General features: G+C 57.4%; 2 protein-coding genes and 1 long non-coding RNA gene across 18 annotated transcripts; 1 reads left to right on the top strand and 2 right to left on the bottom strand.

Annotated features, from left to right (window-relative positions):
- Window positions 1-296: 296 nt before the first annotated feature.
- On the top strand, window positions 297-100,606 carry NRXN2 (neurexin 2). Of its 16 annotated transcripts, none has more exons than XM_027959311.2 (22): window positions 297-1,037; window positions 13,471-13,488; window positions 18,399-18,428; window positions 20,607-20,678; window positions 25,016-25,317; window positions 33,218-33,241; window positions 40,493-40,654; window positions 41,328-41,766; window positions 46,360-46,746; window positions 46,906-47,109; window positions 52,903-52,929; window positions 54,628-54,747; window positions 55,081-55,462; window positions 56,086-56,276; window positions 58,158-58,331; window positions 58,676-58,795; window positions 71,518-71,699; window positions 76,232-76,403; window positions 80,479-80,568; window positions 83,937-84,262; window positions 86,617-86,695; window positions 99,244-100,606. In XM_027959311.2, exons 1-22 carry the CDS (start codon window positions 314-316, stop codon window positions 99,546-99,548), a joined length of 4,530 nt encoding a protein of 1,509 aa, XP_027815112.1. In that variant the 5' UTR covers window positions 297-313; the 3' UTR covers window positions 99,549-100,606. The 16 variants fall into 16 exon arrangements, with proteins under 16 accessions (XP_027815112.1, XP_027815111.1, XP_027815113.1 ...); XM_027959310.2 differs by having other exon boundaries at window positions 98,662-100,606; XM_027959312.2 differs by lacking the exon at window positions 33,218-33,241.
- Window positions 59,679-66,208, bottom strand: LOC105604109 (uncharacterized). The gene is made up of 3 exons (XR_001023536.4): window positions 65,655-66,208; window positions 62,176-62,305; window positions 59,679-61,186 (listed from the first exon to the last, which is right to left on the bottom strand). It is a non-coding gene; the product is annotated as an uncharacterized LOC105604109 (long non-coding RNA).
- Window positions 100,607-105,124: 4,518 nt separating the features above from the next.
- SLC22A12 (solute carrier family 22 member 12) lies at window positions 105,125-114,230 on the bottom strand. Its single transcript, XM_042237962.2, is given in 12 exon segments — window positions 105,125-105,266; window positions 106,044-106,250; window positions 106,486-106,594; window positions 107,084-107,137; window positions 107,140-107,276; window positions 108,246-108,376; window positions 108,547-108,671; window positions 110,846-110,908; window positions 110,911-111,003; window positions 111,081-111,235; window positions 111,712-111,841; window positions 112,394-114,230. Coding segments are annotated over 12 exon segments (1,710 nt in total). The 5' UTR covers window positions 112,758-114,230.
- Between the last annotated feature and the right edge of the window lie 2,665 nt (window positions 114,231-116,895).

The raw sequence follows: 116,895 nt of genomic DNA, 5'->3' as shown, positions 1-116,895 counted from the left end.
GCTAGACACCAAGGACGCCTCCCCTCCTCCGAGCTCTTCAGTAACCCTTTCCTCTCCGTTTCCCCGCAGGCCTCCCTCCCCCATCTTCCGTCGGAGTCCGCAACGGGGGAGGGGCGCCTCTGCCGCCGCCCGGGGGAAGCCGGCATCTGGGCCTCTGCACACCTCGTCCTGCGGCCGGGTCCATGGCACTGTGAGCCGGCGAGGGAGCCCCGCTCGGCGCGGGGGTCGCCCGGCCCCCTCCCTGCCCCATGCACCCGCGGCTCTGAAGCCTGAGCGGGGCCGGGGGCCGGGCGGGGCCGGGGCCGCCGGAGGCATGGCGCCCGGGAACCGGTGGCGGCCGCCATCGCTGCCGCTGCTGCTGCTGCTGACGCTCGCGGCAGGTGCGGGCGGCCTGGAGTTCGGCGGCGGCCCCGGGCAGTGGGCGCGCTACGCGCGCTGGGCCGGCGCGGCGAGCAGCGGCGAGCTCAGCTTCAGCCTGCGCACCAACGCCACGCGGGCGCTGCTGCTGTACCTGGACGACGGCGGCGACTGCGACTTCCTGGAGCTACTGCTGGTGGACGGGCGCCTGCGGTTGCGCTTCACGCTCTCGTGCGCCGAGCCCGCCACGCTGCAGCTGGACACACCGGTGGCCGACGACCGCTGGCACATGGTGCTGCTGACCCGTGACGCGCGCCGCACCGCCCTGGCGGTGGACGGCGAGGCCCGCGCCGCCGAGGTGCGCTCAAAGCGGCGCGAGATGCAGGTGGCCAGCGACCTGTTCGTGGGAGGCATACCCCCCGACGTGCGACTCTCGGCGCTCACGCTCAGCACCGTCAAGTACGAGCCGCCCTTCCGCGGCCTCCTGGCCAACCTGAAGCTGGGCGAGCGGCCCCCCGCGCTGCTGGGCAGCCAGGGCCTGCGCGGCGCCGCCGCGGACCCCCTGTGCGCCCCCGCGCGCAACCCCTGTGCCAACGGCGGCCTCTGCACCGTGCTGGCCCCCGGCGAGGTGGGCTGCGACTGCAGCCACACGGGCTTCGGCGGCAAGTTCTGCAGCGAAGGTGAGCCCGGGGGAGCCGCCGCTGGGCGCCTGGACGCGGGAATGAGGGGCGGGAGGGTTGCCCGGGATCCAGGCCTGTGGGGGGCACCTGCGGTCCGCGGGCTCCTGCACAAGGGCGGGTGTGTGTACCAGCACGCGAGTTGTGAGAGGCGTGTCAGGACCCCTGTCTCAAGGAGAGGGCGCACGTGGTCAGCCAGGGAGCAGGACAGGCGGCGGGGTGCCCCAGGTGGGCGTGACCCGCCGGCAGGTCTGATGTGGGCGTGGCCTCTGTGGGCGTGGCCTCTGTGGGCGCGGCCTCGTGAGCCCATCCGGGGCGCCTCTCCCGATCCCCAGGGAGGGTTCCGTGGCGACCTGTGGGTAGGACTGTGTAGTGAGAGCCAACTAGCCAGAAGATGAAGGTCAGGCCCTTGAGGGCGTGTGGGTCGGGTGGGTGATCGACTGTGAGGCGACCGCGAGGGCCGGTGGAAGAGCTCTGTGTGGGCGGGGCCTTGTGGGCAGGGACGGGGATTGGGGGGCGGCCCTGTGAGAGAGCCCTGAAGGCTGTGTGGGGCTTGTAACCTCCTGGCGGTGGGTAGGGCTGTGAGAGTGAGAGTGAGGGAGCCGGGGCCTTCGAGGGCTGTGGGGAGGGCCGGGGCGGGCGGGGCCTAGGAGGCGGGGGCGTGGTTGGCCCGAGTGGGCGGGGCCACAGCCTGAGGGTGCGGGCCCGGGCGGGCGCGGGCGGGAAGCCCTGCCTGAGAGGCCCCGACTGGACCCGCGCCTGAGGGCCGGGACGGGAGACCGCTGGGCGCCGGGAGAAGAGCCCACGGGGCGCGCGTGCGAGGGTGGGTGGTGATTGTGAGGCTGTGACTGCACGCGCCAGGAGGGCGGGAAGCGAGTGTTTCCAGAGTCAATGAAGCTCGAGGGAGAGGGTGGCTGAGGCCTCTCAGGGTTGGCGACTAGAGTCACCGGTTTTGATGAGGGGGGAAAAAACGGCTGGTCGTCTCTTCCGGGTGGGAGACTGCAAGCGGAGGCTGGTTTTGAACAGCGGAGCCCTCGCAAGCTTGGAGTTTGGAAGGGAGATTGGGGGTCTGGAGAGGACTGGTGAGGACTCTGGACCTGGGTATGAAATCAGGACTTGAAGGGGTGGTTCTACCAGTACCCGGGATGCAAGAGGCCTTGATGAGCAAGGTGGGGGGACAAGGTCGAGGATGGCTGAGCCAGGCCTGGGGTGATGTGAGGTTTAGGGGAGTGGGCGAGGGAGGGACTTTGAGGCCCCTGTTGTACTTTGGTCTGGCTGGGGAGTGGGGGAGAGGTTGCCCATCAGTTTCGAGCCTGGGCATAGGCACCTCCTTCCTCCCTGGTGTGTGGCAGCCGTTTGAAGCAGAGGTGTGCAGTCCTGTCCTTCAGTCCCCCCTAGAAGCTGTGGGCTGCTTAGCAGTTGTGGGTGTGTCTACCCTCAAGACGTAGGGTCTTTGAGGAGTATGTGTGCCCACAGACTAGTGTGGCCCTGGGACTGCTTTGGGGATAGTGTCCTCTTGGCCAGGCCCCGGGGGCAGGAGCAGCCACGTTTGCAAGTGAAGTCCTGTACTTTGCCCAGTACTTTGACTGTGTATCTGCAGTTGTGGTAGAGGAATACATAAGGGAGGTTTTCAGTGGCTCTTGGGAATTATTTGTACAAAGTGGTGGGATGTATCTTCAAGAACTGTGTGTATTAAGTCAATCTGGCACCTTCTCGCCTTTTCTCCAAGGAGTGCAGGTGCTCCCTAAACTGTGAAATTGTGTGTCTGTGTGTGTTTGCTTGCATGCAGAGGTGCGGGAGTCTGGCGGTGTATCATGTGCGAATGGTCTGTTGGCAAATAAATTCCCGTGCCTAGTAGAGTGAGTAGTATGTGAGTGTAAGGGCGTGGCTGCGTGTGTAGTTATCCATGTGCATGTGTTTTCACGGGAGACCTCAGTAAGACACTGGACTTTATGAGGAATCTTTCATGACCTGTAACTTGATTCTCTGGTCCCTATGATCTCTCCCCTGCAAGCCTTCTTAAGAAAATAGCGTGAACTATGCTACTTTTTAAAAAATTATTTTTTAGAGATTATTTTTTTTGGCTGCACCATGCAGCAGTGTGTGGGATCTTCATTCCCCAACCAGGGATTGAACCTGAGCCTGCTGCAGTGGACGCTCAGAGTCTTAGCCACTCTACTGCCAGGGAAGTCCCTGAACCACACCCTTCTGACTAGATGGAAGGGTAATTTGAGCTACAGAGAAGCCACTGGTCCATGATCTCACTGTGGCAGAATTGGCCTGGGTGTATGAAAAATGCAGCCAGAGTCCTTGTATTCATTCCCTGAAAGGGTTCATCAGCCAGAGGCTCCCAGTGAGCCATATAAGATGTGTGCTTTGGGATGTGTGTTGTGGGGTTGTGTGTCTGAGATGTGTTTGGGTACCTGTGTGTGATGTGGTGGTTGTATCATGTGTGTATATATATTGTTGATCAGTTAAATGTTTGTGTCAGCTCTGTTGGAGCTGGGAGAGGCAGCTGTGTATCTAACCCATTTTGTGTGTGTGTGTGTGTGTGTGTTTGTGAGATACCCATTGAGGGAGTTGTGCTTTGTCTGAGATAAAAAGGTAGAGATGTTCATCTCTGAATTCCCTGCACCTAGAATGGTATTTGGCACTTAGTGGGTGTTTGGTAAGCATCTCTTCAATGACTAAATAGATGTTAACAAGTATTTGATAGAATAAAGGCACGGGGAGGGCTGTATGTGTATGTGGAACTATGTATGTGTATGTTTTCAGCTATGTGTTGTGGGCATGGTGGTTGCCAACGCTGATGAACTCTGCTTACAGCTAGCGATGACAGACTCAGTGACAGCTCCACTGCTTCTCCTCCCACCCATGACCTCATTCCCTCCCTTTACATTTGTTCCTTATTTCCTGGGTAGGTTTTGTAATATCCTGTGCTCGTTACACTTCTTCTAGTACATTCTTATCCAGCCAAGGAGGAAAGGAATGAGCTGCTTCCCCTTGGGTATTGGGTTTGGGGTTGGAAGATTTTAAGGGGAACAGGTCTGGCTCCTGATCAGGGCCAGAGTCTTCAAGCCTCTCTGGAAATTACAATTACGTCATTCTTATCTGCTTTGAGTGATCCCCAACTTTTTCCGAGATTGAAGACATTTTTAAAAGTCAGTCATTCACAGTACCCCTTCCAAACAGTAGTTATTTTAATATCTGTTTATTGTGAAAATAGATGACTCAAAGCTACTATGAATTCAGGAAAGCTTTTACATGGCTTTGATGTTATATTTGCCATTGTGGTTAATCAGATATACATTAGGAAAAATAGTTTTAGCTTTATATGTAAGACATACCAATCTGCCTTCAGCTAGTTGGTGGATCCTTTGGACACTCCCCACTCCCACCTCTCCTGCCTTCCTGGGTCTGGGCCTGCCCATTGACTGAGAACTTCCATGCTAGGAAATCTGCTTCTTTTCTCAGGTTCTGGTCACAGGTGATTGAAGACAGGGCTAAGTATGAGTCACTGAGTGTGTGTATTCCTGCTGACTGTCTGCCAAAGTAGGGATCAAGTAGACTGGGATTTTGCATTGATTTTCATGGGAATTCCTCCTCATGTCATTCATGTGTGGGGAGAAAGAGCTGAAAAGTGATCAAGGAAGAAGAGTATGCCAGTATGTGTGGAATACCTTGAGTGGAGTGGGGGCACAGAGGCATACGATGGAGTGTCAGGGGTGTGGTGTGTACCTCACTTGAGAGAGAAATGAAACCAGCGGTGATGCGTGTGTTAACAGGAAGATAGATGCATGGGTCTCATGTGTATTTGGTAGGTTTGTTGGCAGTTTAATTCAGCAGGTTATTGTCAAGGCCTCCTTTGTGACAAACTTTGTGTTGGGGGCTGTAGGTGAGTCAGACGTGGAGAAGACACTGCTCTGGGAGTTGCCTCCTTATCTGAGGAAGCAGCTGAAAAGCAGGCAGTGTGTGGTTAAGAGCATAGATTCTGTAGTCGGGCTGTCTGGGTAGTGACCGTGGACTTAAGCTGTCTCTGCCCGGTTTCCTTGTCTGTAAAATGGGACAGCAATACTGCCTACCTTAAAGAGTTGTTATGGGAATTAAATAAGCTAATTCATATAATATGCTTAGAATAGTGCCCAGCACATAGAAAGTGTCGAGAAATAACAGCAAGCAAACAGCATGCTATATGCAGCAAGATGCAGTGAGGCAGTGTAGCTTAGTGACAGTGAAGCTCTGTCTCCTGAGGGTCAGATCTGGGTTTAAATCTGACCTCTCTATTCACTAGGCCTGTGAGTCACATGAATACCTAACCTTCAGACTGGTTTTTCCTGACCTGCAGAATGGGAACAAGCATGGTTATCTCACAAGTTTCTTGTGGGAATTAAACAAGTGGTGTAAAATGAAGTGAAAGTCACACAGTTTTGTCCGACTTTTCATGATTCCATGGACTGTAGCCTGCCTGGACCCTCTGTCCATGCGATTCTCCAGGCAAGAGTACTGGAGTGGGTTGCCATTTCCTTCTCCAGGGATCTTCTCAACCCAGGGATTGAACCTGGATCTCCTGCATTGCAGGCAGATTGTTTACCAACTGAGCCACCAGGGAAGCCTAGTGGTATAAATTATAGTATTATTATAAACAGAGTACTCTTGGGATTTTGAAGAAGGGGAGAGTTTACAAATTGTGTGTGCATACGTGCTCAGTATGGCTCTTTGCAACCCCATGTGGTGTAGCCCACCAGGCTTCTCTGTCCATGGAGCTTTCCAGGCAAGAAATACTGGAGTGGGTTTTCGTTTCCTTCTCCAGGGAATCTTCCTGACCCAGAGACAGAACCCACATCTCTTGGGTCTCCTACATTGGCAGTCGGATTCTTTACCATTTGCACCACCTGGGAAGCCAAGATGGGGGATTAGTAATAAAAGACATACTATTTAAGACTGGTCTTGAATGTTGATCAGTAAACTTGGTTTACTGACCTCCTTGGCTGCAAGGAGGCCCCGCCAAGCAAAGGAGCTAGTAAGAACAACGGTGTAGAAGGGGAGCGCACATCATGGCCTTACAGGGGCACCAAGGAGTGAAGGGAAGACTGAGATCTAAAGTGGGAGAAGCAGCTCGAGGCCAGGTCTTGGGGTTGTTTTTTGTTTGTCTGTTTTCCCCCACCTCACAGCTTGCAGGATCTTAGGTCTCTGACCAGGAGTCAAACCCAGGCCCCCCGAGCAGTGAAAGCACTGAGTCCTAACCACTGAACCACCAGGAAATTCCCCAGGTTTTGACTTAAATCATTCAACTAATGTGTATTGGATGCTGTGTGTAGAGTATTGGTAAATGGAGCCACAAAATACTTTTGAGGAGGTGTGTGAATAAGAATGGTGTTTTGGAAGCTGGGAGTGAAGGGTAAAATGCAGTATGGAGGGCAGAGTCATGCGGTGGAGGAATCAGTGGGAGAAAGTTCAGGGAAGAGACACTGATGCCCTGAACCTCGGCTGTCTTGAGAGCGGCGAGGAAGGGTGGTGGCAGCTGTGGCGGCAGCAGCAGTGCAGCTGAGAGCCGTGGCGGCGACTGGAGCATGGCACTCTGCCTTTCCCATGTGGACAGGCAGAGGTGGTGAGGTTTCAGGTTTGCTTGGTTAGAAGGATGGTGGTGGGGGTGCCAGGGGAGGGGAAAGTTGGGAGAGGGAGCAGGTTTGAGCCACAGATCACAGCCCTGTCTTGCTGTTCCTAGACAGAGGTGTCCTGGCAGTCGGAAATGTGAGACCAGAGTTTTGAGTTGAAGGTGGGGCTGCAAGTGGAGACCTGGGAGCCGCGTGTGTGGAGAGTGTATTGGAAACTTTAGGGTCAGATGAAGTGGCCAAGGAGGAGGTGAAGAGACGTCAGGGGGCTCATTTAGGAGGAGGAGGGAAAGCAGCAGCCGCAGACACTGGGAGGGAGCAGTTAGAACAGAATGGGAATCAGATCACAGTCAAGGGAGGAGAGAGCAGGGCCTCACAGCTAGTGGGCGTCTGCTGTGTGTGTTGAAGGCATGACCGCCCCGTGAGATTAAGAGCTGGGATCTGAACCTGAACTGACTTTGGGGGCTCCCACCTTCTCCACGCTGCCTTTGAAAAGGAGATGCGGTCAGTCAGCTGTGTCGTGGATGGCCTGCGCTTGGTGTATTGGAGGTGCTTTGGGACGGTGTTTCATCCGAAACCAGTAACCACCCCGGATTCCTTGGGATACAGCTTCTTCTTGCAGCCAGTGTGTGATGAGTGTGTTCCCATCTTTGTCGGCCGGCTGTTCTACCACTGAGAGAGGGCAGTGGAAATCGATCGGTAAACTCTCAGCCTTCCGGAGCCCTCAGGGGGGAACTCCTCCTGAAAAGGGGGGCATTATCCCATTAAAATACACAACTCACCACCATTTACAACATTTCAGATGGAAATCTTTAAAAAATATGTTGCACACCTCCCTGCCTGCCTAAGCGCATTTGGAAGGTGATTTAGCCTTTTCCGGAAGACTCAGGCTGTCGTGATTCCCCTCAGGTATTGCCCCGGACTGTCACTCAGTGCTTCCTTTGTTGAGGTATGTCCCTGCCTGAAATGATGCCAGACTGCTGTACTTTTGTGTTCTTATGTTTGCTTTTTCTAGTTTTTCCACCTCCGCCCTTTGGAGGATTTGTCAGGTGGCAACCCTCCACCCCCACCCCCGCTCTCTGTGAATTTGGAAATCAGCATTCCCAGCATGTTAGAATTGTGTGTCACTAACAGAGAGCGGATTCTGGGTTGGGTGTGAGAGGCTCCCTTATGAGAAAATAACAGTTTTTAATGTATAACTGTTATCATGTCAGTTGTGGCTGCTCAGCACTGTTTCTTTTCTGTGGTTCTGGTCTTCATCACTGTCCTTGATAATGAATCTGCCGGAATCCTGAATTCATGTTAGCCAAGACAATACCATTTATGCCCTCTGGGGAGGCAGTCAAGACCTGCGTGTATGAAAGTTGAGTAAATGAGGTCACATATGTGGAATCACTCCGTCAGCTCTAGCATCTAATACCTGTGGTCCTGACAGCTTCTGCTGTTGGAGACAGCTCCAGGCAGAAAGCGATGGACAGCTGAGAGAGCTGGCTGGTGAGCGACTGCTGTAAGATCCCAGAGATGAGGTAGGTGTTCCCAAGGAGAGCCTCCTAGGGTGGAATGGTTAAGAGCATGGGCTGCTGGGCTTAATCTCGGGTTTGCAAACTGCTGGCTGTGTGAACCTGGACAAGTTGCTGAATCGCATTGTTTTTCAATGTTCTACTCTGTGAAATGGAGGTCATGTGTTGTTGTGAGGACTAAATAAGTGAATACATGGAAATATGATGTCACTGACTCAATGGACATGAGTTTGAGCAAACTCCAGGAGATGGGGAAGGACAGGGAAGCTTGACATGCTGCAGTCCCTGGGGTCGCAAAGAGTCAGACACAACTTAGCGTCTGAACAACAACAAATGGAAACCCTTAGGTCTTCCCTGGTGGCTCAGATGGTAAAAAATTTGCCTGTAATGCAGGAGACTGGGGTTCAGTTCCTGACCCTGGAAGATCCCCTGGAGAAGGGAATGGCTACCCACTCTGGTATTCTTGAATGCCTGGAAAATTCCATCGACAGAGGAGCCTGGCGGGCTACAGTCCGTGGAGTCGCAAAGACGTGAACATGACTGATCGATTAACACTTTCACTTTACGATGTGCCAGGCACTATTCTAAGTGATCAGTAAATGCTACTATGATTATTAACCCTCGTGGTCTAAGAGAAGGCTTCAAAGAGGAGGTAGAACTTGGCTAGATCTTGAAGGATGGCTGAGTGAGATTTGTGGAGGTAAAGGAAAGGCTAGGGCTTTATCGCCAGGAAAACGGCCTAAGTGCAGAGTCTAGAGGATGTGAGTTGAGTGTATCAGGCCAAGATGGTGGTGGTTTGTTATTATTTTTAAACTACCTATTTATTTGACTGTGCTGGGTCTTAGTTGCAGCATGCGGGATCTAGTTCCCTGAGTAGGAATGGAATCCAGGCATTGGAAGTGCCGCATCTTAGCTGCTGGCTGGGCCACCAGGGAAGTCCCTGGTTGTGCTTTATGGGAAATAAGGTCGGAATTGCAGATTAAAACCAGCTTCTAGAAATCTTGACTTGCAGGCCCAGAATGCAGCCCATCAGAACTTTTAAAGCCAGACAAATTTGGTTCAGATTTTGATTCTGCCCCTCTGCCCAGCAGTGTGGCCTTGGGAAAATTTCTTCCATTTTCTGAGCCTTGGTCTCCCCATCTCTCTGAGGGAGTAATAGTATCTATTGATGAAGTATTAACAGTAGGGAAATGGTGGACAGAAAGAGTCAGGCTCACCCAAAGTGCTGGGTAAGTGAGGAGTGTTCACTTTTAACTTTTTATTCATTCAACAAACACAGGCCTGCCTTTTTCTGAGCCAGGAACTGTGTGAGCAGCTGGATACACAGAGATGAATGAGACATTGTCCTTGCTCTTGGGGATCTCACAGTCCAGCCAGGAAGCAGACATGGAAACACAATCGCGATAGAGATCCGAAGTGAAATAACAACCCAAGGTACATCTTGAGAACTGGCACAAAAGCAGGATGGATGGCTAGGAGGTCAGCTCAGAACACAGACCTACATAGACTGACCTAGTCTGGAAGCAGGAGCCGACTTCTCAGGCAGCCGAGGGAATAGTATGTATAGCCACATGGCATATTAGGGAAACGTGGAGTGGCTGGAGCCTGGATTGTTGCAAGGAGGGGAGGTTGGAGGGAGGCGTGGTAAAACCTCAAATGGACTTTCTCAAGAAAATTGGACTGGGACTTCCACGGTGGTCCAGTAGCTAAGACTCTGCCCTCCCAACGTGGGTAGCTGGTGTTTGATCCTTGGTCAGGGAACTAGATCCCGCATGCCACAACTAAGAGCTTGTGTGACGCAACTTAAGATCCTGCATGCTGCCACAAAGATTCTGCACACTGCAACAAAATTCTTTCGTGCTGCAACTGAGATCCGGCACAACCCCCCAAAAACAACCCAAAGAAAAACAAAAAAAGACTGGACTTGGACTTCCCTGGTGGTCCAGAGGTTAAGAATCCGTCTTGCAATGCAGGGGGTGCAGATTCAATTCATGGTCCGGGAAGATCCCACATGCCGTGGAGCAGCTAAGACCATCTGCCATGAGTACTGAGCCTGAGCGCCTGGAGCCCGTGCCCCACAACAAGAGAAACCACTGCAGTGAGAAGCCTGCTCACTGCGACAGAGTAGCCCTTCCTGTGATGAAGAGTAGCCCCTGCCACGACTGGAGAAAGTCTGGGCGCAGCAACGAAGACCCAGTGCAGCTAAAAATAAAAATAAAAAAAGATTGGACTTGATTTTGTAGGTCCTGGGAAGCCTTGAAGAGTTCTAAGCAGAGTCATGACTTGGTTGGACCACTTTGGTGGTGCTTGGACTGTGAATTACAGGGTAAAAAGACTGCCGTAGGAGGAGATCCTTTAAGAGTGTTCTGAGAAGAGGGTCTGAGGAGGGTCTGGCCTTGGGCTGTGCTGATGGTGATCGAGGGATGGAAAGAGTTTCAGGGAGTCAAGCTGAGCTTTTAGAGTTTTAGAAGCTGGAATTGATAGGACCTGGTGATTGGTATATGAAAAAAAAAAAAAAAAGATCAAGGCTGCTTTCTGGGTGCCTGATCTGATCAGGGAAGGCCAGCAGGAGGAGGGGGCCATCGTGGACAGGAGGACACTCAGCCTGTGAGCCGCTCGGGTCACGCTTCTCTGTAGGCAGGTCAGGACACAGAAGAGGTTTGTACCTGAGCCACTGAGAAGTTCTTCCCACGTGCGTGTGTGTGCCTATGTATTGATCACAATGGTACTTAGTAAGGTGTGTCTGGTACATGAACCAAGAGAGCCAGGCGGGGTTTGGGTGGGGGGACCAACTGGCAGGAGACTAAGGCAGGAACCTGAGTTAGGGGTGAGTGTGGGGGCTCTGATGACCAAGGAGTGCAGTGGGCAGAGGCAGAGGTGATTTTGTGCTCCTGGGCAAGAGTCCTTTTCTGTGCAAAGGAGGGAGATAACATACCAAGCTTGTGAGGGTTGCCCGGAAGCTGGTGTGTGATGGCACACAATGTGTGACTGACTCATGGCATCTCTGGAGTGTGGCAGCGTGTGGGGCATATACTCCATAAGAAGTGTTGGTTGAGGTACTTCCCTGGCAGTCCAGTGATTAAGACCCTGGCTTCCAGTGCAGGGGACATGGGTTCAATCCCTGGTCTGGGAACTAGGATCTCACATGCCACTCAGTGCAGCTGAAAAATAAAATTTAAAAAAAAAAGAAGCATTTGTTGAAAGCAGTGCCTTTGCTGAAGGCAGGAAAATGGGCACTTAGTTGCAGAGGGTGGAGATGTCGAGTGTGGCTTGAGCAGGGGCTGGGTGTCAGGAATTGAGTGGTTGCTGAGCACACGGCCGTGGGTGCAGAACTGGCCTGCAGGGAAAAGGCCAGGGCTACAAATACAGGTTTGGGGGTCCCTCCGCCATAAAAGTGAGCTCTCACGGAGGAGGGCGGGAGAAGAGAGAGGAGTGGAGGGCACGGGGCTGAGCCTGGAGGGGCCCATGATGGCAGGTGAGGGGCACAGGTGAATCAGCAGAAAGCGAAGTGCAGCCAGGAAGAAGAGGCCAACGAGTCCCCAGGTGCCTCGCTAGGAAGCCAGGAGACAGGGGACTCATGCAGGCAGCAAGCTATACTTGGTCGTTCGACCTTCCTGAGTGTAGCATGACCTACCTTTGTATCAGGTGGGAATAGGGTTTGCAATCCCCGCCATGTTGGATTATCCAGAAACCCCGAGCCTGCTTGTTTGTGCAGGAGCTAAAGAGATGAGTGTGCTGACCGGCCAAGGCCCCAGCACACGGGGGCCGAAGTGATCCCAGACACAGGGCTGCTCACGAGAGCCCGAGGGTTTTCCTGGGGGCCCTTCCTAGCCAGCTCCCCTCCCCACCATAAATGTCCTGTGATTCAGTTTATTTAAGCAAGTCATTGTATACATGGCTATTGGGGGATGCGGCTGCCAGGTAAAAGAAGCCCTGGGTTGTAGAGAAGTGTGTGTGTAACACATGTAGACACGTACAGGCTTGTGTGTGTGGGTTTGAAAATGGGGGATGATAGATCATAGACAAAAAAGGGAGCTGTGTTCCTCACAGGGGGTGGAGATGGGTGGGTCTCCAGCCCCTGGAGGGAGTGGGGGGTGGTGTGCAGCTCATATTATGTATTAGATCGCAGCGCGGGTATTGATTCTGCATGGAGCCTGTGTGTACTGTGGGGGCGGGTATAAGATGTGACAAATGACAGTGTGTGCTTCTGGAGTTCACCTAACCCTGAGAGCGGATGAGACAATAACACAAAGTGTGTGCATGCGGGCATGAGTGTGTCCTGAACAGCTGTTTGCCTGTGCATGTGTGTATCCTGGGATCCACTTACACATGTGTGCGTGTGTGTGAGCCCAGCCTTCTTGAGCTTAGTTGAAGGAATCGCCTCTCGGTTCCCTCTGTTCTTTCCTTCCCTCTTGACCTACATGGTGAGCCCGAGGGACAGGCTCAGGCTGGCCCCTAAGCGGTGAGGGCTGACTGCCCAAAGGCTGTGACATGACAGAAGGGTAGGTTCAGTCTGGCCCCCCCAAATTTGACCCCTTCTACCACTGAAGTAGCCCATCCAGCCTGGGGGCATTTTGTCTCAGCCAGCTGTTGAAAAGTCATTTATCCCAGAATCGTAGAACCAGAGCCAGAAGGGGCCTCAGAGGGGCCCTAGTCCACCCATCTCCACCCTGGAGAGGCACTGGAGGCTCAGAGAGGCTGAGTGACTGGGATGGGAGTCATGCAGCAGTTTGCGACAGAAGCTGTGTACTAACCCCCAACCCCAAGGGTGGTGATGGGAAGCACGGTTGGGTCTGAGTGTGCAAGGGTCTCAGGTGTGAGTTGTGTGAGAGATTATACAGGTCTCTGCATCACGAAGTGCCTATGTGTGTCAGTGTGTCAGTGAGGGTGAGCCCTGCGTGAGCGTGTCCCCATCTGTCTCTGAGACGCGGTGGCGTGCAGGGAGGAGCGTGCTGGGGGAGGCTGGGCGCCTGACTGCCGCTCCTGGCCTGGCCTCTGATTCTCCACGTGACCTTGAACGGTTGCATCTCTGTCCTGGGCTTCAGTTTCCTGAAGTGTGACTTAGGCTCAGGTCCCCTTGGGCTCTGTGACCCTATGTGTGAGGTGCCGACTCAGGGAACAGCTTGGTCTCTCATCCCCCAGGGGCCTTCCAGGTTGGGTGACTTGTGTCCAGGCCTGGGCGGGCTAGAAGACCTTAAACCCACCTCCCATCACTCCGCGTGGAGCCTGTCCTTGGTACCCGCGTTAACAGCCCTCTTTTTCTCTCTCTTTGCCTCCCCCTTCCTGAACCTCGCTGGCCTATAGAGGAGCACCCCATGGAAGGTGAGTGATGCCTCTCGGTCGCTGGGAGGTGGTGGATCACTTGCTGGGGGTCTTGGCGGCCCCCTCCCCTGCCCATGTGGGGGGCCCAGGGAACGATGTCCTCTTGGCTGCCTTGGCCCACCCCCCAACCTGTCCCCTCTTTCTGGTCTGCTGGGGAGAACGGCCCCGCAGGGCCAGTCCTTCCACTGCATGTCCTCAGCCCTTCTGCCCACCGGCCTGTCTTCCTCCCTGGGAGGAGACCAGACTGGGAGTGGAGCTGGAGGGGTGGGGCTGAAGATTCACAAGTGTCCAGAAATGACTGAGAAGATATGTTTTTGCTCAGCCCAGGGGAGGAAGCGTAGAAGGACCATACTGCCAGGGCCTGGGGGCTCGGGTAGAATTCGCTCCGGGGTCTGAAGAGTGCAGGCCAGGGGTAGCGGGTCGGGTCCCTGGGTCAGGGTGTGTGCGCTGGGTGGCCGTTTCTCCTCTTTGACACACTTGCAGTCCCCTGTCCCCTGGGCTGGCATGAGTAGGTAGGGTGGTCTGCTTCTTCCTTCAGCCCAGGCCCAGGAAAGGGCGCCGAGCGTGCCTCACTTCAGGGTCCCTCTGTCCATTCTTTCCCTGTCTTCTGCTTCATTTGCCTTTTCTCTCTCTGGTTTTTGTCTCTGCCTCTTTTTCTCCAGGGCTCTGTCCCTGGACTTCTTTCTCTGTTTCTGTCCTTCCCGGGGCTCCCTCTGGGTTCCTGTCATTCTCTGAACCTTCTCCTCTCACTGTGCTTTTCCATGTTTCTTTTCCTCCTTCGAGGTGGACCAGATCAGGGAGAAAAAACTGGGTTGGATGGTCCAGGCTTGAAGGCAGGGCTGCAGTGGAGCTCGCGTGGCCCCCACAGGAGGGCAGGCAGGGGGCTGGGAGGGAGAGAGGGTCCTGGTCACCAAACCTGTCTCATACTTTCTTCCTGGAGCAGCGGGACTGGGAAGCATGTGGGCAGCCCACTGTGCCCTGGATGCAGGAGTCTGGGGCAGAAAGGCAAGGGGGCTTGGCTGAGTGTGGGGCTGGAATCCCCTTTCCCTCGTGGTGTCCACGTTTGGCTCGTCCCTCTCCCCGCTGTCCCTTCTCCTGGAGTGTCCTCAGGTGCCCTGATCCTGTAGGCAGGCACCCACGTGTGCGTGCGTGTGTGTGTGTGAGCCTGCGTGCACACATGTTCATGCGGCTCTGTTGTATCTGAGTGCACGTCTGTACACGTACACTTGTGTACGCGTCTGAGTGTGTGCGGAGCTGTGTGCCTCTCCAGCGTCCTGCCTTTTGTGGCCCGCGTCTCGGGAGCCTCTGTAGAAGCGTCTGCATCTGTGTCTGCATCTGTCCTGTCTGGGTCTGTCTCTCCGTGTGTCAGTGTTTACCTGTGTGTGTGTGTGTGTGTGTGTGTGTGTGTGTGTGTGTGTGTAAGAGAGAGAGAGTATGCGCGTCTGCGTGGACGCAGCCTTCTGAGGGCTGGAGATAAGATTTAGTGCTGATGTGACTTTTACTTGCTCTTGATGTCATGTCTCCTCCGGAACAAAGGGAGAGATGCAAGAGGAAGAGGGGGAAAGGGTGGAGGAGAAAGCCTGTGGGGAGGGGGCAGACAGACCGGTGGGGGGGGGGCAAGTAGAGGCGGGAAGAGGAAGCAGGCAGCGCAGGGAGGGGCAGAGAGGGGAGAAGCCTGCTGGGGAACAGCCAGGCCACGAGAAGAAGCCGGAGGGCTGGTGGGGGAGGCGCAGTGGCCTGGAGCTGAAGGGGAGAAAACAGGGAACAGTTCTCCAAACAAGTAGACTAGAGGGCCAAGAGAGGAGCTGGGTTGCGGGGACAGTGGGGACTGAGCCCCCTGAGCCATCTCTTGGGGACACCATGGTGGCCTGCTGGTCTGGATGAGGCCTTGCCTGTCAGTGGTTGGACAGCCGTGTGTGTCTGTGGCTGTGTGTGTGTGTGTATGTATGTGTGTGTATACACACACAGGGATGTGATTCATCTGTGTGTCTCTGTGGCGTGGCTGCTTGTGTCTTCCAGTCTTGTCCCCCATAGCCCTCTTTCTTCTTTCAATGCTGGTCCTCCCTGGGGTTTTGGTAGGAGAGTGAGGGGGTACGGCTGAGAGTGGGGCAGCAGGTCTGCCAGGTGGTGGTTTCATGGGGGTGGACTGGGGGACTCCTCGGTGGCACTATGCTCTGGACTCTGCGGGTCCCCCTTCAGATTTCTGAGACCTCCGTGCCTTCGCCCCCTTTTCCAGTCCTTGGACACTGTGGCTCAGGCCTAGCTTTCTCCCAGGAACCCAGCCATCGTGCTCCCCAGGCTCTTGTCAAGTATCTCCTTTTGAGGATCCTGGTAACCCTGGCTCCTTTCCCTCTAGCCTTTTGTAGCAGCGAGAGGAGACCCAGAAGCAGCCAGACAAAGTGCCCTAGGAAAGGACCCTTAGTAATGCCATCCGTCGCTGCCGGCTCTTCTTCAGGGGCCGGCGGAGGGCTGATGCCACAGGTGGAAGCAGGGAGGGGTGTAAGGAGGAGGGCCACGGCCTGGGGAGAGCAGAGAATTCAGGCCAGTGGCGAGGCAGGCTTTAGGGAGGGCGCCCTCGGGCCAGGCTGGCCTGAGCTGCGGGTTGATGGGTAGACGACGGGGCAGGGAACCGGCCTCCCCTTCCCCAAGATGGCTGGTGCTGTCACGCCTGAGGGAACCGAGCAGCTGGTTGCCGTGGTGACAGAGGAGAGTGCCGCATGCTAATGAGGCTGGCGGGGAGCCGGGCAGTGCAAGGGTCTGCAAGGCGGAGAAGCCGCTGCCCCCAGCAGTGGTGCTGGTGCGGGCCTGTGGGGACAGAAGCGGGGTTCACAGGGCACTCGGCTCTTGGGCCTGGAAGACCTGGATGAGGGGCTAGGGCCCCAGGTCTAGGTCCTGCAAGTAGGGGGTTTGGAAGAAGATGGTAGTTTTGGAGGAAACAGTTGGTGGGGGCATTCGGAGCAAGGAATGAGACTCGTCCAAATACTTGGGTTCCCTCCAGTTTTGTGGTTGAAACCTGTGTCTCCCCAAGAGCTCTTCTGTCCAGAGGCAGCCCTCAGCAGCTGTGCTCCCCTCCCCCAGCTGGCCTCGGACCCAGAGGTGGGGAGAGACTAGAAGGGGGCAGCAGGAACCATTCGCCCATCTTGCTCAGGGCCCAGGCCCTTGGCCCTCCACCATGCCCTTCTGGCCTTTTTGCTGTCTTTCTTTCTGGAACCCAGGCATCCTGACCCTCAGCCTTGCCTCAGAGACAGCTGGGGCACTTTCCCCTATCTTCTGTCCTGATCCTGCCTTTCTGCCTCCAGGGCCCACATCTCATGATCACAGCCCCTGGGGTGGTTTCCAAGGGTGATGCGGTGCTGCAAGGCCCTTCCTTCCTCACTCGCTTGGCCAGACCCCACGGGCGCAGGGGTGGGGAGGTGAGGGCGGAGGTTGGTGGGACTGACTGGTTGCCTAGGGGAGCCCCGGGCTCTCAGCTCAGCTGTGGGCCTGGTGCTGCTAGCCTCTCTGAAGGGGAGTTTTTCTTGACTGGTGCCTTTCAGGGACTTGGGTACTGGTCGAGTGGATCAGAGTCTCTCCCCAAAAGGCCAAGGGGGCCCCCAAATCAGAGCTGACAAGGCTCTCTCAAGGGACCAAGGCAACTCTGAAAAAAATCCCAACTAATCTTGCTCTCAGTCTTGGATGTAGGGCTGGTGTTTCCCATTTCTAAAATTCAGCTCTTGGGGCAGCTCGGAGGGGACCTGGCTGGAGTAAGAGGATCCGTAGAATAGGTTTTGTTTTTTTTCATAAAATAGTTTTGAGTGAGGTGTGTTGGCCTCTCAGGGAGCTCCCTCCTGGGGGTCCTGGCTGACCTCTTTTGTCTTTGCTGTCAGAGGGTGCTGGCCTAGCCTCCCAGGCCTCCCCATGGAAGGTCCCAGACCCCCATTCTTTCTTTATTTAATTTTTTGGCCACGCCCCCCCCAAATTTTAGTTTCCGGACTCCCTGGGGCCCCCTACAGCAGAAGTGTGGCGTTTCAGCCACTGGACCACCAGAGACGTCCCAAGACCCCCTCCTTGACCCAGCATGCCCCTAGATTCTGCTTCCTCCTAACTGCTGCTGCTCTTTGTCCTCCTGAGCCCCCATTTTCTCGCAGAACCCGGGTGTGCAAGGTCCCTGCTACCCGTTCCAAGGCTGTGGGGGGTGCAGCTTGGGCGATGGGGCCTGGATAGAGGCTTTTCCACAGCCTCCTTTGGTGGGAGAGGCTGTCCTGGCCCAGGCTCCTCGTGCCCCAGTCCTTCTGTCTCTGCCAGGCTTGTGGGATGGGGTGGAGGGTGGAGATCCCGCTTGCTAGCTCAATCCCATGCTAACAGGACACTCTCTCTCTCTCCAGGTGGCTTTGATTTTTGTGTCGTGTTTTATTTTCTCCTTCATCCGAATCGTTTTTCTCGTTGACTGTTTTTTTTTTTCTCTCCGCCTCCCGGAAGAAAAAAAAAAGAAAAAAAGAAAAAGGAAAAAGCAGCCCTCCCAGCCTCATGCTTCTCCTCCTTTTCCTTTTTTTTTTCGGCAAGAAGAAAAAAAAAGAAACCAAACTCTCCTCTCCCCTGCAGTAATTCCCTGCCCCTTCCTTCCTCTGGTTCTGCCTGTACCCGGTCCCCCTTTCCGGCGCCCCCTTCTCTCTCTCTCTCTCCCCATCTCGTGCCCTCCACCTTCTATTTCGGCATCGGGGCCCCTCCCCTCAGCTCTGGGCTGGGGGCTTTCCCCCGATGTCTGTCACAAGTTAAAAGGGTTTTTAAATTGTGGCAGCAAAAGCTTTTTTCTCCCCTCTCTCTGGCTGATTTTGATGACTCGTGTTTTCTTTGTTTCTTTCCCCTTTTCTTTCTTTTTTTCTTCTTTTTTTTTTTCTCCTCTCTTTCTTTCTCTCCTTCCCCTTTCCAAGGTCCGGCTCACCTGACGTTAAACAGCGAAGGTATGGTTTGAAGCTCTGGTTTGGTTTGGATTGGATGGCCCCCAACCTGCGCCTGGATTTTTCTGGCCCCGCCCCTCCCCACCCCTCCCCTCCCCCTCCCCCACCTGCCCCACCTCCTTCCTGCCTTCCTACCCTCTTCCTCTGCCATATCTTTATTTTATTGGGTGCTGGGGCAGGGGGGCGGGGGGCTGGTCCCGGTGTGTGCTCTCCCCTCCCCTAACTCCCCCGACTCACTCCATCCGCCCTCATCCCACCTTGGTTTCTGACATCAAGAGATGTTTGAACTCCTGCCGTTGTCTCCAGTCACCTTTTTTGCGTTTTCCTGATAGTGTATCTTGCTTTTTTTTTTTTTTTCTTTCTCATGGTGGTGTTTTATTTCCTTCCACTCATTCTGATCATTCTTTCTCTTCTGTGAACCCAAATACAAAGAGAAAAGCATGGGCTGGAGGAAGAGGATTTTAGGCAGCCTCATTCCCCTCACCCTGCTGCTGTGGGATACCCCCTTTCCACAGCCCCCCGTGCCGCCCCACCCTGGCCCATACACCCTCACCGGTGACTTGAGGATGTCTCCTGACCCTGTTTGACAGATGAGGGCATTTAAGCCCAGAGAGATGAAGTGACTTGCTAGTGATTACACAGCCTTTAATTGGTGGTACCATTGGGACTGCTCAGCTATTTTTAGCCTCCCTTCGACCAAGTCCTTACTGTCTTTAAAAGCCCTGGTGTTCAGCAAACCTGGAGACAGAGCCCAGGAGTCCTGACCACGATCCCCCAGCTCTGACCTTCCTGTCACTGACTCCCTCCCAGACCCTCGGGCACTGCTCCCCTGCCCAGAGTGGTTCTCTGTCGGGGCTCACCTTCCAGAGAGATGGGGTGATGGTCTTAGCCTGTAAGCAGGAGAGGCCTACAGGATGCAGGCTGGGCTGTGGGGAGAGACTGAGATCTGGAATGTGATGGATTTAGGCCTGGGGCGGTAGAGACCTGGAATTCGTGCAGGGATGTGAAATTATGGCAAGAAATGTGTGAAGGGAGGAAGTCCCGAGTGGGTAGTCAGGGCCTGGCGGGTTGATTCCCATCCTTCTTGCCTCTCAGTGCCTGGTTCTGGAGATGCCAGCTATGGCTTACCATTGTCATAGATGAAGGCCTGAAGGATTCCCTAAAGCCCCCACCCCCATCCCCACGCCACCCCCGAAAGGCCGCAGCTCAGGCATTATTCTAGCTTTAGTTCTGGGGGTTGGGGTTGGAGTCAGGGCCCAGACAGGGACTTTTAAACTCCATCCTTGAGTTCCCCTCAAGAACCATCTCCTAGGGGCTGGTGGTAGCTGTGGTGCCTGGGAGTCACTGGTCGGGGTGGGCAGAGAGCTCAAGGCAGCCTGGGGCCCAGATGTGGTGACATGTGCTTGCGGGGACTTTGGAGAGGAGGCCCAGGGTCAGGGGACTGGGCAGCGGGGAGCGAGATGTCCTCCCTGAGAAAGGCCTTCCTGCTCCCACGGTGAGCTCGGCCTGGCAGGACCTGCTGGTGTGCACGGCCCTGCTGCGGGCACCATGCAAGGACCAGGAGCCAAGGGAGCGTGACCCCGCCCCTGGAAAGCCCCTCAGTCTGACTGGCCAAGAAGTGGACGAAGGCAACTTTGAGAGCACACACTGCAGTAAATGAACAGCTGTAGACGGAGAAGCAGGCTTGCCTTGAATATGGCAGAGAACAGAAGAGGGGTTTGGTGTGGGAACGGGGGCCGTTTTAGAAGAGGGGTTGCTGTGTCAAGCTATTGCATGAGCGGAAGAGCAGGAACCTGGCCCAGCAGGTCGGGGTCGAGAGTGGCCGTGAACGTTCAGGGCCCCCAGGACCAGAGGGCTGTCCCACTGGCAGGCGGTCGGGCGGAAGGGGCTCCTCAACCAGCAATGAGGCCTCTGCTCTTCCATCCTAATCTCCCCAGCCCTGGGCAAGGGGTGGAATCTGTGGCTGAGTCTGATGGGGTTCGTGGGGCTGGTGTTCTTGGTTTGTCAACCAGCTCCTTCTCCAGAGGCCCTGAAGCAAATGAGTATCCAGAGCACACTCCCACCCCCACTGTACCTCCAGGCAGGTGCTCTGCCCTGGAAAAGGCCCTCTATCACCTCAAGGCTGGGGTGGGACTGCCTGGCTAGCCCCCTGTGCCTGACTCCCCAATTCTGCTTCTCCAGTAGGGTCCTTACTGTTCTCCGAGGGGGGGGCCGGGAGAGGAGGAGCCGGCGATGTGCACCAGTCGTCAAAAGGTCAGTGACCCCACGGTCCCCAGAGAGCCCAGCCCTTACCACCCCCGCAGGCCAACTTCACTTCCTGGAGGGCAGCAGAGTCAACAGAGGCCTCGAGCCTTCTCCTGGCCCTGAGGTCTACCCCGCACTCGTAGTACCTGCCCTGGTGTGAAGGGTCACAGAGCTCCATCTCTTTCCCAAAGCCCTGTTGACCTGATGACCTATTTCTAGAACACAGATGTCTTCTTGTGGCAGTTGTTTAGGCCAAAGAACAGGGATGCCTTGAGAGTACCTGTTTCCCTGGGAGAGTGGCTGGGCAGCAGGTTCGACACCCCGTTTAACCGTCACATTCTGAAGGCATGCTTGGTGTCAGCCCAGGGGGATTCTGGTGAAGACACTGGCATTTTTAATAGGTATGTAACACAGGCGTCACTTTAGTGAGCCTTCACACCCCCCCCCACCGCCCACCCCCCGCCGGTGGAAGGGCTTGTGGCCCTTGGTTTACAGATGAGGAGACTGACCTCACCAATGCCCCTGAGGCCAGCCTGGGGCCCTTTATCCTGTCTCAGGGCTGTAGGTTTCAAGCTCCCTATTTTTCCTGCACTAAGGCTATCTCTTAAGAGAATCTCTTCCTAAGAAGTTTGCAGGGCAGGGAAGCAACCCCTCAACGAGCTCCAGTGGGTGCCAAGCCCTAGGGCCATCAAGTCCTGTTCTTTAGGATGTGCTGTTCTGTTGGCCTCGATTTCTGCCATCTCTGCCCTCTTCCCCAGCCGTTTGGTATCTCTTTCAGCTGACTCTCGAAAAACAGCTAGGCCACCCGCGGTGGAAGTCTCCCCCAAGTTCCCTCGGCAAACCCCAGACTCTGCACGGCGTTCCCTTTGTCTTCACATTCATTATATCACTCGCCACACGGCATCGTAACTGTCACTTTACCTGGTTGCCTCCCCCTCTCAACCAAGCTCCCTGAGGACAGTGATTGGGTATTTTCGTTCATATACCCCCAGTGCTTTCCACAGCTCCTGGCACATATGTAGGCGTGTACTCAGCAGATTTATTTTAAATGGGTGAATGGGCTCTGTCCTCAAGGGGCTCATTGACGTTCTAACAAATAACTACAATACAGTGTTGGTACATGCAGAGTATAGGCAAAGTGTAGACTTTGTGCAGAGGAGTTAATTTATTCATTGATGGAGAGAGAGAGAGGCAGCGCATACACACACAGAGCGTTACATCCCAGTAACACAAGTCGTTTATTTGTGGAATGGTTTACAGTTTAGGAAGCCTCACCCCATCCAGTCTCTTTCTAGATGCCCGCAGCAACCTGGGAGGTAGGCAGCTGATCAGCTTCTTGGTCCTGAGGAGGAAGCTGGGCCTTAGAGATGCTGCCTCTTGGCCAAGGTCACAAATCTGGTGCAAGAGCCAGCATTAGTGCCCAGGTCTTCTTTTTCACATCATACTTCCTCTCAAGGGAGCAGTACAAGATGTTACTAGGCAGTAAGTGCCAAATGAGCAGAACAGACAGCTGTAGTGCTTGAGAGCAGGGAGGGGCTAAGGGGGCTGGAGACCTTCCCAGAGGAGGGCTTTGAGCAGGGCCTGAAAAGGAGGCGGCTGCTCTGCCCCTCACGGCCTTTAAAGGTTCAGGACCATAACAGCTGGTCTCCAGCTACATCCAGCTTGACTGGGGACACTGGTAGGGCTCCACTTCCCCGACCCTGGGAGACAAACGAGTGTCAGCAGAGACCCCTTGCCTGTGCCAGGGATGGTTAGGAGTGGTAATGTTCAAGTGATGCTGGGAGTTGTAGTTCTGGGGCGTCTACACGGCGGCGGGATGGGAGCGAGCGCCCCCTGCTGTTCCATGTCCCGCTCCTTTCAGATCTGCTTCACACTCTTGGGAGTTCAGTGGGCCTGGCAACCCCCACATCCTTACCTGACAGACGGCACCCCCATCCCCACCAATCCCAAGAGGTCCTTCTGCTTCCTCCCCACCCCAGGGCGGTCTCTGTCTGTCCTTCCCACTGTTCTTGGGTTTTCTGGTTCACATTTACTCATCTCTTCTCCGTCGCTCTCCTCCAGTTCTTCCAGGTTCCCTCTGGCTCCTCCAAGCCTCTTCCCATCCCTGGCCTGCTGGGTCTCTGGCGGCGGCAGGCAATGGAGGACACGTTTACTCTGGCTCCTCTCCCAGGAGATGGGAGCGGAGCCTGGAAGAGTCGAGGAATGGCCTCGTCTCTCCACTTTGCCTTGGCAGCCGGGGTCCGGCTCTAGGCCCGCCTCTCTCCTTTTCACAGGGCTCTTTTGTTCTCTTCCAATCACTTTTCCACGTGGTTGCCTTATTCTTTCCTTTCTTTCTGTTTGACTCTCCTTTTAATATTTTCTTTGCCGTGAAGGTGAGGGAGTGGGAGGGGAGGCCGGGCTTTCGGGAGAGACTAGGACATGGAGCAAACTCAAGGTCAAACACGTTCCCTTTTCTGGTCCTTGAGCCCCCCGGCTCTGCCAGTGCCTGGGCAGCAGGCCTGGTTGCTATGGAAACAGCAAGGCCTTGGCTTCCTTTCCCTAGAGGTCTCTGTCCCCCTTTCCTTGCTGGCCCTCTTCCATCACCCTTACCTGTCCCCTCCCAGTTAGTGCTTGTCTTTATCCAGATTGCTTCCCCATCATCTCTTGCTCATTCCCAACTCTGTGCTGTCTCCAGACCCCTTCTGTCCCCCATGGTCCATCTTTCTCCTTCTCCACATGGCCTGCCTCCACATCACCATTCTTCCCTACTTTTCCCTCCTTGTCTCTCCTTGACTCCTCTTTGTTTTCTGGCCCTCTCTGCTGGAGCCCTCAGGTGGGCAGAGTGGGGCTTCCAGCTGTCCCCATGTGGCCCGTGCCCCACCAGCCATTGCTGCCCCACAGCCTCAGGAAACCGGGCCTCGCCAGCTGCAGCGAGTGCTGTGCCAGGCTCTGGGGCAGCAGCTGGTGCCTTGGCATCCGGAGGCAGTGAGGACTGAGTCTGCGGGCAGCCTGCCCGGAGGGAGAGCAGGGCTGTTGTGCAGGGGAGGGGCATCTGCAGGAGGCGCACCAGAGAGCCCCGGCTTCCACACACCATGCTGATGGTGGGGCTTGGCACATTGTGGGCAGGTGGCTTCTGAGGGCCGAATGCCCTGCCTCTTCCTGGGCCTGGGGGCCTGTGCTGAGAAACTCCACCCTTCACGAAGGCCCTCAGCCGGCTGTCTCGTTCACTCCCAGCCTCACCTGCGAGATGGGTGGGCCCAGCTGGGAGAGTCCTGTCAGAGTCCAGGTCCTCTGTGCTCCCTGGACTCCAGGGCCCGTTTTCTTCCCTTGACGGATGTGGGCTCTGGCTTGTGAAGGTGTAGGGTTAGGACCCCACCTTCCCGCCCCTAAGCCGTTGTCATCCATTTGTAGAAAGCTAAATGCCCCTAAGGCCCTTCCAATTGTTTTCACTTCTGTTTAGAGTGCCAGTGAAAGGAGCCCTATGCTGGGTGTACACACACACACACACACACACACACACACACACACACACACACGAGCCAGGCCTGCCTGTGTATCTTGCCTCCAGTCATCTCCTGGAACACAGGGGTCCTACACCTGCCCTCTGGCCACCCTCGGAGGCGCTCAACCTAGGACCTGTCAGCACTGTCCTCTCAGGTTGGACTAGGAAGTTGGAGGGGATGGTGACAGCGATCGCGGTGGCCTCCTGTGTAAGCCCCGCCCCCTGCTCCCTGGCACATCTGTCACCCACATCACCCTCCCATGTGTCTTCCCCTTGCCCCCCACCCCATTCTCTCCATTTGCTCAGTGCTATGAAGCAGGCCTACGAGTCCCATCCCAGGTGGTCAGGCTTGAGACTGTTCCCAGGCAGTGAGAATGGCCATCACCAGAAAAGAGGCAGGAGGGGGAAGTGGGCTGCACTCAGGAGACCCTTGGTGCCCCGCCATAGGGGGACACTCTAGGAAGACTTCAGGTGCAGCCTCTTGTTTCTCTTCCGCATCTTTCTGTTAAGGGGAGTGGCTGGGGGAGGGCTGGTTGGGGAGGAGACGGTGAGACTGCCCGCTTCTGTCTGCTTCGCCTGGCCCTGTGGCAGCTTAATTGTCAGCTGTCAGTGTGAGAGCCACTTAGCAGCCTCCTGCCTTGGAGCTAGGTGTGGAGGAAGCTGCTTCTGACAGCAAAGACGTCAGGGTCCAGAGAGGAGGGGGTCAGTGGGAGGAGGCAGGGGAGGGGAGAGAGCCTACAGCTTGCAATTGGGATCGAGAGGCTCTGGGTGCCCTGGACCTACGCCCGGTGGCTGGAGGGGAAGAGGGAGGTCTGGAGTGCCCACGCCGCTCAGCCCTCTTCCGTTTCCCTACGGCGGCATCCAGGCAAGGAAGAGTTTGTGGCGACCTTCAAGGGCAATGAGTTCTTCTGCTACGACCTGTCACACAACCCGATCCAGAGCAGCACGGACGAGATTACGCTGGCCTTCCGCACCCTGCAGCGCAATGGGCTGATGCTGCACACGGGCAAGTCGGCCGACTACGTCAACCTGTCCCTCAAATCCGGGGCAGTCTGGCTCGTCATCAACCTGGGCTCGGGAGCCTTTGAAGCCCTGGTGGAACCCGTCAACGGCAAGTTCAACGACAACGCCTGGCACGATGTCCGGGTCACTCGAAACCTGCGCCAGGTAGGGGGAGCAGGAAGAAGGCCAGGGGCCAGCGGCGTCTGAGGCAGAATGGGAGTGGGGAGCGAGGCCACCGGGATGCGGGGCCAGGCATCAGGCCCGGTGGCAGGGTGTGGTTCTGAAGAATGTTTAGGCTTTGGGTGGGCTGGTAGGGGCCAGGAGTGTGGCTGCTGTGGGCAGGCTGCAAGGACCAGGATCCACGCTAGGGAGGAGGCTGCGGAGATGTCCAGGGCCAGAGCCTGGGGGAAGAGGAAGGGCTGGGCTAGGATTGATGCTGGTGACTTGGTGCTGAGGTTTCAAGGGCTGGGGTTGAAAAATCAGGGGAACTGGCAGCAGGGCAATTCAGGACATGGAGGGGTGAGACAGAACCTGAATGATGGGCCATGGGGGGTGCTCTGGGATGGGGAGACACTGGCCAGACCCTGGAAGGGCAGGTGTCCAGTTAAGGCAGAAAGTCTAGGACACATGGGGTGGGATGTGGCCTGCCCTTAGGCAGGGCCTTTGGGGCTGGTCTCAGAGCAGGGTCGGGGCAGCAGATGTGAGCAGGGAACCAGGTGGAGAGGTGCTTGGTCCTGCCTCTCCTCTGGCAGCACCCCAATTCTCTCCTGTCCCGTCCTGTTCCTCCAAAGGGGTGCAGGCTCTCCCAGGGGCTCTTGATTGTCTTGCCGTGGCTTCTAGGCCTGCCCTTGCAGGAGCTCAGGAGACTCTTGAGGCGGCCCCTACAGTCAGGACAGAGCTTTTCTTAGCGTCCCCAGACACCCCCCACCCTGGAGGAGTGCCAATGCTTCTGGGCATCGACTGTCCTCAGTAGCTCTTGCCTCTCACAAGGTGCAGGGAGGCTGCAGCAGGCGAAGGACTCTCTCTGGCCAGGCTCCTGCTCGACAGCAGCCCCCACAGCTTGTTTCCAGCCCTGAGAAGTTCCTGCCTCAAGTGCGCTCCAAACCAGAGCCTTTTTTGAAAGCAGATGAGGCTGCTGTGCATCCTTGGTGGCTTCCGTCTCCACCTCCGGACTCCTTGCCCTGCTCAGTTGGTGCCTGGGGCCTGGGTGCCAGGCTCCTGCTGGTCCCTTTCTCTGGGTCCACCGCTTTCTCTCGTGGCTGGTGGCAGGGATGCTTTCCCAGCTCCATTCCAGCAGGCTAAGTGCAGCCAGGACCGTGGAACCCCTGAGCCCTGGGAGGCACCGTCTGGGCTGGTTTGGAGCTCTTCTCTCACTCAGTGCCTTCTCTTATTTCCTGGTTCTGGCTGAACTTCTTGGTGCATGAACTTCTGTTGTCTCTCCTCTTCACCATCACTGGCAACTTCCTTCTCCTCCTCTCCTTCCTCTCGCCGAAGGCTCCTGGGGGGCAGGGGCCGTCAGACCTCACATTGTTCTTACTTGCTCCTCTTCAACCCCCTGAGTCACGATCTAATGGGGCATCCCCCTCAACGGTGACTTCCTCTTGCTGTCAGGACACCATGACTAATCCACCTGCTCTTTCCAAGCCGCTGCTCCCTGCTGTAGTCGGGCTCCCATCCAGGCACCTGTCCTCAGTGCTCCCCAAGCTTGGAAGAGCCGCATCGTCGCCTGAGCCGGCTGGAGGGCTGCCCTGTTCACTGCAGGGCTAGGCAGAGTTGCCTTCTTGCTGCTGTTCCCTGCCCAGGACAGGTGCTGTCACCTGGGACTGCCTTTGGCAACACACTGCAAGCCCAGGGTCCTTATCCATGTGTCCTCTGGCCAATGCACTGTCCATCTACACAGGATGTGTGCTCAGTCGTGCAGTCACGTCTGACTCTGCTGTGGCCCCCTGGACTGCAGCCCACCTGACTCTTCTGTCCATGGGGTTTTCCAGGCAAGAATACTGGAGTGGGTTGCCATTTCCTTCTCCAGGAGATCTTCCTGACCCAGGGATTGAACCCCAGTCTCCTGTGTCCCCTGCACTGGCAGGCGGGTTCTTTAGCACTGCACCACGTGGGAAGTCCTACACAGGGTACTGAGGGGAAAAAGACACGGTCCCACCCTCCCAGCCCTTTGGCTCTTGAGGAGACAGGATGAGTCTGCTAAAAGTGATCAGAGCCAATCCACACAAGCATCAGCTAAGTGGCAAGAATCTCAAATGTTCTAGGAACTCGAGAGACACAGGCAAGTGGGAGAGGTTGTGACCAGGGAAGGTGGGAAAGCCACCTAGAAGTGGTGAGGCCTGGCCTCGCAGCTTCAGGATGGGCAGTGACTCACAGTAGCCTCCTCCGGCACTCACAGAGTTCTGGGTCTGAGCTGGTGACGGATGCAGACCACTTCCCCTGGCTGGCTCTACCAGACAGTTAGAGCAGAGTCAGGTCATATTGACCCAAACACAAGCCTTCGGGGCTCAGGGGCTATCTGCTTCAAGACTTTGATTGAGAGGTCTTTTTAGAAAGGGTTTCTGGAGAGCTGTATTTGACTCAAGTTCACATCCTTAAGTGTGAGCTACAGCCCTTTTTGTGTCATTGTGACCATCAGGGAGATGGCTGTGCTCTGGATTCATTGCCAAGTCCATCCTCCTCAGGCCTTTTGAGTGTCTGGTTCTCAACTGAGGGAGGGGTGCCCCCGAGAGATTCTGGAAATGTCTGGAAGCATTTTGGGTGTCAGAGCTTGGGGAGGGTGCTACTGGCATTTACTGGGTAGAGGCCAAGATACTGCTAAACATCTCCCAATGCACAGGACAGCCCCACAGCAAAGAACGATCTCGCCCCAAGTGTTGGTAGTGTCGAGGAGAAGAAATGGTGCAGACAAGGGCCTCGTGGCATTCTGGGATTGGAAAGATCCTTTTGTGATTTGAGGGGTAATGTAGGGTCAGGAGTGGCCAGGAGCAAGGACAGGGGTGACGTGAGAAATGACATCTGCCCCAGCCTCTGGGAGGGCACTGGAGTTCACATAGTTTTCCCCAAGTGATTAGAACGATGGGGGGACCACCACCCGGGGAGAGCCTGGCCCAGAACTTACATGGAGGGGGTCTCCCTTCCTCCTTTCGGTTCATCAGCTTTGGGTGTTGGTCATGAGGCCAGCTCCTAAGACTGGAAGGAGGCAGAATTTCTCCCTACCTCCCCTGAACCAGATAGTGACCCCTGGTATCATCCAGAACCTTTTGGAACAGTGCATTCAGGGCCAGAGGGAGCCTGGCTGAGACCACACCTTTCTTTTGCTCTGCTTTCCCCCTGAATCCAGGCTTGAGGACTCTGCCCAGTGGTGTCTCCTGGGTGATCTTGGCAAGAATGATTCCATCTGAGGATTCCCTGAGGCCTCTTTTTTTTGGTTACGCTGGGTCTTTGCCAGCTTCTCTAGCTGTGTAGAGCAAGTTCTAGAGTGCGTGGTGCTCGGGCTTAGCTGCAGCATGTGGGATCTAGTTCCCCAACTAAGGGTCAAACCTGGGCCCCTTGCATTGGAAGCGTGGCGTGTTATCCACTGGATCACCAGGTCCATCCCTGAGGCCTATTTTTAATCTTGGGCACACTCTCCTCCACACCTGTGTGTCTTCCCCACCACACATGCCAAGTGCCAATCCATTTCCTCTCTGACCAGCTAACCAGCACCAGCTCTGGAGACAAGCTGGCCCTTGGCGTATCATGTGGAGCTTCCTCCCACCCAGCTCCTATGAGGCTGCGCCTCTTATGGAGGCCCTCTGGACCCCAAGGAGGGAGTTCTTCAAGGATGGTGTCCGGCAGGCACTTGGGACTCCCTCGCCCGCCTTATGGCTCGGCCTCTGGGTCTCTCAGCCTGTCACACACCCTGCCTCAGGGCCTAACTGTACTGCTGGGCATGCCCCGTCTACACCGGCTTCCTGAGTTGCCTGCTTCGTTTCCATAGTGCTCCCTGAAGACACCACCATTCACCCTCCTTTCCACTGGGTGAAACCCTAGAGCTGAGGTTTGAGTTGGACTGACTGGGTTCAAGTCACTGAGTGACTTGAGGCAAGTTATATAAACAGTGTGAGGTGAGAGGGGCCTTTGAGGAGTGACCGAGGTGACGCCCACCATGTGAGCATCGTGGGCTCGCTGCCGCCTTTACCGTTAGTTGTGGGGTTTTCCAGTGCGTCTCACCACCTCTGTAAGGCTTTCTTGAGCCACCCCCGCCGCCATCGCTGCCCCTGCCCAGTCAGTCTCCCTTTTTGCTGTGTTCTGGCCCTGTCACCATGCTCTATCTGTGTGGTCAATTTGTGCTCGTCTCTTCTCTGTTTCTAGGTGGCGAGCTCCTTGAGTGCTTTTTATGGTCTGCGTTGTGCCTTAGTCGCGGCGCATGGACTCTCTAGTTGTGGTGTGTGGTCCCAGTAGTTGCCGCGTGGGCTTAGTTGCTCGCAGGTGGGATCCCAGTTCCCCAGCCAGTGATCCAACCTGTGTCCCCTGTACTGGAAGGCAGATTCTTAACCACTGGGCCACCAGGGAAGTTCCCCTTGAGGGCTTAATACCAGAAACTGAGTGTTTTTATTTGTTTTTCTAGTGGTTTTGCTGGTTCCTTTGGGTTCTGCCTTGAAGCCAGTTGGTGAGGTTTTGGACAGATTAGCAGATCTAATTATTTCACATGAGCCCGGAACTACTGTTGTCTTCTGGGAAAAACTCCTTCCTTTACGCTCCCGCCCTCTCTTTGGAGTTTCATCAGGACCTGTCCCTTTCTTACAGCACTGTTCAGATCGCACCCTCATATCTCTCGTTCATGGGGCCCCCAAGTTCAAGGGTCTCTTTTCTTTTTTGTATCTCACCTAACTTTTCTAACAATCCTGTGAAGTGGGAGATACTTGCATTCACCAATGAGGGAAAAGCAAGTTCAAGAGCTGGCCCAAGGCTCTCCTGTGGGAGTGGGAGGGTGAGAGTCTGTCTGACTCCATTCCTCTGCCTCCTGGGAGGGCCTGGCTGCCGACCTTGGTGTGCAGTGCTAAAGGGCCTGTCACTTGCCTTGTGGTCCTGCCATTCTCGGACGTCCCCATGTCTTGAACCATCTAAATGTTCTGCTGTCTCTTGAAAAAGTGGGCCCATCTTATCCAAGTCCTCTTTCCTTTGTCCTGAGTTTCTCTTGCTCCATAGAGACTGCCTTCGTCCAGACTGTTGTGATTTGTGTGTATTAACCCCTTCTTGACTTTCTTGAGGGGCTAGAGCTACATCGAGACTTCAAGGTCGAGACGGGGCAAGGTTTTGTCCAAAGCCCTTGGTCGTGGTAAGTTACACTTGCTGTTGTCACTGACCTCTTCCCTCTGTGATTGATGTCCTCCTCCCTCATCATTCATGGTCCTCCATGTGCTCCTGTCCCCCAGGGGCCCTCCAGCTGCTTCTGTGGCTGGGGCAAAGCCTTCCTTGCCCAGTGGTTAGTCTGAAGCCCCAGCTCTCCAGATCCCAGCATCTGGGAAGGTGTGGGCTGCCGCATCATGGGCGCAAGCTGGCTTCTGGTGGAGCCTCCACTTAGTGTCTGGCCACATTGCCCGCTCGGGCATGGCCACTGCGTCCTGGGTCTGCACTGTCCCAGCCGCCTGTCTCAGCCACTGCAGTGTCGCTGTTTGTCAGAGGGAGCCTGGATCTCTTGACGCATCAGTGGGAGGCCCGGGCTTTGGACGCACAGCTCTTCCCTCTCAGTCTTGTTTCTTAGTTCACTCTTCTACTTGTTAAAAGTGAAGTTTTCCACGAAGGTTGAAAATGGGTTTTTCCTTGTTTTAGTTTCTACAGCCAGTTCTAACTTCTAAAGAGTGGTAGCTGGACTTTTACCTGCAGGGCTTCTTTCTCCCCTGTCCTGTTTGGCTGGTGCAGTGCTGTCAGCGAACTTGCACCTGTTTTGGTGCCTTAGGTGTAGCTGTCATGAAGCTAGTGTTTCCTTGCCCTGAGTAGTTGGCCTGTTCATTTCCCAACAGTCCTACTGGCTGATAGGACCAGTCTTTGTACCACGTGTTATCCCAGGGTCCAGTCTGTACCTGCAATTAGACTCTTGTCTTCCTGCTAGGTAAGCTGCTTCTGCATCACTAATAATTAATATTGGCCATTCAGCACTCCTAGCTGCTAAATATTGAATTCTGTTATTTTTAACTATACAAGGCCCTTATTAATTGTCTTCCTGAGTTAGTCCTGTGCCCACTGGTTATAACAGCTCTCTAACTAGTGGGTCTGTCCCCAGAAGACCTTTCCTTCTCACAGTCACACTCTTGGGCTTGCAGTTTAGCATTTGATGGACATCAAGCAGTAGTGTCTCAACACCTCTGTCGCACAGGGTGAAGCTGCCTCAGCCCTGCTGACATCTCCTCCTCAAAGGGAAATTTTGAAGGTGGTTCTTGCTGCTGTCTTTGACCATGAGGAGAGGAAATGAACGTAGAGCTGCATGGCAGTGGGGCTTCTAGAGTCTTGGGTAAAAGAAATTGGCTTCTAGTTTAGAGAAGAATGAGGGATTTTAGAGGGAGGTGGGTCTTTGTGTTCCTTCTTATGTTGTGGTATGTGGGGGGAGTGGATTTCTGGTGCTGGCTGTGGGGAGTGGAGGCTTGGGGGTCCGTGGCTGTGGGGAAGGAGGGTGGGCTGCTGGGAAAGCCTGACTGATTGCACAGACTTGCACGAGTGATGGTGGAGGCGGTGGTGGGGGCGGGGGTACTTCATTCTGGGAGAAACAGCTCCCCAAAGGGGCATAAGAAAATAGGGTGGGATGATTGAAGAACCAAGGGAAATTTGGGGGCAGTGTGGGCTCTGAAAAGTCAAATTAGGATTAATTTAGGAGCTCTGGGTGGGAGAGTGGGTGAGGGGAGGAGGGTTTGGGATGAGGTATGATGTGAGGGTGAGCCCTGTGCCAGCCCATGGAGGGCAAAATTTCCTTTTCCCTGTTCTGGTGGTGACTTGCTCTCTCTTCCTTTCTGAAGGAAGAGAAACAGGAAAAAATATAAAGAGCTGCCCTTCCCTGTACCATGACTCCCTGGGTCTATTTGCTATCTTCCATCCCCAGGAAAAGCAGACACCCATATTCCCTCCTATACTCCTTGGGAACCCCTTCCCTTTTGCTCCAAGTGAAACTGCCTCTCATTCAAGCCAGTCCTGGGATTCTCTGGGGGCCTTGACCATTCTCCCAGTCTGACAGCCAATTGGCCCATCACCAACCAGCTAACCCATTAACTTGACATGGTCACTGGTCAGCCAGTTGGTCAGCACCAACTTGCTCTTTAGCCAGTTCTCTGGAAAGCCATCTGGTCAACCAGTTAGCCAACAAACCCCTGCGTTCATTACCTGAGTCAATAGCCCATGCCTTTCTTACACCCCTATTCCCCTTCCTGCCTTCCCCTCAACTCCCTAACATTTTAGCCCATAGGACTTACTAATACTGCATAATTGGGTCTGCTTCTTAACCCCCTGCCTTCCCTCTCTCACCCTCTGTTGGAAAACCCCGTTGCCAACTCTGTGTGTGTTACTAACACGCTTATAACCCTGGGGGGACCAAGGGATGGGCAGGGACAGGTGGGGCAAGGTGTGAGTGAAAAACCGAACTAACCTTCCTGTTTCATCCGCGGAATGTCACCATCTTTAAGTCTTTGCTTTCCCGGTCTAGTTCTTTTGTCGTTTCCTTCTCTACTAACCAAGGTCTTTAACTGTTCCCCTTCTCTGCAGCCGGCTCTTCTAGGAGGGCATGGGTGGGGGGAGAGGGCTCCAGGGGTGGGATGGGTGGGGATCGGGAGAAGGGCTTTAATTTCTGTGTGTGTTTTATTTCTCCCTCCCATTATAATTTAATTTTCTTTAAACAAAACACTTCAGCTGAACTTAAGGTGGGAGGGTCTGAACAGACAACCAAATATATATGGATATATATTTTTCCTCCTTCCTTGAGTTTCACAGTTGGTCATTTTCTTTTTCTTTTCTTTCGTTCTGTTCTTTTGTTGTTGTCTTTGTTGTTTTTTTTTTTTTTGACCCCTCCCACCCCTCCCCCATATCTCCGGTGAAGCACGCAGGCATTGGACACGCTATGGTAAACAAACTGCATTATCTGGTAGATATCACTCTAATTGTCTTACCGTTTGGTTTGCCGTGGGTTTTTTTAACTGTTCGATTCTCCCTCTTTCGTTTCCTTTCCCCATTTGGTTTTGGTTGTTTTGCTCTTCCAGTTGTTTTCTGCGTCCTGGACAATCTCTAGATTTTGCTTCTCTCTCTTTGAGTTTTCCTCTCTCCCTTTTCTTGCCTTTTTTGGTCCAAACGCAAATCCAAAAGACAAATGGAAATAAAGGAATTTGGCCTGTCCCTGCCCTAACCTCCTCCCCTAATTTCTGAATTCAGATTCCTGGCCAGAGAGACCTGGGGTAGACCCCATGTTCATCGGCTCTGGTTAGACCAGCCCCGATGCCAGGCTGCTTATTTCTCTTGCTTTCTTTTGTACCTTTTCTCCCCTGTCCCACCCCTTGTTTCTTTTTTCTGATTTAGTTTCTTTCTTGGTCTCCTGAAAATCCATGGAAAACACCATCTCATGACATGCTACGCTCTGCTCACTGTCAGCTCCTGGACGGGCCCCTCGAGCTGGGAGAGGGGGCTGGGGGTGAGGCTTCTGGGGGCCATGGGCTCTGCAGGTCACAGGTTGGGAGGGGGCCTTGGGGGATGCAGAGCTCCTTCACATCACCATTCACACCAATTTAGGGGCTGCCCCAGGCTGGTTGCCCAAGAAGGGACAGCATCTCCTGCCTCACTTCCCAGCTCGAGGGGTCTTGGTTCTGGCTCCCCCACATCTTGCATGGCATGAATGGTCTTTTCCCCTACCAGGGACAGTGTCCAGTTTCCCCACTGCTCTGCTGCTCTGACTAACACTGTGTCTCACACTGTCTTTCTTCCCCTCCATCTCCTGTCCCCTCTCTGCCCCCCCGCTGCTTGTCCTGCATGGCCTCTGACCGGGGTTGGTTCCCTTCCCTGTTGAGGGGGTGAGAGGAGGAGGCCCAGCGGGGTGAAGTTGGGGACTTGTTGCTGAGCTCCTCTGTTTGGGTTGGGCTCAGGCCTGGTGAGCGTTGGTGTGGGTGTCTGTGTAAATGCAGCTGGTGTGTGTTGGTGTGTGGGTGCGACTGTGTGTAAATGTTGGTGTGACATTTAGGGGGTGTTGGTGGGAGTCTGTACTGTATGTTTGAGACTCTGCTGATGATTCTACAAGTGTAAATGCTGGTATGAGCTGGAGCTGTGTGACTGTGTGTTTTTGAGCCTGTGAGGGCTCTTAGGAGGTGGGTTGTGGGGCTGGGACGAGTGGGAGCAGGGAAGGAGCTGAGGCTGGCCGTTTGCTCCTCGCCTCGCCCGTGAGTGTGTGCCCTCCCTCCCCTGGGATTCCCTCCTGCGTCCTGGCTCTGCGGCAGCAGCAGGCGGTTAGTCATCGTCTATTAATAATGCAGAGTGATTGAGCGCCAGGCTAGGGACCCTGCAGATGGACGTGTCTGCTCCCACAGGGCCCATGCTGCTTGGGGCAGCTGCCTGGCCTGCCCAGCCTCCCAGGCCCACAGAGCTGCCTGGCTGGAGAGGAAGCAGCTTGGGAGCTAGGGCTCCCTGTCTGAGAGGTTCCGCATCTTTCCCAGGAGGATGTAGCCCTGAGAACACGTCTGGCCTGTCCTGATACTCTGGCAGCTCTGTGCTTCCCTGCACCCACAGACCTGTGGTGGGCCTGTCCTTTGTCCTGTCCCCGAGATAGTGCCCAGGCCACGGCCATCCCAGCCCTCTCCAATCTGAGGCCTCATTTGGCCATTCTGTCATCCTGGTGTTCAGATGGAGCTGTGTGGTGGTCCCAGGACTGCTCTTCCACAGGCCCTTTTCTTCAACTGCTGCTTTTAGAAGTTTGCCATTGCTTATCTCTCAGACCAGGCTACTGAGTGCCTGAACTGGGTGTTTGAAATTCTTTCTTTATTATTAATTAATATTTTGGCTACACTATGTGCAGCATTCAAGATCTTACTTAGTTCCCTGACCAGGAATCAAACCTGTGCCCCCTCTAGTGGAAGTGTGGAGTCTTAACCACTAGACCACCAGGGAAGTCCCCGAAACTCTTTCTTTACAGAGCTTCACTGGACAGCCAACCTGTGACTTTGAGGACAGAAGGGAGGCAAGATAGAGGCAACCTCATACTATCTGAGAATTAGGGCCCAGAAGACTTCCCCTTCCTTCCAGTCTCAGTTCAGTTAAAAACTGTGAACTGGGGCTAAAGCTGTTTCTCATCTGCCAAATGGCTGACATTCCTTGCTTGCCTTTCAGGGAGTCAGTGTGAGGGTCAAGAAGGGCAGCGGAAGTGAAAGTGTCTGTACTCTGTAAAGGGAATTATAATTTTATTAAGCTTTATAAAATGTTGACTGATTACGTCTGTGTTTCCAGGGCAGAGATATTTTGCACAGAAGCGATTCCTTTCCTATAGCAAACCCTGGGGAATATAGCATCTCTGGCCCCACTGGAGATCCTATTACCATCCTTTCTTGGGATTCAGTCCTAAAATAACTACATGAAACCCCAGAATGCCCCAGGAACTGGGCCTGAGGAGGAGGAGGAAAGATGGGATGACTTGGTTAAGCTGGTCAAAAGGCAAACAGCCTTGTCTGATTTCAGTCCTGGCAGGGGAAGTCCCTGTGAAATTCTAAGTCTCTGAAGCCCACACCTCCTAGTGTGAGTGTCCATGCTTGACAGCCAGAGCTGGTGCCTCTTGGTGTCCTGAGTCACCTCGTAAATCCTCAGACATCTGTCCCAGGGATCAGCTCTTTGAGCCAGGAGAAGAGTCAGAGAACCTGGCACCCAAAGAGACAGCGTTCAACCTGCTCTGATTTCCTAGGCATTCCTCAGCCGGGCTCTGGTTGGTTTTGCATTTATTTTTACTAACTCCTTCGTATGGACTCTCTTTGTTACTTGAGCATTTCTCCTTGGGGGAGAGAGTGGATCTAGGTCAAAAAAGCCAACCAATGGAGAGGTTTGGGTTAGGTGTGGTCAGGCTGAAGGGAGTGTTCTTTGCCCCTGACACTGGAGACTTTGCTTCTTCTAAACAGCTCTCACTTTTTGAATATCATTTAAAATGGACAAATGTGCATGCAGCAGGCAGAGATTATTCCCGGTTAACGTGTGGGGGAAAATGAGGCCTGAGAGGGCCTGGGGCAATGTAACAAGTCGTGGAAGAGGTCAGTGCTTTCACTTTGTTGATCTCATTTGATCCTCACAGTAAGCCTGGGAGAGGCAGGAGTCATGGAAGTTGCTAAACCCTTTTTACAGATGAGAGTCCGGGAGGTGAAATGAGGATTGTTCTGGAAGATGGTAAAGACCAAATAAGAACTCAGGATTTCTGACCTGAAGTGTATGTTCCAGCACCACCGAGTGCAGTCATCAGGACTGACTGTGCGGCTGCACACCCCCCTTTGGCTGTCCTCCTCTCCTCATGCTCTGTTCCCACCCTCTGCAGTCCTAAGGGCAGGCCAGGACTGTCTTCCTAGACGAATTGGCTTTACTCATCTTTGGATCAGGAGCCTTGTGAGAGTTTGCTGACAGCAGTGGACTCTCACTGGAGGAAAAAACCCACTGAAGTGGTTTGCATACAATGTCAAGGGATGTTATGACTCCCCAGAGCCCATCTAACCTGCTTCCAAGTTAAAAAAAGTCTGCCCTCGGTCTTATTCTCCCCTTAATAATCCTCCTCCCAGGAAGGTCGGTGACCCTATAATCATAGCAGGGAGCTGGGACAGGCTCTGGGTGATGTCAGAGGGCCATTCCCCTCTTTCCAGCCTTTCCTCTGGGGCCGAGATGGGCATGGAGTGCCTGAGGCAGGACACTTGTGGCCAGGACCTGGTCTCATGCCAACAGCTTGCCTAAGCGGGGAGACCAGCAGAGCAGAGCAGAGCAGAAGGGAGGTGCGGCCAGCAGGAAGGGCTGAGAACCCATCAAGGTCCTAGGCTGCCCCTTGCAGCCATCTCCGGCCACCCTCCCCGTCCCTGGGGCGTGGAGCAGAGGCTGGGCATGGGACTCCTTCCCCTCTTCCTTGACTGGTCATGGCTCATCCGGGGCAGAGCTGTGGCTCATTCGTCATGTTCTACTCAGCCCCACTCAGGGCCCAGTCTGTGTGTTGTGTGGGTTAATGTGGGTTGTGTGCAGTCTCTGCTGTGTCTTGGGGTGCTAGCCGTGGTCCTGATGACAGAGTATGCTGCTTGGAAATGAGGTTGTCGGGGTCTCCCTGCCACCGCCTTCAGTAAGATGTGTGTGAGCAGGTGTGCCTGGGGTCAGTGATCAGTGGCGAATGGGTGGTGGGAGTGAGTGTCTGGTTGCCCTCTGGGGAGGAAGGTCTGAGTCTAACATCCCTTCCCTTTCTTTCTCACCTGTACATGTCTGTCGTAGTGGCGGCTCCTCTCCCCTCCTCTGTTGGAAGGAAGCTTCTCCTTCTGCACCCCTGCAGCTCTTTTGCCTCCATCTGGGCTCCTCCCTACACCCCCCGGCCCTGCACGCCTTCCCCCACCCCGGCTGCCTTTCTCTCGCTTGTCCTGCTGGGCCGGGACCCCCACCCAGGCCCTCTAACCCGCACGCGTCCGAGCTGCCATGGCTGTTCTGTGTTGCATGTGCCCCCTCTGCCCTCTTCCCCTGCCGGCCCCACCCCTTCCAGAAGCTGTGTGGGGGGTTGGGGGGCAGGGGCATCATGAACCCCTGGGGTGGAGGGGGACTGGGGGAATTATCCCCCTGTTTCCTGCTTTTACTAACGAACCTGCCATTTTTGTGTCTGGACTTTGATTTGTCTGAGGAAACAGTCGGGTTTTACTAATCTCACTCATCTACCTCCTTCCCTTCCCCAGAGACCTTCCTCCATCCCCTCCGATCCTCGGCTTCCTTTCTCCCTGGTGCCCATCTCCCCCTTTCTCTCTCTTCTTACCTCACCCCCCCCTTCCTCCATGCACCTCCTATGTTACCCAGCCTCCTACTGCCCTCTCCCCACCCCCTGGGCCAGGGAGGCTCGAAAACACCAGGACAGATACACAGGGGTTAAGGCAGCCCTTTTCCCATAGGGAGCACCGCGTGGCAGAGATTTCGTATAAAGCAAGGTGGACAAGGTCGGATTTGCACCCGGTCGGGAGGGGTGTCAGGGAGGGCCCCCAAGGCATGTCCTTCTAACTCTAGGCTGAAGGCAGCAGCCTCAGAGGACTGTGGTTCTGTCCACGTTCTCTCCCCAGGCACCAGGCTCACACGTGGTGCACAGGCAGTGAGAGCCGTGTGGCCCTGGTCGTCAGGCCACTTGATGGCCACCTGAATGGTGGCTATGTGTCCCCTGGACTGTACTGGGATTAGTAGGGTCATAGGGACACATCAGGCCAGGGGCCCGGCCTTCAGGAGCTGACTCTCAGTTGGGTTTCTAGACGTAGACTCAGGAACTACTAGTGGCCCGATTCCTGGTCTCTCAGTGCGGCCCTGGGAGTGGAGGGCAGGCTGGAGGCCCCTTTCCTCCGCCACCTCTCCCTGTCTTACTCCCAGCCCTGCATCACAGCCCCCTCCTGCCCTTTCTCCAGCCCCTCCTGCCCGTTGTAATCTCGTCTGCATGTTTTTGTGACTAATACTTTGACCCTTTCCCTTTCCACCCAGATCTCCACTTCCTAGCCTCGGGTGGGATGGAGGGAAGAAGCAATAAACAATAATGACCAACCCTCACCTCAAAACAAGACTCAAAATCTTCAAAGTGCCCACTTCTACAAAGACACGCCCTCACCTCTGTCCTTGAACCCAGTCCCCCCAGCACAAGGTTTGATGGTTCCCAGGAGGGGGCCGCTTCAGCCCCACCCCCACACACTGTGAGGCTCCAGCCCAGCATGAGGGGGACTTGAGGGTCCTGTGAGGGATGGGCCCCTTGGCCCTGTTCACTCATGTCCCTCAGGTGTTCCTAACACCCAATCCCCATCCCTGCAACAGTGGAATCCTGGAGACTGGTCACTGGAAGATGGCTGGTGGCATGTGCGTATGGACTGGTGTGGGAAGGACACTGTGGGCTGTGATTGGAAGGCCCCAGTCTCCAGACTTTGCCCAGAAAGTGGGTGCTGAGGCACATTTGGGGAATGGGAAGCAGGAGGAGCTGTAGCCTGCAGAAGCATGGTGTTGAGTTCACTGTGAGCTGGCTTCCTGAGCACCCCTGCAGGAGCCTGACTGTCCTAATCTACCGCCTTCTGAGAGTGGGGGCCTGGGGTCCCCCTGCCCTTCACTCTGTGCCACAACCTGGTTGGGTGTGGGTGCTCCTCTGGCTAGACTTTTCGGGGCTTGGGTGACATTTGCCCACGGAGCAGGGACTCATGAAGTTCCCTGCACTCCTCACTGTCCCCGCACTAAGGTCACTTTTGCCTTCCCCAGGCCACTACTGAGCCCTTTTCACCTTCTTGGAACACCAGGTATGCCCTCATCCCTACCTGTCTTGTTTTGTTTCCTGAGTTTTCAGCCCAGGGACAAGGTAACAGAAGGTCAGCCTGTCTCCCTCTGTTCCCTAACCTGGCCTTGACTCCATAGAGTAATTGTGGTGGTGAATGAATCAGGCAGGGTGATGAATAGGCCAGCGGCTGCCCCCTCCTTGGGGGACAAGAGAGTGACCCCAAAACAGAGGGACCTGGATAGCAAGACAGACCCAGCAAGGGGGTTGGGACCAGTTAGGAGGTAGTGATGGGAATCAGCCCTCAAAGGCGCTGTGTGTCTCCTGAGAAGTGCCAAGGCTCCCCAGAAGTACCTGGGTTCCTGTTCCTCACGCCCTGGCTATTGTCCAACCTTCCCGTGGGCTAAGACTGAAAGGACTCCACCATGCCCTGGAGGGAGAGCTGCAGGGGTGTTGAAGCCACCAGGACGCCTGAACTGGTGCTCTCTGCCTCTTTAATGAGAGATGCTCTGAAATCACATGTGCGTCCAGAGACCCTTCAAGAGGAGAACGGTGCCATTTGTATCCCGGGGGCCCCCCACTCCCATCCATCTGTCCATCCGGCGCCACTTCCGGGAGCCACTTCCTGCTGCTGTGCACAGTGAACAGCCCTTCAGGCCTCCGTCTGCCGAGGGCCGTGGGGCTGGCCTCAGCCCACCCTGAAACCATCAGATCTTGTGCTGCCTCCTTTCTCGCCCTCCCCACCCCCACTGTTCCTCCTCCGAGACAAGCAGACATAAAAATGGAGAGTCCCTCTCCCCACTGCCCCCCGGCCCCTCCCTTGCCCTGCCCGTGGCTCTTCCCAGGGAGTTGATGCCAGTTGTCTCCTTGTCTCTCCCCCTCCCTCCCTGGGCTGGGCAGGTGACCATCTCGGTGGACGGGATCCTGACCACCACAGGCTACACGCAGGAGGATTACACTATGCTGGGCTCTGACGACTTCTTCTACATCGGGGGCAGCCCCAACACGGCCGACCTGCCGGGCTCGCCTGTCAGCAACAACTTCATGGGCTGCCTCAAGGACGTGAGTAGGGCCAGGAGAGGCGGGGGGCACCCTGGAAACCCTGGCCTGGCCAGCCAGCTGCCCGGGGTCTCTGTACCTTCCACTCTGTGGCAGGAGACCGCCTCTCTTCAAAACCTGAGGCCCACTGGCCCTGGCAAGAGGCTTCTCTCTTGCTTCCTTGAGGGCTGGAGGCCCCATTCTTCTCAGAGGACCCTCAAGGCAGCTGTGTATAGAATAGAGGGTGGTGGGCATGAAAACTAAAGACCAGTGTTTCAGGCCCGCTCACCAGCTCTGTGACCTTGGCTGGGTCCCTTGACCTGTCTGACTCTTACTTTTCTCATCTGTAAAACGGGTATTTGGTGCCTACTGCTCGAGGCAGCTGTGAGGGGTAGATGAGAATGTCAGTGTCAACCAAGTGTTCCTGGTGGTTCCAGTTATTATGAGCTGCAGTTCAGCAGCGCCAACGGCTGCCGTGCTCGTGCTGGGCAGGGAGACAGGACAGAGAGATAAGTGCCGCGAGGGAAGTGCTGCCCACAGCCTCTGAGTGTGCAGTTCTCGAACAGCAGTCTGGGGTGCTGAGCAGGGGCCGCAGGCCTGGGTGGCAGGGCCCCGAGCTGTCAGGTAGGCCAGGTCCTAAACTGCTTCCTGTTCTTCATCCTGGGACCCACCCACCCCCTCCTACGGCCCTCTGCAGGTGGTCTATAAGAACAATGATTTCAAGCTGGAACTGTCCCGCCTGGCGAAGGAAGGAGACCCCAAGATGAAGCTGCAGGGGGACCTGTCATTCCGCTGTGAGGATGTGGCTGCCCTGGACCCCGTGACCTTTGAGAGCCCCGAGGCCTTTGTGGCACTGCCCCGCTGGAGCGCCAAGCGCACCGGCTCCATCTCCCTTGACTTCCGCACCACGGAGCCCAACGGGCTACTGCTCTTCAGCCAGGGCCGGCGGGCCGGGGTGGGGCCCGGCAGCCCCAGCACTGCCCAGCGGGCTGACTACTTTGCCATGGAGCTGTTGGATGGCTACCTCTATCTTCTGCTGGACATGGGCTCAGGGGGCATCAAGCTGCGGGCGTCCAGCCGCAAGGTCAACGATGGCGAGTGGTGCCATGTGGACTTCCAGAGAGACGGGCGCAAAGGTCAGAGGCCTCTGGATCTTCCCCTTTCTCCTGGCCGCCCGTCTCTGGGCTTCCCTGATAGCTCAGTTGGTAAAGAATCTGCCTGCAATGCAGGAGACTCCGGTTCGATTCCTGGGTCAGGAAGATCTGCTGGAGAAGGAATAGGCTACCCACTCCAGTATTATGGCCTGGAGATTTCCATGGATTATATAGTCCATGGGGTTTCAAAGAGTCGGACATGACTGAGAGACTTTCCCTACACTTCACCCCTCTCCACCCACGCTGACAGTCCAATCTGCTGTTCTCCTCCCCTCCCCTTCCCCTTGCCCTCCCAGCCCCTTCCCTTGTCCTTGTTGCCATGGTGCCTTGGTGGAAAGAATGAGGAAGAGCCTCTTCCTGGGAAACTTTGGGGCCGGGAGGGCCCTCCCCCGTGACAGGAGCAGGGTCATCCCATTCCAGCAGTCTCTGACGGCTGAGGTTCTGTCCATCAAATGCTCCCAAAGCACTGGGTTTATACACAAGACACAGGTAGTGAGAGCTGTGTGGCCAATGATGGTGATGTGTCCCCTGGATGGCGCTGGGATTAGAAGGGTCACAGGGACACATCAGGCCAGGAGTCAGTCAGACCAGTCAGATCAGGTGTGGGTGGATGCACACCTCACACTCCCACTTCCTGCATGTGTGACGTCAGGCCAGCACTCAATGCCTTGCAGCTTCAGTTTCCTTTTTGATAAAAGGGATCATTTACCTGGGTTCATCAAGAGGGGAAATCAAGGAAAAATCTATAAAAGCATTCACTCAGTGCCTAACACAGTGGTTATCCCATTTTCCTTAAACAACAACAACAAAAACCTTCCCAACCTTGCCTCCCTTCTAGCGAGATCCTTTCACCTTTCTTTATTAACTCACTCAAATAGTGAGTGGCTATGGACGCCAGGTGCTGTCCAGGGTGCTGTAACGAGGCAGCGGTGAGCGAGAGCCTTGGCTGTCTTGGAGCACATGTTCCGGTGAGGAGGCCCAGTAAACACCACACTCTGCGTGGTGAGGGGTCTTACACAATAATGCAGCAGGGTGGAGGGTGCTGGGGCCAGGCAGGTGCTGTTCTTGAATCTTCTGCTGCTTCTAGCCACCCCTCCTCCACTCTTCCTTTCAGCCTTCCTTTCCCATCCTCTTCTTGTTTTCTAATTCTCTTCTTTACTCTTCTCCATCTTGTTGGACAGGAGAGAAAGAACAGATACAAATGAGAACTGACATGTTATCCAATTTAAGCCCTTATCAACGTCAGCTAAATCTTCACGCTCCCCCGGCTGTCACTCTGCTGGCTCTTCATCTCGGGGTAGAATGACTGTCCCCACACACGCAGGGAGGAAGGGGGCTGTCACGGCTCCTGGAGGTGTCAGCCTCTCATGGGCCTGCTGCTGCTTCTCAGAGAAATGGCGCCTTCCCCAGGCTTTGCGGTAAATGGGTTCATCCCCTGGTGTCGTGTCATGATGGTACCAGGGAGTCTTCATAGAACACAAATTGCCTCCCAGGGTTTCTACGCAGGGGGTCTGTGACTGTCTAGGTTGGAAATCTGCTCAGGCCTTGTAGAGAACCCCCAGGGTCCTCCGCTTTGCTCTGTCTTCAGGCAGTGGTTTCCTTAGGCTCACTCGATCGCCAGACCCCATACACCAGGCCTGGCTGGCCCGTGAGTCACTTTGGCCATTTCTCATGGCCCAGCACAGACTTGGGGCTGTCACTCCAACAAAACTCTCTTTGACCTTTCCCATGTTTTAAAATTTTCTTGTGTTAATTTATATACAACATAAAATTTACCATTTTAATCATACATAAGTGCACAGTTCAGTGGTGTTAAAGGCATGCACTGTTGTGCAGCCAGCACCACCATCACTATAGAGAACGTTTTCATCTTTCCAAACTGAAAATCTGTCCCCATAAATACTAACTCCCAGGCCCTGTAAACCACCACCCTACTTCCTATGGATTGCCTACTCTAGGGACCTCCCACGCCTGGATCACACAATATTTGTCCTTTTATGTCTGGCGTATGTCATTTAGCATAGTGTCCTCTAGTTTCATCCACATTGTAGTATGTGTTAGCTGCGCGTGTCAGGCTTCATTTTTCATGGCTGAATAATATGCCGTTGTGTGAGTAGACCACCTTTTGTTGTCCATCCATCTGCCATTGAACACTTGGATTGTTGTTCCCTTTCCATGTTTTAGAATGACCTTGAAGCAAGATGTGTATTCACTTTAGGTTCCTCTTTAAACATTTTTGTTGAAGTATAGTTGCTGCAGAGCATTGTGTTTGTTTCTTCTGCACAGCAATGTCAATCAGCCGTATGCATGCCTACCTCCCCTCTTGTTTGGGTTTCCTTCTCATTTAGGTCACCACAGAGCACGGAGTAGAGCTTCCCTGTGCTATGCAGCATGCTCTCATTAGTTGGCTATTTTATACAGAGTAGTGTGTATATGTCAACCCTGGTCGCCCAATTCATCCCTCCCCCTCCCCTCCCTTGGTGTCCACTACTGGGCATATACCTGGAGGAAACCATATTTTCCAAAAGATACACGTTCCCTAATCTTCACTGCAGCACTGTTTATTAATACAATAACCAGGATGTGGAAGCAACCTAGACGTCCATCAGTGGCGGAATGGATAAAGGAGATGTGGCACACTGTGGCTTCCTCCTGCTGACTCGCCACCATATACTCTTTCCCCACCATGGCCTGCCTTCTTTCACCTTCTGTTCATTCGTGGAGTCCACTCCAGTGGTGTCCTTGTCCAGGAGACCCCGTAGTGGGTGGGTGGAGCAAGCATTTGGGGATCTTGCTGCAGACAGAAGTGTAGGTGATTGGGGGCCATGTTTGGGGGGCTGGGAGGGGGAGTGGGGATCTGATGCCTTGTCAGGGAGGACAAGCCAGGGACCCCAGTGTTAAAATGGGACACAAGGGGCGGGCCTCTGGTGCAGGGGAGGGTTTGCGCCGAGGAGAATGAGCTCCGAGTGAGGAGCCAGTGTGTCGAGGAGGCCCTGCTCCTGTTCCTGCAGACCCATGCTTGGTGCCCCCACCCCCAATCTCTGCCTATTTGGGCTCGCATGGTCAAACCATCCTTACCTCTCTTTAACCCTATTGAGATAGGTGGCCTTTTTACTTTAATTTTTAAAGAATTCTTCAAAACTGGAGAAAAGAGAAAGGAAGGAGAACGTTAGAATAAAAATTACAAACAGAATAAAGCTTCTAATCTATACGTTTTGGCTTCTTAAGATCTTAGGAAAGGCTTTGAAGCTCCTGCTGCTGCTGCTGCTGCTAAGTCGCTTCAGTTGTGTCCGACTCTGTGTGACCCCATAGATAGCAGCCCATCAGGCTCCCCCGTCCCTGGGATTCTCCAGGCAAGAACATTGGAGTGGGTTGCCATTTCCTTCTCCAGTGCAGGAAAGTGAAAAGTGAAAGTGAAGTTGCTCAGTCGTATCTGACTCTTAGCGACCCCATGGACTGCAGCCTACCAGGCTCTTCCATCCATGGGATTTTCCAGGCAAGAGTACTGGAGTGGGGTGCCATTGCCTTCTCCTACCTGATCCCAAATCTTTTTTTCTAAGATAACCAGCTCCTTCTTCCAAAGAACTCTTACAGCCCAGGAGCTCCATGCCTGGCTTCCCTTTCCCGGCTGCCCTCCTGTCTCAGAGGCTCCAGGAGCTGATCGGCCTGCCCGTCTGCTCCACCAACCACACAGGGGCTCCTGGTCCAGGGGTAGGGGACGCAGGCTCTGGAATCCTGCCACTTGGGTGGTACTTCGGCTCTGGTCCTTAACTGTGGTGGCACTTTAGGCAGCTTTCCTAGTCTCTCTAATCCTCATCTGCCATTTCCAAGTGGGATTGTAAAGGATCAATTCCTCAGGATTACCGTGAGATTTAAATGATATATGTGAAATGCTACCGTAGGGTCTCAGGAGTGGGACACGACTGAAGCGACTTAGCACGCACGTGTCCAAGTGCCTGGTATGCTATGCATGCAGAGTCGCTTCAGTTGTGTCTGACTCTTTGCGACCTGTAGCCCAGAGTCCTCTATCCATGGGGATTCTCCAGGCAAGAATACTGGAGTGGGTTGCCATGCCTTCCTCTAGGAGATCTTCCTGATCCTGGTATCAAACCTGTGACTCCTGCATTGGTAGGCGGGTTCTTTACCACTAGCACCACCTGGGAAGCCCAAGTGCCTGGCATACAGTCATAAAAGCCCAATAAATGTTAGTGGGGGAAACACTGGATTCAAGTCTTTCAGCCTCCTTGGGGGTCTCTGCCTCTGACTCCTGGTCTGAGGGGCTGGCTGGGGGGAGGACATGTCAATGATCCAGCCCTCTGGGGGCATGTCCACTTCTGGTACATCCTCTGAGGACTTGCTCAGGTGGGAAGAAGGCGTCTAGACTGAGGCCCATCGCACACTGCAGCTGGGCTTCGGTGGCTCACACGGGTTTCTGAACTTGGGGGCTTTGTTAAGCAATGTTTGCAGCCCAGGGCTATCGGGGTGTGAGGGCAGAGCATCCTTTTTTCTCCTGGGACGTCTCTTGGTCCTGCCTTCTCCACTGAGGCCCACACTTTCCCTCCATCCGATCCGCAGGCTCCATCTCGGTGAACAGCCGCAGTACGCCGTTCTTGGCCACCGGAGAGAGCGAGATCCTGGACCTGGAGAGCGAGCTGTACCTGGGCGGTCTCCCTGAAGGCGGGCGGGTGGACCTACCCCTGCCACCGGAGGTGTGGACCGCAGCGCTGCGGGCTGGCTACGTGGGCTGCGTGCGGGACCTCTTCATAGACGGGCGGAGCCGAGACCTCCGGGGCCTGGCCGAGGCGCAAGGGGCTGTGGGCGTGGCCCCCTTCTGCTCTCGGGAGACGCTGAAGCAGTGTGCCTCCGCTCCCTGCCGCAATGGGGGCGCCTGCCGAGAGGGCTGGAACCGCTTCGTCTGTGACTGCATCGGGACCGGCTTCCTGGGGCGGGTCTGTGAGAGAGGTGAGGCTGGTCTGGACGCCTGTGCCCCTGTCCATCCCTGTGCCCCATCGAGGACCATCCCTGGGCCTGCCAGCCCTGTATTGATTGGCTTGGTCTTCTCTCCCTCCTCTGGCCCCTGCCTGTCCCCCCCCCTTCCCCCTCCCCCAACTCCTGGGGCAGAGGCTACGGTCCTGAGCTACGACGGTTCTATGTACATGAAGATCATGCTGCCGAACGCCATGCACACAGAGGCGGAGGACGTGTCCCTGCGCTTCATGTCCCAGCGGGCTTACGGGCTCATGATGGCCACCACCTCCAGGGAGTCCGCGGACACTCTGCGCCTGGAGTTGGATGGGGGGCAGATGAAGCTCACTGTCAACCTCGGTAACTGCTCTGTCCGTGCCCCGGGCCCCTTCCCCGACCCTGCCTCTTACCCACACCCCCTCTGTCTGGAGAAGCTTGGTGGTTGCGCCAGCGAGAGATGGGCGGTGGGAGGTGCCAGCCCGGTTCTGAGCCCCGGCCCCCCGCAAGAACTTCCTCCCAGAGAGGACGCATAGTGTAGGTAGATGCCTCGCGCTCGGCAACACCGTGGGGAGGGGACCCGACTGTGTCTGGCGTGTGATAGTCACCCTCCCAGGGCACTCCTGGGGCTTGGAGTCGTCTGTTCGGTGCACACACGTAAGGAGGTAGTTCATGCCTCTCTGTCAGCTCATCCGCTTGCTCATACCTTGGTTCATTCATTCGCGAAGCGCTTGCAGACGCCTACTGGTGTTCAGCCCGGCTCCCTGCCTCAGCAGATCCAGAGACAGAAGGACCCAGCCCCCCACACAGCCGCTCTCGTCTGCTCTGAATTTAAAGAGCCATGTCTGTGTGTCTGTGTGTGTGCGTGTGCAAGCGTGTGTGCATGTGGGTGGACAAGGGTACCCATCGGGACATGTCATCTTCCCCGTGTCCGCTTTCACGTGAGTCCCCATAGCTGCCCGGATTTTATAGACTGGGAATGCCATATACTGACCTACCAGCATCACAAAGCTAGTGACGGTCAGCAAGGAGCCCGGACTCAAACCCAGGCCATTTGCTGAGGTTCAGTGCTTCCTCTTGGTTTCTGACAGAGCTGGGAGGTGGAGGAGTATCAAGACCCTTGTCACCTGATGGCTTGATGCCTCTGCCCCACCCAGAGCAGGCATGGCTCCACTTCACCTGGCAGTCCCTGGAGCATCCATGTGGGCAGTACCACGAGGCCTGTCGGACTCTCTGTGGCTTCAGCAGAGTCAAAAGGGGAACAGCAAGGCCACTCGTTCGGCTGTCACTTATGGGCCACGTCTTAGTGCCAGAGTGTTCTGAACCTGGGGTGACCCCAAGGCGAGGTCCCAGGGTCATGGAGCTGTCAGTCAGGGCAAGCTTGGCAGCTAGAGGTCCTAAGCTGCCCAGGCTGGGTCACATTTGTCCTTTTCAGACTAGCCTTTGGGCATATGGAGGTGGAACACCCAAGAGCCTATCACGTGGGAAGATTCAGGCCTCTGGGGTGGCTTGTTGTGTCCTGAATCTGGAGGAGAAGTTAGGCTCCTCTGAGCAGATTACAATCCTCAGCTGAGGAGAACACAGAGCTCTGAGCTTAAAATATTCACCTGGAGTCTCATCCTAACATTGGTCTCCAGGGCGTTTGGGGGACAGACTGTGGCCTTTTGGGAACCCATTCCCTTGCTAACAAATTTACACTGTGTCCTTTCCCCTTTGGGCCACCTGGCCTTTGTGCTCCTAGGACAAAGAGTGAGGCAGGGGGCCTTGGAGGTGCGGAACTTTAGGGTTCCCTGAAGCTCTGTTTCTAACCACAATCACAGCCTACAGAGTGGGTGGTGGGTGGCAGGGGAAAGCAGGATGGGAGACAACCTTTGCCAGCGTCCCACGGGCCTGTACAGAGTCCCTTGGCACCCCTGAGAGGGTCATAGGAGGAAGACACCAGCCCAGGACACCGTGAGTGGCCCTGTGCTTCTCAGACTGCTCAGGTCTGTGTACCCAGGGTCTGTGTACCCAGGTCTGTGTATCCAGGGTCAGGTACCCTTTGCCCTGGAACATGTGTGTCCCCTGTGTGGTGAACACGCGGCTCTGTACTTGGTGGGGACACTGCAGGGGACATCTGAGGCTTCCATTTGCAGGGAAGGCAGATGCTTCTTCCTCCACTTGGACTGTCTTAGTTTCCCTGCGAAGAACCATGGATCCCTTGAGATGAGACAGGAGACAGCGGCCTTGGCCAGGGCACTCCGGTGGGCCCTGGGGACATTTCACCCTCAGGCCCTCACTCCTCCTCATGGACATGCTTTTCGATCTGTGCCACATACGTTCTTAGAAGTTAAGGAACAAGGTGGCTTGCAGGACAGTCCTCCCACCCATCCACAGAGATGCTGTCTCTAGCAGCTCATGATGCGCTGTGACCAAATGCTTGGTACAGTCACATCTGTCCACAAATACCAAGTGATGTGCATACAGGGAGGTGTGTGGCTGTTGTGTGAACCACACAGACACACAAGGGGTCCCCACCCTGCCACCAAGCCTCCGGCTATGATAGGAAGAATACTGGGCTGGGGACCAGAAGATCTGGGTTCTAGTCCTGGTCTCCTAGACTGCTGGGTAAGTCATATCCCCCTTTCTAAGCCTCTGTTTCTTTGTAAAATGGGGATACGAATCCTCACTCTACCTCCTTTCTGTGTTATTTTGAGGCTTAAGTAGAAGCGTGGAAATGACAACATTATATGATGCAAGGCACACACACAGAGACTGACTCAGCCAAGGGAAGAGAAGTCACACTGGGATAGGGACTGAAGCTTAGAGCCAGGCCTGGGACTCGCCTCCACATCCCTTGACCTCCGTCTGGCCCCACCTCAGGAGCCCCATCCCGATCCCCAGCCTGCTTGCTACCCTGAGGGCCTGGCAGGCTTGGTCTGTGGCCGCGTAGTCTCATCTCATTGGCAGGGAAGCCAGGCTCCCGCAGGCAGCTCGTCAGGTGCTCACTGGATTTACGCAGACTCGGTCCGGAAGAGAGTGGAGCTGGTGACCACGTGGTGGGAGAAGGTGCTTGGAGCCAGTCTCAGGTGCCTGGGTGTTTGCTGGGCTGGAGAGGGCCAGGAGGGCCTGGGGCTGCTGCCCCTGTCCAGGCAGAGAGCCCCAGCAGCGGATCACGCCTCCTGCCTTGGCCTCCACCGTGTCCGCCGACCCTGAGCCAGTTCCTGGAGCTCTGCTGTCTACGGGCCCTGAACAGAGTGGTTGGTCTCTGTTCCCGGAGTCCCTGATTCGTCACCCATTCCAGTGTGATCTGGGTTCCTGGGTTCCTTCTACCTGGGGCATGGCCTGCCTCTTGTCACCCCCCTGGGGTTGCCTTTCTCCACTATGTGCCTATCAGCCGTCCCAGTTGCCAGTGAGGCTGACATGAAGGGTGAATTGTAACTGAAGAATCTCCAAGCTGGTGGGGCCCTTAGAAGTCACCTCCTTCAGCCCACCCCCGTGTGTGCATCTGCCGTGCATCTCCCTGCCAACGGGAGGCTCTCCACCTCAGATGACTCTGTGTCAAGAGCACCGCACCTCTGAGATGGCCATTCTCATCACTGGGTCATTCTTCCCTGGTAGTAACATCCTCTTCTGAAATCCCCACTTGTGAACTTAGTTCTGCTGTCTCAAGCTGTACACAGCAAGTCTGGCTGTCGCTCGTGATTTAAGCCAGGCTTAATGCACATTACATTCCAAAGCCCTTTAATCTCTGAGACCATGGGGCGGTGCCTTGTTCCCACAGGGTGGTAGTTTGTTTCCATGGGGCTCTTTTAAGAGGCTCTTGAGCTCTTTTAAGGCTGAGCAGCTGGGCAGACGGCTGTGCCCAGTGCACTCCGCCACTCTGCAGTGTCGCCTCCAAGATTGCAGCCAATGGGCTCCTGAGGCTCCTTGCAAGGAGCTCCGGCCCCCTCTCCCCCACCTCCAATCCCCAGGGTGTGGATGGGGGAGCAGGTGGGATGCAGAAAGCGGAGCCTGGCTTCTTTTCCAGAGTTCCTTTCCATACAGATGACTTTTTCCCACCTGTCTTATCACACATTCATACCATCATCCTGGTCTGTAGGCCCAACCAGGGCCTTGGCGGGTCTGTGCACACCAATCACTTCGGTCCGCTTGCTGAACATGAGGCGCAGGTTTCTAGTTATCAGGGTCGCAGTTAAACCTCCCTGAGCTGTGCTCTGGGAGGTGCGGCCACCAGAGGGCGGTCTCTCCCGCTTACCCGCAGTTGCTGCCTTTCCTCTGGGACAGTGCCGGCTGCCTCCTGGGTGTTCAACTTCAAGGGGAGTTTGCTCCCCTCCAATCCCACTGGAGAGGCGCTCCTGGGGGTGGGGTCACTTCAAGGGTGGGCCTGGAGCTAACACCTCTTCTCTGGACAGACGGAACCCCCTTCCTGGAGCCCCCATGCTTGGGAGGGGCAGAACTATGCTCCTCCCTAGGCCTTTTCTCCAAAAGGGGATCGGCCTGCCCTTCCAGCTCCCTTTTTTCTTTTTTGGACCCTTCATTGGTGAAGACTCTGCTGGCCCTGAGAGAGCCCCCGTGACCTGAGTCCAGGCCTGGCACCCTGCCCTCACCCGGACATCCTCCCCTCCCGCCTCTGTCCAGCTCCCCCTTTCTTCCTCTTTTCTCTCTGTACCCTCTCCACCTCCTTCTCTCCCTGTGACTTGCCCCAGATCTGCCCCTCGACCTCCTTCTGTCCCTCCCTTGGTGCCCGGCTGTGGCTTCAGGTCCCGGCTGCTCCGCCCACTCTTCTGCTGCGGTTGACGACGCGTGTGGGGCTCAGCCGTACTGCCCGCGGAGCCCATGCCCCCAAGCCACGGGGGAAGCTACCTCCACTGCAGGAACCTTCAGGGGCTTAGGGGGATGCCAGATGACCCCACCCCACTTTGCCTCCTGGGCCTTGGGGTTGTGGGCAGAGCCCATTCCAGGGGAGACAGAGGATGGCAGGATACACTGCTGCTAAGAGAGGCCTGGAAAGTGCCCCTCCCTGAGAGGTAGGGCTGGCCCATTGGACACTTCGTTCTTGTTTCTAGGTCAGGGTGGTTTGTTCAAGCCCCTCAGCTCACAGGGAGGGAAGGTGGGGCTGGGAGAGAAGAGAATTGCCCACAGTCACTTGGTGGGATAGGATGCAGCATTTCTGCCTGCTTCTGCCCTCTACTGTCTGGGTCTGATGGAGCAGGACAGGCATCCAAAGACCCGTCACAGGACTCTAGTGCTCTGTATCCTCGTGAGGCTGGTGGACTCACGTCTTGTGGGTAATGCTCCCACCAGGGGCATGGCCAGAGGCCCCAGGGCTCCGGGCTGCAGGTCGGTGTAGACAAGTGTGCTTTCTGAGTACCTGGGGCTTTCAGGCTGGACTTGGAGGCCAACAGTGCTGGGGCTGGGGAGGGGCAGGAGGCTTTGCCGAGGGTGCCTGCTTGTCCCCGAAGACCTCAGAAGTCATAAGGGGCCTCAGTGTCCTCATGTGTGAACCTCTGGCCCTTGCCTAGAAAAAGGGAATAATGCTAGTTCCTGTTCAGGGTGAAGAGCACCCTGGTTCCCAGGGACAGCCTGGTACCCTCCAGGTTAGGAAGGGTAGCAAGAAGGTTCCTGTAGGGGTGGTGCTAGCCCCCTGGGGCTTTGGGAAGTGTATGGCTGCGGGAAGGGGGCCCTGGGGCAGACCCCTCCATTTAGCTCAGAGCCCAGGGGACACGGAGATGATGTGTGACAGCCTGGGCTCTGAGCGGGGAGTTGTCCCAGAGCAGGGGAGCAGGGGCTCTGGCCCTCCTCGCCTGTCTCCCTCTCAGAGATGGGGAGATGTGGGGTTGGTCAAGCCCTCAGCCCCCCAGTGATCCCCTGTGCGACTGGGATTCCCAAGGTGCCCATCTCCCTCAGACGTGAGAGGCCCGGGCTTCTCCAAGAAGGGAGATGTCAGCCTTCTTCCCATCACCCGGTTGCCCTGCCTCCCGTTTGGGGGAAGGAGGGGGAGGGGGCCGACTGAGGAAGGGGAGAAGGCACCTGAGCACGCGTGGTCCCCGGAAAGTGGCCCTGGGGGAAACCCCTGCCTGCAGACACCCCTCCCTGTGAAGGATGTAAAAAAAAAAAAAAAAACTTGTTCTGCCTTTTTGTCTCCCCTCCCTGCCCGCCCCATGGCCCCCCCAGACTGCCTGCGCGTCGGCTGCGCACCCAGTAAGTGGCTTCCCTCTTCTTCTGCAGAGCCCCTGGGGGCCTGGGATTCTGGACATTGGGGTTGGGGAGGGGTGCAGGGGGAGGGGAGGAGACGGTGTCATAGCCTGCTTGTGCGGGACTTGGGCAGTGGGTGCGTGTGTGGGGTGTGCTTGTGGAGGGCAGAACGAGCCAAACGAAGCTGAAGCAGGGGGAGTCGGTGGAGGTCTGGGGTCCGTATGCTCACTGAGACTAGGATAGGAAGGGCCAGAAACTTCGTCTCCTCAAACGCTCTGGAGGGTAGGGCAAAGGCTTGGGATGGCATCTACCGCAGGAGGGCAGGAAGGAGCCGAAGAGGGCTGGGCTATCCCGCTGTATCTCGAGGCGGCCACAAGGGGGAGGTCGAGGCACGCGGGAGAGAAGCCGAGGGCTGGAGGTGAGTGGGCGGTGAGCTCGGAAGTTCAGCCCTCCACAGCCCTTGTTTGGGGTGCGGGGGTCGGGGGTGAGATTCTGCCAAACGGGGGCGCTCTCGGAGGTGACAGTGAGGCTCTCAGCACGGGTGAGAGCGGGTGTGGACATTTCTGAGCTCCCAGTGTGCCTGGATTCAACCCTCATCTCTGAGTGTGTTTCTGCCTGGTGTGCCCTGAGGTCACGTAAGAGAGCCCAGGGACGCGGCAGCCACAGGCAGAAAGAGTGTACTTAGTTCGGCTCTGTGTGTATTTGGACAGGTGTGCGCATGCGTGGTGAGCCCTGCCCCGCTGGTGAGAGCACTGGGGTGGGGGGCCCAGGAGGAATCTTGAGGGGTGCCGCAAATGGCCTGCAGCACCGTTCTAAAGCTAAACGTTTTTAGTCTTGGAAGCGGTTCATCCAGGTCTTGAATACATGGCCGTGATTCCTAAAAAAGACATTGCGCGCTCTGGCCACGCTGGCCGTGCTGTGTATGTGATGTGTATGTCCCTGTGTGGCATTAACCAGGCATGTGCAGAAAAGTCACACTGGGTCCCTCCAGATCAGGGATCCCCAACCTCTGTGCCATGGGCCGGTGCCTCCTGTCAGATCCATGGTGGCCTTAGATTAGAAATGAAGTGCGCAATTAATATAGTGCACTTGAATCATCCCCAACTCATCCTCCACCCGTCCTGGTCCGGGGAGAAATTGTCTTCCACGAAGCTGGTCCCTGGTGCCCAAATGTTGAGGACTGCTGCTCTAGATGGGGGAGGTGTGTGTGTGTGTGTGTGTGTGTGTGTGTGTGTGTGTGTATGGAGTGTTCATGGACAGCCGTGAGGCTGTGGGTGCGCATGCACATTTGGGTGCGTGGTGAGACTCATGAAAGTTTGAGGCCTATGTCTATAGGCTGGGGATTCAGCTGCTGGCTACACACACTGACACGGAAGGTCGTGAGGCGAGGCGGGCTGAGTATGCTGGTTGTCGGTGTGAGTGTCCAGGTGCAGGGCCTTAGGGCACAACTCCGAAGGCACCCACTATTCACTCACTCTGTTCTTTTCCAATGGGAAGTTGTACCAAGTGTGGTGATACTGAGTGTGTCTGTATTTATGACTGGGTGTGTGCAAAGGCTCTGTGTGTGTGTGTGTGTGTGTGTGTGTGGTGTACCTGCATGCGTGGGTGTGTACAGGGGTGAGGCTGTGTGCCCAGAGTGGTACTTGAAGCAGCCACATGAGGGCAGGAGGAGGTGCCAGGCTGACTCCCCCCTCGGTGCCACAGGTAAAGGCCCTGAGACGCTCTTTGCGGGGCACAAGCTCAATGACAATGAGTGGCACACAGTGAGGGTGGTGCGACGGGGCAAGAGCCTGCAGCTGTCAGTGGACAACGTGACCGTGGAGGGTAAGTAGTCTGCAGCCCTATTCTTGGTGACCCCTGCCTGGGTGCCATTTCTCCCTTAGGGGTGGCATGTCATGGGCTCCGGGACCCCAGGGGCCATTTCGACTCCCCAGAGGCAGCATTGCCCTGCCAGCCTGTTGGCCCAGAGTCCCACAGCTCCCCCAGACCCAGGAGCTGGGTGTGCTGCCAGCGCCTGTGGGGGCTTTGCTGATGTCCTTCCCATGTGGCCCTTGAGTGGAGGGGAGGCTTCTGGGGACCCAAGACCCAGCCTCAGAAGTGATCTTACAGTCTGGGCCCCAAAGCCATGACCCCATCTCTGTCTTTTGTGCTGAGCAGGACAGATGGCAGGGGCCCACACGCGGCTGGAGTTCCACAACATTGAGACGGGCATCATGACGGAGCGGCGCTTCATCTCCGTGGTGCCCTCCAACTTCATCGGGCACCTGAGCGGGCTGGTGTTCAACGGCCAGCCATACATGGACCAGTGCAAGGATGGGGACATCACCTACTGTGAGCTCAATGCTCGCTTTGGCCTGCGTGCCATTGTGGCCGATCCTGTCACCTTCAAGAGTCGCAGCAGCTACCTGGCGCTCGCTACGCTCCAAGCTTACGCCTCCATGCACCTCTTCTTCCAGTTCAAGACCACGGCCCCTGACGGGCTCCTCCTGTTCAACTCAGGCAATGGCAATGACTTCATCGTCATCGAGCTGGTCAAGGGGTGAGGTGCTGGGCTCTGCACCGCTGTCAAGGACGTGGTTCCCCTGTCCCCGCCATGACCAAGAGGCAGCTCCCTCAGCCACTGGCTGAGATGTCCAGTCCCCACAGACCACAGGTCAAGATTCAGGTCCCCCCGCCACCAGCCAAGATGGAGAAGCAGCACCCTCTCTTCCACCCTGGTCACCCCCCAATTACTTCCTTGCCAGGGGTTTCTCAGTCATATCTGTTCCATTCACTGTCCTGGCCCTGGCCATCTGGCCCTACTACAGACAGAAGGCAGGGCTGGGTCCCTGTGACCTCCTGGCCTAAGAGGCCCCCACCCTAGAGCAGCTTTGTCCCTGCCTAGAGGACCCTACTGCCCCCACAAAGCTGTCCCTCCACGAGCTTCTCTTCGGAGCCTGTCCCAGGAGCCAGGTCCTCAGCAGCCTCTCTCCCCACACCCCCCACGATGGGCCCTCACACCTGAGTCCTCTGTTGGTCTGGGTTCTTCCACTATGAGGTCTCCCTCTCCACCCCTCCCTCCTGCAGCTTCCAGCCCCACCCCCACCCCACAGCTGTAGCTCCTCCTTACCCGCCTTCCCAGCCCCCACCTTGACCCAGTGTCTCCTCCCTACTGTGGGGCAGGTACATCCACTACGTGTTTGACCTGGGGAATGGCCCGTCCTTGATGAAGGGGAACTCAGACAAACCAGTCAATGACAACCAGTGGCACAACGTGGTGGTGTCCAGGGACCCGGGCAACGTGCACACGCTCAAGATTGACTCCCGCACTGTCACGCAGCACTCCAATGGCGCCCGAAACCTCGATCTCAAAGGTGGGGCCTGGGGCCTCTGGAGGAGGCCTGGCCCTAGCCCAGACGCCCCCTTGGCCCCAGCAAGACCGCCTCCGGCCTGGGATGCTCTTCCCCTTGCGTGACTCTGTCCCGGCCCTGCCCACAGTTTCCCTCGCTCTTCCCCATTTTCCAGTGTGTCTAGCCTGACACTTCCTGTCAAAGTTCTGCTTAGCTCCCCTGTGAGGCTGCCCTCTCAACACTGAAAGCCTGCCTGCAGGGTGTATCTCATGGGGAGTTTGGTGGCCTCACCCTAGAGCTAGGAGAAGGCAGTCAGGCCTTCTGAAGACCTCTTGGCCCTCCAGGGCTGAGAAGTCTGCCGTGTTGGGGGCCGGAGGGAGAGCAGTGTCCCTGCTGGGCTGGGAGGGGGGCTGTGATGAGGGGAGGAAGGAGGAACAGTCTCCAGGCCCCTTCGTGCTGCCCTGGTCGTGTTCCTTGGGCACTGGCGGGACTAGTCTGGGCACTGGTTTGGACCTAGGCCTCCCTGGTGGGCTCAGCATCATATGAGGGCCCTCCATTCCCCAGGGCTTCTTTAGTAGTTAGTGGGGCCATCACTGCCTACCTCTAGAACAGTGGTGCGTCAGAGAGGAGAGAAGAGGAGGGGGAGTTTAGAGATCCAGGGAGGTGGAACAACAGGAATGAGGATGAGGCCTGTGGCTTCTCCAGAGCCCACTGGGGCAATGCGAGCCACCCTCACATGCCCAGAGCAGCCCCCAGTTTCCCTTAGGGATCCCTGGTGTCACTGTGACTCAGACTGTCCGAGCGTGGGGAGGGTTCCTAGAGACTCTGGAATCCACCCTCCTCTTGAGGAGGCAGCAATGGAAGCTCCAAGAAGCTATGTGATTGCCTGAGGTCACAGAGTGGGCGGGCCATGGAGTTGGAACCAGAAGCTTGGTCAGATCCTGCGCCGGTGCTCAGACATTCAGTTGGGTACAACTCTTGGCGACCCTTTGGACTGTAGCCCTCCAGGCTCCTCTGGCCATGGGGTTTTCCAGACAAGAATACTCGAATGGGTTGCCATTTCCTCCTCCAGGGGATCTTCCCCATCCAGGGATCGAACCTGCATCTTGTGGGTCTCCTGTGTGGCAGGCAGATTCTTTACCTCTGAGCCATGGAGGAAGCCCCTAGAACGGATGGCATAGTGCTGCCAGTTCTCCCTGCTGCCAGAAGGGGGCGATGTGTCTCAAGTAATTCGCAGTGGCAGCAAACCCAGGGGTGGTCTGGCCTGGTCTTGGTTTGCACAGAGTTCCCAGCAGGGGCAGCAGGGTTGACCCGTCATGTCTTGCTAGAGCTCTGCCACGGGCCAGCCAGGACTTCCAGGGAGTTGAGGTCCCTTCGGCCAGGCAGTGATGTGGAGGACCAGTGTCCCTGAGGAGGACTTCTTGCCAGTGTCACCCAGAATCCCCAGTCTAAACCCTAGCTGTTGGAAGGTGCCGGGCTTAGAACCCCCAGCAGAGAACCCAGAGTTGGGAGAGGCTGGCAGAGGCCTGGAGGAGTTCTGGGGATGGGAGACTTCGGAAGGGAGGGAGCGAGGGTGGAAGGGACCGGGCTGCACAGCTATGAAAGGCCCTGATTACGGGCCGGAACTGGCATCAGATGTGTGGGAGAGAGCATGGAGCAGGTTCCTCCAGCTGCTTCCCTCTTCCCTCCCCGGGCATCTGGGTGTCCCTGGGAGGGGAGCAGACAGATGGCGAAGTGGAGAAGGAAGAAGGAAGGGTGGGGGTGGGCATCTGCCCCTCAGAGAGGAAGCTGGAGTCCGGATGAGACCGTGTGGGGCTGCGGGACCTGACACTGGAGGCCGATGTCCTGGGAGGGACCTGGGTATCTGGGGACCGGATCCGAGCTCTGACCCCACTCCCTTTACAGGGGAGCTGTACATTGGTGGTCTGAGCAAGAACATGTTCAACAACCTGCCCAAGCTAGTGGCCTCTCGGGATGGCTTTCAGGGCTGCCTGGCCTCGGTGGACCTCAACGGGCGCCTCCCTGACCTCATCGCTGACGCCCTGCACCGCATCGGGCAGGTGGAGAGGGGCTGTGACGGTGAGTGTGGGTGCAGGAGTTAGATGTGACCCTGCGGGGTGCAGGCAGACTGGGGGGCCGGGTGGTCTCGATGGAGCCTGCTGCCGCTGCTCTGGGACAGAGTATGGGGAGAGTCAGAGGTCACTTGCCCTCCCTGCTGCCTCCCGCCCTGAACCCTTATCACAGTTCCAGGCCAAGACCAGCTGTCACTGAGCTCCCCTACTCCCACCCCCATGAGTTCTTGGCCCTACCTGCCCAGCAGAACTGAGGGAGGGCTTCTGGCCCGGTCCCGAAGCTTCCGTAACTCCTGGGGCGGGAGGGGGCTTGGCTGAGCGGGGGGTGTTCCCTCTTCCTGCCTCTTCCAGGCCCCAGCACCACCTGCACCGAAGAGTCTTGTGCCAACCAGGGCGTCTGCTTGCAGCAGTGGGACGGCTTCACCTGCGACTGCACCATGACCTCCTACGGAGGCCCCATCTGCAATGACCGTGAGTGCAGGACTGGGAGGGCTGCGGGTGCTGGGGGGAGGCCCCGGGAGGAGGGAGGGTCTCTCAGAGCCATGCTGCTTGCTTCCTTCCTGTCCCTTCTTGTCATGAGCGAGACAGAGGGGAGCTACTGGCTGCTGTCTCCTCCTGGAATCCCCTCTTGGGCCTTTGCAGGACTCCTGACGCCTGCGTGTCGGGGGTGATGGTTGCTAGACAGCCTCTCCTCTTCCTTCTGAGCTGGTGGGACACTGCTCCCCTCACCCCTCGCCAAAGACGTGTCAGCCTCTGTCACTGTCCTGATGCTGGCCATGGTCTCATGTGTCGTAGCTCTGTCGCACAGGGCCGGTGGGGCAGTTGCTGACCTGTACCCCCTTGCCCCTGGTGTCCTTGAAATGTGCAGTGTAAACCTATTACTTCCTGCCCAGAATAGGCCTACACCCCCAGGAGACAGGCTCAGGAGACTCCCAGGAGGCCAGGCCTCCAGACGGCTGGCTCCCCTGGAGGCCAGCCACCGTGTACTGACCAGTTTCCCTGCAGGGTGTCCCTTGGACCCACAAGGACACTCCCTCGTGTCCTCGCCTGGTTCTTCTCCTCCCTGGCTGGGCATCTGCTGCCAACTTGCATAGTGTTTGAGGCCCCTTCCTAGAGGGTGGGCTTCAGCAGCGGTTTCCAGTCCCTCGTGGTTGGTGGCCGGCAGCTGGTTAGCACTTGGATGAGGGAGGGCCGTGGGGCAGGCATGAGGGAGAGACAACTTCCTGCTTGAGGGGCGTGCTGGGCAGCATGTGGCCTCTTTAGGTGTCACTTGAATGGTCTTCCTTGGGGGTGGCTGGGCTGAAAGACCAGGGACACGACGTGCCAGCTGCCTGAAAAAAGACACACACGCACACACACTATAAATGGCTTCTTCACTTTGCAAACATGGACACTGAGGCCCGGAGGAATCAGTGGATTTCCAGAGTGAATAGCAGATCTGGGCTGAGAACAGGGGTCAGTGCCTTTGCCTCCATGCCACACTGTGGAGCCTTAGTCATCGGGCAGAGTCCTGAGTTTCTTAAGGGGTGCATAACCAACTGGTTTCTGGGATTGTGCTCTTGATTTTTCCTTCTTTGTAAGAATGCCCTCTCCATCTCCATGAGTGCTTTCCTGGTGTTCTGAGGCGGGCCCATCCCTGGGTACCTCCACATCCTGTCCGATCCTACACGATTCTTCCTGTCCAGCCTGCCACTCGCTGTACCTGCCAAAGCCCGCAGACGCCGGCCAGCTCAGGGCCGCTCCAGTCCTGGCTATCGGGGAATAAGGACGGGGCTGGGGCTGGGCCTCTTCCTCTCCAGCTCATTCCTGCTTTGCACAGGCGATCTGGGGATGGTGGTAACTTTGCTGTTTAATAGTAACTATCCCTACTGACTGTTTCGTGTTTCAGGGCTTACAAAGTCCTTTTAATTTGTCCTCAGAGAAGATAGTAGGATGGAGACCAGCCGTCTGATTTAGTTGCTGAGGACACTGAGGCTCCAGTAACAGGAACATCCTTGTCCTTAATCACAGGGCGTTGGGGGCAGGGTGCGGCTGGAACCTAGGTGTTCTTAAGGTTTAGTCCTGGGGTGGTGGTGGTGGCCCACAGATGGTGGGCATTTCTTGCCATGGCCACAGGGGGTCAGGATGGAGAAGAGTGCTGCCCATCTTCACTACTGGACTCCCACATGATGGAGCCTTTTGGGGGGAGCGGAGAGATGGATGTGGGTTTAGGGAGTCAAGCCATCTTTCAGCAGGGGTGGGAAGAGAGACTGGAACAACTTCCCTGGGTTCCAGGCAGGTGGGATGCGGGGAGAATTGGGGCTGGGGAACAGGGGCCTCTTGGGAAGTGTGACTGTCCCCGAGACTGGTCTGTGTGTCTGGTGACAGAGCCCGAGCAGAGCCTTGGAGGTAAAGACAAGGTGGGTGCAATCTGGGAGCCTCTGGACACTGGCCCTGGGGGTGCCTTTGAGATCTCAGCCCCCTTTCTCTTGAAGGTGTGCCTCCTCCTGATTCTCCAGGCGTGGCTGTTTGATGCTCATGCTGTCTCTATGACGGGTCTTCTTGGGGCTCCACTGATACACAAGGTCAAGTAGGAACCTGGCCCAGATGCACGTCTGCTTCACCCCAAGTGTGATGGCCCTGGAGGCACCCTGGGCATCAAGGGCCCTTGTGCCTGAAGAGATGGAGGGGATGGGGATGGCCCAGGCATCCTCAGAGGGTTGAGCCTGGGGTGTGGAGCTGTCTGGTGATGAAGAGACTGGGATGAGGAGGAGTCCGACCTTCAGGACAGCCTTTCCCTATGTGTGGCCTCAGTTTCTCCGTCTGGGACATGGGGATTCCCCCTGGGGGTGAAGGCACCATTGTGAGGCTCAGGAGTCTGCCCTGGGAAGGCAGGAGATCAGAGGGAGAGAAGTCATTGTCAGGGTGAGAGAGAGGAAAGCAGAGAGAAAATAAAAAAGAGAATATGAAATGAGAGAGGAAGGAAGCTGGACGGAGGCCTGCTTCCTGGCAGGGCCTGAAGCCCCAGGGCTGAGGTCTGGACAGCGCTTCCCTGGGCAGCTCCAGCTCCACCTCCCAGAGCCTGTCCCCAGGCTCTCCCAGGCAGTGGGTTCTTCCCCATCTCTGCTCCTGTCTGTTTCTCATCTCCCTAGCCGCTCTGCTGGTCTCCGCAGCCTCTATTGATCTCCTGCACACCTGTCTCTCCCTTCTTTTTTACCCTCTCCCCACCTCGCTCACCAGTGTCACCCCCTCCGGCTCTCTCCACTTCCCACTCACTAGTATTGATTGGCCTCTGGGCGGTTTCCCTTCCTCTCCTCTCGCCGCCGGCTCCTCCCTCCCTCCCTCCGGGACCATACATTTTCTGCCTGCTCAGAGCTCTGTCGGTCTCTATCCCAGAGCCAGGGCCAAGAGCGGGCACAGGAAGAGAGGACAGGAAGCCGTGCTCCCCAGCTTGCAAACTCTCCTCCCTCATGGGGCCACACACCACCTGGACACTTCTTTCTGGGTGCCTCTAAGGACCCTTTTCTTCTCTCTGAAAGGCTGGGGACCAAATGGGGCATTGGCATCTAATAAGTTGGGAAAGGTGGCAGCTGGGGCAGAGGAGCTGTCTCGGGTCCTGACTGCATCCAGGAGCTGAGCGCAGCTCTTTTGGGGCTCCTGGTGACAGGTTTTGTTCCAAAACGAATGCTGGATAATAAGCAGGAGCCACCCCTGCCCTGCCCCTCCTCCCCTTTCGCAGCCCCTTCCTTTTGCCCTTTCTTCGCCACCTCTCCTTGTCTACCTCTTTCCAGGTCCATCCCTCCCTCCCTCCCTCTCTTCCTCCTTATCTATGCTCTGCCTCCCCACGCCCCCACCGCCGCCCCCAGCAAGACCTTGTCCAAGCAGAACTCAGGTTGATGTCAGTGCAGAGGTGGCATCCAGACGGAGGGATGAAAGCCTCCTTGCTCTTACTTCCCAGAAGTGCCCCAAAGTCTGAGGGGCAGGTCTCAGTGGAGGGGCCCCCTAGAAGGAGAAATGGCTTCCTCAGCAGGGCATAAGTGGCCTAGAAAGGGTTTTGTCCCAAGTGGAACACTTGGTGGATAGGTATTCCGGAACCGCCCCCTCCCCATCCAAGAAGGGGAGGTTGGCATATGGGGGAAGGGGCAGAGGAAGTGGACTGGAAGGATAGGAGGTGTCCAGGAGGGTTGCATGGGGAGGGAAGCACCCTTCCGAGGAGGTGGAGGGACTGTGTGTGTGGTGTCTTAACTCTTGAGCGCCTTTGAGGCTCTGGGTACATTGTTTGCATATGGGTGACCCTGTTCTTGGAGGGTGACCTGGAGGGGGGTGTCCGTGTGTACGCTGGCTGTTCGTTCATTGCCTGTGACCAAACACGTATGTGTGTGAGCGTGTGTACACACTCGGCTGAGTGTGAGTTCGTGTGCCGGGTGTCTGTGAGCACATGTATGCAATGTCTGTGTCTGAGCCTGTGTGCGTGCACGCGCACTGGTGCCTGTATGGGCACGTGGGTGTCTCCATCCCCGAGCCCGTCCACATCCTGGCGTGCACGTGTGTTTCGAGGGGTGCGTGCAGAGGTGGTGGTAGCCACATCTCTGCGCTCTGGGCCAGCGAGCACTATTGGGGTTCGTCCGGGCCGGGGGTGGGGGGTGGTGGGAGGAGGTGGAAGAGAGCGGCCTCTCCGGCTAGCCTCAGTTCTGTTCAATTATTCAGCAGGGCCCCTTCTCCGGAGGGGGCGGGAGGGGTGCGCGCACCCGGGCGTGGGGGAGGGGTGGGGCGCGCGCAGAGGAGAGGCGAGCGCCGAGCCGGCTAGCCAGGTGCCGCGCGGCGGAGCTGCCCAGCGCCGCCCGCAGATCGGGAGCCGCTCGGGTCCCTCCGCCCTGCCCCCTCCTCCGCCCGCGCTCCCCCTCCCATCCCCTCTCCACCCCTCCTCTCTCCCTCCCTCTCGCTTCCAGCCCTCTCAGCCTCTGCAGCAACACTCCGCTGCCTCCATCTCTCCGCCGGAATCTCGCAGGCTCGCGCCTTCCCTCCGCTCAGCCCCGCTCCCCTCCTCTCCTCTCCTCTCCTCTCCCCTCCTCTCCCCTCATTCCCCCTCACCCGGATTTGCTTTCCTTCCCCCTTCTCCCGCCCCCCCACCCCGGCCGCTCCCTCCTTTCCCCCCGGCCTCTGTCGGGCGGCAGCGGCAGCCGCGGCGCGGCGGGCCCTAGTCTCCATCGGTCTCCTGCTTCTCTCCTCCAGTACCCCCTCCCCGGCTCGGTTTTTCCGCAGGATTTCCCCGCTCTCCCCTCCCTGCTTGGCCCCCGCGCCTCCCCTATCTCTCCACCCGGCACCATGCCCCCTCCCCCGGGCGCTCCCCCGGGTTTCTGACGGCCCTCTGCGCCGCTCCGACCCCGCCGGGATGCGGGGGGACCCTTAGCTCCTCGCGATGGACCCAGGCGTCCTGGACCTTGGCGTTGCCGCTCCGCGGACCCCGGATTCCCCGGCGGGATCCACTTGATTTCATTGGCTCGGGACCGAGGCTTGGGCTCTGATTTTCCTTCTCTTCACCCCCCTACCCCCCTCCCGGGGCTCGGAGCCGGAGGGGGGCTTCGCGGGGCTACTCGGTCCCGCGTCCCCGCCCCGGCCATGGGGCTGTGAGGGGGCCGCCCCCGGGCCGAAATGCCCCCCGGGGGGAGCGGGCTGGGGGGGTGCCCGCGCCGCCCCCCCTCCCTGGCCGGGCCCCTGCCGCTGCCGCCGCCGCCACCTCTGCTGCCGCTGCTGCTGCTGCTGCTGCTGCTGCTGTTGGGGGCGGCCGAGGGGGCCCGGGTCTCCTCCAGCCTCAGCACCACCCACCACGTCCACCACTTCCACAGCAAGCACGGCACCGTGCCCATCGCCATCAACCGCATGCCCTTCCTCACGCGCGGCGGGCACGGTAAGTGGCGCTGCCCATACCAGCCGGCCGGCCGGCCCCCGGGGCCTCCCTTGCGCGCGGCCCTGGCCCCCGCGGGCCGCACCCCAGCCGGTGCGCGCCGAGGCCCGGCCCCTCCGCTCTGCGGGCCCGCGCCCCCTCACCTCCCATCTCGGGCTCCACCAACACCTCAGCCCCACCCTCTCCTCCCCAGCAGCATCCCCTCACCCCGTCCGTTTATCACCCTCATCTCTCTTCACTTTCGTTGCTTGCCTCACCTTCACCTCGCAATCCCTGTCTCCGGGGCCTTATCACCCTTCTGTGTAGACCCCTTGCACCCTCTCTATCTGGCCGTTCATCCGCTCTGCCCTGCTCTCCCTTCCCCGTTTCTTCCTCTTCACCTCCTCCATCCCTGCCCCTTATCATTCCTCCATCTGGCTTCCCTCCTCCTCGGCCACTGTCACCTTCCTGGCCCAGCGTCTCCGTGCCCATTATCTCCTCATGGGTCCCCCACCAACCTCTCGCCTCTGTCCCATCTATCACCTCTCCTCAGAAGTGTCCCATCACTGCCTCTTTCACCCCCTTGTATCTGGCGATTTCACCTCTGCGCCTGCAGCCCCCGTCCTGTCTTTCCCCCATTCCTGTCCTTCCACCGCCTCCCAAGCAATCAGCTTGCTCCACTGTCCCATCCTTTCCCAGCCTCATCCCTTCATCTCTGGTTTTTCCTCTCCACATCTCTTCATCTCTGCCGTAGCTCCACCTCTGACCCTCAGCATCTCCCAACCCCACTGTTTGAATTTCTGTCCCCCACCCCAGTCTTCCCACCACCTCTCCAGTCAGTCCTCTCCCACTTTACACTGTCACCTCTTAGCTCAGTGTCTTCCCCCTGCCATAACCTTCTGTGTCAGCACTGATTTCTCCTTCCCTCTCAGACCCCATCACCTTTCGTTTCTGACCTCTAGCTCTTCTAGTTTCTGCCTTTTTTTTTTTTACCTCCCAGCCCAGTCCCTTCATCACTTCTTGCCTTAGACCCCTAAGATTCACTGCAAGCCCCTCTTCCCATCTCTGCAACTGCTGCCTTCTATCTCTGTCTTCCGTATTCTCTGTGCCCCCCTCACTTCCCATTACTGCGTCCCCATGACTTCCAATCCCAGGCCTCCTGGGTCTCTCCCTCTTCACATTTTATTTCATCTCCATGTCAGGTCCCATCATTTCCCATCTCAGTCTCTCCTTCACATTTCATCTGAAAGCTCCTGTTACCTGCTGTCCCAGAGATCCCATCACTTCCCATTTTAGTCCACTTCCTTCTCTGTTCTCCACATTACCTCCCATCTCTGTACCTTGCCATCAGTTCCCACAGGGTGCCACCATCACCTCCATTTCTATACCTCTCTCACCTCCCATGTGGTACAGCTCCCACCTCCCACCTCCGTACCGCCATTGCTTCCCATCCATACACTTCATCACCTTCCCTCTTTGGTCCCCATCTCAGCCCTCCAACACTCGACGTTCTGTGCTCCTCGTTCCTGTGCTCCCATCACCTCCTCTGTCTTCCCGTCGCTTCCCCTCTCTGCCTCTGTTGCCTTCCGTCCTGGCACTCTGACAGCTCCATGCTTCCGTCCCTGTGCCTTTGCCAGTTCCCACTCTGTTCCTTGTTGTCTCTAATTTCTGTATGTCCGTCACTTCCATTTCTGCCCATCCGTCCCCTCTCATTTTTTTGATTCCCTTTTTGTCCCTTCCTCATCTTTCATGCCCGTATCTTCACTTCCCGTCTGTGCCCTCATGGTCCCCATTTCTGCATGCATCGCTGCCTCCTCATCACTGTTCTTCACCTGTCCTTTCTTGCTTCCCAATCTTTGTTCCCCCGTACCACTTTCAAGCTTTCCACCTCTTTTCTCTCCCCCTTCTCTTTTTTTCTTAGGTTATCTTTATCTTTTTCACGCCTCTGCTTTCTCTTCATCCAGTTCCCAGGAGCAGCCTCGTCCAACATCCTTTCTCATTCCTTTCTTCTTCTTGCCCAGCCGAGTGTTCCTGGCTAACCTCTGTCCCAGCTGGGGTCATCTCCACGCCATGCTCTCCAGGCTCTTCTCCTTCTGCACTCACTGCCCACCCCCCCCCACCCCTGCTCCTGATTTTAACTCCCCTGTTCTCACCATGAGCAATCTGGCCCTCCTTTCTTTTCTCCATCCTCTTTATTGTCCCCTCCAGGTCCACTGAGGCTCAGTCCCCAGAGAGACCCAGATAGAACATGGTCTTTCTGAGCAATGAGGAGAGGCAGCAAAGGGTGAGAGAAGAAAGGCCATCAGGGAAGATCTCTGTGGGGTGAAGAGGAGAGGAGGTCAAAGAGGCAGGGGATGGAGAGGGGCTGGCCCAGGGGAGCTGAGCAGATTGGAACTGAAGTGCCAGAAGAAGGTTCAGTTAAGGAGCTGGTGTCAGGGTGCAAAGAGCTGGGGAGGGAAGGGAGAGACAATGGAGGAAAGAACTTGGGGGATGTCGGGGGTGGGATTCTATGGAATGCTGGCATTGGGATGCCTCAGAGGCAGCCACCCCCTTGTGTGGAGGAGAGAAACAGCCCCAAGAGGGCCACAGGCTGCCCAGGGCCCCCTGGAAGCAGAGGAGCTGGAGGGCACTGCAGGGCAGTGAGGGGAGGGGATGGGAAGACTGAGTGGAGGAGCCCATGAAGGGTCAGGCAAGTGAGAGGAAGGAGGAGGGCCCAAGGATAGAGAGAAGAGGAGGAAGAGGCCAGCGGCCATGGCCGAACCCCACCTCTGCACACCTCCACTGTGGGGCGAGGTCCGGGGGCCGGCTTCTGCTGGAACCCAGGCTTGGCAAGAGGCAGAGCCAGCTTGGGAGACCCATCCAGGCCAGAGGACACCTTTCCTTGCTGGGCTTCCCCAGGGTGAGGAGCTGCTCTTTCTGCACCTGCATCTCCACTTCCCTTCTCATGGGCTCTTCTTGCCTTTCTCCTTGCTTCCTTCCCTCCTTCCCTTCACTCTTTCCTCCCTTTCCCTTCCCACCCCCAACCCCTCCTGTTATATAATACCCCTTACCGACCTGCCAGACACGCCTGCACCTGGTTGTCGGCCTGGGCTTGGGAGGACCAGAACACCTGGGTCCTGAAAATGGCCCGGGGCAAGGGAGACACTTCTGATTCTTGACCCTGATTCTGCTTTCAGAGCCCTTGACAAGCCTCGCCACCCCTGACCTTCATTTCCTGTACCCTCTGAGGCCAGGGATAGAGGGGTCAATCCCAGTTCGTTTCTGAGTCAGGAGCCTCCAGGGGCTCTGTATTCATCACTCTAGCTTATAAAGGGACCTGGCATTTATTTTGATTCTTGTTATGGGTGTGTTCACTTGGATGTCTGATTGCACTGAATGTTTTATGGCAAGGAATGAGCTTACGAATTGAGGAGATATTGTTCTGGGATCTAGAGAGAGCTGAGCCCAGGGCTCTGGATCTGGGGAGGTACCCCGCCTGGGGGGTAGTGAGGGTCTGTCTACAAAGAGCTAGTGTGTGGGGGCTGTGGGCACGCAGGACTGCAACCTTTCTGGATTGTGGAGGATGTTTTATCCTCTCGTGATTCTAGAGCTACCAGAAGCTTTCTGCCATGGCTTCTACGTGCGGCAGAGGGTCTGCACATGTGGTTTTACCCGCAGGGGCAGCACTGCATAGGTGGCTTCTCACATGGGATGATTATTTTGTTTGGGTCTGAGTTAGCTAACCATTATTAATGGTTGGTTGTTTTTTTCTCCCTCTAGAATGCAGGTGTGTGGGAATTGTACAGAAGATTCTTGATCATTTAGTGTTTTGCTGGACCAGTGAATTTCTGGGTCCAGGAGGCACAGAGGGGACCATGTTGGGTGTGGGCAGAAGGTTCCAGGCCTGGGCCTTTGGGTGGTGGCCACTTAGGCCTGTGCATTTTGTGTCTGGCCAGAGGCAGTCTTGCCTTGGGCTTCAGGGGTGTTCCCCACCCTGCCACCCCACAATGTTATCTACCCACAATGTTATCTGTCGTGTAGCTCAGTAGCATTTTCCTGGGGAGGTCAAGAACAGTGGGTCTGGATCACCTGAGGGCAACATAATGGGCCTTGGCTTAGGCCCCCTTCTTCTCCGGAGCCCTTTCGGGAACCCGTCAGAGATTCTAGCTGTGGTTCGGTGTCCTGGGCTCCAATGTGCCTTCCCCCGCGACCCGAGGTGTCGGGTGGCCGGGCCTAGGACGGCTGGCGGGGCGAGAGGCGGGTGGCGCCTCCGGAGCGCAGCGAGGAGGGAAGGGGAGGGACCGGGCGGAGCCCCGCCCCCCCCCCGCCCGCGTCCGCCCCAAGCCCAGCCCGCTGCCCGGAGGGCGGGAGTCAGGGGTCCTGGGAGAGAAATGCCTCCCCAGGGTAATCACTGCCGTCCCCGCCCAATAAAGCATTCATCCTTCACCTCTTCGGCCCAAGAAGTGTCTCTCCATCTGATCCCACACCGTGTAATAAATGCCCTTAGGCTTTTACAGTCCCGCCCCGCATAATAAACTGGCGGCAGTGGGAGAGCCGCGGGGTAGTGAATCCGGGGGAGGCCCGGCCGAGCGGGGGCGCGGGCTGGGGACTGGGGTTGGCGGGGGGCGGCGGGCGGCCCGTGCGCCGCGGCCTCGGGGGCGGGGAGGCGTGCGCCCGTCCCGTCCTGCGCGGTGCCAGCCGCTGCCCTCGCCGCCTGCCAGTCTTTGTGCGCTCTCCGCCATGTTTCCCGGCTGTCTCCTGTCGGGGTCTGCCTCTCCACACTGGGTCTTTGTGTGCAGCTGGCTGCGGCGTGGCCTGTGTGTGGGTGTGGGGTCTGTGGGTGCGTCACTGGGGACGCGTCGGCCACCGGGCCCGGGGCTGCGGGCACCCGCCCGGCCTCTGATCCCTCCTGCCTCGCTGCTCTATGGGGCATGGAGGTGGAGGGCGGCTCGCTTCTCACCTCCTCTCCGGGCTCAGGGTGATGTGCTGTTTGGGTTCCTGGGATGGGAAAGTGAGGAGAAAGGGTCTCATTTTCCGGAGACCTGAGGGGTTTGGGAGGCTCCAGGTAGATGGAGTTTCCTTTGTTGGTGGAGGGACCAAGAGACCCAGTAAGCCACTTCTGCATCTGACTGGGAGGCTCTGGAACCAGGGGTGAAGAGGCCCTAGGCCAGGAGGCAGGGAGTGGTGTGCGTGCAGGAGGGTCAGCATCTCAGCTCCCCTGGCCCTCTTCACCCCCCAAATTTGGACGTGCGGCTTGTGAGTGAGCAGAGGAGGAAGGGAGGACCCTCGGTATTACGGTTACCATGGAAACAGCCGATTTTCTAGAGTGCTGCAGTGTTGGGAGTGGAGAGAAGGTTGCCGGCTGAGGCCTACCCTGCTCATAGTCCTCACGCCCTGCCCTGTCTTGTCCAGGCAGTGACTGCCAGAAGGCGGGGGTGTGGCTCATGCCCTGATCGGATTCTCTGCCCTGATCTTGGGGCCCCATCTTGAGATTTCAGATCTCACCAGGGAGGCCCTCAGAGGGGAAGGATACCTGAGTCGGGAGGGGCAGGGCCCAGCTCCCTCTGTCTGCTGGGGGGGCTTTCCCGCAACTTTGGTGTGGCAGACTTCAGTTAACTGACACCCTGGTGGTTCCTTCTCCCCGCCTTGCCCCCTGGGAGTCATCTTCCCCTCTGGCCCTGCCTGGGGGAGATGGAGAGCTGGGATGACAGCTCCTGCACCCCCCGCCGCCCTGCACCCCCCCACTGGCCCCCTGCTGGCCTCACTGCCTCTCTGGGCCCCAGACGACACACAGCCCCTTCCCTTGTCTTCTTGGCTCCTCCTGGGCCTGTAGAAGGTGCCTCCCTCCAAGGCACTCGGGTCCCCTCTCCTTTTGAAGGCCTAGGAGCTTCCTAGGATAGAAACCCCTGGTCCCATATTGCCCAAACAGGGCTCCTAGTCCCTGAGGTGAGAGACCCCAAGGTGTGTGAGAGGGGTGGCCTTAGTGTTACTCACTCAGCTGCCATTTTGGCGGAGCAGGTTTGCTTCGGAAATACCCCAGACCCTCCCTGACCTGGGACTTTCTAGCCCATCCAGGGCTCTCCCACCCCACAGCCACACTTTTCTCCCAGTCTACTCCAGGCTTTTCCCCTCAGGCCCATCTGTCTCTCTTTTCTCTCTGGGTAAGTCCTCCCCTGAACCCCTCTCCCCCAAGAAGTGTTTTGAGAGGAGTCGTTAGTGGCTAATTATTTAATTAAGCATTTTATGAATCTCATCTGCTGCATTTATGTTCTAAAGAATGCAAGATTGTTGTCTTCCCTTCTCTGAAGGCCCCAGAGCACTAGTCCTCTAGGCCTCCCAGACAGAGCTCCCTTCCCAGCAGCTGGGTGACCGGTCCCCCACCCCCACCACGGCCAGCAGTCTGCCCCCACCCCCCCACCCCCACCTCCAGGGAGCCCAGGCAGCCGCAGGAGGGAGCCAGGCGACTAATGGGGTTTATTTTGGGGCTGAGATCGTTAGGGACCTCACACCCCGCCCCCGGCAGGATGGCAAAGAGGAGACAGAGGGGGAGAGAGGGTGGGGTGGGGGAGGGGTGGGAGAGGGTTCCCTTCACCATCTCTGGCTCCCACCCTCCTGCTTTCTCTCACCTACACCCCTTTCTGTCCCTCTCTGTCCATCTGTCTCTCTGCCTCCTTCCTTCTCTGGCTGTCAATCTCTCCCTCCCCCCACCCCCTTGTCCGTCTCTTCTTTTCTGGGCAGGGCTCCAGGACCCCTTGTTTTGGCACCCAGGCAGCCCCCTAGTTGGGAGTGGAAGCAGGGAGCTCAGGCACACTGGGACCAGGCTTTGCAGGGGCTTGGGAGGGGGTGGGGGGCAGGTGTTGGAGGGGCGCCAGCCTGCAGGCTATGAGTCAGAGCTGAGCACAGCCCCTGCTTCTCCCGCCATCGCCTGGGGCTCCTTTGCCTTGGTGGCTGCTCAGCTCAGCCTGCAGAAGCACACACCTCACACTTGTCACCTGGGCCAGGCCCTCTGGGTCCTGCCTGCCCCTGGTGATCATCTCTGTCCCCTCGCAGCATCTCCCCAGGCCCTCTCTCTCTGTGTCAGTCTCTCTATTACCTCTCTGTTTTGCTGTAATTAAAACTGGAATTCTTGATGAGGCAGCTACATCTGTCTGTGCGCGTGCACAGGCTCCCAGCCGGGCACCCGCCCGCCAACTGTTCCCTAGGATGGCAGGGCCTGGTGGCCGCTGTGGGTCTCACACCTGAAGCCCTGTACCCTAAACCCATTGTCTCAGGGTGCTTGCCACAGCTCCAAGGACCTGCTGACCGCGCCCTCTTGATGTCTTATCTCCTCTCCCTTTCCTTCTCTCTGCAGCCGGAACCACGTACATCTTTGGGAAGGGGGGAGCGCTCATCACCTACACTTGGCCCCCCAATGACCGGCCGAGCACGAGGATGGACCGCCTGGCCGTGGGCTTCAGCACGCACCAGCGGAGCGCCGTGCTGGTGCGGGTCGACAGCGCCTCGGGCCTCGGGGACTACCTGCAGCTGCACATCGTAAGAAGCGGGGCCACCACCCCCGACCCCCCAGCCTTCCTGCCCCAGGTCCACTCGGTCCCTCCTGCCATGGGACCAGCACCTTAAATCTTTCCCTTCTGTGGAGCCCCCAGAATCTCTGTTCCCTGACCCTTGGAGTTTCCTTCTGGCAGTTCTGCTCCTGGGACCCCCGCTCCTACCGGTTATTCACTGAGGCTCCCCAGCTCCGAGCTCTGAGACCATCTGTGTCTCTGACCTTCCTGAATGTAGTCAGGCCCCCCCTCCGGGCTTCCAGGTCATTCTCCCGCAGCCTTCGGGGACGCCTTCTCCTCATGACTGCCCTGGTCTGCTGCCCACTCACTCCGACACCAACTCAGCCACCCACTGCGTCCAGTGCTTTGTCTTGCTCCTCCTTTGGCCTCCCCACCCGGGGACGGCCCACCCTTGCTTCTTTACCTTGCCTTTTGATCCCGTCCCGCCTCTGCCCTGCCCTTGAATATTGTTCCCATGACCTTTGCCCTCGCAGCAGCCACCTTGCCTGGCCTCATGGCCATAGCTACAGCCTTTCTGGCCACAGCCCTGCACATTCCTCCCTGACCTCTTGGCCCAACCCTACATCTCCACCCTGACCTCGCCCCGCTTTTCTGCTTTCCTCCGTGCAGCTCCCCTCCTTGCCCTCTGCTCCCTCCCACTGCCTCCCTCAGGCTGCCTCTCCTCATGGTTTGCATCCTAACCCTAGTCTTGAAGCTGCCCCCTTTCCTCTCCATCTCTGGTCCTGCCCAACACCCTTCCCTAAAAGCTCTAGGTGGCTCTGCTCTGCTTCTGCTCTAAGCCTCTTTCCACTGCCTCTCCCCTGTCTTCACCCCTGGGCCTCTGACCTGCCTCCATTTCCACCTGTGCAGCCCCTTACAGCCACCTCCCTTCCCTGCCCGCACCCCATGTGCTCACCCTGGCTGGTACCCTGAGCTGGGAGGGCTGAACAGGCTGGCCAGGCTCTGTGTGCTGGAGGGATCCGCGTGGGGGACCCTGAGCTTCAGGGGAGCGAGAGGGCAACGGGAGAGGCTTCTCTGGGCTCTGGCCCTTCCTTACAGGACAGCTTTCTAGGCTCCCCGGGATGCATACCCTCCCCCGACACTGACTGGAAGGAGTGAAGGAATGAGGCCTGAGGAGAGATGGCCTGTGGGCAGAGTGGAGCCGAAGGAGAAGTGGCAGCTGATGGGCACCGGGCGGGGGAGGCCAGGCAGCGAAGCGAGCAGGAAAGGGGTGCAGAGGGAGGTGTGGCAGAGAAGGCGGGAAGCTCCGTGAGCAGGTGTCTCCGCCCGCGTGAGAGGCAGTGCGATGGTGCGATGACTGAGTGTGACAGCGTGGGGCTGGTGCGTGTTGATCATGCCAGGAGTGCTTGGGGGGCCGTGGGGGACAGTCTCGTGGCCTCTGACTGGGCGTGTCACTCTATATTTGTACTTCTTGACCACGTGGTGTTTGCTGCTGGTTCAGTCTCCTGACCCTGCGTGGCAGGCGTGACTGTGCTTCTGGATCCTTCGCTGTGAGTGAGGGCAGTCGCCCTCTCATCACATAGTCGTGAGAGGCTGTGTGCCATTCGGAGCAGACGTTTGGGTTCGAGTCCCCGCTCCACCACATCCTTGCCTTGTCTTTGGGGGTCCCCTCATCTCCCGTGCCTCAGTGTCCTCCTCTGCGTAGTGGCATGGGCGCTGTCAGGGAGCTGCCGGGGAGGTTCAAGATGAGGCACATAAAGCTCTTAGGACGTTGCCCAGCCCCTAGGAAGCACCGTGTCTGGTAGTAGCCCGATCGCCTTGAGTGTCCCCCCGGATGAGTTGATCTACAGGTGGTCTGTGTCTGCCTCATTGACGACTTCTGTCTCTGTGCCTGTGGGTTTAGGGGACAGGGTCCCCCCGGTGCTGAGGAGAAGGGGCAGGGGGACAGGGAGTGGGGAGGAGTCTCCTTTTCCCCCTCTCAGCAGTTACCCACCGCCTTCTCAGGGTGCTGTGGTGAAGCACACCCGGCTTCTGCTGGGTTACAGGCCTGGTGCTGTAGAGGGTGGGGCAGGGCGGGGCGGGCTGGCGCTGGGATGGGGAGCCTGGAAAGGGTGGGGGGCCCTGGAGGAAGTGTGGGAGCCGCATGAGGGCTGAGTGGGGCACTCGACGGGCTCAAGCCCCCTGGGGCGGCCCCCAAACCCCCTCCTCCCCCGGTGACACATCAGCTCCCACCGCCGCGTCATTAGCAGCTCTCAGAGAGTGGGGAGGCGGCGGCAAAATAAGAGAAAAGCAATTTGACGTTTCTAATAAAGCGTCGCTCCACTTTGCCAAATTAATTTTGACTCCCATAATTATTTGCTGTAGGAGCGGCCTCGTTCTTCCCGCCGCCGCCTAATGAGGTAATTGGGGAATTAGGAATTAATGACTTTAACAGAAGTGACAACTGACTTCACGTCGGGAGCAGCTCTGGGAACTGCCTCTCCCCCCCCCCCCCGGAGTGCATGGCTCTGAGCTTGGCTGCCTCCTAGGAAACGGGGGTGTCCTGCCTTCCAGCCGCCCTGGACGGCCTCTGCCCGGCTCTCAGACCACTTCCGCTTGTTGACTGCCGTCACCACCCGGCTGAGCCTCGTGGGGACAAACCCTCAGAGGCACCCAAGGGGCTGGCGCTGTTGCATTGCTCACAGTAGTACTGAGGTCTGTTCCCCTCGTGTGAGGAGCCGACCATCACCCCTTCTCCTTGGATGTCATCAGTCTGCAGGTGGTGGGTGGGTGCAGCTTGCTAGTACTCTTTGTTAGGCAAGCCCAGCCTCAGTTTCCCTGCTTTGCTGCATCTTTGAAGAGGTGCTGCCTGTGTGTATGGCTCTGTGTGTGTGTGTGTGTGTGTGTGTGTGTGTGTGTGTGGCTTTCCCAGGTTCTAGGAGGGGAGAAATGGACCCACAGTGAGGAAGGAATAGGGCCTTCTTCAAGTGGACCACAGGTGACACCCTGCTCCCCAACTCTCCCTGCAGACTCCATGCCTACCTCGTCTGAGCCACCTGACCCCTCTTTCAGTGCCACCAAGCCTGTTGACCCTGTTGGATGCAGGAGGTGGCCACTGAATGGCTCCTCATGCCCAGGCTGGACTGGAACAGTCTGTCAGGAAGACTCCAGGAGTGTAGCGTGTTCTGGGAGGATCTGGGTCCCCCTGACTGTGAGGGAATCTGTGCGAGTATCTGTCCCGTGCGGAGGAGGGTGTGGGAACTCAGGAGGCTGAACTCGGGGTACTGCTAGGAAGTGCAGGGGAGTGGAATAGGGGCTCAGGTTTAGGGCCCAGAGGGCCTTGTGCTGGCTTCTTTAGCTGTCTTCGGTCTTGAAGGAAGGTTGGTCTCAGTAGCCTCTCAGATCACCCCCAGCTCCAGCACTCTGAGTTCGTGTCTCCCCAGACTGGTGGGGCAAAGCAGGAGAGGGCACTGGCTTTGGAGTCAGGCCAACTGGGGTTCAAACCTGGGGTTCCTTTCTTATGAGCCATGGAATCTGGGGATATTGTTTACTCTCCCGGGGTCTCAGTTTCCTCCTCAGTGGAACATGGATGCTGTACATTCCTGAGGGTTGCTGTGGGGGTGGAGAGAGCACCTGTGTACAGTACCCACAGAGGGCCTGGCACCACTGATGGCTTCAGTGAGGCTCTGGCACCATGGGCAGAACTCTTCCTGGACTGGCTCCTGGGCAGCCTGTATGGGTTTCCCACGAGGCCCTCTCTGAGGCCTGGGGCTGGGCGAATTGCTCAGACTGACTCTCTGCTCCCCTTCTCAGGCCCAGTCCCCGTCTTTCCTCTTCCTGTCCGTTCCCACCTGCCTGCAGCATCCTCTACCCTCACACCCCCATCTCACCTTTCCTTAATAACCCCAACATGGTTTGTTTCCTGGATCTCTTTTTATACCCAACACCCTCCAAAACACGCAGTCCAGACCCCCTACCTCTGCCCTCTTGACTGTAGAGGGGCTGCCCCCACACTCAGGCCTGACCTACATGGGCTGATGCCCTGGAGACAAAGCTCCCAGGATTTGCCCAGTGCTGAGCATTCAGGGGAGGGGAGGGGAGGCTGGAGCTTGGAGGGGCTGACTTCTGTGGACCCCCCTGTTGGTCGTGCCTTAGGGAAGCCTCTACCCTTGGTGTTCCCACTGGTCCTAGCTTGCTCTTGATCATCCCTGTTTGGGGCCTGCAGGCCCAGTGGCCCTTGCATGGAGTAGGTGCCCCATAAACATTTGTGAACATTTTGACTGAACCTAAAAGCAAGAGGTGAGTGTGGTCAGTTGAAGTGCTCCAGGTCCATGCTCTGCACCTCACAGTGGCTTCTCCAACCTCTCTGAACCTCAGTTGCTCCCTCACTTGCATATGGGGAGGGGGCAAGCCAACCTCCTTGGGCAGGTGAAAGGGTCCAGTGAAGACATGGCTGGGAGAGGTGTGTTGTAAAGCTGTTAAATGCAGCAGAGGTGGACCGGTGGTGGTCACAGGAGGAGTTCTAGCGGGAGTGAATGGTCATTTCCTCCCAACCCCTGATCTCTGCCTCCCTGTCCCCAGGACCAGGGCACCGTCGGGGTGATCTTTAACGTGGGCACGGACGACATTACCATCGACGAGCCCAACGCTATCGTGAGCGACGGCAAATACCACGTGGTGCGCTTCACTCGAAGTGGCGGCAACGCCACCTTGCAGGTGGACAGCTGGCCGGTCAACGAGCGATACCCGGCAGGTAGGCGGCGGGGCGCAGAGGTGTGGCGGGAGGGGTGGGGCAGGGCGGCCAGGGCTGCCTCCAATAGGAGAAATGCCTGCACCAGGGGCGGGGCTAAGTGGCGAGGCTTCCCGCTGCGGGAAAGGTGTGGCTTGTAGGGGCGGGACCAAGGTGGGGCGGGGCTAAAAGGAAAAAAACGGATTTGAAGGGTAGGGGCGGGACTGTGGGAGGTCAGCTCGCAGAGGGTTGGAACAGCTGAGCAAGGAAGGATGCAAGGGCAGGCCCCCATTTGGGGTGGGGGAGGAGAGAAGCGAAGGAAGGTAGAGGTAAGGAGAGTCTGACGTAACAGGGAAGGATGAGCTGAGAAAAGAGGGACAGGTGGAAATGGGGCGGCAGATGCAGAAACCAAAGAGAGAAGATCCAGAAGTAACCCAGAACGGATCTTGGCAAGGAAGCAGGGCTGTTCCCAAGGATAGAACCAAGGCAAGAACCAAGGTCTTTACAGAGAGCAAGTCGAAGGTTCATATTAGGTGAACTAGATAAAGAGAAGTAACCATGGAGACCTGGAGAAAAGGAACCCCAGTGTCTCAAAGAGTAAGGGACATCGTGAAAGGGAGAGAGCGACAAGTGACAACAAGAGCGAAAAATAGGTCAAGTGCCTTCAACAAGGCTTCACCAACAGTCTGCTGGTCTTAGGTCCTGTGCTAAGCCCCGAGGACACAGGGCACAGCCCCTGCTTGCAGGGAGCTCACAGTCGTGGGGGTGGGAAAGCGCAGGGGTGCAAACAGACCTGATTCAACAGTGTGACAGCTGCGGTGGCCGAGGACCCTCCAAGATCTGAGGAGCACAGGGCAAGGACAGGAATGAGGACCTGGAAGACATGAGGAGGCAGAGACTGCGCGAATCTGAGGGAGGCAGAGAAAGAGCCTCAGAGTGAGAGGAAGCAAGGGAGGAGCGATGGAGAGGTGCGGGAATAGTCACTGAGACAGAAGCAGAAACGGAGGCAGCACCCAGCGTGATGCAGGGAGATATTTGGAGCCGCTGTCTCGCAGATGCAGCCAGCAAGAGAAGAGGTGGCCAGAGCCTGGGGAGGGAGGCCAAGAGAGTCCTGGTGCGGGAGACGACAGGGAGGGGAAGTGGAGGTCCTGCAGGAGAACCGCAGACAGCCCGAGACGCGGAGATGCAGGCTGAGTGACCCTGCAGAGTCGCGTGCACAGGGGCCACTGAGGAGCAGAGAGAGCACCTGCAGGCTCAGCCCCGCTCCTCGGCCAAAGTGATGCCCGGAGAAGCCGCCTGTGCTGGCCGAGGGGGCGGAAGGACACGAGAGGCTCACGTGTGCAAACCCTCACAGGCCCACTTACTCTGGGATAAAAAGGCTCAGGTGGGCTTACGGCTCACCGACACGTGGGCTTGTACCCAGACACTCTCAGGCAGCCTCTGAAGACAGAACCCCAAAGCCCCCTAGTAAACACAGAGACTGATACACATACAGGCCAGCCTCAGGCACACAGACACTGGCAGATATTCATGTGGTCAGATAGACACAGGGGAGAAAGCCCTACAGAGGGTGCCAGCTTACACCGAGGCCTGGGCATGCGTGGGGCTACTCAGGCACATAAACGCTCCCATTCCAAGTGCCACAGACACACCAACACCCACAGGCTGGGCTGTGGGCCTCAGACTTCTCTCTTTCCCAGATGCACACACCAGGGCGACCCTTGCAGCCGTGAAGACACCAGCCCTCCCTGGTGGGACAGGGCTGGACTCGGGGAGCATGAAGCGTTATGCCAAGCCAGAGCGCCTTCCCGTGGATCCCAGCGGGGCAGATGCAGGATTAGAAGAGTCACACCCGCCTTCCTCTGCTTGGGATCCCTGGCTGGGGTGGGAGAGACTGTTGGGTGCCTCCTTGACTGCCAGGCAGAGTAACCTGAGGGCCTGGTGCCCTGTAAGGGCAGGTCACCTATGAAAGCGAGCGTCCCCCTGAGCAACACCAGCAGGCCAGAGTAGAGTGTGCATGGCCCAGACTCTTGGGAAACACAGCCACGTGGCCCAGGGCCCCTGAGCCAGCAGGACCTGGCTTTTCATCCTGCATCTGCCGCTGACAAGCTGGGTGACCTTGGACAAGTCATCTAGCGCCTCTGCCTCTCAGTTTTGACCTCTGAAAGTTGGGGATAATATCTGCACCATAGCCATACTGTGAGAGTTCTGTGAGATGACCTAAGTAAAGTGCTAGAATGGCATGGCACAGCAGAGGTGCTGTTGCACTCTTGTTAGAATTGTTGTGTGTGCCAGTGAGGCAGACATACATCTTCCCTCCCTCAGGACACACATACGGACAAGTACATGACCACACAGACACAGACACACACATACACAACTCGCCGGTAGGAGTAGGTGCCTGGATGCCTCCTGCCCTCCTGCCTCTGCCCGAGCGCTCCCTCTCCCTCCCTTCCCCCGCTTGTCTCCCGTCTGGCTGCTACTCTCCTCCTCCAGACTCTTCTGGGGGCCCTCCCAGCCCCAGCCCCAGTGCTGTGCTGCCTCTGACAGAGCCCTTGCCAGCTGCAGCTCGGTGGGGGCCCCCCCGGGCAAGGGCTGGACCTTTGTCTTTGCATCTCCAGTACCCAGCACCAGGAACAGAGAAGACACTCAGGAGATGTTTGTTGAGTGACTCAACAAGTGGATGATCCATTTTTGTGTAAAACACAAGTGACCTGACTCTGTGGGTTCAGAGTCTGTGGAATCTTCGGGAGGGCAGGGTCTCACTGCCTCGTAAGCATCCAGGGAGGCCCCATCCCTGCTGGAGTGAACGCACCATGGGAGCTTCATGGAAGGTGAACACAGGCAGGCCCAGGCCCAGGTCTCGCTGGGCAGGTAGCACGGTTGTGCAGTGAGACATGAGAAGGAAAACACCCCCAGAGTGCATGTTACTGAAGATCGTGTCAGTGGTTTCAATGGGTAGAGTGGCCAGGTACCCAAAGGAAATAACTTCCATTTCCACAGCTACAGTTTGGGGTCACCCACAGCTTTGGGGGAGAGCTCCCAGAACACACAGACACAGACAGACACACAGACAGACAGACACACACATCCTCCTTCCTCCCTGTGAGCAGAGAATACAGTTGTGTATGGATGGGCAGTCAGGATTGAGAGGAGGAAGGTCAGGTTGGGGCTGGGATGGGTCCCCAGGGCTGGAACAGAGAGGGGACCTGAGCGGAGAGGAGTCCGAGGGTCTTGGAGTGAAAATGAGAGAGGGGGATGAGAGCCAGGTGCCACCAGGCGGAGGAGGGCCGTGGGTGCCTGCGGGGAGCCCGGGGATGGGCCAGGGTGACAGAGGAGGCGAGATGCAAGGGTTGGGCGGTGCAGTTGGAGGACATCCAGCGGCCACACTCGGCACTGTGACCAGGATGAGAAGCCCAGAAGTGTCTTCAGTGAGAGCGGTGGGGGCTTGAAGGGGGAAGTGCAGGTGGAAACCAGTGGTGGGGTGGGGTGTGGTGTGGGGTGGGAGGTGAGGGGAAGCTGGGAGTTGATCACAGAATGTAAAGGGAACCGAGGGGACTTCGAGAAGAGTTTTAAATCTCACTGTTAAATGCGTGTGCCGGACCACCCCCTAAATGCCGCATAAACCCCCGCTTAACCCGTCCCTCCCACTTCTAAACCGCCCTCTAAACGCAGTAACCAGCTGGGTCACTAAGGCCTTCCACCCCTAACTTAAACCTGCTAAATGCCCCTCCCCACCCCTCTACCCCATTCTGGGATGGGGAAGAAGTGGGCAGACAGATAAACCTGTTTAACCTCTGACCTTTGACCTTCCAGCTGCCTCTTCTTCCATTCCCCTTTCCTTTTCTTCCTTGTCCCCTCTTTTTCTTCGGGTGGCTCCTGCCCCCAGGATGGGGCTGGCTCTGCCTGGGAGCCTAGGGAGGGGGACCGGAGGGCGGACGAGGGACCGGCATTTCTTCTCCCGCCTTGGGTGGACCTGCCCTCTCTCCGTGGGATGTGGCCGCTTACTCTGAGTCTCCTGAGAAATGCATAATTACTTTTCTAACTCCTTTGGACTTCGCCGCCTGAGAAACCTACTGTCTTTCTAAACTTTTCCAAGGAAACTTTGATAACGAGCGCCTGGCGATTGCTAGACAGAGAATCCCCTACCGGCTTGGTCGAGTAGTTGATGAGTGGCTGCTCGACAAAGGTAATTAACCAGAATTAATTAATTAATTAATTAACTTTAAAAACACTATCTTAAAGGTGCAGAGCTCTCTCTTTCCCCATCCGAGCCTTCCCCATCACCCACCCCCTAGTGAGAGGACGATTGTCCAGCCAGGGTGCTCCCTTCCTCTCTGGGGTCAAGGGTCTGTGGCTTCTAGAGGGATGGTTGGGGCAGGGGTGGGGCTTTTCTAGACGTGGGAGAGCCCGGTCTCTTCCTAAACCTGTGATGGGACTAGGGTCATCGAGGAGATGCTGAATCCCTCCAGGAAGGCTGGGTGAAGTGTAGGTGGGGAGGGGGCTGCCGTGTTGGCTCAGAGGTTTAGTTGAGGGCCAGCTGAGGACCACAGCACGCTGGGCAGCACACGGCTTTAGAAGCAGAGGGTGGTGGTCCTAGGATCCCAAGGAGGGGTAGGAAGACCTCGCAGGGCTCATCTGAGGAGAAAAGGGAGGAGTGGGGGGGCTTCAGATCCTACTGGAAAGATGAAGAGCGTCTGTGAGGCCGCTGTCTCTGGAAGGGGCCCACCTGGGTCTAGAAGATCTCAGACGCAGTGGAGGTTGTGGGGAGACTAGGAGGTGGGGGAGAGGTGGCATCCCAGGAGGATTTCTGTGCCTGCTTAGCTGACGAGGAAGACAGAACAGCTGGCTAAGAGGTGCTGCTGGGTGTGAGGGAGGAGGGAGAAGGCCACTTGTCACCAAGGGAAATTGGGGCCAAGGGCAAAGCCATCCCATTCCCTTTGGAGAGGGGGCGAGCTCTGTACCTCTAAGGCTAAACTCTAGGGGGGAAGTAGCACTGTTAAACCTCCACCTAACCAGCTGATAACTGTGCTTTTAAATGTCCACTGGGGCCTGCCCCAACTAAAACCCCCAATGTCACTTCCAGCCCCCCACACGGCCAGTGGGGACTAAACATGCTGATAACCAGATGTGATAAATCCGTAGCAGGACAAAAAGTTAAAGGGACTGTAACAGACATCGCTAAAACCTACAGCCCCCAGCCGCACTGGGCTGCTCTCTCCAGCGGGGTGAACTTTAACCCTTTGAGGAGTTCATGGTGGGTGGGGCCCCAGGGGCCTAGTTGGCTCACCTATGTAGCTTCCTCCCCGTTACCCACCTCCCTCTTCCAGAATCAGAGAGGCCAAGGGAGCAGCTTGGGCTGAGGCTGGGACAACTTGTGACCCCAAGGGTAGGGAGAGCTGGACAGGCCAGGGAGAGGGGCCTGGGGGGCGGGACTGGTGGTCCGGCTGAAGGAAGAACTCTTGCCGTTGGTTTGGAATCCCAGTCCTGCTTTGCTCCTACAGGGTTGCACCTTCTCTTTAGGCCTCTGGTTCCTCTTCTAGAAAGTGCAGGATTGGGCCACATTCTCTAGTATTTCCCAGAGCGTGGCAGGCATCAGCTCCCTCCTCAGGGAGACAAGGACAGTGATCCCTGCTCAGCCTGCCTCACAAGGGGCGCTGTGAGGATGAGATGAAATGAGGAACAGGAAAGTGTTGGAGAACCAAAGCTGGGCATTCTCAGAGAGAGTACTTTACCGTCAGCACCTAGCATGTGGTAGGTGCTCAGTAAATATTTATTGAGTGAATCCATTTTTCCAGTTCCAAAATGTATCCTGTGAAGCATAAGTCCCATGAGATGCTTCACGATAAAGAGATTTGTGGTTAAAAAAAAAAAGAAGAAAGAGAGAGATGTGGTAAGATGAGCTTGAGAAATTGGAATCCCGTTTCTTCCTCTTGGAGAGGCGTATGAACATTCATTTAAATAAATGCTCTGAGAAGTCGTGCAAGAGAGAAACCTCGTTTAATTATGAAATGTTTGTTTTCCAAACTCATTTGACCACTGTGAACCTTCTCCCCTTTGTTTTTCTCCTAATTCTCACGTGTGGGTGTAAACTGGACACTGATCCTCAAGGCCTCTCTGGGTCTCATGTCTAGCTGCCACTCACTAGCTCTCAGCTTCTGTGGGCTCCGGCTGATGATGGCCCTGCTCCAGGGCTGAGGAAGGTGCTGGGCAGAGGGAGGGCTGGAGGAGGAGGAGAGGCTGAGCAGAGGGCCTGAGCAGACACACCCGTGGCCGATCATTGGCCAGAGGCCAGACAGATGGCAGGGGGCCCCAGAGGTCTGGGTGTTCTGGGGAACCCATGTTTCCAGCAATAGTGTGGGTTTCACAAGTTGGACTGTCCTCAGCCCAGGTTTCAGGCCAGGGCTTATAGGCACCTAACTCTAAACCAGATCTTTAACGAGGCACTAACCAGAGGCTAACAAGGGCTAAGTCAGGCCTTAAACCCCCAGCGCCAGCAGCTGAAGGTCCAGGGGAGCAGGGGGCAACCTAGTACTTCCTCTGCCCGCCTCCCCCCACAAAATAAGCAACATCAAAACCAAAGTTAAATCTAAACTTAAACATAATAAATATCTTTTCTAAAAACCAAACCAAAGCAACAAACTCAGAGGGTTAAACTGACCCCCAGATCCACTAAAACCAAACAGAACAACCAAAGCCCACCCAGGTGGGAATTCTGAGGTGTAACTGCTGAGTGAGGAGCGAGGTTGGAGCTGGAGTGGTTTTTTTGGCTGTCAGCGAGCGAAGCAAGGTCCCTTTAACATTTTCCATCTCTGTGCTTGCACACCCTGGCGGGGAGGAAGGACTCTGCTCTCCAGGGCGTGATCCCCAGGCTGTGGCTGAGCCTCGAGGGGAGGAGGGGAGAGGGGGGCCTGGCCAGAGGTCCAAGGGCCTGGTGGTGGCTGGGAGGATGGAGTGCGGTCCACGTGGCTGCGCCTAGGCTCACGCATGCTGGCCCTCCTCCCACGCACTGTCCACCCAGGCCTCACCTCCATCCCTGCCCTGACACGCACTGACCACGTGGCTTGGCAGTCGCCTTCTCCGTTTCTGCCTTTTTGTCTCCTCTGTCTGCTGCTTCCGAGGGCTCCGTGGCTTGGGGCTGGACACGGGGTGTGGGAAGTTGGGGGGGAAGCAGAGAGGGAAGATGGGGATCCAACTGAAGGGAAAGAAGGGGGCGATGCCCCCAGAGCAAGAGAGGAGGGGGGATGGGAAGGCCAGAGGCATGAGCATGGCGGGGAGAGGGGGGAGCTGGGCCCCCTTTCCTGGCCCGTGTGTGCCCTGGGGCTCCTTCCCCTCCAGGGTCCCTGCTGGCTGGACTGGGCTAGTGGCTGATGAGGACTTTCCCTTTGGTGTCTGCCCCTTCCTCGTTTCTCCCTCCCCACCCAACCCCTACTTGCTGGTTTCCACCTCCACCCCTTTCCCCGCCTTGGACACCCCCCCTCTCCCTCTCCCTTTCTGGTCTCCCCCTGCTGCCTGTCCCCTCTCTGTCTGTCACCCCTGCCCCTCCCCACCCCCCAGGCCGCCAGCTGACCATCTTCAACAGCCAGGCTGCCATCAAGATCGGGGGCCGGGATCAGGGCCGCCCCTTCCAGGGCCAGGTGTCCGGCCTCTACTACAACGGGCTCAAGGTGCTGGCGCTGGCCGCCGAGAGCGACCCCAACGTGCGGACCGAGGGCCACCTGCGCCTGGTGGGGGAGGGGCCGTCCGTGCTGCTCAGCGCGGAGACCACGGCCACCACCCTGCTGGCCGACATGGCCACCACCATCATGGAGACCACCACCACCATGGCGACCACCACCACGCGCCGGGGCCGCTCCCCCACGCTGAGGGACAGCACCGCCCAGGTGAGGGCCCCCACGGGTGGGCGAGGGCTGCGGGTTCGCGCGGGGGAGGGGCTGATGTCCGCCTAGCAGCCCCGGCGCCCGGGAGCTCTGAGGGGACGGCAGTCTAGGTGGACCCGGCAAGGTCTCCTTTCTTGAAGCACTTGTCACCCTGGGAACCAGGGATGTCATAGATGTAGAGGTGACCACTCTTTCTAGGGGGACCATTCCCAGACGGGGGGGGAAGTTGGGGACCCTAGCTAGACGGGGGAAGACCACCCCCCACCTATGAGAGAGGCGCTGCTATGGGGGAGAGCAGAGCTGGGAAGGAAGGCTTCCTGGAGGAGGCATCCCAGGCCTCTGCTTGATGCTTCTACCTGGGGAGATGGGTGAAGCCCCAGAGAGACCAAATTGGGCTGTGGGATGGAATGACCCCTGCTACCTGCCTAGTAATGAAGGCCATCTCGGTGTTGTGTGGGCATCGAAGGGGAGACAGAGGGAGCCAGGGTGGCACCGCTCTGGGCAGGGCACAGAGGCGACAGCGCTGGAGGGGTCAGCGGCTCACCCAGCAGTGGCAGCCCTTCTCCAGAGGCTGGTGGAGGCCGGAGCAGCCTCTCCTGATTGCCGGTGTCCTTGTAGTGGGATTGCCGGCTCGCTCCAGTCACAAGCCCTGTCTGTGTGGCCTTGAGTAGGCACCGCCGTGTAGCAGGCCTCAATGTCCTCTGTACCTGTGGGTCAGAGCCCGGCAGGTGCAGACAGTCCCCTGGTGCTCCACCTCCCTCCCCCGGCCTGCCCCGCCTGCTATACTCTCCCGGGTCCGGTTTGAGTTTATCGCCTCTTACACCCAGGGGAGCACCCGAGGGGGCTGTATCTGAGAATGAGGCTCTGCTGGGACAGGAGAGGCCTGACTTTCCTGGTGGCCAAAGCTGATTGAGCATATGTGACTCACTAAGGCAACCCGGGTGCAGCTGAGTTTTCTAGCTGTTGCTGTGGCTTGAGGGTGGGGGCTTGCACCTGGCACACTGGATCTTGCTTAGGGACCCTGCTCCCTGCCCAAGCCACTCCTGTTCCCCATCGCCCATGGCTGCGGGCCTCTGGGCCTGGCGGGACCTCTGTCGTCCCGGGTGAGGGAGGGGCTGGGTCAGTCACGGGGGCAGGTCCTACCTCCACCACCAGCCTGCCTTCCGATTCTGTAAATGAGGGCTGGCCTCTCTTAGCTCCCTTCCCCTCATCCCTGCCAGTCTGTGCAGGAGGGGCCTGGATCTGGTTGACGGCTTTGTCCAGGGAAGAGAGTCAAGCCTGAACCCCTTCCCTTCTGCCAAGAAAATTGAGGGGACCCGAATGCCAGGCCTTACCCCAGGGAGCAGGGAGCCCTGGGAAAAAGGCGTGGCTCTACCCAAGGTTGGGCACTGGCTATGCCCAGTGCCTGATGGCAAGAAGGGCATCCAGTCTCAGTGTGAGGTGATGGGCAGACCATCTAGGCAGGAGAGAGGGGTGGGGCTCTAGGGGTCACAGCTGTGTGGTGGAGCCTGCAGGCTGGCAGAGAAGCAGAAGTAGTCTTCCAGTCCCCACCTTGCCCTTTGGTGAGGGCTGCAGAGTCCTGAGATCAGGGGCTGGGGAAGAAGCAGGATGTGATGGTTCACCCCTTACCCAGCCCAGACTCCTCCCATCTTTGGCCTTTGACCTGGCCTTCTCCCTCCACCTGAAGTCTTTAATTCCCTTCCTGCTTGGAGTCTGGGTTTCCCTCCTTGGGTTTCTTCCCTGTCACCCCCTGTGTATCCCCCCTCCCCTTACACTCACTCATCTTGGGGATTCTCTTTCTTTGCAATCAGGAGGAGAGAAAATGCTGACAAAGTCGACTCCTGTTGTCATGGCAACCACAGCCCTAATTATTATTGTGTGCAGCCTGGTTCCCGGGCTCCAGGAAGGGGGTTGGAAGAGAGATAAGAATGGTGGGGTGGTGAGGCTGGAACTGAGAAACCCCCCAGGTCCTGCTCTGCCCATGCTAGCCTCCAGAGGCCCCCATGTCTCACCTCCCTGCTGCCCCTGGACCCCCTTGCTCTGGTCTTGTAGTCACAGGTCTGGCTTGAGTCCCCTCAGCTTCCCAGAAATAAAAGGCACAACATGTGCTATTTCATTGATCCCCAGGAGCGCGGAAGCTGCTGCAGGGCAGGGCTGTTCAGTCTTGCTTTGCATGGGGATGTGGAGGCACCTGGGTCACCCAGCAAACTATGAGAGAGCTGAGGTGTGGACCAGGGTGTGTGTCTCTGCCCAGGGCCCATCCTCCATCCTGTCCCACAACTCAGGAGGTGGCCGTGGGGCCTGCTGACTCGCCCTGGAATCCTCCTCTTTCCCCCAACCCTCCTCTTGCCCCCCAGAACACAGATGACCTCCTGGTGGCCTCGGCCGAGTGCCCGAGCGATGACGAGGACCTGGAGGAGTGTGAGCCCAGTACTGGTGAGTGCCTTTCCCCCCTCCCCTGCCCCGGGCCCACTGCGACGCTGAGGGGAGGGGGGCGACTGTCCCTGCCCCCAGCCCAAGCGCCCCCCAGAGGCCTCTGCCAGGCCTTAACTTTTCCTGATAGCTTCCTCTCCCTTCCTGCCATTGCCACCAGGCCCCATGAGTACTCCCTGGTTAGGCAGTTTTTGGCCTTTTGGTGCCTCAGCCCTCAGAGGTAGTGAGGTCCTTAGCTTGGGGTCCTAAGATTGAGGGCCAAGGGATGCCAGGAGGGAAAGAGGGAGAATTTACCCTAGAAAGATGAGTAACTTCAGGTCCCATGAGCCCTTATGGTGTGTTGGGGGATGGAGTATGGGGATGGGGAATGCAGGCCTAGGAACTACAATTCCCATCAGCTCTTGGGTTCAGAACTGCAATTCCCATCAGTCCTTGAGGTCTAGGGTTCTCTTGGTCACTGAAAGAGAAGGTCTCTGCTGGCTCCTGCACCTTCCTCACTCCCAGTCTCAGGGAGGTGACCAGACGATCCCGGGGCTTCCTGGCCAAGCTGGGGCAGTTAGGTGGGAGGTGCCCCAGCCAGGCATTAGGTCCCCAGGGAGACTGGGCCTGGGGAGCTGCTCTGGGAGGAGAGCAGAGCTGGGAGGGAAGGCTTCCTGGAGGAGGCATTCCAGGCCTCTGCTTTATGCTTCTAGCTGGAGAGAAGGGTGCAGCCCCACAGAGAGAGACAAGATTGGCAAAGCAGGGGTGGGCCTTGGGTGCCAGCTGAGAAGTATGGGGTGTGGAGCCGCACAGTGGGTGCATGCGCGCAGGTGGGTGGCAGCTGGGAGGAACTGAGGCCAGCAGCGGGAATGGAAGGAGACTGAACGTGGCCACGTTTCCCCTGGGAGCACATGGGCCTTGGTGGTGGCCTGGATGAGCCCCCGGGGGCCTCATCTCTTGCTTGGGTTTTGCAGAGACTTCTCCCCATTACTTTGCAATGCTTGACGGCTGGGCTGTTGGTACTGGAAGCTGGAGGTTGGGGCAGGTGCCTGCAGGGTCAGGGGAGGGGGTGAAGGGGTCAGCTGAGGGGTGGGCAGTGTGACCTGGCAGAGCCTGTGAATCTGGCCTGAGGGATAGCCTGGGGGTCTGCCAGCCACAGGAGAGCCACTCAAGCTAAGGGTGGGCTGCAGTGGGCATGGAAGGAGACTGAATGTGGCCATTCAGTGGAAGGAGTGGAGGCAGAGCCAGAAGACCCTGGAGCCTTGGGGCAGAGACCAAGGGTGAGGGATTTCTGGGGCGCAGGCCACCAGGTCCAGAGGCTGATGCCTGACCGCCCTGTGTCCCTCAGTAGGCTAGAGTGAGGGGGTTGTTCTGGCAGTCTTGGGCTCTGAGGGACTTTGGGAAGCCTCTGCTTACTGGGCTGGAAAGGGCTTCACACCCACAGCCGGAACAGTGCTTTCTGGACAGATGCCCTCCATATGGGAAGCTCTTCTTTGGGGGGCTCCCCCGTCTCCCTGATGATCTTGGCTCAGGGATGCACCCTCACACCCACTGTTGCTTTGGGAGGCTCTGGGACTCTGGCACCTTTGACATAGCACCCTCCTCGCACCCTGCTTTTCCCCAGACTAGTCACTGAAGGGGTTTCCTGTAGGTGGACACAGAACTTCTAGCTCAGGCCTGCAGGAGGGGCTGCGCTGCAGGGTCCCATGGGAGCCCCGGAATGGGACTCTGGGGAAAAGGCTGTGTGGTCACGAGAAAAAGGCACTGCTTGGCCCCACCGCACATATTTGCACACTTGGGGATGTGAACTGCCGGGGTGGGTGGAGAAGTCTCTGCTTCCCCCGGGCCCTGCAGATGGCCGTCCTACAGCGACAGACAGGGCCATCCCGGGGCCATGCACTGTCCACTAGGGCTCGGGCCTCCCAACCCCACCCAGGATCTCGTCAGGGGCCTGGCTGTGACGCTGAGTGTGTGTGCAGGTGGCCAGGCACTGTTAGGCTGTGTTGGGACCAGAGATTGAGGCAGAGCTGAAGTGGGCAGGCCAGTTGCCTTCCTTCCATCAAAGTGTCAAGTCTGTGAGGGGACTATGGAGGGCGGAGGAGGAGTGGAGGCTGGGGGATGGGGAGAGGCTGGTGGGCCAGCATTTAAAAATAAGAGGGTGGGTGGGCAGAGGGCATGCTGAGTGTCCAGAAAAAACCCACGGAACCCACCTTGAGATGTGCATCGCACATATTTGCACCTCCACATTCACGCTGCTCTGAAATGTTTAAATTGGATTTTTATCTCGATGGGAGGCCAGACAAGGGCCAAGATGACTCTAGGGTCCCTAGACCATGACACCTCCCACCTGGAGGGGGAGGGGCTCGGGCCAGAACCCCTCTTGTGCCCCCAGTGCAGAGGCTTTTTCTTCAGCAGACAGCAGGCCTCCTTGGTCTCCAAGGTCATTGTCAGAGATGGAAGCAGCCTGGCTAGAGACAGCAGCTACTCAGGGGCTGGCCCCAGGCTCTTTGCACCTCTCTCACCTGCCAGATCCTCCTCCCTGGGCTCCAGGTGTGAAGCCTCAGGTCATCCCTGATGTGTTCCTCACCTTTTATTGACTTGGGCCCCTCCACAGAGCCCAGACCCCACTCTCCCTCTCCAGGCACCCCAGCTTGGAGAACCCATCATCTGACAGTTACTTTAGTGAAGGTGCCGCCCAGCCAAAGAAGGGCGTTGTGTTGATGGACGCAGTGTTCAGATTCTTTCTAGTGGGCGTGCCTTTAGGAAGCCATGTCCTGCCTAGCAGGCACTGTGACCCACCACCCCCACTGTCTTAGCCAGCCTGACCCACACCCTGTGTTACAGGCCTGGCCATAGGGATCTTGCCCCTGAGACACACGGAAGGGCATGCACAGGCTCAGACCCACAGAGGGACCCAGCTACACGCACACACGTGTCTGACCAGAGGCACGCTCACATCCTGGTACACACGTTTATAGACCTACTGGCAAGCTCATTCATGTCCACTTCCACAGGTCCACATATGTTCAGACCTAAAGGGCACATGCCATTTGTGCCCAGGCTAAAAGAGGCATGCATGTGCTTAGATCTAAAAAGGCATGCTTGTATGCAGAGCCCCAGAAGTCTGGCACACACAGACCACCCCCCACAGATGTACACAGTTTCACAGAAGCACACATGTGTTCAGAGCCCCAGTCCTGCATGTGTGTGCTTAGGGCTCCACACCTAGATGCGGGCTCACAGGTGTCTGCCTGCTCAGACTCACAGCTTTCACACTCACACATGAGCCCAACTGCACGAGGGTGCCATGCGGCATGTCTTTAACCCACCAAGGCAGCCGTGGGTGCTCAGAGCTGCACATCCGTGCACTCACAGCCCCACCGAGGCGTGCATGTGCGTATCTATTGAGGGGTAGACCAGATGTTCAGAATCACATGCTCAGAAGCACTTGCATATTTTAGATGCTCAAGAGACACATATGCCCGTGTGCTCAGACCCTTAAGGCCCATGCGTATGCGAACCTGAGACTCTCAGAATTCCACATCCACCCTCGGCTCAGAGAGGCACACACACGTATACAAATCCACCTGTGTCACAGACACGCTCACACATGTGCTCAGGTCACAGAGTCCTCTGTGTGAGCTCTGACTTGCAGATGCTCACAGATGTGTGTGTGCATGTTCTGAGCAGGCACACAGACCACGTGAGCAAGCTTTCCGAGGTGTAGGCGCGTGTGTGCACACACAGGCATGTGAATTCAGGGATGCCCACGTCTGCCCCCGGCTCACAGAGGCGCACGAGTGTCACAGCTCCACACACGCACACACTTGGGCTCAGACCTGTCGCACATCTGTTCATGATCACTAAGATGCACACATCCTCAAAGGCATGTCCTCGTGTACCAAGTGTGTGCTCATATGAGACCCCTGAACGTGTGTGTGTGCACATCCTCAGGCAGGCTGTGTGTGCACAGACCCAGCGGTCCACGCACAGACACACATTTCTTCAGCCCCACAGACCTGCACCCCTCCCCCACCAACCGGGAGAGGAGCTCCTCAAGGCCCATCTCAGCTCATTCTCACTTGTGGGCCCTTGAGCTCGGACACACACATGTGCTCAGACCCCTCAAGACATGCATACGTGTACTCAGTCCCACAGTGGTGTACACACAACGTGCACACACACACAGTCAGGTCAACACTGACCCACGTGGGAGCTCACAGCTGCTCATACACTTACTCATACACTCAGAGATACACGTGCAGCTACACATAGAAGGACACCTACATATCCGTGGACCCTCTGGCCAATCACACATCTTCAGATGCAGTGCAGTGCCTGCCTCCCTGTTCACCATGTGAGCACACAGACCACAGGGGCCCGCACATACGTGTGTACTCAGCCTCGCATAAACCCCCATGTTCAGACCCAGAGAAGCCGCCTCATGCACGTAGCCCACATGTGTGCAGCCCTTCCAAGGCTCTGCTCCCGTGCACACATACACAGGGCCTCAGAGGTGTGCACACGTACACAGGGCCTCAGAGGTGTGCACACGCACATGGGGCCTCAGAGGCGTGCGCACACACACGGGGCCTCAGAGGCAAACACACATACATGTGGGCCTCAGAGGCGTACACATGCCTAATTCCACAGGCATTGACCCATTTGCTCAGACCCACACATCTAGCTCAGAATCAGAGGCACAGATGTGTTCAGATTCTAGCCTGTCTTAAGATAACACTAGTTGTTACAACAAACAAGCTCTCAACACCATGGTTTAACACATAGAAATTGACTTCTCATTCACGTAAACACTGTTCCTGATGGGTGAGCAGCTCTTTTCCAAGCGCTAATTCAGAGTCAGTCTCTGTCCACCTTGAAGTTGCACCGTGACTTCCCTAGTTGTGGTGGAAGGGGATGAATGGGGAGGGGCATAAGGGGAGGGTTTATGGGCCAGGCCTGGGAGGGAGAGGGGCACGTGGGCCCTGCTGATGCTGCCCTCCAGAGCACTGTCCCCGTGGCACAGCCTAGCTTCCAGGCAGGTTGGGAGGCATGGCCCTGCTGTGCTCACAGGAGGAAGCAAAAACAGATTTGGTGACCAGCTAGCCATTTATCTGCAACAGTCTGGGCTTTGGGTCACAAACGATGCATTCCACTCTCTCCCACCTACTGAACACATCCACCCCTCCCCAAGGGAGACACCCAAAGCCCCCCTCCCTGCAACCTGATTAGAACAGTCTTCTGAGAGGGGAGGATGTCTGCAAGATGGACCCTCTCTGTAGGGTCCAGACTTAGCTCCTGGGTACCCATATGTGGTCTGGATACCCATTAACTAAAAGGATAATTGATCTCATTGCCCACACACCCAGGACACCAGAGACAACCACCACCATAAAACCCTGCATCCAAAGGGAAGGATGGAGGGCACAGCAGCTTGTAGTTCCTAGTACTGGGAGATCCAGCCAGCAGGCAGCTCGGGGCTCTGCCCTCAGTCGTGGGGACGTTTCCCCCTGAAACCTGCTCTGCTGTCTGGAGGAACTTTCGCCTCCTTGGTCTGGGGCCCTGGTGCTGTCCTCTGGCAGGTCCCTCCCAGTCCTTTATCCTTCATGGCCATCTCTGGGTGGGTGTTGTGAAAGTATCCTCCTTGGAGGCCCCACAGCCTTGACAGTCCACTTCCTGTGCATATTTGGGGGCCCAAAGGTGGTTCTGAGGCTCAAACAGTCAACGGACCCACACTCAGACTTCTCTCCTAGGCATCATTCTCAAGCCTGTTTATTTCCTTGTTTCTCTGTCTTCTCTCTTAATTTAGCGGTGACTATCTTGAGGGCTTTGGGAACAATTGGTGGGGAACCACATCCTTAGTCTGATCCTAGAAGCCAGGCTGAACCCCTGTTATTCAGGCGAAAGTGTCACTGGGCCACTGTCCCTGAAAGCCGTCTCCAGTCTTCTCTCTCAAGATTTGGGGTTGGGGGGCAGCGGCTCTTCTGACATTTGCAGGCCTCATATTCTGGGCTCTCTCTGGTCCCTTCATCTCTGTTGAGAACCCACCAGTTCTTGTCTAACATTGTCTCTTTTTTGTAACACGTTACTAAATGCAGGAGGTGAAAGCCGGCCCTGCCATCCTGACTTTCTGAGCACTTTCCCTTAGTGCCTCAGCCTCAGCAGGTGCAGGCGGGTCCTAATCCAAGATGCCAGCTGTCCTGCGGCTGCGTTATGTGGTCCTGCATCTTTCCAGCCTCCAAATCCATCTCCTTGGATTGTTACCTGAGGGCCACAGGTTTTTGTTAATGTGACACCCACCTGGGGCTGTGTCTGTACTAGTGAAGGTAATGTGTGTTTTTGTAGCAGATAACCCCTGAATCTGAGTGGGTCCTTCAAGGGAAGTTTCTCACTCAGGGGAAGCCTTACCTGGGTGACTAGCAGGAGTGCTCGGGGAACCCAGGGTCCTCCAACCTGTGGCTCCTCCATTTCAACACGAGGTTGGCAAGGTCACTGGAAGGAGGAGAAAGAGTGCAGAGCCTGGCACCCTGGAGCGTTTATGGGCCAGTACTAGCATTGCCCACTGCTCCCTCCTATGGCCACACCTACTTGCAAGGGCTGCTGGGAAATGTAGTCTCACTGCCCAAGGGAAGGAGGTGGTCAGAGGCACACTGCATGTGCTCAGACCCTCAGTGGTAGGCTCGCATCTCCTCAGGAACACTTTCATGCATTCACATGGGCACACATGAGTTCAGACCACCACGCAAAAACCAGGTACAGAGGCCAGACTCACTCACATGCTCGAACGTCCGCTAAGACTAGCTGCCATGTGGGCTCATGTGCCCAGATCCATCAAGGTTCATGTTTGCACACACATGCACACACATGCTTAGAGACACATGCCCAGGTGCCCAGAAACAGACCCCTCAAAGGGGTGGGTGCACGTGTGTGCACACAGGATGCGTGTCACTGTCTCAGGCCTTGACTCCACCTTGGCCCTTGTGTGCCCTTGCTGTGCGGGGATTTCGGGTGGGGAGGGGCGGCACCCTTCAGGCCACTGCACACAGTTGCACAGATTGTTCTCTGCTGGAACAGGTGAGTAAGGCCTGAAATCTCGCCAATGCTCTGCTTGCCAAGCCGTGTCCTGGACCCTGGAGCGGGGCTGTGTCCACCAGCAAGACAGGATGCCTTTTTCCAATTTTGCACAAAGATACAATCTGCCAAACTGTACGCCTGCAGGGCTGTGGCCACACTGAAGGTCTGCCGTTTTTCTAATCCCCATTAAATGCTGGACTAGTGGCCTTCTTACAGTCACAGTCTGGACAGGGCACCCAGGGTTGGTGGATGAGGCCTCAGTCAGCCGATTGCTTTGTCTCTCTCAGCTTCAGTTCTAGATGCTTCTTTGGGGGTTGGCAGATCTTGCTTGGGTGGGAATGGGGTTCCTGGCTAGATTTCCAGTTAAAGGTCTTCTGTGCCCTAAAAGCAGAAAGGGTCCGGCTTGCCAGGCCAGCAGCCCCCAGAGCCAGGCTTTGCTGGGCGGGGAGGGTGCTTGGGAGTGGCTTGTGATCTCCTTGGCCAGAATGGAATTCCCTTTAGTAAGGGGATTGCCATGCACTGAAATTCAGTTGAGGAGCAGAGGGTGAGTGGTATCTATGATAAATGCCCCTGTGAATACTCCCCCAATGCTGCATTTGCCTGAAATGGAGGAGGGGAGAAAGGCTGTCTAGGGCTCTTAGACCCTAGACAGGGGGCACCCCATCCCAGTGTGCACCCTTGGAGTAGAACTGGACCCAGGATTCCAGGCACCATGGGTCTTCCTGAGTCCACACCCCAGATGTCCAGTGGGAAGGGCAACCTGGGGAGCCCCCAGCTGGACTTCTGCAGTGAGGAGTCTCTGAGGGCTCCTCCCCTTCTCCAGGCCCCACTAACTCCTCATTGGGGCAAGCTTGCCTGACTCTTTCTGGACTGATGAATGACCTCAGAAAAACGCAGTACCGTATTTTGAGTGTGACTTGACTACCACAGAGCCCAGGCTGGCTTAAGTGGGTGCTGAAGAAGGAAGGCAGTGTGGGGTTGCAATAGTGTGTTGTCTTGTGGAGAGGGTAGGGGTTGTGGGACCCAGGGGGGACATGGTGTCGGGGATGGAGGCTTGTGTTCAGGGCCATGAGAAGAGGGCATCAAGGGGCAGGTGTGGCAGTGTGGGGGCTGTGGGTGAGGGCAGGACACCCTCAGGAGATGCCCTCAAGGCCTTGGACTCAGGGGAAAGCCCCAGAGGAGCTGAGGATGCAGGACCACACCCCGGAGATAGAGGCAAGAAGTGGCTGGGGTTGAAGGGCAGGGGCAAGAGGTCAATGTGACCAGGCCTGGGAGGTGTTGGAGGCAGGGATCAGGGAAGCGGGGTGCTTCACAGGAGGATCCTGGGAGCCTGTGTGCCCCGAGGACTTAAAGAACCAGTGAATTACAGCAAATGGTTGTGGAGTGGGGGACTCAGGATGGGCAGGACTTGTCTGTGATCCAAGGCCTGAGGCCCCTGAATACCCTCATCTAGTGGGGTGGGGGTGAGCAAGAGGGTAGACAGCCAGCTCTGTGCCCTGATTGGCCTGATCAGCCCCCTCTGGGCTGTGATGTGTCCCCAGCATGGGTCTCCTGGTCCCATGTCGTGGGCCTGGCATTCTGCTGGAGCCCCAGCTATAGGTAGCTTGTCAAGGAGAAGACTGTCTAGGACAAGCCTTGATCTTAAAGTCTTCAAGAACAACTGGTGGCCCAGTCTAAGACAGAAGGTAGAGGAGACTGTGGGTGAGAGCTGGGCCCATGGAGCCACTCCTGCCAGGCTGAACTCTCAGAAGTGCCTGCTGCCTGCGGGGGCTAGGGAGGAAAGATATTCAGAAGCCAGCTGCTCTGGCCTGTGAGAGGGGCTCCCAGCCCTTTTGCTCAGATACCTAGCTTGGCCTGGCTCAGAGCAAATGTCTGATGAAATTTCCTCCCTTCCCTGATCGAAACACAGCGAGCCCCTGCTCTGTGCCAGGCCCAGTGCTGGATACTTAGGAGAGACAGATGGGCCTTGGGCCTTCCTGGCAGGGAGTCCAAACCTGTGCCTTCAGGACAGAATAGGGACATGGTATCAGAGGCATCCAGGGCAGAGAGGAGCATCTGGAGGTCTGCCTGGAAGAGGAGGTGCTTGATTGGATTCAAGGATGAGTGAGATATCAGCAGGGGGAAGGTGCTCTGAACAGAAGGCAAAAGGTCAGAAAGAGGGCAAGTGGTGTGGGCCTGCAGTGAGTACCCCAGATGTGTTCATGGTTCATGCAGGGAAGGGAGCCTTGTCATAATCGGGCCCAGATGTCACCATTTGATGGGCTACCAGCCTCCTCAGATCTAACAGCTGAGTTTGCCCCTGACCCAGGGACCAGGTTGCTGGGCTAATCTTGGTGGGTGTAGGGTTCAGGTAGGGATGGAGGACCAACTATGTTCCTCCCTAGGTTGGGAGCCAGGCCTTGGCCTCACTCTGGGCCTGGAGCCCAGTACCCTAATGTTATAAATGAGGAAATTGAAGCCCAGAAAATGAAAGAAACTTACCCACAGTCACGTAGGAATTCATGATAGAACAGGTCTTGGCCTCCCAGGTTAAAATCGAAGCCGAGAGGTAAGCAGCCTAGCAGATTCCTGCAGGCATGGGGAGGATGAGTCAGGCCTTCTGGGGCTCCTTGTGAGACATGACCCTTCCCTGGCCTCCGAGAGCCACAGAAGAGACGGGATAGTCCATTCAAGTAGCCCAACACTGACGCCTGGAAGTCCTGCCCACTCCAGGCCTCAGCACTCTCCTCCATGATAAGCTGGTATTGGGCAGTCCCAGCCCCACAGAGCATGCTTCTCTGTTCTTGGCTCAGTTTTCCAGGGTGGCTGAGCCTGTGGAAGGCCAGGTGCTCAGAGGCTTCATAGTTTGGGGTGCAGGTGAGCTCCTGCCCGGGGGAGGTTAGATCCTGGTGGGGAGAGCAGCCTGAGGAGCTTGGCGAGGCTCTGAGTTCAATAGCAAGATCTTGGCTGAGCTGGCTACTGTGACCAAGGATGGCTCTGCCAGAGGATCAGCAGAGGTGTTTGAACAGCAGGGCAGAGACCAGAGCACTTTGGGTGGGGGGAGGAGGAGAAGAGGTGCCAAGACGTGGTGGTGGCACATGGCCGGCCGGGCTGCATGGGACAGAGGGATCTGCCAGTGGAGTCCTGAGAAGCTTCCCTTAGATGGGGTGGGAGGCTTGTGGTGTGATCTGTACAGATCAAATGCTGCAGAGATGAGCACTCAGATAGGGGGCATGGCTTGAGCTGAGCTGGAAGTACTAGAAGAGAAAGCTACCACTCACACCAGACCCAGAGCTGCCTCTCCAAGAGGAGGGAGTGCTTCCACCAGCCCCCTAGGACCCAGGGCTCAGCTCCCTTCCGCCCCAGACCAGTGGGTTGCAGTGTTTTGGTTTGAGAGGGGTTGTCCAGGGGGCTGATGGGTGTTGTAGCTGTTGACCCAGGGGCTGATGGGAATTGTGGTCCACACTCCTGTAAGGGCTAATGAGATTTGTAGTTCTCACTCTTTGGGGCTGATGGGAATTGCAGTTTCTACCCAGGGGACTCCAGCTATCAGACCTAGGCTCCCACCGCCAGAGGCCCTCCCCCGTAGTTCTCCTGGGCCCTATATTAGCAAGTACATCCTTCCCAGATGGCTGTGTATGTATTTTCTTTTCTTTTTTTGCTTTCTTCTTCTTTCCGTTGTTTTATTATTGTTTTAACAATAATAAGAAGGCCAGAGGCAGTCAAGCCCTGGCCAGGTCCTGGTGGCCCATGGGGGTTCTGGGGAGGGGGAGGTGGGGAAGTCAGTGGGGGTCAGAGGTGGAGGGTGAAGAAAGAGAAAGTTGGGGATTTAGGTTAGCTCGAGAATCATGTGTTCCTGCCTAGTTCCTTCACTCACTCCCTGTCTCTCCTCACCTCCCTAACTTCACATGGCTTCTCACTACCACTCCCAAAGTCCGACAGGACCTCCTCCAGTGTGTCTGTGACCCCCTGCCACTCCTCATCCCTTCCCATGTTCAATTTCTCCTCTCCCCATGGCCAACTTGCAATTAGCCTTCAAAGTCCCTTCCCACGACCATCCCCTCCCAAGTCCTCTAACCTCTGAGGTGATTCCTACACCGCGGCCTGTCATGTACCTCCTCCCAAGCCCCCCTTCTGTCTGCTCCCTCCCTCCTCCCCACGCCAACACCGGGTTATGGTAACAGTTCCTCCACGACAGCCTCCACTCTGCACATTTCAGTTTTGTGTTTAATGAGGGGGAGAGGGCACAAGTGAGGGAGGAGAGGACTCTGGAGGAAGCAAGTTGTTCAGGGAGAGAAGAGTGAGGGAGGGAGATATCAAACAGATAGACAGGAAACGTTGTACGGAAAAGTTGTTTTTTCTTATTTTTTCCGGGAGAACCCGCTTACACAGCTCTGTTTGTAATTTTTTTCTTCATGCTAAAATCACACGGCCTATTTGTTGATGTAAGTTGCCTGAATTCCGTGGTATGCTATCTTCTTTTTTAAAAACAAAAGCAAAAAAAAAAAAAAAAAGCAAAAAAAGAGAAAAACCTAGAAAAAACCCTAAAAGATATCGTTGTTAGGTTTGTTTATATGCTGCTCTTGTATCTGTTTTTAAAACCTTAAACCAGTAGAGTTTTTTTGTTTTGTTTTTTTTCCATTTCTTTTCTATTTCCTTTCCTTTCTGTTCCTTTTGGTTTCTTAAGACAAACAAAAAACCAAAACCCAGAGAGCCACAGAGCCCGTGCGTGGGGTGCCCAGAGCATCCGAGCCGCTGCCCGCTTAAAGCGCAGGGCTCCGGCCGGCTGGCGGTAGGGCCCAGCCCGCTCTAGTCTCCGCCAAAGCCAATTGGAACCGATTTGGGTGTGTGAGGCTGTTATTTCTCTCTCTGTGCCGGCCGCCTGCGCCCCGGCCCTCGCTGATGCCCTGTCTTTTCTCTTCTCTCTCTTGTTCTAGGAGGAGAGTTAATATTGCCCATAATCACGGAGGACTCCTTAGACCCCCCTCCCGTGGCCACTCGATCCCCCTTCGTGCCCCCACCCCCCACCTTCTACCCCTTCCTCACCGGCGTGGGTGCCACCCAAGACACCCTGCCCCCGCCCGCGGCCCGCCGCCCGCCCGCCGGGGGCCCCTGTCAGGCCGAGCAGGACGACAGCGACTGCGAGGAGCCTATCGAGGCCTCGGGCTTTGCCTCCGGGGAGGTCTTTGACTCCAGCCTCCCCCCCACGGACGACGAGGACTTTTACACCACCTTTCCCCTGGTCACGGACCGCACTACCCTCCTGTCCCCGCGCAAGCCCGCTCCCCGGCCCAACCTCAGGACAGATGGGGCGACGGGAGCCCCTGGGGTGCTGCTCGCCCCCTCCGCCCCGGCCCCCAACCTGCCAGCGGGCAAAATGAACCACCGAGACCCGCTGCAGCCCCTGCTGGAAAACCCACCCCTGGGGCCTGGGGCCCCCACGTCCTTCGAGCCGCGGAGGCCCCCTCCCCTGCGCCCCGGCGTGACCTCCGCTCCCGGCTTCCCCCATCTGCCCACAGCCAACCCCACCGGGCCTGGGGAGCGGGGCCCGCCGGGCGCGGTGGAGGTGATCCGGGAGTCCAGCAGCACCACGGGCATGGTGGTGGGCATCGTGGCGGCCGCGGCGCTCTGCATCCTCATCCTCCTCTATGCCATGTACAAGTACCGCAACCGCGACGAGGGCTCCTACCAGGTGGACCAGAGCCGGAACTACATCAGTAACTCGGCCCAGAGCAACGGGGCGGTGGTGAAAGAGAAGGCCCCGGCCGCCCCCAAGACGCCCAGCAAGGCCAAGAAGAACAAAGACAAGGAGTATTACGTCTGAGCCCCCGGCACCGCGCCCCACTGCCAGCTGCCCCTCCCGGGAGAGACCGGGAGGAGGGTGCGGCCCTCTCCCTGCCGGGGCCCTGGGGACCCACTCCCTGGCTGCCTCAGACTTCTCTCACAAAGAGGAAACGCAAAAAAAAAAAAAGAAAAGAAGAAGGAAAGGAAAACCCCGTGCTCGTCCCCTTCCTCCTGCCGGCTGTCCGGCGCGGAGTTATCGTCCGTCCTGGGGCTGTCTGTCCCTCTCAGCTCTGCGCCCGCCGGGCAGGGCACATGCTTACAGCCCTGGGTTGATTTATTTTTTTAAGGGGGGTAGTTTTATTTTGGTGGGGTTGGGCGGGAAGGAAGGCTGGGGGTTTTGTACAGTGTCTGCTACTCGTCCTGTTCATTTCCCTCCATTTTTCTTCTTGCTCCCTCTGTTCCTCCCGCCTTCCTTCTCTCCCCAAGCCCTTCAGTCCCCACCCCAGGCTTGCTGTGTCTCTCAGTCCCCACCCTCCTTCCCCACTTCTCCTTTGTGTGTGTCAGGTTTCTCCCTTCCTTTCCTCCCTTTGGGTTTCCAGAGTCGGTGGGAGAAGGGCGGGAGGGTGGGCGGAGCGGCCCAGAGAGGGGCGGGGCGGGGCGGGGCCTGGGCGGCCTCGAGAGCCCTGGCTCCGCCCACCAGGAGGAGGGGCCTGCCTGGTGCCCCACCCAGGGAAGGGGCTCGGGCCTGGGAAGGCCTGCTCTGCTGTGTGCCGCCGGGCGACGTGCATTGATGGGGAAGCTGCTGGAGGAGCAGGGTGGGGGGCGGGGGGGAGGGGAAAGGCAAATGCAGATATATATTGAAGACAAATAATCTAGATATCGCGAGCAGCAGCCTGTGGCACCCGTTGGGCGCGGGCAGCAGGGAAGAGGGGGAGCCAGGCATAGCCCGCGGACTGCTGGGATCACTTCTCTGCCCACAGGCTCCCTGCTCCCCCAGTTTTTTTTTCTCTCTTTGTTAACAAATGTGTCTGAGTCTTGGAAAACACCCCAACCCCGGAAATGTGTGGGAAAAGAAAACAAAAACTTTCCAAATCCAAAGGTCCTGTGCAGTTTGTTCGGGTCGGGTGCTGTTGGGACACTGGTCCCAGCTCTGGGCTGGGATCTGGGCCCAGATGAGCCCATGAGAGCTGGTAAGTAGCGCCCAGCGGTTTGGGTTGAGCATGACTTTGAGCTCCTTGAGGCGGCTTGTCTTTGTCTCACCTTCACGTCCCAGACAGCCCCCAGGCCCGAGCGCGATGACTGGTCTCTGGCCCCACTGGCCATGGACCTTAGCTTCTCTCGGTGCCTGTGTGTGTGCTTAGTCGTGTCTGACTCTGCGACCCCATGGACTGTAGCCCACCAGGCTCCTCTATCCATGGGATTTTCCAGGCAAGAATACTGGAGTGGGTTGCCATTACCTACTCCAGGGGATCTTCCCAAGCCAGGGATCCAACCCGAGTCTATTGTGTCTCCTACATTGGCAGGCAGACTCGGGGTGGACAGATCCAAAGTGGAGCATCCTTTTGCCCTCTAGTGGCTAGAAAGGGCCTGCATTCTGGTGGTGGCTGCGTGTGCTTTGGGAGTGGGGGGGACAGCCTTGACAGCCCCCGGGGGAGGTAATGTTATTCGTGGGTGGGAAGAGCTTCAGCTGCTAGTCCAAGGTCTCAAGGTGGGTCCGTATCTGAGTCCAAATTTTCCCCCAGTTCCGCCTAACTCTGGGATCTCTGCCCCTTTTACATCTCTAGAGTTTGGCCCTTGCCCCTCACTGGCTGACAGTGGGCAGCACCTGGGGCTGCAGGTGGGAGAAGGGTCCCTACACCTCAGACCAGCTGTTTGCTTCTTCATGGTGACATGAAATGGGCCCAAGGTCCCAGACATGCGCAGATGGGTCTGTATTTGTTTATCCTCTTGGTCTAAAGGAGCCGAGACTCAAGGTGGAGGTTGTACATGAGGGCCCACACATCCTCGATTGTACTCGTGCATCCTCGGGAGTGTGGGTGAGTCTGCATCTCCCAGGGGGCTGCACCGGAGCACCAGGCTTCTGGAGACAGGACTCAGCCACACTCCATCACTCAGGTCTCCTCGCCTTCTGCTTGGTGGGTCTTGCCCCCCACCCCGCTGCTCCAGGCTCTGCCTTCTCAAGCTCTTGGCTCATCGTCACCCTTCATCACCCTCCTTCATTGCCCTATTGTGCTTCCTGAACTTCCACCCCTGGCTAGGGTGTTCTTGCAACAGTTTCATAAGATTGGTCATTGTTTAGGCCTGGTCACCTCCCAGGGTCCTTGGGCTCAATGCCCAGGGAACCCCATCCAGATCCACCTCATCTCCCCCCGCATCCCTCCATTCTGGGATGAAGTTTTTGTGGTGGGACCCTTCCCCTCATGGGGTGTGCCCCAGTGGCCCTTGAGAGTCCTCCCTTCACCCCGAGTCCTAACAGGGGTGGGAGAGCGAGTCGAGTCCTCCCCTAGCCACTCCAGGGGGTGGATTTCCATGGACTTGACCTCTCTTCTCTTTCCTGAACCAGTCACCAGGAAGAAGGGTTGGGCCTCGCTTGTCTCCTACCACTCAGTCTTGGAGGGCAGCCTCACTGAGGTCAGCTGTCACCCTCTGCGGGAGCCTGCGCAAGGCCTGACGGGGGCAGGCTTGTCAGGATGTCTTGCCCCTGTGCTGGTCATGGCCTCGCCCCAGGGTCTTCTGCTGCTGCTCTCCCTGTCCAAGGAGTGGAGACTTATCTCGGGTTCTCCTGCCCCCATCACCACTAGCCAAAGAAACAAAGACAGGAGGCAGGAGCTCCTTGGTGTCAAGAAGGGAACATCCTTACTCCAGAAGTTTCCAGAGTGGCCTCGAACAGTCTATCGGGGTAGGGGGTCAGAAAGAAGGACAGTGCAGGACTTGGAAGGTGGACTCCCGTCTGACTCATTGCTGTGTGGCTGTGCGATTGTGTTTTGCTTTCTGTGAGGAAGCTAAGAGCCCTGCCGCCCAATGACTCAGTAGTGAGGAAAGACTCCTGGCCTCTGCCACCCAGTGTGCTTGTCTGTAAGAGACAGTCCCCTTGGTCTTAACCCCTTCATCCTGTGCATCTCATGTTGAACTTACCGCCTGGGCCTGACCTGGGCTCCTGGTGTCTGGCTGGGCTGGCAGTGACCCCTAGGAGAGTCTGAACAGCATGGGGATAGGTGAAACTCTGGGTACCCTGCTCCTGGACACTGGTACTTGTGGGGATGTGTCAGGAGATTCTAGGGGGTGGGAGGGGAGAATGAAGGACGGGGTTGGGGAAGAAGCTTGAAGTGAAGCCTGGCTGACACCTTTGACTGTGAGACCTGCACTGGCCAGGCAGGCCCCCGAGTGCGGGAACGCAATCTCAGCTAGCGCGGGGGCTCTTTGGGCACGAGGCCCTCATCCTGGCAGTGGATGTGGAGCCTGTGTGGCTGGCGCTGCCCCTCCTCACACACCCTCCCGGGTGAGCTGCAGGCCTGGCTGGAGGCAGGAGAATTGCCAAAGTGGGTCTTGAGGCATTTTCCTGTCCCCGCTGCCTGAGGCTTCTACTGCTAATGATGGGGGAGTGGAGGAAGGTGACTGAAGCGGTGCCTGGCAGGGGTGCCCTGCAGGGTGCCTAGCAGCTGCTGGGCCAGGAGCTCCCTGTGATGGATATCAAGAGAGAGGGTGCATCCCAGGTGAAGGCCTGCCACTCGAGGGGCAGTGCCCAGGTGATTGCAGACCTGTGGTTGCTGCTGAGGGAGGCCCCTTTGCCCTTGGCAGGGCACTCACTCCGCCATGGAGATGACACTTTCTCCCTCATTGCCCCAGAGGGCCAGGGCCCTGGGCCTCCCAGCGTCCAGGTCCTGCTAAGTGAGGCTTCCCAAGTGGCGCTAGTGGTAAAGACCCTGCCTGCCAATGCAGGAGATGTAAGAGACGCGGGTTTGATCCCTGGGTCAGGAAGCTCCCCTGGAGGAGGAAATGGCAACTCACTCCAGTATTCTTGCCTGGAGAATCCCATAGACAGAGGAGCCTGGCGGACTACAGGTCATGGGATTGTAAAGAGTTGGACACAACTGAAGCGGCTGAGCACGCACACACAAGTTAAGTGAGGAGTGCCATGTGGGAACTAGGTGGGTCTCCCTGGGTCCTGGCAGGCTGAGACCACCTGGAAGGACCAGGAGCAAGGCCATTCTGAATATGGGCAGACAGATGACTCTGAGCACTTGGTAAGCTGGAGGACACCCTTGGGGAGGGGAGGAGTCATCTTCCTCCAGGCCTGGGAAGCTTCTGGAAGCTTCTGGCCACTCTGGGGCCCTAGGAATGCTAAGCAAGGGGAAGTAAGTCAGCGGGGGCTCAGTTGGGCAGCAGGTGGACAAGATAGAAAGTCCAGGGCAGGTGGCACAGCCTCATCTTTGGGTATCTTTACCAATGCGATCCCCGCCCCTTCCCCTTTGTCCTGGGGTCTTCACTGGAGGCAAATAGCTAAAGGTCATGACCTCCCAGAGGCCCAGGCAGAGAAGACCAAGCCAGGGAGTGAGCCCATCTCCCTGGGGGCCAGGGAGCTGCTTCCTGATCTCCCAATAGCCTTCTCACGTGTGTGCCCACGTGTGCGTGTGTACCCATCACTGATGTGTGTGTGTAGAGGTGTGTGGCGCTTTGCTGAGGCACCTGGAAGCAGACACACAGGCAGACCAGAGAGCACCTGAGCACAAGTCGGGGGTGGCTCAGCAGACGGCGCGGCTGCTGGAGACCTGCTGGGCCCCCACGTGTGTGTGAGCTGGGCCATGAGAGCTCAGGGGCCATCCCTTTCCGTCTGAGCACTTGTGCCTGGTTTCCCTGTAAGTGGTGCCAGTGCAGGGGTTCTGGATGGTTCTCAGATGGTGTCTGTGCCCTCCAGAAGCTTCACCGAGCACCCAGATTGAGGCCTGAGTGCAGGCTGGAGGGTAGTGGCCAGAGCTGGCTCCAGAGACCTTTGGACCTGGGCTCAACTGCTGACACTGCCCCCGTTAGCTCGGTGTCACGGCAGTCAGTTTCTGTGAGCCTTGATTTTCCCCCACATAAAATGGGGCCGCATCTACCTCAAAGGCTTCAGGAAAAGATGCAACGAGATGATGCCTTGAGGCGTCCAGCCTGGTCGGTGCCTGGCCCACAACAGAGACTGGAAAACGCAGCCGCTTGGCTGACACTCAGGGCTGGAAAGCTGGCCTGGGAAAGGGCGGCCCCAGCAAGGAGTCCCCACCGCCCCTCCCAGGCAGACTCTGGGGGCACATCGCAGAGCCGGAGAGGCGCAGTTGTTCGTTCTTTTATTCACTCTCATCCCCCTCGCACCACTGCCCCTCTGCTCTAGGGGAGCTGGGGACATGGGGACACCCCACCCTCTGGGAACTCACAGGCTGGTAGGCTGGGGGACAGGCGTGTGGCCACAGCCGTGGTGAGAATTTCACTAAAGCCCTGCGTTGGGCCCTGGGTCTGGGAGGATGTGGAGGTTGTTGTCAGGGAGAGAAGGTGGTAGACAGAAGACATGGCCGGGCGGCTGGAGTGGGGAGGGTGTGGGAGGGGCTGAAGCCATCTTTCTGATGAAGCTGAGGATAGGAGACTTCACTGTTGCTCTTGCAGAGGCCCTGGGGTGCAGTGAAAAGCTGGGGAGGCCGTGAGGGGCTGGCGGTCAGCCTCCAAGCTCAGGGGCAGTGAGCAGTAAGGAAGCACGCGGTTGACTGCAGGCCCTGCTCCTCTCTGCAGCCTTGAGGGAGGGGCGGGTGACAGTGTACCGGGCAGACTCCTGCCAGTCACACAATCTTTTGCCCTTTCTGTGTTGGAGGCAGCTCCTTAGATAGTGTGAGGCCAGGCTCAGCCCGAGGGGCAGTCCCCAGGTCCTCCGGAAAGGAAGGCCTTTGCTCTCCTTCTGCTGAGAAGTCATCCCATCACAGGCTTCCCAGGAGGCCTAAAACCCTGTGGATTTCAGGACAGGACGTCCCTGGAAGCGTGTTGCCTTCCATACTACTCTGTTCAGGAAAGACATGGAGGGTTTGTGTCTCATGGGTGCAAGTTACTCCTGATCTGTGTCTATCCTAGAGGACTCAGGAGACACGGCTGCCCTGCTCTTGGGCACGTGATGGGGGATGGATGGGGAGTGACTTCCCTGATAGACATCTAGGGCCTGTAGGAGTAGAGTCTGGGGCCCATGAGAATGTCCAGAACCGCTGCCACACCCTCAGCTCTCCACCTCACAAAATGCTGCCCCCTCGACCTCTCCCTAGGTGGAGCTGGGGGTAGGTGGGCCACTCAGGTCTCAGATGGTGGAATGAAGGGCAGGGGACCAAGCCCACACTGTCAGCTGGGAGACTGAGCCCTGGGTCTCTAGTCTCCCAAAGAGGTGCTGTGTGACTCCAGGCCAATCCTATCCCTCTCTGGGCCTCTGCTTCTCCCTTTGTCTGGCGATGGGGGTGGGTGGCCAGGCCCGCCCTGTTCTGGGGCTCCAGGGAGGGCGGAGGGGATGGCCGGAGCTTCCTCCACTGACTGCCTCTGCAGGTCTTGGATGGTGTCGGGCAGCGGCAGGCTGTGGGGCTTGGGCAGCACCAGCAGCGCAGCCAGGCTGCTCAGCGCGGGTACCACCCCGCATGCCAGCAGGGGCAGGGAGGCGCCACAGACGCACAGCAGCTGGACCAGAGGCCCCAGGATGGCTGCTGCTTGGGTGGCCATCTGGCACAGGCCCCCTGCGGTCATCCTGCCGGCATAGATGCACCTGTGAGGGGTCGTACTGCCTGCCTACGGCTTTGACCTCTCACTCTGGCCTGGCCCTCTCAGCCCCAAGAGGCACCATGGGTCAGGCTGGGCTGGGATGCACCTGGGCAGCCCCGAGGTCACGTGAAAGAGAAGTTATAGGCACGAACATCTCGTCTGGGGGAGGCCACGCCCATGGCACCCTCCCAACCCGGAAGTCCCGCCTCCATGGGGCTCACCTGAGCACAGTGGGGAAGAGCTAGGCGGTATAGATGGGGAAGCAGGTGAAGGCAGCCCCCACTCCCCTGAGCCCCAACACGGCAAGGGCTGAGCACAGGGCCTCCATCTCTGTGGATAGAGATGGGTTTGGCAGGCTTGTTGGCGGCGGTCCCAGGCTCTCCCCAGGACCTTCCAAATGTCTGCTCGTCACCTCCACCTGGGTGTCCCCAGACCCCACACATGCACTGTGTCCTAAGTGACCACATTCCCTGCCCCCCGCCCCCCCCCCGCCCAGTCTGCTCCCACCCAGACTCCCAGATCCAGACCCTGGGAGTCCTCCTCCACCCCCTCCATTTCTCTGCCCTTCTCAACAGCACCCCCACCCCCAATCCCAGCAATCCATCACAGTTATTCTGTCTCCACAATTTTTCATAATGCTGTCCAGTGCAGGCCGCCTCCGTCTCATCCAGACGGCCCAGCAGACTCCTTCCTAAGTGGGCCCTACTCTAGTCCAGTGCCCTTTTGATGGGGGAAAAAGAGGACTCTTTTCGTGGCTTAAGCTCTCCTAGGTCGGGAGCCTCTGGCCGCAGCCACGTGCATCCAGGCCCGCCTGCTCACCGTGGGGCACCAGCGTGTTGGCTAGGATGCAGAGGCCCCCCAGCACCAGAATCACAGGCGGCCCCGCAGCAGCAGGGTGCCGACCTTGGCTGGGATGTCCGTGACCACAGTAAAGGCTTGGAGCAGGAAGATGTTGCTGCCTAGGGCCTGCAGGTCCAGGATCAGGCCGTAGAAGGTGAAACCAAGGGCAAAGCTGAGGGTGGGGGTAAGTAGGTGAATTCTGGCTGGGGATGGGGCAGCTGGTTTGTTCTCCGACCTGCCTCCACCCTTCTCTGCAGGCTCTGTACCCATTGGTTGGGTGGTCGCTATGGACTACATTTCCCAGGTTCCCTTGCCAGTGTCACGTCTCCTGAGCTTTGGCCAATGGGAGGCACTGAGGAGAGACTGGAGGCGGGACTAGGGCAAAGCTGAAGTATTGCTCCCCGGCTCTCTGGGCACCTTGTTGGCAGTGGCGGCGTTCCCTCCACGGCTCCAGCTTCCACTGACCAGCCCCTTTCTCTGTGGTCCTGGTGGGTTCAGTCTTTGCCAGGTGGTCCTGGCTCCTGAGCTCTGATAACCCCTCTCCCTTCTCTCTGGTTCTTCCAAACTAGGTGCGCGCGTGCATGCTAAGCTTCGTCAGTCGTGTCTGACTCTTGCGATCCTGTGGACTGTAGCCCACCAGGATCCTCTGCCCATGGGATTCGCCAGGCAAGAATACTGGAGTGGGTTTCCATGCCCTCCTCTGGGGGATCTTCCCGACCCAGGGATAGAACCTGGGTCTCTTACGTCTCCTGCACTGGCAGGTGGGTTCTTTACCACCAGCGCCCCCTGGGAAGCCCCAGGGTAGATGTGCCTTTCTGCCGCTGAATTCTCCAGCTGCCTCCTCTGCCTGTTGGGCTCTGCAGTTCTCCAAGCAACTTTGCTGTGTATCCTCCTTGCTAATCTCTCCTGTTGACCCGTCCCAGCCTGAGTCCTCCTGGCCCCGGGCAGTTTCCTGTGGGAGCCTAATGGAGAGAGTCAGTGCCTCAGGCCTGGTCTTAGAGGCCCTCTCAGCCAGTGGGGCCAGTAGAAGAGTCGGCAGAGCCAGTGGATGCCAGCAGAGCCCTGACTCCAGGCTTCCTGGCTGCTGGTGGCCCGAGGCGGAGGCTGGGGCCGGGTGGGGTGGGGCTCGTCAAGCGCACACTAGAGGGGCGTCTATCTGCACAGGGTGAAGACACAGGTCCGGAGGCCCAGGCCAGGAGTGCAGAGCAGAGCTACCAGGCTTCCAGGAGTCTGGCTCACACTCAGCTCTTCCTGCATGGCTGAGCGCAAGACCTGGAGGGAGGGTGGGGAGGGTTGTCAGCATTCGGTCACTGCCTGGCCCTCCTCCCTATGACCCCCATCCTGGGGGCCTGGGGCCCTCTGTCCATCTCCCAGGGACCCTGTTCAGGGACAGGAGAGGGTCTGAGGGTCTAGCCCTGGGGGAAGGCCCAGCCTCGCCTCACCTTGACGGTCAGAGCATCCCCCACTGCCCTCTTCCCGTTGACGGTGGCCACCTTCTGTAGCTCCCACAGGCCCCGCTCCGGCCTGCCTGTAATGAGGAGCCATCATGCCGATTCTGCCAGCCACCTGGGGTTGGGGAGAGGGAGGAGAGCAGGAGGTCTCTGCCTGCGCTCCCCAGGGCCTGGCCTGCACGAGCCTCTTTGCCCCTCTGTCTCCTGCCAAAGGGGTGGCCTCACTGGCTGCCCCAGGCTCAGGGTGGCTGAAGTTTGGGGGCCGGGGGTGTGTGGCAAGCAGCAAAGGGTGCTGGCTGTGGGGGCCAGGTCCTTTCTGCCTCCTCCCTCTCTTGGGCTGGGGTTGGGGGTCCCTGTCCTTCCTTCCTACCTCCCTCCTGACCCCGAGCCCCTTCTCCCAGCCTCACCTGGGAGCCAGGGCTGGGAGGGCCTGTGTGCAGTGAACACGCCCCTGATGGCTCCAGGACCTCTGTCCTGCAGGCCCACCAGGGTTCCCCGCTGTCCAGCCCTCCTGAGTGTCACAGGGCCCTCCTGCCCGCCTTTCACCCCCATGGCCACACCTTCCTGCCTGAGCTGGCCCCTCCCCTGGAGCCCCTTCCTGCAAACATCCTCACACCCATGGTGGGGCTCAGGCCCTCTCAACCTGCACCCATTAGTCACCAGCGCCCGTCACCTCCAGCGCCCCCTGCAGGCGGCCAGCCCACGGCCCTTGCCTCACTTTTGGCCCATTTGCCCATGCCAGGCAACAGTCACCACCTCCTGGGTGCCAGTCAGCCCCACACCTCCCAGCGCCCCCTCCCTGTGGCAGGACCCAACCCCTAACACTAATCTGTCTCCCAGCCCCTCAACATCAAGCCCAGACCCCCTGCACCATCCAGACCTCGGACCACTTTCTGTGCCCACTGCCCCACACTGTCTCCTGCTGCTGGACACAGGTGCCCCAGCCAGACACGCTCCCCCCGCAGCAGGTGGGGCCCTGAGGTCCTTGGGGGTTTGCAGAGCCAGAGAGGGGGACTCAAGTGCACTCAAGTGTAGAGTTGACGAGACCCCGTGACCTGCCAGACTAGGTGTGCGGGAGCCGTGAAGGAGAGGGAGGTGTCAGGGCGACTCTGACTCCATTACCTGTGGGTGGCCCCACAGGGGAGGAGGAGGTGTAGGGGAGGAGGAGGTGTAGGGGAGGCCCCGGGGAGGAGCGGGTGTAGATGCTACATTTGTGATGCTGAGACAGTAGTGATGGGGACGTCACCCAGGTGGCTGGAAGCTGCAGAGAGGCAGGCCGAGGAGGGGGTGGGGGCCTGCAGCGTTTGGAGAAGGAGAGCCGTGGGCACAGGGGAGGTCCCGGGGGAGGACAGTAGTGCCCTTTCGTGGGCTGCAGGGCCAGAGCGACAGGTGGCCGGGCGAGGTCGGCGGGGTCATTGGCATGGGGTGGCACGTGCAGACGCATCTCACGATGAGAAATTTGGTTGGAAGAGAAGCAGAGAAGCTGGTGGTAGCTGAGGGGCCATGGGGTCCCCTCCTCAGATGGGCCCCCTAAACTGAGTGGTCTGTGATGCTCTGATGTGTGGGATTTCTCTCCTGCTTATCACTGTCTCCCCGGGCACAGCCAGGGCGCTGCCCGGGATGGTGCTCAGTGGCCATTTGTTGGAGTGAGGAAGTAGTGGAGTCACAAACGCACGTGTGCCCATAGCCCCCGCGTGGGCCTGTCTGCCAGGGCAAGCGGGGCTTGGCCGCGCGGGCCAGCATCAGCGCCAGGCCCTGGAGTCTGCCTCACTGACCTCTGCCCTTTACTCTCGTGATATGGGGGCCAGTCTGCCAACCCCGAAGGCCACCGGCTGGGTGCAGGTGCCTCTGCTCAGGGCTGCTGCGTGAGATGTGATTGCCTCCTGCTCCGAGGAGTGAATGTTTTCTCCGAGTGGTGTGTGTGTGTGTGTGTGTGTGAGTGTGTGTGTGTGTGTGTGTGTGTGGTAGCTTTGCATCCCATCTGCCCCGACCTGGCCTAGTGCTGCCAGGCCTGGCACAAAGGAGGGGCTCAGAACACGTGCCCAGAGGTGCACATGCCAAGGCAGGCAAGGACAGGAGACGGGACGGGCTGAGAAGTGATGGGAAGGAAGGGGGAGGAGACGCCTGGGAGGAGCAGGGGAAGGAGAGGCCCTGGGTCGGGGGTGGGGGTGTTGGGAGCTGGGCCCGTGCCAGGCTCCTGTGGCTCCCGTCTGGCTTTCTGCATCCCAGGCCTCTGCACCCAGGGTGGAGAGTGGGTCTCCTGCAGGGAGGGAGCTGGTCGGCACCCATCAGGAGTACACAAAGCAGAGGAAGTAGGGAATGGAGACAGCTGGCTGCAGCAGCGTCCAGTCGTGCCGTAGGCCACCGCAGCCAGGAGGACGTGGCCGAAGGTGTAGCCCAGGGAGTTCAGAGTCAACACCAGGACGCCGGCTTGTGCTGACATCCACTCTGCCAAGTGGAGACCAAGTGGGTCGGCCTGGGAGCCCGCACAAGCCTCCCCTGCCCTGCCAGGGTCGGGGACCTACGGAGAATGATGGTGTTCAGCCTGGTGCCCACCACAGCGAAGGCCAGCAGGAAGTAGAAGAGGCAGTACATGAAGAAGGTGGGGGCAAAGGCAGCCACCGTGCCTGCCACGGCCACCTGAAGGTGGTTCCAGGTCAGCACCCGCCAGTGCCCAAACCTGCGGCAAACACCTGGGGAGGGCAGCCGGGTCCATGGGGTGCCACGGCGCTGGCCATGGGGGTCTGGACCCCTCTGCTTGCCCACTGAGCGACTCCTGGGTCCAGACCCACATTCTGCATCCATGGAGGGAGGGCTTGTGAGCACAGGGCGCGCCCCCTGAGGCACTGGGCAGGGGGTGAGCTCCCTGTCAGCAGGGGCAGCCAAGCAGTAGCTGGTCAGCCAAGCAGCAACCTGCGGCTGAGCAGGCTTTAGCAGTGAATGTTTGATGAGAACAATGACCCTTCATGGCCCCAGAGGGGAGTCCGTGAAGCTGAGGCCCAGAGAGGGACTCAGCTTGCTCAGCAGCACAGCTGGAGGGTCTCATGAGAGGTACCCACATCAGATGGAGTTTTCTCCCCAGATCCCGCCAGTTCGGGGCCAGTCAGGGCCCAGGGTCTCGGGGCTCAGGGGCAGCGAGGGGACGGGGCACCTCACCTGTCAGATACTTGGCCGCACACAGCTGCTCCCACCAGGTTCCCGGCCAGGTAGATGGACGGCTCCATGGGCTTCAGGGCCTGAATGTCACACACCAGGTCCCACTGGTGGGAGAGGAGGGGCCGGGGATCTGAACTCAGGAGGCTGGGAGGGGGCAGCGGCAGGGCTAGATGGAAAAGCCCAGGGAGCTGGGGCTGGGTGTCCGGCCTGGTGACCTTGGGGGTCGTCACCCCTTGCCTAAGCCCCTCCTTGGCTCCCTGTTGTCCCAGGTCCGGGGTCAGGCCCTCTCTGGGCTCATCCGCCTCCTCGCCAGGCCTCTCTACAGCATCCACCCACGCTGGCGCCTTCTCCTGGCTTTCAGAGGCCGCTTCCCTCCGTTCCATAGAGTCCCCTTCCTGCTTGCTGGGTGGGCCGCCTCTCCTGTCTCCCTCATCTGCTGGAGGCTGCCTCTGGGAACCCAGTGACTCTGCGGAGTGCCCCTGAGACTCCTGCAAGCTCATTCCTGCCACCAACCCAAGAAGGACCTGGAAGCTGCCTGTGAATGCGGAGGCCAACGGTGGTGGGACTCCCCTCGCTGCCCCTCGGGACTGGGCCATTTTGAATCCAGCCGGCTGTGATCTGTGACTTTGGCCTCTAGGGTGTTAGGACTTGGGGACGGTCTGAGGGGAGGCCCCTACCTCACAGACCCAGCCGTCCACGCATAGCTCTGTGTTGGCCTCACTCCAGTTGGTGGCCGTGGTGTTGGGGTCCAGGAGCTGCCACTGTGGGTGGCAGAAGCAGCGACACTGGAGGGGCCCAGGGTTGGGGCCCAGTGGGATGGAGATAGCCAGGAGAGCCTGGGGGTCCTGGGCCCCAGGGACACTGGCCTGGGCCGTGCTGTTGTCCAGGAGGGGCACCCAGCAGCGGTGGCTGGGCATGGCGGCTGAGAAGTTCTCCAGTACGTTCTGAGGGCCAAGCCACGTGATGGGGACCACCAGGGCCCCCATCTGGAGAACCTGGAACTGGCTCCAGCTGTCCACTCGGTCCAAGAGTTCAGAAAAAGCCATGGAGCCTGCCTGGAGGCGCCAGTGGAGGTGCCCACCTCACAGAGGCTGGCTCAGGGCAGAGGGGCTGATGCGGGCAGCCTGCCCCCCGCCCCCCGCAGCACCTCCTGCTGCACCGGCCGGGCTGCCCAGGGCACGGCAGTGATGCCCGCCATGCATATTCAGCCCGGGGGTCTCTGGGCGCCGTCACTCAGGGTGGCTCCAGCTGGGACCTGAGTCTACGAGCTGTGACCCTGAAGCCACCAGCACCTCCCCAGAGACACAGCTGCCCCTGGGCCTCTGGGAGAAGCTGAGTTGGGAAGTGGGGAAAGGAGGCTGAAATCACCCAGGCTGGGGCACTGTGACCAGGTGACGAAGAGGGCTTCGTAGTCACTTCTTGGGTAATCAGTCACAGCTCTGAGGGAGGGACAGATTCAGAGGTCCCGCAGCTCCCACCCTGCGTGGGCTGGGCGGCCTCGGCTCTGCCCCTCTGCACCCCTGCCGCCTCGTGCCTGCCTGTGCCAGGGGCGCTGAGGGCTGACCCAGGAGAGGTGCTGCCCGGGGTCCTCTCAACCTCGGGGCTGGCGTGAGGCTGGAGCAACATCCGTGCTCTGTGAGGACTGTGTGTGTGTGTGTGTGTGTAGCCCGAGTCACCAGCAGGTGTCCAAACCCCATGTGTCCCAGCCAGCGTGGCCCAGCTCCCCGCCTGCAGCCCCTCCCTTCCACGTGTCTGCCGTCATTAATGCCCTCCTCCCCACCGCTTTGCTCTCTTGAGTCTTTCAGTGTCTCCAGACACCCCGTGGGTTCCTCAAGTTCAGTGTCACCTCGAGATCCCTGCCCCTCCCCAAATCCACTCCTGGATCCCTAGTCTGGTTTCACATCTCCCACACCCCGCCTGTCAAGCCCTCCAGTGGCTGAGCCCTGCTAACTTCTCCTCCCCTACCTCTGTGTCTCTGCAGCTGTCCCCTCCCAGGTCTCCCTGCCCCTGTTCCTGTCCCTTCTGCCCATCCCCACACTACAAAGCCCTCCTGTCGAATCCTGCTTAAAAGCCAGGGGCTTCCCCCTCAGCAGCACAGCAGGAGCTGGCCAAACTCCCACAGCCGAGGTGAGGCAGGGGAGCAGTGCACACTGGGTGGGGGACTCAAGAAAGACTGGACCCGAGCCAGGAGAGACCTCCTTGGTTGCAAAGGGGGTTGGTTGTCCAGGTTAAGCCAGAGGCCACATTCCAAGGTGGTGTTAGTGATAAAGAACCTGCCTGCCAATGCAGGAGATATGAGATGCGGGTTCGATCCCTCGGTCGGGAAGATCCCCTGGAGGAGGGCACTGCAACCCACTCCAGTACTCCTGCCTGGAGAATCCCAGGGACCGAGGAGCCTGGCGGGCCCACAGTGTCACAAAGAGTCAGACACGACTGAAGCGACTTAGCATGCTTGCATGTATACGTGAGTACACAGATGCACGTGCCTGTGTGTGTACACGAGCGCATGGATGTGTGTGCACATCTATGTACAAGTGTATTCAGGTGCGTGTGTGACGTCTGGCAGGTAGGTGGTGGGCAGTGGAGCAGCGGTGGTGACCCAGCTTGTCATGTGCTTTGGGTGTGAGGCTGCCCCTCCCCCGCCCACTACTTCTTTTGGTCTTGTTCTCTCTCCCCTCTGCTCATTCACGTAGCTCACAGGCACAACCTCTTCACTCCCTGGCCTCTGTGCCCCAACCAACCGACATTGAGCACCCTGTGTTGGCTCAATGGGCTCCTGCCATTGCTCAGACAGTGCCCCTGGCCTGAAATGCTGTCTCCTAGCTCACCCTGGGCCACATCCTGCATCCTGGACCCTCCTTCTCCAGGGAGCTCTCCTTGCTTACTCCTGCCTCCCCCTGGAGCTCAGAGTGGGCAGTGGAGCCCCACCTTCACACCGTCCTGCACTTTCTGTTATTGTCCAGCTGGCCTCATTTCCATCTGGTTCATGTTGGGCAGAAACCCTTCTTTAGAGCATTCTTGGAACCCAGGTTTGGACAGCAAAGGTTCCATGAAGACATGCTCCAACTGGTTTTAAAAATAACTTCTTCCCCCACCCCCCATAATAAAATTAATGTAGGCACCTTTCAAAACATTCGGAAAATATTGAAAGGTAATAAGAAAATGAAGGCCACTCCTGAAGTCACCAGCCACGATCACCGCTGATAACACTTTGGTGTAAATACTTGCACATGCTATTTCAGTCAATGTGAGTTTGATCCCTGAGTTGGGAAGATCCCCTGGAGCAGGAAATGGCAATCCACTCCAGTATTCTTGCCTGGAAAATTCCATGGACAGAGGAGCCTGACGGGCTACAGTCCATGGGGTCACAAAGAGTCAGACCGGACTGAGCAACTGAGCACAGCACGTTCTGCCTCAGAAGCCTGGGATGGAAACGAAGCTTAACGTCTTTTGTAAAATCCAAGCGAAGAGCCGCTGCCTTTTACCTGGTGATTCTAGCTTAGCCACACTTACTGTGCTTATGATCGTGTTTGCCCTTTTAGGGCCTTTTCTTCTTTACTGTGTTTTCCCTTTAAATCTGTTTGCTTGCTCCTGCTCCCCATGGAATCCATGCCTCTTCTTGTTCTGTATTTCTTCGGTTGGGTTTGGCAGGAGCTCGTTTTACTTCCGTTAGCTTTCTATTTGAGCACATGAACTAGGAGCTACTATAAATCATCTCCTCTCTTCAAACCTCCCACCCTCTCTCTGTCCTCTCAATAGATGTCTTCTCTCCTTACTTCACAAAGAAAGTAGAAGCCATCAGGAGCCAACAAGCTGATTCTCTCACCAGCCCACCTGCCTCAGTGCCCCCACAGTCTGCCTTCCCTCCTGCCACCATAAATGCCCCAAGCGCCCTTTCACCACAGCCAGCCCCTCCCTGTGAGCCCTCTTGCCCACCTCCCCACCTGTTGCCCTTCCTCCTTGGCACCTGTCTTTCCCTCCCAACTGGACAATTTCCATCAACGTACGAATATGTTCCTTTTCTCCAGACCTCAGAAAGACCCCCTCCCTTTCAACCTCCCATCTCTTTTCCTGCGTCTGTCCACGGTACAGGTCCACGAAAGGCTTGTACACATGCAGTTCCCGTTTCTCTCTTCCCGTTCTTTCATGGATCTGGTCCCTTTGTTTCCTGGACACCCCATGGTCTCCAGCGATGTCCCTGCAGCAAGTTCAGTGGCGTTTTCGGCCTTCATCGTACTTTGAGCATCGCAGCTCCTGAGCCTCCTCCTTCCCTACGACCCTTCCCCCGGGGGGCCCCAGGGTTCGCCTGCCCCCTGGCGCCTCTTCCCTCGCCCCGCTTCTCTGTCTCTGTGGCTGATTCCTTCTCTTCTCCCCACACTCTTCCCCCTGGGGCCACAGGGCTAGTCCTTTCCTCTCCTCTGTCTCTCTCCTCTATCATCAGGACAGTTCACCTCTTCAAAGACCTCTTCTTGGAATGCTAGACTGTAGGGCTTCCCATGTGGCTCAGATGGTGAAGAATCTGCCAGTAATGCAGGAGACCTGTGTTCAATCCCTGGGTCGGGGAGATCCCCTGGAAAAGAGAACGGCAACCCACTCCAGTATTCTGGCCTGGAGAATTCTATGGAGAGAGGAGCCTGGTGGGCTACAGTCCATGGGGTCGCAAGGAGTGACATGACTGAGCGACTCATAGTTTCACATTTTCAAACATGGGGACCTGTTGAAATATCCTAGGCCCCAGTTGGAGCCACTCCTGCCTGGGGTGCCATGCCGACAAATGAAAGCTTAGATAACATTTGTGTCCCCATAAATGCTCTGCTTGACCAGAAACTCCGTGTATGCAGTCCGTTGGTCCCCAGAAGCAAGCCAACCCTGGGCTCTGTACTGTTGCCCTGCTGCTTCTCATTCCAAACAAGGCTGACTATATGTTCTCACCCAATCCAATATATTCTCCTTTTCTCATCCTATTTTTTGTTCTTTATCTTATTAGGCTTCTTCCCTTCCCCCTCCCCTATTTTGCAGTTCTCTGAATGGAGATGATCAGTGTTAAGGTTTTTTTTTTTTTTTTTTTCATCTTATTCACAATTTTAAAAAAATTATTGGAGTATAGCTGATTTACAATGTTGTGTTAGTTTCAGGGTACAGCATAGTGGTTCAGCCAGGTTATTTTCCCTTACAGAATATTGA

This window comes from Ovis aries, chromosome 21 (genome assembly GCF_016772045.2).
Source record: "Ovis aries strain OAR_USU_Benz2616 breed Rambouillet chromosome 21, ARS-UI_Ramb_v3.0, whole genome shotgun sequence".
In the NCBI taxonomy this organism is placed as follows: Eukaryota; Metazoa; Chordata; class Mammalia; order Artiodactyla; family Bovidae; genus Ovis; species Ovis aries.
The sequence above is the reverse complement of the archived record's forward strand: the minus strand, read 5'-3'. Positions and strand labels throughout refer to the sequence as shown.

Excerpts from the sequence above, each read along its gene's own strand:
- NRXN2 (XM_027959310.2), top strand. The coding sequence starts at position 314 with ATGGCGCCCGGGAACCGGTGGCGGCCGCCATCGCTGCCGCTGCTGCTG. Across the intron at positions 71,700-76,231 it reads ACTACCTGCAGCTGCACATC|GACCAGGGCACCGTCGGGGT; the intron begins GTAAGAAGCGGG and ends CCCTGTCCCCAG. Across the intron at positions 86,696-98,661 it reads GGAGTGTGAGCCCAGTACTG|GAGGAGAGTTAATATTGCCC; the intron begins GTGAGTGCCTTT and ends CTCTTGTTCTAG.